This window comes from Phoenix dactylifera, chromosome 14 (assembly GCF_009389715.1).
Source record: "Phoenix dactylifera cultivar Barhee BC4 chromosome 14, palm_55x_up_171113_PBpolish2nd_filt_p, whole genome shotgun sequence".
In the NCBI taxonomy this organism is placed as follows: domain Eukaryota; kingdom Viridiplantae; phylum Streptophyta; class Magnoliopsida; order Arecales; family Arecaceae; genus Phoenix; species Phoenix dactylifera.
The window spans coordinates 18142215-18251702 of NC_052405.1; the positions used below are offsets into that span (position 1 = coordinate 18142215).

Sequence of the window (109488 nt, forward strand, 5' to 3'; positions counted from 1 at the left end):
AGGGTCTCCTCCGAGGCGGATGACCGGATTGTGGCGAAGGTCTTGGAGGCAAAAGCTCAGATTATGGAGCGAGCAGAGGCGGCGCTGGCCGAGAAGAGTGCGGAGATCGGGCGTCAGGCGGTACAGGCTTATCGTCAGTCCGCCGAGTTCACCCGTGACATGTCGGGGGCGGTACAGGCCTATCGTCAGTCTGACGAGTTCGTCCGTGACATGTCGGACGCGGGGTCCGACTCCTTTGTCTTAGGCTTCGAGGAAGGCCTGGCAAGGGTGTCGGCTAAGTACCCCGAAATTGACCTGAGTGGGATCTCCCTTCTCGACTCCCCTCCGGCGCCATTGCCTGCTGATTCTCCAACCGTCTCTCTACCCCTTGCAGACGTGCCGGGCGTTCCCGACCCGGGGTTCCTCCAAGCTGACCCTCTGTACTTTTCTTTGTGTGTTGGCGTTTTGCCAAGTTGTATGAGTCTCGGCCCTGAAACAATGAAAGTTAATGCAAATAGAGTTTCTTCATTTCACTTTCGTCCTTTCTTTTTAACTCTTGGTAGCGTCTCGCTGACTCCCGACTCTTGAAATTTTTCTGGCGCTAGGCCGGGTATCTGAGGGTTAGGCCTCAGGAAATTCTTCCGGCACTAAGCCAGGCGTCCGAGGGTTAGGCCTCAGGAAATCCTTCCGGCGCTAAGCCAGGCATCCGAGGGTTAGGCCTCAGAAAATTCTTCCGGCGCTAAAGCTAGGCATCCGAGGGTTAGGCCTCAGGAAATTCTTCCGGCACTAAGCCAGGCATCCGAGGGTTAGGCCTCAGGAAATCCTTCCGGCGCTAAGCCAGGCATCCGAGGGTTAGGCCTCAGGAAATTCTTCCGGCGCTAAGCCAGGCATCCGAGGGTTAGGCTTCAGGAAATTCTTCCGGCACTAAGCCAGGCATCCGAGGGTTAGGCCTCAGGAAATCCTTCCGGCGCTAAGCCAGGCATCCGAGGGTTAGGCCTCAGGAAATTCTTCCGGCGCTAAGCCAGGCATCCGAGGGTTAGGCTTCAGGAAATTCTTCCGGCGCTAAGCCAGGCATCCGAGGGTTGGGCCTCAGGAAATTCCGCTCGTTGGTCGGCCAAGGCTGGCGCAAGCCGAGGCGACCGGTCGGGGCTTCAGGCTAGTCTGCTCCCGAGATGATCATCGGGTTAGCCTGGCATCCGAGGGCCGAGCCTCGAGAGATTCCGCTCGTTGGTCGGCCAAGGCTGGCGCAAGCCGAGGCGACCGGTCGGGGCTTCAGGCTAGTCTGCTCCCGGGATGATCATCGGGTTAGCCTGGCATCCGAGGGCCGAGCCTCGGGAGATTCCGCTCGTTGGTCGGCCAAGGCTGGCGCAAGCCGAGGCGACCGGTCGGGGCTTCAGGCTAGTCTGCTCCCGGGATGATCATCGGGTTAGCCTGGCATCCGAGGGCCGAGCCTCGGGAGATTCCGCTCGTTGGTCGGCCAAGGCTTGGCGCAAGCCGAGGCGACCGGTCGGGGCTTCAGGCTAGTCTGCTCCCGGGATGATCATCGGGTTAGCCTGGCATCCGAGGGCCGAGCCTCGGGAGATTCCGCTCGTTGGTCGGCCAAGGCTGGCGCAAGCCGAGGCGACCGGTCGGGGCTTCAGGCTAGTCTGCTCCCGGGATGATCATCGGGTTAGCCTGGCATCCGAGGGCCGAGCCTCGGGAAATTCCGCTCGTTGGTCGGCCAAGGCTGGCGCAAGCCGAGGCGACCGGTCGGGGCTTCAGGCTAGTCTGCTCCCGGGATGATCATCGGGTTAGCCTGGCATCCGAGGGCCGAGCCTCGGGAAATTCCGCTCGTTGGTCGGCCAAGGCTGGCGCAAGCCGAGGCGACCGGTCGGGGCTTCAGGCTAGTCTGCTCCCGGGATGATCATTGGGTTAGCCTCCAAGCCGGCGAACCACGCCCTTGCCGGGGCCACGGAGGGTCGCCGGGAAAGCCTTGCAGAGGAGAGGATCTGATGCTCCGTGGAGGAGCATAAGGGTCCTGAAACTCTCGACGTGATCCCGCGGGTCCGCCGCCCCGTCATAGGGCTCGATCGCCGGCATTTTAAACCCCGGCGGATTCGGGGTCCGCAGGATCCTCGAGGCAAGCGCCGGTTGGGAGGAGATCTCCAAGTCGGCGAAGGGATCTTTAGAGTGGCCCTTCAGGACCTGGAGTTGTCGGTGGAGATCGTCCACCCGCCGGTCCAGGGAGCGCGACCGATGGGTGGGAGACAAGGAGCACCGAGAGGGGGACCGACTGGAGCGCGGGTTCCTTGAGGACTGGGGGGTCTGGGAACGCGCCCGGGCCCGCCTCTCATACCCCGCGCAGCTCCGATGGGAAGGTCCCGGCAGAATGGACCGTGCTCGAGAATCTTCCTCGCGCCGACGCTCCTCCCCATGGGAGAGGAAGGAGCGCGGGTTGAGGAGGACAGGTGAGCGCTCGGGGAGCAGCGGCTCCTGGGCCCGCTGCGGCGCCCGAGACATCACACCCTACAGGTTCTGCACTGCCTCCGCGAGGGTGCGAACCTGCTGGGCTAACTGGTCGAACTGAGCGGCTTCGACCATCTGAATGGGGGGTGGAACGGTGGAGTGTTGCTGAGAATGTGTTGGAGACGCAGCGGCCTCCCGGCCGGAGGCGCGAGAAGCCCCGCGACCGGAGGCATTGGAAGCTCCACGACCACCTCGCCGTGCCATTACGATCGCTCTGAGATTCGGCCCTTCCTCTAGCGCCAACTGTTGCCGGTGGTCCAAACCGAGAACGATTGGCACAGCGGTGTGAACGGGATTCCGTCTGAGTTGCCTTGGTTGGTGTTGATTGTGCTCCACCTTCCACCGGAAGACCTGCAAGCAAGCCTCGCACCACCACTGGGGTAGTGGGGGCCCTCCGACGATCAAGTCAGAGGAGATTGGAGGAGAAGGAGAGATAATAGTAGCAAGTAGGAGAATGCTCTGGAAGTTCTTGCTTACCTCCCCCTTCTCCTCCCAGCCGCATATATACCAGGCTGGGGGGTCCTTCTGGGGGGTTGGTCATCGTGTGGCACGATGGAGTTGCCACTGACATGGCCGTTACTCGGGCGTCGTGGGGTAGCGCTGGGTACGGCCATGACAGGGCGTAGTGGAGCTCCGCTTTGTACGGCTGTTACAGGAGATCGTGGAGCAGCGCCGGATACGACCGTTGTAGGGAGTAGTGGAGCAGAGGGTCGCGGCGTGCTTCAGGGGAACAGCCTGTCGTTGTCGAGAGATTGCCGACTCGGGGTCGGATTGCTGGATCAAGGGGCAGCCGACTCGGGGTCGGGCTACGAAGCCGAAGATATCCGACTCGGGGTCGGACTGCTGGATCAAGGGGCAGCCGACTCGGGGTCGGGCTGCGAAGCCGAAGATATCCGACTCGGGGTCGGACTGCTGGATCAAGGGGCAGCCGACTCGGGGTCGGGCTGCGAGGCCGAAGATATCCGACTCGGGGTCGGGTTACTGGATCAAGGGACAGCTGTAGTCTTCTAGGGCGCGCGTGCCGGTCACGTGGGGCATGGTGGCTGAGTTCCCCCGTAACAGGGATGAATTATGCAACAACCATACGTCTAGGTTCTTGAATGTTGCTTTGCATATTTGACCTATCCGGACGTCGGGTATCATTGCTAGATGGTCCACCTCGATTAGTGCATGGAGTAGTCCATGTACTACCGGCTTAGTGTTCGAACCTATCGGAGTCACGCACATTAGTCAAGCTGAGTAGGAAGGTCTTGACCCAATTTAATTAAGAATTAAATTATGGGTCATTTGGAATTTGGCTCTGTCTATGTTCAGCTAGCACTGAACATGAGGTACATGCTAAATTTCATGGATGAACAACTATTAAGTCTGTATTTCGGGTCAATCAAGTTTTAATTAATATAATTGAACTTGATCAGGACTCAATTGTTGAGATTGGATTTGATTGGGTCTAAATTAGTGTAATTGGGCTCGATCATGATTTAATTGGGATTTAATTTCGTATTTGTTCTGATCTAAGTCGGACTTGGATCGAGCCGAAACTAGACCCAATTGAATCTCCTATGAGTCAGACTCATGTGGAATTTTTTTCGGGTCAAAAATTCATTCAAATGGGCTGCAAATTTGGTTTAGAACCAAATAGACTAACTTATGATCAAATGGGCTAACCCATTTGTATCAAGTTGACTTTTCCCATTTTATGTGGTTGCTGACCGTGAATAAATGCCATGGACCCGTGGACCACTCCCTTCACATGGACCCTTAGCATTTGTTTTGTGAGCCGCGACTCACCTGGGACGCATGAAACAGAGCTTCTCTGTTTCACGCGTCCGCAAGCTTTCCGACCGGCGATTGCGCGGCCAACCGGCCTCCGGCCAGACGGCCGACTGGACCGGAATGTGCGGTTTTGAACCGCCAACATTCCAGTCCAGTTTGATTTTTGAAATCCGGCAATAATAGGCATTAATCGCTGGTTTATTCCATGGTTGTTTTTGAAACAACCGTTATCAAATTCATTCATATTTGATAATGAATGAATTCAATAATGCTGGACCATTACGCCTCTTAACTCCTCTCAGTGTTGGCCTATTTGTAGGCCACCGTTTCCTCTCGAATGGAGAGAGAGAGAAAAAAATTTTCTTGGGAAGAAAACGTCAGACAGAGAAGGAGATTTGATTCTGTGGAGAAGAAGAAGAAGAGAAAGGAAGGAGTCCTTTCTCTCTGGTGGTTTGGAGTTCGGCCCAGATCTGGTGTCCTCTCCTCCCTTCCATTCCCTCTGTGATCGGGATCAAGAGACGAGCATCTGTGGCTTGTGCGTGCTGTGAAGAAACGGGAGAAAAGAAACTGAAGAAAGAAAGAAAGAGAAGAAAGAAAGAAAGAGAAAAGGGAACGTCCTTTTTCTGGATTTCTTTTCTTCCAAGGGTCCTTTTGCAAAAGATTGTTTTGCACGAGTAAAAACATCATCCAACCTTCTTGCGAAGTTTGACGTGCGTGCGAAGTAGAGGGCTTGTAGATCCAGGCCTCGCAGAGCTACCTTCAGGGATCTAGATCCAGATCCAGATTCAAATTACCTCGACCAACTTCCGCTACGGCCTTGAGGTAATTTTACACAAAAGTTAAATTTAATATTTATAATTGTTATAAATAAAATAAAAAAATTAAAACTAATTTTTCATGCCTGGCGTTCGATTTTATCGGACAACTCGGGAAATTTTTCCTTCAAGCAAATGCTTTTTCCATCTCTGTAAGCCAATTGTCTGCTTCCAAAGGTTCTGTAGTCCCCTGAAAAGCTGGAGGAGCCAGCCTCTTAAATTCAGCTATGCTGCTACGATGTTCACACTATTCCCCTCGTCCTTGCTGTGGCTGTGTCTGGAGCAACTGCGCTTGTTGTTGGAGCAACTGCTGTTGCACCTGCTGTTGCATTTGCATGAGGCTCAACATGGTCTGCATAACCTGGCTTAAGCCCGGTTCCTGTCCCGTTTGAGGGCTCATGACTTCCTCCTGCTGAGGGATACTCCCAACCCGTTGGGGTGTGCTGTCAGTATGCTGGTTCGGTGTCTCATCTTCAGCACTAACAGTAGTCTTTTTCGCCCGGTTGAGGCATCCTGACCTATATGCATCAAATAACAGCAGACTCATAAAAAGAAAGCTCACCGAATTAAATTATTATTATTATTTTTTTTATATAAGAATAATCATCACATTCTTCACACCTAACGTCCCAATGTCCCTAGTGTCTACCCACCTACACTCATATCGTGTATGATTCTTTGTCTTAGATTCTATCCATGTATGCTCTGATACCACTTAAGTTGTCACGCCCCCCGTTCCGAGATCGCGAGCCGGGGGTCACGCCAACCGCCGCACACCCATAGGAAACTTTTCCCACGAGCATGCAAGGCATCTAAACCAAACACCTCAATTATGTAATTCTAAACTAATTTAACAGAATAAATGCAATCTTATTCCATTGACTAACTCGAGTCATAATGTCTCACAAGTCTAAATACGCGGCGGAATAATCATTTACCAATATGCAGAAACCTAGTTCTTAAAATAATAAAAGTCCACCAATCATAATAAATGTCCATAATAACAAATCAACTTAAATAACCCTAATCTAAGATAACTTGTGCCACAATCCTTCTCGTCGCTCTCCCATTTTTAATCCCGAATAGACTAGTTCTCGAAATCTGTAAAACAATAAGAGATGGTATAATGAGCTAGACAGCTGGTGCTAAAATAAAATTGTTCTCCCAAGTACAGGAGATTCGTACAAGTAGTATAACTCGGAAGTCCGAGGTCGATTCCTCAGGGAACGATCTATGGATTATTAGCGTAATCTCAGATTAATTAATTCAGTTAATTTGTTGATTAAGATGATGTTTTGCAAATAGAAAACAAATCAGTACACAGAGAATTAAAGTATGGATAGATTAAGATGGAGTAGGGATTTGGAATCCCCCTTGATAATTTTGCATTCAAGAAATAAATTCTTCGATTCTTGATTAAAGATATAAATGTAGGATAGATCAAAGCATGAGATATATTTTAGGGACATTTGAACTCTATTTCTAAGCATTTATCGTGCCTATTACATCAACGATAAATCAAATACTAAAGCGGTCCACATGTCGATCAACATAAACCATTAAAGAACTATCTACAAAATAATTATGCAAGAATCCATAATATATTGGAAATATAAATCTATAAGAATTAAAGGTTTAGAATTTACTTCAAAGATAGCAATACATCAAGGGTTCCTCCATCACCCAGGATTAGCCAGCCATCAACATCAAAGACTCTCCCCTGTTACTCCTCTCTCTATTTTTTTCTTCTTTTTCTTTTCGGAAACAGGGCATCCCCTGTTTCCCTCTCTCTTCTTCTTTCTTGTTTTCTTCCACTGCAGCAGCCGACTCCTCTATTCTTCCTCTTCCCCCCCCAAATTGGAGCCCCTTTCTCCTCCTCTTATAGATCCCACCAGAGATCAGCCAGCGATGGATCTGATTTTGCGTGGAGAGGAGGAAGAACGCCTGCGTGATGGTTGGGGCGGAATGCACGGGATCGGCTGGATCGATGGCACTGGCCGCGGGATTTGGGGAGTCGCTTGGGTGCGCGGAAGAAAAGTCATAGACTCTGTTCTGCAGTTGGGAGGATGCATCCTTTTTAGATGAATTTATATAAAATAATGTTAAAAATTATAATAAGTGCTAAGGATAAATATTAATCATGCAAATGTTAACATCTATTATTTATCATTATTTTGCTAGCATTAGGCTAAGTTAATTGGTACTTAGATCGCACTTTTGTGCTCTCATCATACCCCCCAACTAGCTTATTGCTAGTCTCTAGCAATTCAGAGTAAATAATAACATGAGAGTACAAAAAGTGTTGGTCAATTCTTTGACTTTTTATTAAAGCTAACGACATAAAACTAAGATATGTACCCACTTTCGTAGGGCATCACGATTGCACTTAGCACGTGCAACAAGCCGTTAAACCCCCTAGGTTACCCTAGTGGACGAGTGTTGTCTCGTGAGGATTTTCAGGGATGTTACCCACAAACATCATGAATGATATGACATGAGATCCTAAAAAAAAAAAAATGAAATAAATTTTAAGCTAATGCACATGTAATTAATTAATATATATTTTCAAGCATGGAAACTATCAAAGCAAGGAAAATATGAAAGTGTAGTGTGCATAAAATAGTATGACTTTCTCGGAGTACTACTACCTCCACCACAACATGGCACCGCTTGAATTTTAGGTGTACTACTCAAGTTCACAAGTGTTTACTACAGTTTATTAGAGCCTGATCCATCAAATTTTCGGAATATCTCATGTTGTCTAAAATTGTCAAGAATGGTTTGCATAAAAAGAAGGAGCTATCAATCCCAACTAAATATCCAAAGTACACAAAGGTCCAATACAATGGAGTCAAACTAGCCATTACCACATGTCACTGGGTTCAGCCCGACCAACCCTATTCATGTTTTTTTTTTAATATTTTTTTATACATATGGTGATTACAATAGTCCAACCCCCTTAGTCTCTAGCAAGGTCCATGTAGCGAGTTTTCGGCCAATGACTCCTGATCCAGTTGGCTCAAGGCATTAGGTGAAACACCCCTCGGGCTTAATTACTCGAACCAGACTATGCCACGAGGTTAGACTTGTCATCTCCTCATTTTTTTTTAAAATCAAAAGAGAAGATAAACTGAACCATATAATGTGACTGCAACGTGACTATAGGTCAACCAAGGTTAGAACATAAGGCACTTAGATGATCTAGACGGGATATTCAGCCTCTATCTTTATGTGAAAACCAAATCAAGAACCTTTTAGTACGGATAAGGATGCTCGTACTTCTTTTACAGATATGGCTTAACAAAAATGCATTAAACAAATGTGAACTCCTGAGGCCTTCCTATAATCATTAAGTATATGTGCGGGGATCTAATAATAGATCTCTGATCAGTCATAATGTGCATGTGTTCCTTGCCTTAATGGTTGCACAAACTCAATATGAAAATACATGTGCATTTGCTTAGAAAAGAATGCAAAAACAATTTTTTTTTTTTTAAGCAAATTACTTCCCTCCCCCCAACTTAAACATTGCATTATCCTCAATGTAATAGATACAAGAAAAATATAATAAAAGACAGTAGAGAAAATAATATTGGAGAGAAGAGGAATACCTTGAGCTGTTGATATCCAGAAAATAAAACCTACAAAACTAGAAAAATAATCCTTACTAATATACACATACCTTTGCCTTCATGCTCAGTCATAAGAAGGCTTCCCCAAGAAAAAGGAGTCCTCTTCATCTGTAAAATTCTCAAGAAAAGGTTTAAGTCTGTGTCCATTTACCTTAAAAATTCTACCATCCCGTGGATTCTCAATCTCAACCGTCCCATGTGGAAAAACAGTTTTTATAATGTAAGGACCTGTCCATCTCAATCGCAACTTACCAGGAAACAGATGTAAGCGGGAATCATATAAAAGAACTTTTTGCAAAGGTTCAAAAGATTTTTTTAAAATTGATTTATCATGTAAGATCTTCATTCGTTCTTTGCAAATTTTAGCATTGTCATAAGCATCTCTGCGAATCTCATTAAGCTCGTTCAATTGCAATTTTCTAGCTAGACCGGCATCTTGTAAATCAAAATTCAATTTTCTAATTGCCCAATACGATTTATGTTCTATTTCTACAGGCAAATGACACGCTTTTCCATAAACTAGCCGGTAGGGAGACATGCCAAGAATGGTTTTGTATGCAGTACGATAGGCCCATAATGCATCTGATAGTTTCAAGGACCAATCTTTTCGTGATGGGTTCACCGTTTTCTCTAAAATACGCTTGATCTCCCTATTGGCTAATTCTACCTGGCCACTAGTTTGCGGATGATATGGGGTAGCAACTCTATGGGTGACACCATACTTTTTCAATAAGGTCTCGAAAGACTTATTACAAAAGTGTTTTCCACCGTCACTAATTATGACCTTAGGCATCCCAAATCGTGAAAAAATATTTTCTTTTAAAAACTTCAGGACAGGTTTGTGATCATTGGTCTTACAAGCAACAGCTTCTACCCATTTGGACACATATTCGACACCGACTAAAATGTACTCATATCCAAAAGATGGTGGGATGGGCCCATAAAATCGATGCCCCAACAATTGAAAATTTCGATAATAGTAATGGGTTGAAGAGGCATCATTTGCCTACGAGTTAGACTTCCAATACGTTGACATGGATCACATGTCCTGCAGAACTCGTGGGCATCTTTGAACATAGTGGGCTAATAGAAACCACATTGCAAAACTTTTGCAACAGTTTTCTTAGAGGCAAAGTGTCCACCGCAAGCATCAGTGTGGCAGAAAGAAAGTACGCTTTGTATATCATGATCCGGTATGCATCGTCTAAAGATTTGATCATTGCAATATTTAAACAAATAGGGTTCGTCATAGTAATAATTCTTTACTTCGCGCAAGAAAATTTTTCTATCTGTCGACCCCCAATGCTCCGGCATCCGGCTTGTAACAAGAAAATTTACAATATCTGCATACCATGGTATACTAGAAAGTGCAAACAACTGCTCTTCAGGGAATGAGTCCTTGATGGAAAACTGTGGCACTGAATCATGAAAAACTAATCGTGATAAATGGTCAGCAACCACATTCTCTACTCCTTTTTTATCTTTGATAGTGATGTCAAATTCTTAGAGTAGAAGTATCCATCGTATTAAGCGTGGTTTGGCCTCTTTCTTATCCAACAAATATTTTAGTGTCGCATGGTCCGTGAAGATAACAATAGGAGCACCAAGGATATAAGAGCAAAATTTATCTAAGGTAAATACTACTGCAAGCAATTCCTTCTCGGTGGTAGTGTAATTCATTTGAGCATCGTTTAAGGTTTTGCTTGCATAGTAAATGACATATGGCTTATTATCCTTGCGTTGTCCTAGGACAGCTCCTATTGCATAGTCGCTAGCGTCGCACATAATCTTAAAAGGTAATGACCAATCGGGTGGTCGCACGATGGGTGCAGTGCTAAGCATAGACTTCAACTTTTCGAATGCCTCCTGACAGGTTTCAGTCCAATTGAACGGTGTATCAAGGGATAGGAGATTACATAATGGTCGAGATATGACACTAAAGTCCTTGATGAACCTCCTATAAAATCCGGCGTGACCCAAAAATGATCTAACATCTCTAACCGTCTTGGGTGCAGGTAGCTTAGCAATTAAATCAGTCTTAGCTCTATCTACTTCCATGCCCTTCGATGAAACAATATGTCCTAAGACAATTTCCTTTGGCACCATGAAGTGGCATTTCTCCCAATTCAGTATCAAATTCTTTTCCATACATCGAGCTAAGACAGCTTGTAAATGTGACAGGCAATCATCAAATGTGTCGCCAAAAATGGAGAAGTCGTCCATGAACACTTCCAAAAATTTCTCGTTCATGTCTTCAAAGATGCTGAGCATGCATCTTTGGAATGTTGCAGGTGCATTACACAACCCGAATGGCATTCGTCGCAAAGCAAATGTGCCAAAAGGACAAGTGAAGGTAGTCTTCTCTTGATCTTCCGGTGAAATTTCAATTTGATAATATCCCGAATAGCTATAGAGAAAACAATAGAAATCATGCCCTGCAACCCTCTCCAATACTTGGTCTAGGAAGGGTAGAGGAAAGTGATCCTTTCGTGTGACCAAATTCAGCTTTCGGTAGTCAACACACATGCGCCAACTCGTCGGGACACGAGTTGGAACTAGTTCACCTTGTTCATTTTCTACTACCGTCAAACCCGATTTCTTAGGAACGACTTGAGTAGGGCTTACCCACTTGCTGTCGGAAATTGGGTAAAAAATATCCACGTCAAGCAACTTGAGGACTTCTGCCTTAACCACATCTCTCATTGTAGGATTTAACCTTCGTTGCATTTGCCTTGTGGTTTTGGCATTGTCCTCCAAATATATCCGGTGCGTGCAAATTAAGGGGCTAATTCCCTTCAAATCGGCAATAGACCACCCTAAGGCTCCTTTATGATTCTTTAAAACATCAATTAATTTTCTTTCTTGGGTATGATCAAGTCCAGACGAGATGATTACAGGAAAAGTATCTTCGGGTCCAAGAAAAGCATACTTAAGTTTCTTTGGTAAGGGTTTCAATTTGAGCTTGGGTGCTTGCTCATGGGATGGTACTATTTTCACCTCTCGAGGCGACAATCTCTCAAATTCTCCTTCTTTTGGTCTCCACCTATTGACCATCTTGATATCCAGATTATCCACAATAGGTGTGACTGACAAATCATCATCATTGGTTCCATTAGGACACCAATCAATTAAGCTATCATTGAATGGGTCGTTAATTGCTTTAGCTAACAAATAATCTTCTGCGATGGTTTCAACCCAATCAACCTCCTTACTCTCTTCGGGATCATTGGGTTGTTTGCACACATTAAAAATGTTCAATTCTAAGGTCATGTTACCAAAAGAAAGCTTCATGACGCCATTCCTACAATTAACCAATGCATTAGAAAGTTGCCTATGATGCATGAGATGGTTGGGCAACCTGGATCTTTATATTTAGGGAGAATGTTGTGCTGCAAAATAGCACTCACATTTTCAGTTAAAAATGCCTTCTTCTTAACATTTAATCGGCGCTTAACAGTACACAAGTCCTTCAAAAATTTGGCATATGAGGGTACTTGTTTGATTGCATCAAGAAGAGGTATGTTGATCTTTACTTGTTTAAAAAGCTCAAGAATTTTAGAATTAGGTTCGAGCTTTTGCAACGGCTTTAACCGTTGCGGAAAAGGTGGAGGAAAAGGACATTCAACTTTCTCGGTAGAAGTTGGGACCTCAACTTCTTCTTTGTTCCTTTCATCGACTTTGGGAGCATCAGAATTAGAAGTGACTCGCGGTCTCAATGGGACGGTTTGATCAATGACTTTCCTATTATGCAAAGTCATGATGCTCTTTGCATGCTCTGTATGCGAACTAGAAGGAGCCGTATTATTACTACCGTGCACTTGTGGGTTAGGTTGGGGTTGAGCTAGAAGCTTACCCTTCTCTTGGGTACTTAGGACGGTAGTCAACATTGACAATTGGTTCCTTATGTCTTCAAAATTTCGAGTATTTTGAGCATTGATATTAGCTTGACCTTGTAGAAAAGTTTGTATGGATTGCAAGGTATCCTCGATATTTGGCTTTTGAGAAGGTGATGGTGCATAAGTAGGATGTGCAGGTGGAGGAGCTGAATGGTGTGACTGTTGAGGATGATCGTTTCTCCACCTAAAGTTTGGATGATTCTTCCAACCAGGGTTATAGGTATTCGAGTATGGATCGTTATCAGGCTTTTGGTAGGAGTTCATAGCATTTGCTTGATCGTGCAAGACTTCCTTGAATGCCGGTATGGTGGGGCAATCTGTAGTGGTATGACCCGACATATCGCAGATACCACAACACTCGTTTCTAAGCTCTATAGTCTTGACAGGCTCAACCTTCCTAAGCTCAATTTCTTCTACCTTCCTAGTGAGGGCTGCCATTTTAGCATGAAGATCATCCTCAGTTCTGAGGTTGTAAAGGCCTCCCTGTACAGAGCTAGTAGGCTTAGGCAAAGACTTGTTGTTTCTATCCCCGTTATTCCAAAGTTGGGCAGTCTCAGCAAGGGAATCCAAATACTCCCATGCCTCATCAGGTTGTTTTTCTAAAAATCTACCATTGCACATGGTCTCTACAAACTGTTTTAACTGTGGAGATAAACCTTCATAAAAGAAGCTAATGGTTCTCCAAGTTTCGAACCCGTGATGAGGGCATGAAGAAGAAGGTCTTTAAATCTTTCCCAACATTCATAAAATGTTTCATTATCTTTTTGTTGGAAATTACTAATATGTCTTTTTAAAAAGTTGGTCCTTTGTGTGGAAAAGAACTTCTTTAAAAATTCTCTCTGCATATCTTGCCAAGTTCTTATTGATCTAGGTCGCAAGGAGTTTAGCCATGTTTTGGCCTTATCCTTTAGAGAGAAAGGGAACAATGTCAACTTGAGGACATCCTCGGTGACGTTTGGCACTCTAAATGTAATGCTCAATTCTTCAAAATCCTTTAAATGAAGATACGGACTTTCAGACTCTAACCCATGAAACTTGGGCAGCAATTGGATTACCCCTGGTTTGATGTCAAAATGTCCTACATTATCAGAAAAAATTATGCATGAAGGCTGACTAGTCCTAGCTGGTTGTAGGAATTGTCTTAGAGTCATAACATGAGGTTCTCGTTCTCGATTGTGGTGACTCCCCGCATCTTCATTTAAATCAGCCATCTCACAAGGTGTGAGATATTGAGAAAGAATTTCAGGGGTCTGTCCTAAGGGATGATCTAAAGTTGTACGACTTAATCGACCAGTGTCGTCCCTATTCCACTTTAGCATGCAAAATATTTCTCTCTCTTTTTTCTTTCTTTTTTTTTAATTATAAGTACCAACTAAAGATAACCTAAAACGACACCCTAAAACCAAAATCTATTCACAATCAAACATGCAACAAAACATTACACCTCAATTTCTAATATTTTTCTTAAATTTCTAGACAGCTCCTAACTGGTTTGAAGAGGGCACCTAAGCCTCCAATCCGGTCTAATGAACCGAATTGACCATGTAAGCTCCCAGGTAAGTGGAGGGGTCACGATGCGTTCGCAAAGGTCCCACTTAAAACCCACTTGCCTCGAATAGATGAACTGTCTCCCTTATAGGGACAAAGCTTGCCTAGACATCAACTAAGCCACAGAGCAAAATTGGTGCAACTTTCGGTGGTCTTCGTCCTATTGAGCTCGAATGTCCTTATGGGCCAACGTCTAGTTGATTTTAGTTAAGCTTAGGATATTTATGCATTGGGGTGATTTTTGGGCTAAGGACGATGATGAAATCCCGACCTTATCTTTTTTAATGGGCTCTGCCCTTAAAATATTTTATGCTGATGCCTTATACTATATGCAACAATCAAGAGATTTTTTTTTTTAATGTTTTATGACATGACATTTGTTACGGGGGAACTCAGCCACCATGCCCCACGTGACCGGCATGCGCGCCCTAGAAGACTACAGCTGTCCCTTGATCCAGTAACCCGACCCCGAGTCGGATATCTTCGGCCTCGCAGCCCGACCCCGAGTCGGCTGCCCCTTGATCCAGCAGTCCGACCCCGAGTCGGATATCTTCGGCTTCGCAGCCCGACCCCGAGTCGGCTGCCCCTTGATCCAGCAGTCCGACCCCGAGTCGGATATCTTCGGCTTCGCAGCCCGACCCCGAGTCGGCTGCCCCTTGATCCAGCAATCCGACCCCGAGTCGGCAATCTCTCGACAACGACAGGCTGTTCCCCTGAAGCACGCCGCGACCCTCTGCTCCACTACTCCCTACAACGGTCGTATCCGGCGCTGCTCCACGATCTCCTGTAACAGCCGTACAAAGCGGAGCTCCACTACGCCCTGTCATGGCCGTACCCAGCGCTACCCCACGACGCCCAGTAACGGCCATGTCAGTGGCAACTCCATCGTGCCACACGATGACCAACCCCCCAGAAGGACCCCCCCAGAAGGACCTACTTGCTACTATTATCTCTCCTTCTCCTCCAATCTCCTCTGACTTGATCGTCGGAGGGCCCCCACTACCCCAGTGGTGGTGCGAGGCTTGCTTGCAGATTTTCTGGTGGAAGGTGGAGCACAATCAACACCAACCAAGGCAACTCAGACGGAATCCCGTTCACACCGCTGTGCCAATCGTTCTCGGTTTGGACCACCGGCAACAGTTGGCGCTAAAGGAAGGGACGAATCTCAGAGCGATCGTAATGGCACGGCGAGGTGGTCGTGGAGCTTCCAATGCCTCCGGTCGCGGGGCTTCTCGCGCCTCCGGCCGGGAGGCCGCTGCGTCTCCAACACATTCTCAGCAACACTCCCCCGTTCCACCCCCCATTCAGATGGTCGAAGCCGCTCAGTTCGACCAGTTAGCCCAGCAGGTTCGCACCCTCGCGGAGGCAGTGCAGAACCTGCAGGGTGTGATGTCTCGGGCGCCGCAGCGGGCCCAGGAGCCGCTGCTCCCCGAGCGCTCACCTGTCCTTCTCAACCCGCGCTCCTTCCTCTCCCATGGGGAGGAGCGCCGGCGCGAGGAAGATTCTCGAGCACGGTCCATTCTGCCGGGACCTTCCCATCGGAGCTGCACGGGGTACGAGAGGCGGGCCCGGGCGCATTCCCAGACCCCCCAGTCCTTAAGGAACCCGCGCTCCAGTCGGTCCCCCTCTCGGTGCTCCTTGTCTCCCACCCATCGGTCGCGCTCCCTGGACCGGCGGGTGGACGATCTCCACCGACAACTCCAGGTCCTGAAGGGCCACTCCAAAGATCCCTTCGCCGACTTGGAGATCTCCTCCCAGCCGGCGCTTGCCTCGAGGATCCTGCAGACCCCGAATCCGCCGGGGTTTAAAATGCCGGCGATCGAGCCCTATGACGGGGCGGCAGACCCGCGGGATCACGTCGAGAGTTTCAGGACCCTTATGCTCCTCCACGGAGCATCAGATCCTCTCCTCTGCAAGGCTTTCCCGGCGACCCTCCGTGGCCCGGCAAGGGCGTGGTTCGCCGGCTTGGAGGCTAGCTCGATCCAGTCCTTCGACCAGTTTACTCGCCTCTTCATCACCCATTTCGCCATCAGTAGCCGGCGGCGACTGGTCTCCGACTCCCTCTTTGATGTCCGGCAAAACGAGGAAGAAAGCTTGCGGGATTATCTTACCCGCTTCAACAAGGCTACGCTGGAAGTCCGGAACCTGAGCCAGGAGGTGGCTCTTTCAGCCCTGAAGCGTGGCTTCCGAAAGGGCAGACTCACCTTCTCCCTGGACAAACGCCTGCCGCGGAGCTTCCCGGAGCTGTTGTCCCGGGCGAACCAGTATGCGGACGCCGAGGAGGCGGCCGCCCACCAGAGCAAGGAGGCCGCCGAGATCCCTCCAAAGCTCGGGAAGAAAAGGCGAAAAGAGGCACGCCAGGGGAGGAGCCCGACGCCTCAACGTCGGCGCAGAAGCCTGTCGCCGGCGAGGAACCACGGCGCCCTACGCCCTCGTTCTCCGCCCCGACGTTTCAACCGGTACACTCCTCTCCTGACTCCCCGGGCCCAGATCCTCATGGAAATCAAGGGGCGGGAGGACCTCCCGGTCCCGAGACAGATGAAGAAGATCCCTGGGAGGAGGCCCTCTCGGGCGTACTGTGAGTACCACCGGGACCACGGCCACGACACCGAAGACTGCTTCCAGCTTCGGGACGAGATCGAGGCTCTCATCCGCCGAGGGCGTCTCGGTCGATATGTGAACGACCGACGTCCCCCCGCAGACTCGCGTCCGGCCGACCCGGCCCCTCCGGAGCCTCGGGAGCAGAATCGACCCGTCGCGGGCGTGATCCATACTATCACTGGGGGCTGCCCCCGGCCCGAGAGGAACGCGGGGGGCTCGACTGAAGCATCAGGGGCAGCCGTCGCAAAGAGGCAGAAGGTCGGTAATGTAATCACTTTTTATGATGAAGATGTAAAGGGGGTTCAGACCCCCCACGATGACGCCATGGTGATCTCCCTCACTATGGCAAACTATGATGTAAGGCGTGTTCTTGTGGATAGTAGAAGCTCAGCTGATATTTTGTTTTACGAGGCCTTCCAAAAGATGAGCTTGTCCAGACAATTGTTGCACAAAACATCCACCCCCCTCATAGGATTCACTGGTGACGCTATCTCGGCCGAAGGTGTCGTTGAGCTGCCTGTGACTGTGGGCGTTGCACCCGCAGAAGCCACGGTGCGGCTCGGGTTCTTGGTCGTCCGTGTTCCCTCGGCCTACAACGCTATCCTCGGACGACCCGGACTGAACGCCCTTCGCGCGGTGGTCTCTACGTACCACTTGCTCATGCGGTTCCCCACGGCGGCTGGGATTGGAGAGGTCCGAGGTGACCAACCGACCGCAAGGCAATGTTTCCTAGCAACTCTCAAAGGGAAGGAGCCCGTAGAAGCCTTAAGCGTCGAGTCCCTCGACGCCAGAGACGAGGTGGCTTTGCGGCACGGGGAGCCGGCCGAAGGTGTGATCGAAGTTCCCCTCGAGGAAGGTCGCCCGGACCGGACGGTCCGGGTCGGCACCAATCTCGACCCGGGAGCTCGGGCTCGGTTGGTGGAATTCCTCCGAGCCAACGCCGATGTATTCGCCTGGTCGGCGGCCGATGTACCTGGGATTGACCCGGAGGTCATTTCTCACGCCCTCAACGTCGACCCAACCCACCGACCAGTAAAGCAGAAGAAGAGACACTGTGCCCCGGATCGGATCCGAGTGGTCGACCAGGAGGTAGACAAGCTCTTGGAGGCAGAATTCATAAGGGAGGTCAGCTACCCCGAATGGCTGGCAAATATCGTACTTGTCCGGAAGGCGAGCGGAAAGTGGAGGATGTGCGTCGACTACACCGACCTGAACAAGGCATGCCCCAAGGATAGCTTTCCGCTCCCGCGGATAGACCAACTGGTCGACGCGACTTCCGGATATCAGCTGCTGTCTTTCATGGACGCCTTCTCCGGCTACAACCAGATAATGATGGCTCCACAGGACGAGGAGAAAACTGCCTTTATAACAGACCGGGGGCTGTACTGTTACAAGGTAATGCCCTTCGGTCTGAAGAATGCTGGTGCCACTTACCAGCGCCTCGTCAACAAAATCTTCAAAGAGCAAATCGGCCGGAACATGGAGGTGTACGTGGACGATATGCTGGTGAAGAGCCGCCATGCAGACCAGCACATCGCGGATCTGGAGGAGACTTTCGCCACCCTGCGGAAGTTTCGCATGAAGCTGAACCCAGCGAAGTGCGCCTTTGGCGCTTCGGCCGGGAGGTTCCTCGGTTTCATTGTCAACCAGCGGGGGATCGAAGCCAACCCTGACAAAATCAAGGCCATCCAAGATATGTCCCCTCCGACCAAAGTGAAGGAGGTTCAGGAGCTCGCTGGGAGGGTCGCCGCGCTTGGACGATTTGTGGCAAAGTCGGCCGAACGCTGCCAACCTTTCTTCAAGGTGTTGAAACGCCCGAAAGACTTCCTCTGGACGGCCGAATGTCAAGCAGCATTCGACCAGCTCAAGGAATACTTGGCGTCTCCTCCCCTGCTGTCCAAGCCGCAAGAAGGGGAGATGCTCTACCTTTATCTGGCGGTCTCCCCAACCGCAGTCAGTGCGGTACTGGTTCGGGAAGAGGCAAAGTTCCAGAAGCCTGTGTACTACATCAGCCGGGTCTTACGGGATGCCGAGACGCGGTATACGAAGGCTGAAAAGATCGCCTTCGCGCTGCTGACCGCGACCAGGAGGCTTCGCCCCTATTTCCAGGCCCATTCTGTCACCCTCTTGACCGATCAACCGCTGCGGCAGATCCCCAGCAATCCTGAGAATGCAGGACGGCTGGTGAAGTGGGCAGTAGAACTTGGTGAGTTCGACATCCGCTACCAGCCCCGACCCGCCATCAAGGCCCAGGCGCTCGCGGATTTCCTCGCTGAGTGCACGGTGCAGGAGGCGGAACCTAGGTCGCCGGAAACACCCAGCCTCGACCTCCCGATTTGGATGCTTCACATCGATGGGTCGTCGAACCCCGAAGGTGGAGGGGCCGGGCTGGTCCTCACCAGCCCTGATGGAGTGATAGCCGAGTATGCCTTGAGGTTCGGATTTTCAGTGACCAACAACGAGGCGGAGTACGAGGCCCTAGTCACGGGACTCAAACTCACCAAGGAGCTCGGCATCCGGCGCCTGAAGGTCTTCACCGACTCCCAGCTGGTGGTCGGGCAGGTCCGTGGGGAGTTCGAAGCCCGGAACCCGACCATGCAGAATTACGTCCGGAAGGTGCGAGCACTCATTCCCGACCTCGGCAGTGTCGACATCCAGCAGGTCCCAAGAAGTGAAAATGCCAGGGCCGACAGGTTGTCCCGCTTAGTGAGCGCAGACGCGCACAACTTGTCGAGGGCGATCTACCTGTAGACCCTGGATGCCCCGAGCATCGGCGAGGCTGGAGCGGTGATGGCGATTGATCCGGAGCCGTCTTGGATGGACCCGCTTGTCGCCTACCTCGCCGAAGGGATCCTCCCTGAAGACGAAGATCAAGCCCGGCGACTTATTATGAAGTCCGCCCACTACGTACTCCATGAAGGGAGGCTGTATCGGACCTCGTTCACCGCCCCCCTCTTAAAGTGCCTCCGCCCCTCGGAAGCGGCCTACGTCCTCGGCGAAGTCCACGAAGGCGTTTACCGATCACACTTGGGGGCTAGGTCCTTGGCGCACAAGATCATGAGGCAAGGCTATTATTGGCCTACCTTGTTGGAGGACTCAAAGGATCATGTACGGAAATGCGACGCCTGCCAGCGCCACGCCAACGTCCAGAGAGTCCCTTCTGTCTCCTTGGCACCAATCACTGCACCCTGGCCCTTCGCCCAGTGGGGAATGGATATCCTCGGACCATTCCCCGTCGCTTCAGCTCAGCGGAAATTTTTGATTGTTGCAATCGACTACTTCACCAAGTGGGTGGAGGCAGAGCCGCTGGCCACTATCACGGAGGCGCAAGTCCGGAAGTTCGTGAAGAAGAACATCATTGTCCGATTTGGGGTACCTCGGGTCCTCATCTCGGATAATGGCCGACAGTTCGACAACAAGCATTTTCGTGACTTCTGCGAGGAGTTCGGGATCGAGCATCGGTTCACATCTGTGTCGCATCCCCAAACCAACGGCGAGGCCGAGGTCACAAATCGGACAATCCTCCAAGGAATCAAAGCGCGAATCGGTCGGACGGGGCAAGCTTGGGTCGAAGAACTCGAGAATGTCCTTTGGGCGTATCGGACCATGCATCGGACCCCTACCGGGGAGACGCCTTTCAGCCTAACCTATGGCACGGAAGCCATTGTCCCCGTGGAGCTCGGACTCCCCTCACCTCGGGTGGCCGCGCACCGACCCGAGGCCAATTCAGAGCAACTCCGAGGGAACCTGGATCTCTTGGAAGAAGCGAGGAAAATGGCGCAGGTTCGGATGGCGATGTATCAGCGGAGGGTGGCCCGATATTACAACTCCAAGGTCCGACCGAAGCTTTTCAGAATCGGAGATCTGGTGCTAAGGCGAGCTAAAGCATCTCAACCTGCGGAAGGTGAGAAGCTAGCGCCAAATTGGGAAGGCCCGTATAGGGTTCGCTGGGTAAACCGACCTGGCTCCTACCAGTTGGAGGCCCTAGATGGTCGAGAAATTCTAAGGAGCTGGAATTCCGCTAACCTGCGGATGTATTACCAGTAGAACGACAATGCCAGAAAGACAGTTCAAAAATGTATAACACTTTTCATTTCAATAATTTCTGGTTACAACGGCGTGCTCGTGTGATTACAAGGAATTCCCAGAGGGGAATTAGGGAGTAAAGAAAGTAAAGAAGAGGTGGAGACTCCGAGGAGCTGAAGATCTGGGATCCCGAAACCTCCATCTGAAGCGGTTGCAATCCCGCCGGAAGTGGGTGCTTCCAACCGGAGGCGCCATCGGCGTCTCACGAAAGAGACGAAGAGCCGGCGCGGATGAAGAAGAAGTGGACGAAGGAGAAGTCCACACTGCCTCCTACCCGGAGGCGCCATCCACGCCTCACGAAAAGGACGAGGAGCCGCCGCAGACGAAGCTCCCGCTGCCTCCAGGGGAACGCCACCTCCAAGGGATATTCCAGTCCTCCCCAGTGCTAGGGGAGAGAAGGAATACAAGGGAGAAGAGCATATGGAGGCGCGGTCCCGGATCAAGGCGTCTGGCGCGGAGCTCAATCGGGAGGCTGAACTTCAAGGAGGGGAGACGTGATCCCGGATGAAACGCCTAGAGCGGAGTTCCGCCGGGGAGAACCTCCTTGTTGATCCCAGATGAAACGGCTAGTTGGCGGAAGTCGCGAAGGGCGCGCCTCCCGTTCCTTCGGTAGGGGTCTCTCAACCATGCGCCGGAGAGGAGGCCCACGATCCATGGCAACCTGAACAGCTCCGGCTTGGCAGGCTCCATCGCACCTGCACCTATATTTATAGCCAAACTGCGGCCCCCCGGTCGTTCCGATGTGGGTGGCTCCAATAAATGCGGGCGCATTGAATCCGGAGCCGATCCGGCTCTCGAGGCGTATCTTCCCGCGATTTCCTAAGCGTTATTCTCCTTAATCGCATTCTTTGTGCAGGACACTCCGGGTGGCCTGTACCCCTTAGGTCCACATATCTCCGCTCGCGCCCCAGGCCGCATCCGCCTCGAAGAACGCGCGTATCGCGGCCGCTTAACTGACACTCCTCGCAAGCAGCAACTGGCGATCCGATTTCCCAGGTAACCCCTCAATTAGCATTTAATGCCCATCTGGTGTTCCCCAGGCGACGCTTGGAGAGGAGGAGAAACACGGTCGCAGCTGGCCACGGAGAGATCCCGTCGGGCGGCAAGCGACAGGCGCACGACCAGCGAGCGGAATTTTCCGAGGCTCGGCCCTCGGATGCCAGGCTAACCCGATGATCATCTCGGGAGCAGACTAGCCTGAAGCCCCGACCGGTCGCCTCGGCTTGCGCCAGCCTTGGCCGACCAACGAGCGGAATTTCCCGAGGCTCGGCCCTCGGATGCCAGGCTAACCCGATGATCATCCCGGGAGCAGATTAGCCTGAAGCCCCGACCGGTCGCCTCGGCTTGCGCCAGCCTTGGCCGACCAACGAGCGGAAATTTCCCGAGGCTCGGCCCTCGGATGCCAGGCTAACCCGATGATCATCCCGGGAGCAGACTAGCCTGAAGCCCCGACCGGTCGCCTCGGCTTGCGCCAGCCTTGGCCGACCAACGAGCGGAATTTCCCGAGGCTCGGCCCTCGGATGCCAGGCTAACCCGATGATCATCCCGGGAGCAGACTAGCCTGAAGCCCCGACCGGTCGCCTCGGCTTGCGCCAGCCTTGGCCGATCAACGAGCGGAATTCCCAAGGCTCGGCCCTCGGATGCCAGGCTAACCCGATGATCATCCCCGGGAGCAGACTAGCCTGAAGCCCGACCGGTCGCCTCGGCTTGCGCCAGCCTTGGCCGACCAACGAGCGGAATCTCCCGAGGCTCGGCCCTCGGATGCCAGGCTAACCCGATGATCATCCCGGGAGCAGACTAGCCTGAAGCCCCGACCGGTCGCCTCGGCTTGCGCCAGCCTTGGCCGACCAACGAGCGGAATCTCCGAGGCTCGGCCCTCGGATGCCAGGCTAACCCGATGATCATCCCGGGAGCAGACTAGCCTGAAGCCCCGACCGGTCGCCTCGGCTTGCGCCAGCCTTGGCCGACCAACGAGCGGAATCTCCCGAGGCTCGGCCCTCGGATGCCAGGCTAACCCGATGATCATCCGAGGCCTAACCCTCGGATGCCTGGCTTAGCGCCGGAAGAATTTTCCTGAGGCCTAACCCTCGGATGCCTGGCTTAGCGCCGGAAGAATTTCCTGAGGCCTAACCCTCGGATGCCTGGCTTAGCGCCGGAAGAATTTCTGAGGCCTAACCCTCGGATGCCTGGCTTAGCGCCGGAAGAATTTCCTGAGGCCTAACCCTCGGATGCCTGGCTTAGCGCCGGAAGAATTTCCTGAGGCCTAACCCTCGGATGCCTGGCTTAGCGCCGGAAGAATTTCCTGAGGCCTAACCCTCGGATGCCTGGCTTAGCGCCGGAAGGATTTCCTGAGGCCTAACCCTCGGATGCCTGGCTTAGTGCCGGAAGGATTTTCTGAGGCCTAACCCTCGGATGTCTGGCTTAGCGCCGGAAGAATTTCCTGAGGCCTAACCCTCGGATGCCTGGCTTAGCGCCGGAAGGATTTCCTGAGGCCTAACCTCGGATGCCTGGCTTAGTGCCGGAAGAATTCCTGAGGCCTAACCCTCGGATGTCTGGCTTAGCGCCGGAAGAATTCCTGAGGCCTAACCCTCGGATGCCTGGCTTAGCGCCGGAAGGAATTTCCTGAGGCCTAACCCTCGGATGCCTGGCTTAGCGCCGGAAGAATTCCCTGAGGCCTAACCCTCAGATACCTGGCCTAGCGCCAGAAGAATTTCAAGAGTCGGGAGTCAGCGAGACGCTACCAAGAGTTAAAAAGAAGAAGGACGAAAGTGAAATGAAGAAACTCTATTTGCATTAACTTTCATTGTTTCAGGGCCGAGACCCATACAACTTGGCAAAACGCCAACACACAAAGAAAAGAACAAAAATACAGAAGGTCAGCTTGGAGGAACCCCCGGGTCGGGAACGCCGGGCACGTCCGCAGGGGGTAGGGAGCGGTTGGAGAATCAGCAGGCAATGGCGCCGGAGAGGAGTCTAGAAGAGAGATCCCACTCAGGTCAATTTCGGGGTACTTAGCCGACACCCTTGTCAGGCCTTCCTCGAAGCCTAAGATAAAGGAGTCGGACCCCGCGTCCGACATGTCACGGACGAACTCGTCAGACTGACGATAGGCCTGTGCCGCCTCCGACATATCACGGGTGAACTCGGCGGACTGACGATAGGCCTGTACCGCCAGACGCCCGATTTCCGCGCTCTTCTCGGCCAGCGCCGCCTCTGCTCGCTCCGTAATCTGAGCTTTTGCCTCCATGACCTTCGCCACAATCCGGTCGTCCGCCTCGGAGGAGACCCTCAGCAGATCAGCCCGAGCCTCCTTGTGCTTCGCCTCGGCAGCAATGCGAGCAGCCTCGGCCTCCTCCAAGCGCGAACGAAGCTCCTGGTCGCTCGCGCGGGACTCCTCCAAGACCGACTCCAATTCGCCCAGCTTGGCTTCAAGAGACCGGGTTCGGTTGCGGGCGTTGTCGGCTGACTGCCGGGCCTTCTCCCACCTCTCCCGGAAGTCGGCAGCCTTCCGGGACTGCTTTTCGGCCCGCTCCTCCGCCTTCTTGATCTCGCCCTCGAGACCCGAGGCAACCTTGAGTTGCTCCTGAGCCTCCAACAGTTGCTTCTCGAGGGTGACGAAGCCGAGTGCCCGCTCTTCGGCCACCTGGAGCCTCATCTCGAGGTCCCTGGTCGTCCTCCCCGCCGCAGCCTGACCTCCCTCCTCTACTGCCTTCAGTTGGCTCTCGGCCCTCGCCAGAAGCCTCGCCTGTTCCTCGTAGCACTCCTCCAGGCGGATCATGTACTGGGCGAGCTAAGAGATAGGAAAAACGAGGGCGTCAGGCGGGGATCAACAGAGCCTATAAATGATGAAAGCGACCAAAAGAACACTCACCGACATGAGACAGACGCAGCTGGCAGCCCCGACGTCAGGGATCCTCATCTGCCGGACCTGCCTACGGTCCTTCTCCAGCAGCACCGTCTCGATGAGGTTTCGGGCGCCGGCGAAAGTGAAGGCCGACCCCGACTTCGCCCCGGAGCCGGACGGTGGTTCTACAGCCTTACCCTTACCCATCGCTTGGGAAAGAGTCATGCTGACCGTGCTCGGGGCGGGGGCCGCTCCAGGAATTGACAGGGTCCCGCTTGGCCGGGGCCTCGGCGCGCCCCTCCTTCTCGTGTCATCCGAAGCCGACCGAGTCGAAGGCCGGGTTGGGGACCGATCGCGTCCAACCCGGCCGTCTCGGGCACGCTCGGATGACACCTCCGGAATAACGATAGTCTCATCACCGGAGGGCTGATACAGCGCCAACTGTCGGTCCGAGCCCGCGGCGTCCCCCTGATCGGTGGGTCCGGACCCGTCTGTCGGCGTGGGAGTCGCCTGCTGGCGGGACTTCTTCGCCGGTGGGACCCCGCTCGGAGGAGTCCGTTTCTTCCTCCGGACCGCTTCCAGTAGGGACGTCCTACCAACAGCCATCGCCTTGTCCGACCGCATGACGTCGTCGATTTCTGCAAAAAGGACGAGATGGTCGGAGACTGAGAAGCTGATGGAAAGAAGAAACGAAAGAGGAGAAAAAAGCTAAAAAAGAAGTGGTGGCGGGCTCACGGTCAGCGGGGACCGAGCTCAGGCCGACGTTCACCAAGGTGTCCTCAGAAATAAGGCGAGACACCGGGGGGAGCCGGCCCTCGGCAACCAACCCCTTCAAGACGGCGACGCCATCGGATTCCTCCCTCGACAACCTCGATAGGCCGATCGGGAACTTCATCGGCGTCTCCCAGGTGGCCCTGATTCCCCAAGAGGGATCTACGTCAATGAAAAAGAAACGCTCCTTCCAGCCGTGAATGGAGGAAGGAGCCTCCTTGACGAGGCCGCACCCTCGCCGCGCCGCAAAGCACCACCACCCTCTGTCCTGGGGGTGGCCATTCAGGCCGTAGCATTCCCAAAAGACATTCAGGGTGGCGGGAACCTCGTGCATGCGGCAGAGAACCTGGAAGGCCGTCAGGGCGCGCCATGAGTTCGGCACCAGTTGCGTCGGCGCCACTCTTAAACCCCGAAGCACCTGCACAACTAAGTCCGAGGGGGGAAAGCGGAACCCGACCTGAAGAATGCCCTCATTGATGGCAACCTTCCCTGGAGGAGGATGGGACATCCTCTCCTCAGGCCCCGGGAGCGTAACATTGCAGGCCTCGGGAAGGTGGTATCGAGCCACGAACCTATCTAGGTCTTCGGCGACCAGCTCCGACTTAATGCGGTCTGCTCTCACTTCGCCCATCCCTAATGGCCAGTGAATCTACGGTCAGGACGGGGTCAAGAAGGGGGAAAGGACCGGAACAACTGGAGTACACTAATACAAAAGGAGAAAGTATGGAGAGCCTTAAATTGAAGAATGGGGCAACTCACCGGAAGAGAAGGAAGAACGGCTCCGAGAGCGTCAAAGTAGGAGCAAGCGAACAGTCCGACGGCAATGACGGCAGCGCAAAGGAGAAACTCGAAGATGTCTGTAAAGAGAAAGGCGGACGGAGGAGGGCCCCCGGTTAAATAGGCGGAAAGGTGGGTGACGCCAGAGGACGCCTGGCTGCCAGAGGGTCGCTCGCGCCCCAAAGGCGAATCGACGCCATTAAGGAAGGATGTCCACCGAAATCCTCAGACTGCCAGGTCAGCAACAACCGCCATACGCCATAAAGAAGGCGGGGAGCTCGAAGCGCGCGCGCCTCTCCGAGGGATGGCGGCAATCTCGAAGCATCACTCCCTTCACCCGTTTCCCTTCTGGTTCCGGGCTCGGAAGTGGGGGGCTACTGTTACGGGGGAACTTAGCCACCATGCCCCACGTGACCGGCACGCGCGCCCAGGAAGACTACGGCAGCCCCTTGATCCAGCAATCCGACCCCGAGTCGGACATCTTCGGCTCCGCAGCCCGACCCCGAGTCGGCAGCCCCTTGATCCAGCAATCCAACCCCGAGTCGGACATCTTCGGCTCCGCAGCCCGACCCCGAGTCGGCTGCCCCTTGATCCAGCAATCCGACCCCGAGTCGGACATCTTCGTCTCCGCAGCCCGACCCCGAGTCGGACATCTCTCGACAACGACAGGCTATTCCCCAGAGGCACGCCGCAGCCTCCTGCTCCACTACTCCCTGCAACGGTTGTATCTGGCGCTGCTCCACGATCCCCTGTAACAGCCGTACAAGGCGGAGCTCCACTACGCCCTGTCATGGCCGTACCCAGCGCTGCCCCACGACGCCCTGTAACGGCCGTGTCAGTGGCAGCTCCATCGTGCCCCACGATGACAAACCCCCCTGAAAGACCCCCCAGCCTGGTATATATGCGGCTGGGGGGAGGAGGGGGGGTAAGCGAGAACTTCCAGAGCATTCCCTTACTTGCTACTATTATCTCTCCTTCTCCTCCAATCTCCTCTGACTTGATCGTCGGAGGGCCCCCACTGCCCCAGTGGTGGTGCGAGGCTTGCTTGCAGGTTTCCCGGTGGAAGGTAGAGCGCAATCAACACCAACCAAGGCAACCCAAACGGAACCCCGTTCACACCGCTGTGCCAATCGTTCTCGGTTTGGACCACCAGCAACAATATCAAATTGTAGGATTTGGATCATCTTTTGCAGAATTTTATATAAAAATTCAATGTTTGTACAAATCAATTAGAAAATTGCATTTGATTCTTACAGAGACTCTCTTTAAAAGGTTGTTGACAGACAAGTCATGCGATTCAATGGAGTTGGTTGTCATAAACTGAACAACTACAAATTTTGACTTCTTATTATTGATTTCATGACATATTCTCCATTATGCTTAAATGTCATTAGACAATGACTTAATTGCAAAAATTGATCATGACACATGTTTCTGGGATCCCACTTGTCTAGCTTTGTATGGATATGCTGACACCATGAACAAGATTTTTTCCATTTTTGGAGAATGATCTTCTATTTAAATAATAATTACAACAACAAAGTCTCATTCCAACTATTTATGTCCAACATTAGGAATCCTTATGTACTTTTAATTTTAATTAAGGGGATAACATCTTCCATTGTCATCTTTTTCAAACCCTTCATCAGAATATCTGCTCATGCCATTCTAGCCTCCCCCTCTCCTTGCTTTAAACTTTTAACACAAATCTGAGCTGCCCTCTTATTGCCCTTCCCAAAATCTTTCTTGTGCATGCATATACTATATCTGTCATACTTTTCACTAGTATATTTTCAGCTAGTGCAACTTCTATTATTCCATCTACTTTCTTTTTCCAAAGTCTGAACCTTTTGTTGTTTTTCCTAACCAAGAGTCGCCGTCTCGATACCCGACCCTATGCCGGTGCCACACTAGCACAGTATCGGTACGGTATGATATGAGCTTTTTTTGGCATACCGAGTGTCGGTACGCTACTCGTATTGGATACTGGTACCGAAACGGTATGGTACTTCCTGTACGTTCCTGTGATAACCGCCCCACTCCTAAGAGAAACGGAGGGGGGCATTACACCGTCGTGCAGACGTTCGTAACGCCTGATGGTGGGCGGTTACAACCGTCCGCCTCCCCCAGTGATCAAGGCTACAAGAAGCCTCGATCAGCTAGACGGTTCGCCATCCTTTTGTTCTCCTCCATTACCTCTCTCTCACACAACTCCCTCCGGTGGACAGGATCTGGAGTTAGGCCGGCGCCGCCGGAGCTGAAGGCCGTATCGCCGGAGTAGGAGACGAACGATCCCCTTCCGGTAATGCCCTTCTTCATATTTTATTCTCGGTAGATCTAGATTAGTGATTAGATCAAAAGGGGAAAAAAAAGGGAGACGGGCGTCGGCTGCGGTGGCCGCAAGCTACGTTGGCTGCAAGCCGCGGCGGCAAGGGAGGCTGCAAGCTGCGGGGCCGCAGGGCCGGCCGGTGCCGCTAACCGGCCGGGGAGCGCCACCGGGGCCCCGCGGCTAGGGCCCTTGCCGAGTACGATCTCCCCTTCACGGGAGAAGGAAGGGGGAGGAGGAAAAAAAAACAAACAAGACAAAACTTACTGGTGGTTGATCCGCAGCCGCAACCGCGGGCGCCGGCCTCGGCCGCAGGTCGCAGGCCGTGGGTTGCCGGCCGCGGGACGCCGACGCGGTCGCAGGCCACTGATGTGCCCCCGAGCACGACCACGGGTGTGGCCGTGGGTGCCGCAGGCTGGCCGCCGGGCGCCATTGGCCGCTGCCCGTTCCTCCCGAGCTCGCCCTCCTCCCTCCACGGGAGAAGAAATGAGAAGAAAGGGGGAAGGAGGAGTTGGGAGAAGAGAAGAAAAGAAAAAAAAGAAAGAAAGGGAGAAGAACCTTCGGGAAGGAAGAAGGAAGAAAAAAAAAAAAGAAAAAAAAAAGAAAAAGAAAAGAAAAGAAAAGGAAAAAAAAAGAAAAAGAAAAAAGAGAGAGACCCTTAACAGGTTGGATCCGAGTTCGGGTCCGAACCTGTTCGGCCTAATAAAAGAAAAGAAAAATGGGTTTAGCCAAATTTGACTAAAACCAAGCCCAATCAGATTGAACTAAGTTCGGACGAACCGAAACTATAAATTGGGTTAGATCCGAACCAAATTAAACCCAATTAAGTTAGGTCCGAACCCAATTAAGCTGAGTTAGTCTCAGCAAACCCAAATTGAATATGAATCAAGTCCAATTCAAAACCAGTTTAACTAAATTGAGACCAAATTGACTTCGGGCTGACCCTGACTCAAGCTTAAATGAGCCACATTGATTCTGGACCAAAATTAAACCTAATTGGACTTGAAATTGAGCCCAATAACCTAATCAAAAGACCAAATTGACCCGATAGGGCTAGACCCAATCAGGAACCGAGCCCAGTTCTTTAATTAAAGACCCAATTGACCTACGTGGATCCAATCTGGTTCTAAATCGAGGCCAAGGGCTCTAAATTAAGTAAATTGGACTTGAGATCCAAGCAAGTAAATTCATGTTATGATAAATTAGAAAATTTTGAAATAAATAGAGAATAATGTGACCCCTATGTGATTTATTTAGGTGATCAAGGATTTGTCATCCGGACGTAAGAAATTGGAAAGCAAATTGCTGTAAGTAACCTTGGCACTGATCTTAAAGTTTTTAAATTACTGTTTATTTACAATTATGAAAATGTATTGGTTATGATATATTTTTCTCAAAATTAGGATCAAGTATATGATTGCATGTGATTCATGAATTTGATTAAAGAGCATCCTTCATGAATATTTGATGGTGTATGAGTTATGAAATTATGATTATGTTAGACTGCATGAAAAATGATATTTGAGACATGTTTATGCATTTTAAATTATATGATGCCATTTATCATTTTCCAACCTATTTATGATGATTATGATGTATAAAAGAAAAAGAATATGATTTATGAACTCTCAGATAGCTATGACCATCTCTAGAAATAGAGGTTAGTCGACACCTTGGAGCTAGCATCCAAAGAATAACAGGCCCTCTGCCCACGGGTTAAAGTTGGTAACGAATAACAGAATTAGTCGACTAAGATTAACAGGCCCTGTTACGGGATTATAGTGACCATAGCAGTACATTCATCTGAGAGTATGTTTTATAAAGTATGGATAAATGGCAATATTTCTATATGACTTGCATTATCATGATTATGAACTTTCATGGATGGAACATGTATTGCTTTATGACCTGATTTGTGTATGTCATCTATAAAATGTTTTATTTTACTACAACTGTTGGCTTTTTAATCACTGCATTGGCATAATTGTACTTGATCCAATAAGATAGTACGTGGTTACTTACTGAGCTGTGTAGCTCATATCTTTTTATCTATTTTTTTTTACAGATGAATAAGACTACTAGGAGCAGGGAGCTTGGTGTTATTCAAGGTTGGGGTAACTGAAAATATTATGTAATAATCAAATTTTAGAAGCTCTGTACTGTTCCAACTTCATGAATAATGTTATGACATTAGTAAATGAAACTATTTATTTTTGTTATGAAATTTTAAGTGGCTTCGTGTTATTGTGTGCATAAGATTGTAATAGCACGGTCGTGTCATGATCCGGATTTGGGGCGTGACATTGAGTGGTATCAGAGCCGAGGACGACTCTTGTCCGATGGTGGAAAGGGTGTGAGGCCCAATAGTCCTACATCGGAAAGACTCGTTCCAGATCCTGGGTATATGAGGCGGGTGTCTCCTAATCCTGCAGACGCGTTTTGTGAGAAAAACAAAATCGGAGAGGGGTGAAGGACGCTTGCGTGAAGCCCCGGAACCGGACAATATCTGGCAGGGGAGCCCCGCGGTCCCTCCTCATGTGGTCCCCAATGGGCACTAGGTGCCTCACGTGCTCTGCGCAGGCGGAGGCGTAACATTTAGTGGTATCAGAGCAATAGGTTTAATCAAGAGTAAAAAAAAAAAACTCTAAGTTTTAGTAAGGAAAATGGGCAGTTAAGTCTCGTTCAATTAAATTCGGCATATTCAAAAGAAAGAAAATTAGTTAATTGAATTATGCTAATATTTTTGATAGGTGAAAATGAAGAACAGAGAGGAGGAAGTCTTGGCAAATATTGCAGCTCGGAGGAGAGGAGCAAGAGGGAGAGGACATGCCAGGCAGCTAGCTGAGCAAACTCCTAACCCAGCTGCCACCCAGGCCGATTTTGCCGGAGCAAGTTAGGTATGACTCAGCTCCTTCAGATGCAGCAGGAGATGCAACAACAGATGCAGCAGCAGGTGCAGCAGCAGATGCAGATGCAGCAGCAGGTGCAGACCACTGCCCGACCTGCACAGTCCATTGAGTCCTACTATGAGCGATTCCGTAGGCTCAACCCACCTATGTTTGATGGTGGAGCTGACCCTCTGGTTGCTGACACCTGGATTCGGGAGGTAGAGAAGATGTTCAAAGCCTTGCAATATCCCGAAGAAGTGAAGGTTAGATTGGCTATCCCTAAGCTGAAAGGGAATGCAGAGTTCTGGTGGACGGCCATTGAAGCTACACTCAAGGATGAGGACGAGCTACCGATATGGGTGGAATTCAAGAAGATGTTTTATGACCAGTATTTTCCTAAGTTAGTCAGAATATCTAAAGAAAACGAATTTTTATCTCCGAGGCAGACAGATGATATGACTGTGCTAGAATATGCCAACAAATTTACTGAGCTGGGTCGGTTCTGCCCTCAGATGATAGAGATTGAGAGAAGCAAGGCTAATAGATTTGAGCAGGGCTTGAGGGACGAAATTCGATCCCGATTGCCAGTTCTGATTTTTACCAGCTACGGAGAGGCCCTGGAGAGAGCACTGAAGGTAGAAATAGATCTGAAGAAATCAGGGAAGGAAAGAGGTGAGCAGAAAAGGCCCGAGACGTCAAGGAATCTGATGAACTGGCCAAGAAACTTTGAAGGCCCTCCTAACAAGAAGAAGAAATTTAAGGCTTGTTATTACTGTGACTAAATGCATTCTGGTCCTTGCTTGAAAAGGATGGCGAATCGTCTAGCCGATCGAGGCTTCTTGTAGCCTCGATCACTGGGGGAGGCAGACGGTTGTTACCGCCCACATTAGGCGTTACGAACGCCTACACGATGGTGTAATGGCCCCCCCTCTGTTTCTCTTGGGAGTGGGGCGGTTATCACATTCTCCCCTCCTTATTAGAATTTCGTCCTCGAAATTTACATACCTGCATTGTTAAAGAGTTGTGGATGTCTCGCTCGCATATCCTCCTCAAGTTCCCATGTGGCCTCTCTCTCCGAATGGTTGCTCCACTGAACTTTCAGATAGGGATGATACGTCGCCTCAGGACCTGCTCCTTATGATCAATGATGCGTAAAGGATACTCTTCATAAGTTAGGTCTCTATCAATCTGCAGGGGCTCGTGCTGTACTCTATGGCTGGGATCAGGAATGTATCTCCGTAGAAGGAAAACGTGAAAGACATTATGCACACTGGATAACTCTGGTGGCAAAGCCAGTCTGCAAGCAACCTCCCTTACTCTAGCAAGAATCTCAAAGGGGCCAATGTAGCAAGGACTTAGCTTACTATGTCTTCCAAATCTTGTAACACCTTTCGAGGGTGAAACTTTTAAGAATTCAAAGTCTCCCTCTTGAAATTTTACTTCTCTTCTTTTCTTATCTGCCCAGCTTTTCTGTCTATCTTGAGCTGCCTTGAGCCTTTCTCTGATCAGTAGGATCTTCTCTCTGGCACTCCGAACTAATTCAGGGCCCCACATCTTCTTCTCTCCAACATCATCCCAATGTAAAGGAGACTGACATTTTCGTCTATACATGGCTTCATAAGGTGCCATCTGGATGCTAGAATGATAACTATTATTGTAAGCAAACTCCATTAATGATATATGATCATCCCAGCAACCTTCCAGATTAACAGTGCATGTTCGCAGCATATCCCCCAGGGTCTGAATTGTCCTCTCTAACTAACCATCAGTCTGAGGGTGATAAGCAGTGTTGAGTCTCAGATCAGTGCCCATAGCAGTCTGTAAGCTTTTCTAAAATCTAGATACGAAACGGGGGTCCCGATCAGATACAATACTTATCGGTACCCTATGTAGGTGCACAATATCATCAATATACCTCCGAGCCAGCCTATCAAGTGAAGTGCCAACCCTAAAGGGTAAAAAGTGAGCTGACTTCGTGAGGCGATCAACAATCACCCACACTGCATTATTCTTCCTTACTATCCTCGGAAGAATTCTAACAATGCAGGTATATAAATTTCGAGGACGAAATTCTAATAAGAAGGGGAGAATGTGATAACCGCCCCACTCCCAAGAAAAACAGAGGGGGGGCCATTACACCGTCGTGCAAGCGTTCGTAACGCCTGATGGTGGGCGGTTACAACCGTCCGCCTCCCCCAGTGATCGAGGCTACAAGAAGCCTCAATTGGCTAGACGGTTCGCCATCCTTTTGTTCTCCTCCATTACCTCTCTCTCACACAACTCCCCCCCGGTGGACAGGATCTGGAGTTAGGCCAGCGCCGCCGGAGCTGAAGGCCGTATCGCCGGAGTAAGAGACGAACGATCCCCTTCAGGTAACGCCCTTCTTCATATTTTATTCTTGGTAGATCTAGATTAATGATTAGATCAAAAGGGAAAAAAAAAGGGAGACGCACGTCGACTGCGGTGGCTGCGAGCTACGTCGGCTGCAAGCCGCGGCAGCAAGGAAGGCTGCAAGCTGCGGGGCCGCAGGGCCGGCCGGTGCCGCTGACCGGCCGGGGAGCGCCACCGGCCGTGGCTAGGGCCCTTGCCGAGTACGATCTCCCCTTCACGGGAGAAGGAAGGGGGAGGAGGAAAAAAAACTAACAATACAAAACTTACCGGTGGTTGATCCACAGCCGCAACCGTGGGCGCCGGCCTCGGCCGCAGGTCGCAGGCCGTGGGTTGCCGACAGCGGGATGCCGATGCGGCCGCAGGCCGCCGATGCGCCCCCGAGCACGACCACGGGCACGGCCGCGGGTGTGGCCGTGGGCGCCGCAGGTCGGCCGTCGGACGCCATTGGCCGCTGCCCGTTCCTCCCGAGCTCGCCCTCCTCCCTCCACGGGAGAAGAAATGAGAAGAAAGGGGGAAGGAGGAGTCGGGAGAAGAGAAGAGGAAGAGAAGAAAAGAAAAAAAAAAAGGGAGAAGAACCTTCGGGAAGGAAGAAGGAAGAAAAGAAAAAGAAGAAAAGAAAAGAAAAAGAAAAGAAAAGAAAAAAAAAGAAAAAAAGAAAAAAGAGAGAGACCCTTAATGGGTCCGACCTACCGGGTCGGATCCGAGTTCGAGTCCGAACCGGTTAGGCCCAAATAAAAGAAAAGAAAAATGGGTTTAGCCAAATTTGACTAAAACCGAGCCCAATCAGATTAAACTAAGTCCGGACGAACCCAAACTATGAATTGGGTTAGATCCGAACCAAATTAAGCCCAATTGAATTGGATCCGAACCCAATTAAGCTGAGTTAGTCTCAGCAGACCCAAATTGAATATGAATCAAGCCCAATTCAAAACCAGTTTAACTAAATTGAGACCAAATTGACTTCGGGCTGACCCTGACTCAAGCCTAAATGAGCCACATTGACCCTGGACCAAAATTAAAAATAATTGGACTTGAAATTGAGCCCAATAACCTAATCAGAAGACCAAATTGACCCGATAGGGCTAGACCCAATCAGGAACCGAGCCCAATTCTTTAATTAAAGACCCAATTGACCTACGTGAACCCAATCTGGTTCTAAATCGAGGCCAAGGGCTCTAAATTAAGTAAATTGGACTTGAGATCCAAGCAAGTAAATTCATGTTATGATAAATTAGAAAATTTTGAAATAAATAGAGAATAATGTGACCCCTATGTGATTTATTTAGGTGATCAAGGATTTGTCACCCGGACGTAAGAAATTGGGGATTTTTAAGTGAAGTCGGCAACCGATTTGCCGACTTCACTTAAAATTCCTAAATTAAAAAATGCGGCCGCGGCCGCGGCCTCCGCAGCGCCCCCGCGGGTTCCCCTGTCCCCCGCCGGGCTCCGCCGCCCCCCACCGGCCTCCGACGCCCCTCCGCGGCTCTCCGATGGCGGCCAAAAGTGGGCTCCCTCCCTCTCTTCCCCGCGCTCTCTCTTTTTCTCCTCGTCTTCTTCGTCTCCGGTAAGGAACCGGCCTGTACCGGTTTCAACGGCTCCGGCGTACCGGTAGCTGGCCGGACCGGTTTGTACCGGCCTGTACGGGCCGGTTCGGCATACGCTGCGGCATACCATACTTCTAACATATGTCCTAGTATTCTGCTCTGTACTCTTGATGTGCGTTCTGCTCTAGTATTAGGTCAAAAAGAATTTAAATATCAAAATATCAGAGAATATTAAAAAATTAAAGAAGAATAAAAGTAGTCAGGAAGATGATTATTATATTAAAACATGATGAATTCTGTGGGACCTTTGGGTATACCATTTTCACTAGTTACATACTGAATCAGTTAAAAATTATAATTTTTTCACTAGGAAAGGTAAAATTCATGTTCTGCATCATTTTATGGTATAATACATCATTTATTATTTAGTGACAATTGAACACATGGCACTATTAATACTTATGAAGCTTATGTTCTGAGATTGCCAGATCTTTCAATAAATATATTTTTCTGACGTTCTTTTAGACCCATTATCAAATACTTCACATTTGTCTTAGAATTTGCAAATTTCGAGTTTACATTCGACAAAATGCTCATCACCTGTCAGAATTAAACAAAGGAATAAATGGTCAAAGAGCTCCACAATTTTCCACTTATATGATAAATTTGTTCCTACAAGTCACTTTTCTGTGAAACTTCGGAGTTGACCCTGGATTCAGACTGGTTCAAGTCAAAAACAAAATGTTTTGGTTTTGGTTTTTAAGTTAGTTTCTGCCAGAACTTCAAACCATTATACCAATCCACACAGAAGTGCAATTTTTACCATGTCAGAAAATTCTTTTCAATAAATATCATCCCATGGCCCTTAGGCACGTCTACTTGGTGTGTCATGCTAATTCTACCAGAAATGTTGACTACAATGTGTCTTCTTCTGTATGGCATGCTCAAGAAACCGAAAACAATTGAAATAGGGTATCTCTTGGCCATATTTTTTGTCTATGCGCTTATTATCATACCTTACAACAACTTATTTTGGCATGGTAATATATTGACTATCAGTTTAAACAAGATCTTATCTCCATGACAATGGATTACAATCTATATATCTCCAGAACGGTATGTCTTTGAGAACCTTATCTATAACATGTACCACTCACTTTGATAGTTCGAAGTCATTTGCAAAGACAAGTCTGAATAGTGTTTGCAATTGTTTGTTTCTGCCATGATGGGCGGTTTTGTTGGTGTGCATTTAGGATCATGTTTTCTTAGTTCACGTTAAGACAAAATAAACAAAGTTGTATAATGTTCTTTAAGCAATGGCTTTTGGCATTGACCTCAGATGTGAGCATCACTGTTGGACGCATGCAAAGCATTTACATATCTGAAAACTATGGTAGACTTAATACGTTGACTTTGAAAATTACGGGTGAATGGTGACTATCTATTTTAAAAATGTGAAATTAACTAAGTGTTGTATATGAACCTTGTATATATAAAGTTATTGTTGCTTGCTTCCATGAAACAACAAAGCAAATGTAGGAGCATGATTATGTGTGGCGGCTATTCCATATATATTCTTTTTTAGATGGAACCTCCATACCAGCTCAGACAAATTTAAATTCTTTTTTAAAATATTTTTGATATCATGCTGACTAAAAGTATGTTTTGGAGCTGGTTGTAGACAACAATATATTAGTTTGACTGCTCATAACTCTGTTTGCAATATACTTTGAAGTCCTATTATGTTGCTCCTAGCTTATCTGCAGTGAGTTTACTTTCTTAATTTCAATCAGGTTGCTTTTAAAACTTTGATTGTTATACATCGTGCTTTGAGAGAAGTCGATCCCTCATTCTGAGAAGAGCTCATCAACTGTACTAGGAGCAGAGGTCATATGCTAAACCTATCACATTTCAAGGATTATTCGAGTCTAAATGGTACTGTATCTTGTACTCTGTAAAATTTTATGCTTAAAAATTTATTTGTCCTCTCATTCAAAAGCTGATAATGCCATCATTTTTTTCCATCTATTGCACCATATCCCTCTCAATTGTTTTTTGAGCGAGAAGATTACGTAATTGGACAGTGCAGGATCCATTATTTAATAATTAGTTAATTACAAATAGCATTGTCTTGTAGAGGAAAAACAAACTGTTCCTGATGTATATATATTTTTCCGTTTATATTTTGCTCTCAAGCATGGGATTATTCTGCTTGGATTCGAACATATGCTTTGTATCTAGAGGAGCGGTTAGAGTGCTTTCGCATGTTGAAATATGATGTCGAGGAAGAACGCTCCGTAAGTGGCTCGAACTTTGGATTCAAATTTCTTCCACATGGAATTGTTTTTGCTTGAATTGTCGTTTTATGCAGGCATATACGTTCGCTATTATTTTCCTTATTGGTTCTTTTTTTTCTTGGAAAAGGGAAATATTGACATTTTTTCCCTTAAGCATCATAATGACTGGATAAATGACATGCATTCCTGGAGAATGTAGGTTAGATCTGATTGGATGCTGTTCTATGAGACCTTGGAGAAATTCTCAACGACTAAATGGAAATTCCAGAAATCAAATCTTGATGTTAAAGCTATTTTTATTTTTGTTGTAATTTAGGTTCAGCTTCTTGCTTTTTATGGTATATATTTGTCCTGGCATGCAAAGTGCAATATAAAATCCTCATCACTAGGATAGTCCATGTAATGGGAAATAATAATATGTTAGTAAGTCCAGTTTTGAGCTCAACTTACCATGAATTGATGCCTCATCAACAGAGAACTCTAGAACTTGACACTGTTGACTAGCTTGAACAATTACCTGCTCTGCAACAGCTTCTTTTCCTTCTGCTCAGTTGCCAGGTAATACAGTTGAAGGTGGCTTGTGATTACTTTTGATCTCGTGCATCTCTTCAATCTCCCTATTTCATTCTTTCTCCAATAAATTATGCATTTCTGTAAATCCAGATGTTCAGCTCCTCTGTAATACCTTTCTCTTATTTTTGTAAAACATTTACTTCTTCCTGCCTTTTCAGCCTGAGGTATCAGCTGCATACAATAGTATGATCAGATATGCACTTTCAATCGTAAGTAGCAAATAGATGCATAATGTTTTTCTGGTTTAGTTTACTTTTAAGCTTTGACATGTCTCTAATATAACTCTTTGTTCACATTGCTGGCGAAGTCTTAAGATATACAGTGCAATTAATGAAGGGACTCTAAATTTGGTTGACAAGGTAGGTTACTGCTCTCGTATAATGCACTTGTTCTTTATGAATATGCATACTAATAGTGCTTCTGTGACAGTTCTTTGAGATGCCACGTCATGATGCCATCAGGGCACTTGAAATTTATCGGAAGGCAAGGCATCAGGTACATGTCAATTTTCAGCTCTTATATATTTTGATTTAACTGTGATTGCTGATGTAATTTTTACCATAAAAACATTCTTCTCTTTATCATCTGAAAATACTCTCCATCTGGCTGTAGGCCGAGAGGCTGTCTGAGTTCTATGAGATCTGTAAGGCTCTTGATGTGGGACGAAAGAAAAATTTTATCAAAATTGAACGGGTTAGTTTCTTTTTTAACACCAAATTGGTGTATTTCTATCCTTTTTTTTGAAATGTTAATGCATAATAGTTCTAGAGATTTTTGTCCTCTTCTAACATGATGGTGCTCTTCCCTTTTGTTTTGGCTTATCCATCTGCAGCCACCTGCCTCATTTATTGCAGCAATGGAAGAGTATGTGAAGGGTGCTCCATGCACTTTACCTCCTAATTGGAATATGGTATATATGTTAACTGCTTCATTTCTTATTCATTCTAGAAGAATGTAGATGTTGGCAGAAAGTTCTCTGGCTTGCTTATCATGAGGTTAGGAGTTTTAGTGAAACTTGTTTATTATTATTTTATGTGTCTGCTTGAACTGGTGAGTATTGCTTTGATTCTGATTCTCTGTTACATTGGGTTTAATTAATGCAAAGCATTTGTCTTAAATGCTTCAATATTTAGTGCAAGCTTATCTTCTGATGCAATTTAGTCATGTTCCCCGCTTTAAGGTTTACTTATTTTGGAATCTTTTACTTAAATAAGGTTTCTGGCGCGCCCAAGGAGATGATGTTCATATTGTTTTCTATTTCTTTTTGGGTCTAAATCATTTAGATTGCTCCATGTTTAGATATGCAGAGAAGTTATGGATTTTGCTTCTTGAATTTGTTGGGAATTATAAATGCTGTATGCAACAACTTGGGAATGCTTCTATTCTAGTTGGACATTATAGGTGCTTCATAAGTATGATGCATTTTATCAATTGCTTTTAGTTTTTAAGGGCGGTAATTTTTCCTTGATACTCTTCCTGTATGGGCATATAATGATTCAGATATCTTCATCAGGTAGGCAGTGACAGAGAAATACCTCCTAAAGCCCTGTTGGCCATTGAGCACAACAAATTGAAAGATGATCATGAAAAGTCTGTGCCAATACCAGCACCAGCCCCTGCAACACCTGAACCTCCTGCAGCTGAGATTACCGAAGCTCAAATAACTGATATCTTGGTAAGAAGTTAAATATCCAATGCACTTGTGTAAGCTGATGGCTAAAATTATTGTTTTATCTGGTTTGGATCCATGCTGTCAGATACAGGATTTGGATGATTTCGCCCAGGATGCAATAAAATTGGAAGAGAAAAACATCCTAGAACTTGCAATCATTGGTGATGGTAGGTTAAAATGATATTTAGTAATTAAATTATCTGTAAATGGATGATCCTCATTTTTTGCTGATTTTTTTTTTCTGTTTATGCCAGATAATCCATTAAAAGTACAAATACTTCTAATCTTACAAGTGAGACTACTGGATGGGAGCTTGCACTTGTTGGTGCTCCAAGTTCCAATAATTTCAGAGCGTAAACTGGTAAAGCTATATTCACATCAGAAAATTAGCCAAAGCATATGTTGTTATATCTCTACATCTATAGCACTATTCTCTTTCGAAATCTGTGGATTGGGTCGGTCACCCCAGATATGTATAAATCATTGACTTTGCTTTGCTTGATAAGGGTGCTGCCTTGTTTACCTTGGATAGTTGTCAACAGATCCCTTCGAATGTATTTTCGTATTTGCCTTGTTCTGTTACATTCCAATTCATCCGATTATTTTCTTCATATAACAGGCTGGTGGGCTAGACAAGTTGACCCTGGACAGTTTATATGACAATGCAATTGCAAGAAGAACAGATCCTGGTGGGAGCTACATGGGTTCAGATGGCGATGAATTCCTTTGAGGCAGTTCAATACACCCAAGATCCTTTATATGCCTCCACCACTATAGCATCACCTGCCAGTGTGCAGATGGCCGCAATGGCCCAGCAACAAGCATACATGATGCAACAGCAGCAGCAACCATTGGGACAGGATGGCACCAATCCCTTTAGCAACCTATTTGCAGCACCAACTGTTCCATCTTATCCTCCCCATAATCCATACACAGGCCACATGTAAGGTGGACTAGGGTTTGGAATTACAAGAAGAGTCTGATGCTCAATAGTGAAGAAAGAGAACTCAGTAGACTCAAAGATGTGAATAAGCAGGCAGTATTTGTTTGGTCATCTACTCATTCTTCATATTTTTCCATCAAATCAAGGTCTCTTTTTTTTGTGTATCCTCCCAACAGCTGCAAATTGAAAGCAGAACTGTATCATACAACCTAATAGTTGATTCCTTGTAGGGTTATAGACTTTGGTATTCTGAGCTGTGCATGGAGTTCACTACTTTAAGAATGGAAGACACAAAATAGGTTCTTAGAGAAGGATTATAAAAGTTAAAGAACTGAGGTTTGACATGCCTCAATTCAACTAATTTTTAATTCCAAATTAGTTGGAGATCGGCCGCAAAATTCTTTTCTTCCACTTTGCTCTGTTTAGGACCCTACTTTATAAAGGATGTAGTGACATCAAATCTTTCATTACTACTTTAACTTATATGTTTTTTGATTCATCTTTATCCATCTTTCCTTCTACATATATCAAATCATTCTTATGTGTTCAAACAACGAACTTGTCCTCTAATGGTGCTACCTTTACTAGTGATTTCATCTCTTATTCTATATTTTTATGGATTATTACACTTCTATTACAATATTCTTATTTATGTAATACTAAGCTTGTATACGTGTTTTCTAATTGCTCAACATTCTATACCATAATGCATAACTAGTTGTATTGTTATCTTATAAAATTTCTCTTCCAGCTTAGCATGTATTTTACAATCACATAATATCTTAGTTGTATTTCTCCATTTTATTCACTCTATTTTAATTCTATGGATAATATTCTATTAAATCTCCCATTCTTTTTAAATAATCGATCCTAAATAGTGAAAATGATTCCTTTTAGGAGCTTCACGATCCTCAATTTTTATTTCATTTTTATTTCTATTTCTAATTTTACTAAACTATATTTCATGTATTTCGTTTTTTTGATCCTACTTAACTTGAAACTCGCAATTCTAACCTTAATTTCATCTCTTAAAACTATATCAATCATAAATAGCATGCACCAAGAAATATCTTTTAAATATGTCTAACAAACTCATCCATAATTAGCATAAAAAAATTAGGTCTACGAGCAGATCCTTGGTATAAACCTATTCTAACCACAAAGTTACTATTCTTACTGTCAGTAGTTTTCATTCTAGTAACCACTTCATACATATCCATAATCATATTAATGTACCTAACAAAAGCTATTTTCTTTTCTAACATCCACCATAATACTTCTCTTAGAATTATATTATATGTTTTCTTTAAATAAATAAAATCATATGTAGATTTGGTCTCTTTCCTCTATATTTTTTTTATCAACCTTCAAAGAAGAAAAATAACTTCCATAGTTGACATTTCCGACATAAAATCAAATTGGTTCTTTGATATCTTTATGTCGCACCTTAATCTGTGTTCAATCATCCTCTTCCAAAGTTTTATAATATAACTCATAAGTTTAAAATATGATAGTTAGAATAATGTTGAATTTCATCTTTACTCTACAAATCTGTACTATAGTACTCTTTTTTTATTCATTAAGCATCTTCTCGGTTTTTAAAATCTTGTCAAATAAATAGTCAACTAAGTTACTTCCACGTCGTTGAAACACTTTTAAACTTAATAAGAATTCTGTTAGGTCCAACCATTTTTTCTGTTTTCATCTTTTTCAAAGCTTCCTTTATCTCATATACTATAATTTTGTGTATATACATAATATTTTCTATTCTCAATGAAATTAGTAATGCACCCTAATCATTTACATGGCTTTTATTGAATAGTTTATTAAAATAATTCCATCTTTTTTTGAACTCGTCATCTTTATTTTTTTTTTTTTGATTTTTCATCTTTGATAGTCTGTACTTTTCTTTTCTCTGAATCTTACAATCTTATAGTTATCTTTCTCCCCATTGTTAGTTTCTAGTTTGTGATATAACTCTTTATACATTTTGAATCTAGTCTCTCATACCAGTCTTTTTAACTCCTTACTCGGATACCTTGTAACTTTCATAGGCTTCTCTATTCCTACATTTAGGTATTCTTCTATAATACTCTTTTCTAACCTTGATTACTAACTGAACTTTCTTTTTCGACCGCAAAGTTTCATTATCGGATGGTCCTTTTCTCTTTGAATCACCTAATATCTCTCTAGCTACTTTTTTACCATTGTTAGCCATCTCTTTTAAGATTTAACATACCTCTATCCATAAAAGATTTATCAGGAAGAGCCCTAAAAAATAGAGTCATGTTACCATAAACAGAGGAAACAATCATCTTTTTCCTTTTCTTTATAATATGTTCACACATCGTTATAGGTGATGGTGGCATGCATATCTTTTTGGATCATAGGAAATCTACAGATGATTTGTATAATAAGATGTGATTGAATTAACGCAAGAAGTTTATACTCTCATCTCGCATTTACATCTAATGTTTTAAATGCTATTGAAATGTGAGATCTTGTCCACCTTAATTTTGCTATTATCATTCTTATTTTGGGTTGCTTAAGGGAGGGCTGAAAAAAGACATACTATTTTAGCTTAGAGTTGAAAATGTTCCTTATAGGTTAGACATCCTAAGGGCTCGTTTGGTTCGCAGGAGCATTTCCTTCCTAGGAACATGATTCCTGGGAAACAAATTCCTAGGAGAGAATGCCTAGGAAAGTACTTTTGGCATGTTTGGTTGACCATGGGAAAGTGACAAATTTCCCAAGGTGCTTATGTTTGGTTGGCCATCCACTTTCCTAGGAAAGTTATATATAATTCCTATTATGAACCCTTATAAAAATTAGGTTTTAAATGCCTCTTTAATGCTTCTTTAATGCTGAAAGGACTTTTTGGAAAAAAGTAAAATGGAGTGATTCCGCCTCATGGGAAAGTTGCTTTCCCATGTGAAACATGGGAAAGCAACTTTCCCATGAAATTGGGAATCACATTTCCATGGGGAATACATTTTTCCTTCTCTCTCCTTTGAAAACTCCAACCAAACAAGAGGCATATCATTACTTTCCCGTTTGACCACACTTTCCCCCTTTCTTTTCCCGCGAACCAAACGAGCCCTAAAGTTTTTCTCTTTTTTCCATCCTTTTCTTCTTTCTTCTTTTTTTTGAGTTTTAAACTTGGTTGCAGAGAGAATATGCATAAATCTTATTTTTTATTTAGAAAAAGACCTACAAATATGGAAAAGTTTATTGTTATATTTTAGAATATTTTATTTTTTTTTCTCCTTCCTGATAAACTATATTGTAACTACATATGACCTAAGCAAATACTCATACTTTGTTCCAAATTTTTTTAAAATCTTAGTATATTATTATATTGGTAACTTTTTTAGAATGAGTTGAATTGATATCTCGGCTTATATGGTAAGTGAGAAAATTTGGACAGAACTTAGATTTTTTGAGATCTCCCCTGATATGAAAACTAGGAATTTAGTTAAAACTATATTTATATATAAATTATAAAATTTATTAAAAAAGTTATTTAAAAATATAAATAAAAAATATTCGCTGGTAAAAATATCATCATCAGTATCTTCGGGTCCGATATAAAACCTTGGTTTTGTTTACCAAGCTAATCTCATCCATACGATCCTGCACACGAATCTTAAATACCAGAAAAACAACGTTTCCGGAAATAAAAAAAGTCACGTGCAGGAAAAGCATCCAACTGTCAAATCCTTCAGCTGCAAGCTGGAAGAAGTCATCAAGCCAAATTCTAAATCCAGATGAACGTGCAGCTGTGCTTCTACATTCGTGTGTGCATATATATGTATATGTATGTATATGCGGATAACGGGAGCCATTCTCTTATCTCCGGCCACGTATTCGGTATCAAGTCTTTCTCTCCGGTGATGCGAAAAACGAGCGGACACGATATCTCCGCACAGAATTATAGGCAGAAGATCTAATAACCATATAAGAATTTCTGTGCACTCGTTTAAATGGCTATCTCCTTTGGTTGTAAGTCGCGGGCTTTTCCGAATCCAAATCCTCCTCTCTATCTCAGGGACGTTCCGAACCGCACGGTCTCTCTCTCTCTCTCACGAGAAAGCTCGGGTAAAGCCAAGATCCACGGAAGGGTTTCCACAACCTTTCCCCTTTTCTCTACCCTCCACATTCCTATCCAATGCCGAGATCCGCGCTTGTGAGCGTTGAATCCTAGGAATCCAGATTTCTCTCTCTCTCCCCATCTTTTCTCCATCTTGGATCGCCGTCTGCTCTCGTTCTGGATCGGTTTAAAGGTTGTAAGGTCTTCGAAGAAGAAAGAGAGATCCGGGTAGCTGAATCGTGGGCGGAATAATGGAGAGGAAGAAGTATCCGATCCGCGCAGAGGATTACGAGTTGTTTGAGATCGTTGGAGAGGGTGCTAGCGCCGCAGTTCATCGCGCTCGGTGTATTCCCTTCGATGAGATCGTGGCGATCAAGGTCCTTGATTTTGAGAGACAGAACAGCGATCTCGTAAGTTTCCTCGGGTGCAGCATCAGCTATATATCAAACTTTTGTGCTTTTAAAATCCTGAATTCTGGGATTAGTATAGCAAGATGTGATTTTGGACGCAGAATTGGGGATTATTTGATGCTACTGGATCTAGTTTAAGTACGATTTTTATGTACTTAATAAATCCACCCGGTGGCTAAACATTGTCGTTTACCTTTAGTATTTCTTCAAATATTTGTCTTTATAAAATTAAATGGAATGCTAAGTTTTCTTCACTGTTGCACATGAAAACTCTTATAACACATGAATTCGTTAAATCAATAAAAGCTGTATTCTTGGAGCATGGTGGATTATCTATATATTTAGCCGGGTTTTTGAAAAAATATTATGAACGTCTAGGGAACTACACTTTCCTCCATTATTTTGAGTTTGAGAAATATTGTGGGGTTGTTTCTTGAACATAGTAATGATTCGATCAACCTCATGCATAAGGTAGTCCGCCTAACTTCAGAGAGAATAAATTTGATTTGGTTTGATGTAATCCTTTCATTAAGGGACCTGATATTTGACTAGTTAAGTTCCTTATAATGAATTGTCAGAAGGAAAATTCTGCATATATTGCTTTACTGTACAATCTCCTTCATAGGTTTAATGTTTGTTTTATTATTTGACATTATGAAATACCTGGAGGGACCTTTTCTATTTTCCACAGGGGTGATGAAAGCATTTATTAGGGCTTACAACACATCCTTTTCTTCTCTACTGGTCCTACTACTATTTGTGCACATAAATTAATCCTTATGTTACTGATATTAAAGAAATTCAAGTATCACAAGTTGCACCGAAAGCATTAGTTGATGTGGAGGAGAAGGTCCAGGTTTCAAATCCTGGGTATTGCTCAAAAAAGATGTGGATTTATTCAAACCAAGATTCTCAAAACGGGTATTGGGACCTACGCTGGTCGGCAACCGGTATGGTACCATATGGATCTATACCGTACCGTACTGGGAGCATTTTGGCCTCTTTAATTTTTTAAAATTTTCAGATTTTGAACTAAAGTCGGCAAAAAATGTGCCAACTTCAATTCAAAATCCGAAAACAAAAAAATGAAAAGGGTTCTAAACCACTTTCCTCTCTTCTGAAATGAAGAGCAGGAGAGAGAGAGAGGGACAGCAGCACCAAAAAAAAAAAGAGGAGAGGGAGAAGGAGAGAGCAGAAGAGGGAGAGAGAGGGGAGGGGAAGGAGAGGGATAGAGAGAGGGATAGGGTGGGAGAGAGAGAGAGAGAGAGGAAGAAGGAGAAAGAGAGGGTTCCAAAGACCTTGTCTTCAGGGGCGCAGGGCTCGAAACCCTAACCACTCCATGTGTGTGAGAGAGGGAGGGAGAGTGGGGATGAGGACATGTACCTTTGATGCCTCTCGTGAGGTCCAAGTGCGGGGCGAGGTGAAGTTCTCGAGCTCTGGAGAGAGATGATAATGCAAAAAGTAGGGTGAAGGCGAGGAACCATTGAAACGCGGGGGGGGGGGGGGGGGGGGGGGGTCCGGCGCCATACTAGCATTGTCGGTACAGTATTGTACGGGGTCTTTTCGGCATATTTAGTATTGGTATGCCACCTATCCTAAGTACCGATACAGTATCATACGCTCTGTACCGCTCAGTTCGGGCCGGTACAGCGAATCATGGTTCAAATCGTGCCAGTAGCCAACCGGTTTAATTCGGCATGTCCCAAACCGGCCGGTTCGGCGTGGTTTTGCCTTCCTTGATTCAAACTATACTTCAATTTTCTATTTTTAATTTCCATGCATTTCATTTGAAGAAATTTACAGCATGCTCATACTTAGACTTTGTATACAAATCTTGCTGCGTCCCATCATCACAAGGCCACACTGATAACATTCTTTTGATGTCAGCTGAAATTATGTTGATACTATCTTGCTTTTACATGGAATCCAAAAAAGTTAGTCATTATCTATGTGACTTCTTTTCAATTTATTACAATGTCAACTATTGTTGTCCAAGGTTGAAGGGTATCAAATTCATTTATTGTTGTATGCAGAATAACATTTCGCGTGAGGCCCAGACTATGATTTTGATTGACCATCCTAATGTTCTCAAGGCACATTGTTCCTTTGTCAATGATCATAATTTGTGGGTCGTCATGCCATATATGTCTGGTGGCTCTTGTCTTCATATAATGAAGTCTAACTATCCTAATGGTTTTGAGGAGGTTGTCATTGCAACAGTCTTACGTGAAGCATTAAAAGGCCTAGTGTATCTTCATCGTCAAGGGCATATACATCGTGATGTCAAGGTAATTATTTATGTTTTTATCCTTAATTTTTTCAGGTTATCTGAGGGGGAAAAAGATGCATTATATCCTTGAAGACTATCTAACAATATTCTATTTTCCATAAATTTTTCTCTAAGTAATGCAGTTGTATAACAAAAAACTTGCCAGTAAATGATGCAAGTTGTTCACTTTTTTGATAAGCAACTTGCCTTAAGCCTATGTTGTCCATTTGAAGCATTTGTGGCAAAATAACATAGCTTGTCAGAAGTTTCGTGGTCTTACTGAACTTTTTTATTTTGCTCTCTGCTTTTCAATGATCATTTATTCCTTCAACAGCTCTAGAGAAAATTGCTTTATTAAGATTGTATTGCATTAGGTTGGTAATGTAGCTTTTTGTCAATTATAAGTAAAACTTTAATATTATTTGCAAGCTTTTATATGTTTTTGTGCTGACATAGGGCTTCTGGGTTTTATTCAAACATTTGGCTGACATTATTTTGTAGTATTTGCACCATAAATTAACCAATCACCAATCATTTGAGGAAGTTGGCCAATTGATTAATTGAACAATTTTCAGGCAATTGAGTAAAACAAAAAAACTTAAGGTGAAAAGACGTGGCATCTTCAAGGATTGAACAAGTATCATCCTATTTCTACTCAATATTATATTAGGAAATGCATACAAATGAGAGAAATTTTGAATTTGAATTTTAGAAAAAGGGAATATCATGTGGAGAAACTGAATCATGAATATCTTCCAAAAGAAGTGGAGGACTAGTTGTAGAAATTGAACCACAACTAACTTCCAGAGAGTTGAGGAAACAAAAATAACTCCATATGGTTACAGGGAGCAGTTCCTAACAGGATGTCCATTTAAAGGACAGAGCTCTCAGATTCTTTGATAACTCATTTTATCAGACTGGAAATTAGTCTTTGGTCTTTCATTTTCCTTTTCCCTCTCTCTTACCCTTTTTCTCATCCTTTCTCTTGCTCTTTCTCTTACCTCCTCCTTTCTTTATTGTTATCCTTTCCTCTATCAGGGTACAAATCATTTTGAATTTAATAGTGTTTGCTGTAATTTTTTTTCCTTGTCATATCCAAATAACTTTGGATTCATTAAGCTTTTGATTAATTCTTTAGGAGTTCTACAAATCAATGAAGGTTGTGAGTTGGCTATACGAATAATTTTTCTTTAAAAAAATGAAGGCATGATATTGACAATTAAGATAATTTGCTATTGCTTTCACAATTGAAGTGTTTCATCTTCATTGAGGCAAGCAAGAACTCAGAGTCAACTTATTTACATGATCACGTTGATGACAAATGATTATTGTTGATGCAATTAATCATCGATTGGCATGCACAGTTAGTAAGACAGATAGCTGTGCCAAAAATTCCTTTTTCCTTGATAAATGACAATCAATTATCCATGATCTATTGTTAATCAATCACCAAAAAACATGATAAAATTAACAAAAAACTATTATGACATACTTGATTTGAGTTGTTTAATGCCTTAAATAAACTTAAAAACTTCCAAGTAAATGGAGTTCCCGAAGATAGAGAATACTTTTAGTACAATCATGAAAATAATAATAGCGATTCTAAGTAAGCAATAACATATAGAAACAATTTAATAACAATGAAGGCAAGGTTGCAGTCTATCCTATAAAGAAATATTGCAATAGATTAAGAACAGAAAATAGTAAGAGTAAGAGGATAAGCAAGAATATATAGCAGATCAGGTAAGGAAAGGGAAGATAAGTGCACTGATTTTGAGTCTGATAAAAGTGATTCATAGTGCTTCTGGAAAAAGAGGGAGGTTATGACCCTTTAAAAAGAAATCCCACTAATAAGTGTTGCGAAACTGATCGGTGTGTTTCTGGTGTGGCTTCTTGGTTCACTTTTTCCATATGATGCCCTAGTTCTTTTGTAAGTTATTCACGATTCCATTTTTCCACATGGTACTCTTTTTCCTTTAAATTGAAATTTAAGTTCCCTCACATTTCTACATGTCTCAATTATATTTGTTAGTAGGAAACAGGATAACCACTTTCCAATATTTGGTGATGTTATTTGTTGTTATCTTAAATCTTGATCTTCCTTTTATTTAATTGACCAAAGCATGGGTCACATGATCAAATGGCCAGCTGTCTCCCATGTTCAAAAGTTGGTGTGAGATGTATTTCTCAAGATAGTGAAGGGCATGGTTGTGGAGTTGCAAGAAATAGTGTTAGCATTTCGCTGAGTTGAACTTTGGGATAAGTGCCCTTGTATGGATGAGAAATTGAGGTGGAGGGTAAGAGTTATATGTAGATTCTCTGAAGCTCCTCTCTCAAGCATCATGGAGGATCCCATGTAAGCACATGTAAGAAAGCTTGCAATATGCAATAAGTATGTGGTTATATTTTGAAGTTATAGTTCCCATGATCCTTCATATGATGATATGTGAGATGATATGCATGAGTATCAAAGGATACACATATGTGATAACCTTTTTTGTAAATTATGTTTCTTGCACACCCTCAAGTTTTGATAGGTTAAATATTTTAAGTTGGTAAAGAAAATAATAAAAGCATGTGGTGGTAGTGGGGCAGTTTCCTTCACCCCTCTCTCTATCCAGTAGATTATTGCTGATGGCATCTTTTTATTTATTTATTTATTGATGAAAATTGATGCTCTCTTGTTTACCACCCTTTCCATCAATCACTGTGTCACCAGCATGAAAGTGGTAGTGGGGCAGTTTCCTTCACCCTTTCCTTCAGACTCCACTGTCGTGGTAATATCCTCATGTAAATCATGAAAGTCTATCTATTCATTTATTGTCTTCATATCCTGGACATTAGGATCGATATGAAAACATTCTTTTCAAGGTTCGGATATTACTCGAAGGAGTATTGATTCCCGAGTCCAATGATTCAGGTTCATAGAGAAATGTAGGTTCTTTATTATTATCATCAGAAGTGAAGCATGTCTATAAGAATTTTATATGTTCTGTTCCTTCCACATTTCTCTTCACTAGTATTGGCTTTATTTGCTCTGTATACTATTTTAAATGCTGCACAACTGTTTTTTGTTATAGTGACCAACTTTGTCAAGTTTTAGAGTTCAAAACATATATCTAATTTCCTAGTGCAGTTTTACTGAATTTATTCTTCCTAAGTAGGCTGGAAATATATTGGTTGATGCATGTGGGGAAGTGAAACTTGGAGATTTTGGGGTTTCTGCTTGCCTCTTTGATTCGGCTGACAGGCAGCGGATGAGGAATACATTTGTGGGGACGCCATGCTGGTTCATATTTTTTTCTTTTCTTAATATATAATATTTTTGCATGTTATTTATTTTATGTGGGTTACCATAAGTTTATTGTCTTCTGTAGATTGTTAATTTTTGGAAATCTTTGTTCCCTTTCAGGATGGCACCTGAGGTGATGGAGCCAAAAAAGGGTTATGATTTCAAGTTAGGATCACCATTTTTTTTCTTCAGCACTGTTGTAGTAGTCATTTTCTCCCCATCATGAATGCATTTGGCAATTTGCAGGGCAGATATCTGGTCTTTCGGAATAACTGCTTTAGAGCTTGCTCATGGGCATGCTCCTTTTTCATCACAACCTCCAATGAAGGTACTTCTGTTGTTCAAAATCCTATTCCTCGCTTGCAACATATACTGGATTTGTCAATATCTGGCTCCTCATAGAATCCACTGGAGAAGTTTGGATTTATGTCAGAGCCACCTCGATGGACAAATCAGGAGTGTTGCAAGGAAGGTGGCATATAAAGTGATGCAACAAAGTGATTACATATACCCAAAATAGTATTGTTCCTGATCAAATTAGCTTAGCAGGTCTTGCTCATGACCTTGCAAAATGCTCCCCCATCACTTGATAATAAAAAAGATAAGAAGTTTTCAAAGGTGTGTTTCTTGTTACCAGTACATTTAGATTTGCACTCTCTGTCTGAAATAATCCTTTCTCATAGAGGCCCTTTCTCTCCAGTCTTTTAAGCATATGATTGCTATGTGCTTGGTAAAAGATCCTTCAAGAAGGCCTACTGCAGAGAAGCTGTTAAAACAGCCATTCTTCAAGCAAGCAAGATCCCATGATTACATTGTTCGGAAAATTTTGGAGGGATTGCCTTCTCTTGGTGATCGTTTTCAAGCATTAAAGGTTGAGTCGTTGAGAATTATGTTGGTTTCATGATCCATATATACAACCTTCCAATTAATTCTTTTTTTTTCTAAAGAAAAAAAATTATGTCTGGTTTGGTTTAATATACTGACATAATATGTTTACCTGAATGCAGCAAAAGGAAGCTGATTTATTTGCACAAAAGAAAATGCTGGATGGGGAGAAGGAGGAGATGTCGCAGGTATATTTTGACCAGAGCTATCAAATCTCTTTCTTTGGTAGGGGCTAAGGATGTTACAAACACATAGACATTAATCAGAATGAGCATTATTTATGCACTGCCTATCTCATGATAAGAAATCCTAAAGTTTCACACACACACACACACACATATATATATAGATATAGATATATATTGACAAATTGTTCATAGGAAACCTTAGACATTATAGTTGATATGAACTAATTATATCGTCATATAATGGTGTTTTCGCTCGACATTTCTATGCCTGATGTAACTATTAGGAGGATATAAAAGTGAAAGGTGGGGGAATTTGGGATTTATAGGATGTGCTGGTGAGAGACAAATATTTAGATTGGGAGATGGAGAAAAGTGTTCTTGTTTTTGCCCCTTTTGTCTTTCCTTCTACCACAATTTCAACTAATTTGAACCTATAGTTCCAATCCAGACACTGATAGAGGTATTGCAAATAAATTATCTTTTATGAGGTTATGATAATGGTGGCACCCAAGTTGTTCATTTCTGATTCCTGTATTTTGATGTGGGCATTCTACCTCTAACTTCTTTCTATTTGGATGGTGATATCATTATCAGTAATAAAACTTGAATGTTGGCCTGCATTTTAAGTAAGACTTGTTTGGCATAGCAAACTTGTCCGTCTACTGCTCTGAGGCACATCCTGTGGATAAAAGTTATATTATTAAAATGGCGAAGAAGAGGCTGCAGGCTCCACAATTATGTTCACTATATGCAATGAAGCATCACTAACAATGGCTAGGTTGTTCGCTTTGTTATCCACTCAAGAAACTACTGCAGCGTGATCATAAATCACAATACTTATGAAAACTGTGATATTTGGACCAGAAACAGCAGGAAGGCAATCTTAGTACAGCAGTAAAGTTTTCTAAGAAATTTAGAAATATTTCTGCCCAAATATTGTAAAGTAACAGAAAATACAAAGCACATAGTAGCCTAGCAGGTCAACATTATTTTCTGCACTGAAACTAATAACAGACAATTTTTAGCTCTTTGATTCATAGCAGCAGCCTAATACTTTAAACTATACTCATGCAGCAGCAAATCTCTATGCTAGCAAAGGTGCACTTTGGTATGAACCTTATTTTAGTCAAATCTCCTATTTGCATGAATGAAAAATCTAATAATGGAGTGTGCTTGTTGCATTGAAGTTTAAATAGAAGAAAAAAATGAAATATGTAGTAAAGAGGAAAATATGTTCTATGAAGGTGATGTGGCTCTTGATATATGAGTATTGTAGTTCTGAATGTCAAATAGTTTACTGATAATAGACTGTCAAGACTCAAGGCCAATTTTTTTTTCCACAAATAAGTCTGACCATTCAAGAGTTCATAACATAGACGAATCAAGACAAAGAACTAGAAAGAAAAGCCTCTTCTCGGTTGCATGGACATGAAGAAGAAAGGACGATTATGTTTAATTCATGCATGCCTTAAACCTCTTCTTGGTAGCTCAGATGGCCACTTCTTGGAGTTTATCTGTCCATGATATAATTAGCGGGCCTTCATAAAATCGCATGGTAAATAGACTTGAGCATGCGCCGGGCTAGGCTGGGTTCAGGTCGGGCCAAGGCCCAATGCCTAGATAAAGTAGTCTTCAACAACTTATAAACTATAATGAATACATGGCTCAATGATGAATATGGGTTCAAAATATAGTTTTTGCTCATTTTGGAACCATAACTTGTACAATCTTTGATCATACAATTATTAATTTACCATCATCATCAACAACAACAACATTATCATTTGGTTCTTGTGTATTTATACCAATTGATAAAAATTCTTCTTATTTTATCCCATTTTTGGTTATAGGTAATCATTTTAGGCCTCCATACTTTTTTTCCCTATCTTTTTGATGGCTTAGGCCCTATCTACATTTCCATTTTGTGCGTCTCCAAATTGTGGTAACAAAATTAATATTTTATTCCATGAATTGTATTTTTTCTTCTATTACAATTGGATTCTTAACTTGATTGGTGGTTTAATTCTTCTTATTAGAAGTATCTTATCTAATTTTTGGTGCTTAGTAATAAACAATACAATATAAGCAAACATTTGCTTTCATCATGAGTTGCAGTTTATACTTAATCCTTGGTCTATAATTTTTATGATACTTCTGAAGAAATTCCTGGATATGACAATTTGTTTCACCTTACATGTAGAATGAATATAAAAGAGGAATCAGCAGTTGGAACTTTGACATGGAAGACTTAAAGGCTCAGGCTTCGCTGGTATGTATGCGACTTTCTTTGCAACCTTGTTAGGACAGTCTCAGTCTACTAGAGATTTTTCTGATAAATATGACCTAGTAAATGCTCTCCCAGATTCCAGAAAATAAGGAAAATGTTCCAGGTCAAGATCCAGAAGGATGCCCAAATTCTTTGTTTGAGCTTGAACCTTTGCATGAAAGCTTGCCGTTAGGCATGCCCCCTATCACAAGTTGCTCCATTAAGGATGATGTTGATGTGGTAAGTGTTAATCTTCCGCAAAAATATGTTAAAGCTCCTTATCTTTTATAAATTCCTAAAAAAATTGGTAGCTTGCAGGATAATGATGGAAATCTGCAGAAAAAAGTAGACCCCCTTCCATCACCAGGACAATCTGCAAAATTTCAAAGGTCATTCTTTGACCTTCATGAATCTTTCATTTTTTTGTCATTCTTCCAGTCTCTGCATGAAGCCTCCCTTTTGTTCTACCATTCCTTTTGTAAGTTGGCATTCACATGCCTTTTCTCCATTCACAGATATATTATGGACTCGTTTGGTTTGCACGAAAAGGAGGGAAAGTATGGTCAATGGGAAAATAAAGAAAAGCCTCTTTTTTTATTGAAGTTTTCAAAGGAGACAGATCGGAAAGTTGGAAATAAGATTCCCATATTTCATGGGAGAGAAAAACCCATGAGGAACATGAGAAAGCTACTTTCCCACTAGTTGGAAATTGGGATCCTTAGTTTTTTTTCAAAACTATTCTTGAGCCATCAAAATCATAGATAAGTTCTTTTCCTTTATTAAGAGTATAATAGAATTTTACACAATATTTCCAAAAAAGTAGATGCTCAATCAAATATAAGCTACTCCAGAATAGTTATTTTCCCATGGCAAACCAAACATGCCAAAGTCATTTTCCCAAGCGTCATATTTCCAGGAATCAGCTTCCTAGAAAAAGTATTCCTATGAGGAAAAATTCTTTTTACAAACCAAACGAATCCTTGTGTGACATACATATACGATTTTACATTAAATTGTAGAGCTATGTTATGTGTCATATTTTTATTGTATTTACTTAATTTGTTCAGTTATAATTTAAAAATTTTCAGGGGCAAATATTACTTATTGATCATCAAATGTATTTGCTAAGTAGTTATTCATTTGCTTTGTTCATGTCAAATAGTCGTTCTACTGACACAAGTTTGTATATATTTTATTCCAGAGTCAGATCCAATGTTTCTAAAAGTGAATATATTTTAAATGGCCAAAATTCTCAGCAGAATAGCTTGCAGGTCCATGGCAATGAAATAGAAAATACTGCAAATTGTGAGTTAGATAATAATGAAAAGCATTGGGACGATATGTTTTTGCACTTTCGTCATGAACGAAAGCTCTCAACCAGCTCATGCTCATCGGACATTATTCCATCATGCAGGGGAGAAAGGTTTGGCTTATTGCCCTTAAAGTATGTTAGAATTAACAACATATGCGACATATGTTACAAGATATTTTTACCTTCATTTTCTTGCAAACTATTTTCAAACATTGATCTGAATTTGTTAATTTCTAATACGCTTCTATCTTTCTGCTTTTTGATTATTGTTCTCCAAATAGAAGTTTTCTACTTGAAATTAAAAGTTATCTATCTCGTTATGTTTTTTTAATCACCAAACAAGCTTATGCTTCTTTATTTGCTGTCCTTACTTGGAGATTTATGAATTCATATGCGATAGAAATATGTGAAGGCAGATTGTCGTCATCATTTTCTTGTTGAATTTGACAAACAGTTTTTTATGTAGTTTTATAGGGAAAAGCCCGAATTTGTGTTTGATCTTTAGGAGCTATAACCTGAAAAATGTTTTATTTTTATAGATAAACTGCATAAGTCTTAGCTTAAATAACAAATATATGTAAATTTATATGTTTATCATGGGCAGGATTAAAAAATAATTTTAAGAAATCATGAATTGTCGCATGTTTTTTCAAAAAAAAAAGATGAAAATTAAAACAAAAAACACTTGTATCTTTTAAAATGATGTTTTGAAATAGTTGTCGATTCAGATTGCATAGATTATAAGTCTCTTCCGTGAAGATGTTTTAATGAAACAGAGACACTCTTTGATCCGTGGCATTCAAAAGTTGCTTGAATAAATACCAAGATATAGTGAAGTGGAACTCTTGTAGATAATAAAGAACGGATGTTTTATCACCAATATGGACCCTTGCAAATGTGAATGTTTCTAAAAATGAAATTTTCATTATGTTCTTTCTTCAGTCCAAATTCATTTTACAGTTAAATATCTTATCATATGTGGAACTTAATTATCTCATTTTTGAATAAAGTCAAAGGCATGCACTAACCATATAACACTCTGAAGTACCTCTCCACTTCATACATGTCCATAATTCTATTTGATATATTTTCATCATCTCTGTAATGTTTGTACAGTATATCCAATATAATATCAACAGTCAAATTGTGATATCCTGTGAACATCGATTAAGACTACGGCTTCATTTTCATTCTTGTTGGTCTAAATCACATTTCATATAACTTAGTTTAATATTTTTGATTACCTTTTCTTTATAGTTCCAGTTTAATTTTTAACCTTGGCCTCGTCTGATCTGTAAACTCTATAGAAACAGACTTGGTGCCAATCCTCAGTGTAGGCTTACCAATTACCATTTAAATTTTACCCTCTTACTACAAGGATTTCTAATGCCTCTCATTCCTCCATTATATATGTCTTGAACACACACCTTGCTTCACGTACGTCTGTCAAAGTGCCTTTGATGGTACTGTCATATTGTCTTTAGTCAACAAAAACCACATGCAAATTCATTTTATGTTTTCAAAGTCTTTCCATTTGTTGCCTAAGAAAGCAAATGGCCTCCTATTGTTGACCTGCCTAGCATAAAGGCAAATTAACTCATGAAATTGTTCTTTCTTAATTTTTCTTCCTACCACCCTATACTATAACTTTAAAGGGACTTATTTAGCTGATATCTGTACACTTTTGCATATCACTTTTTCTCATATAGGTGTGAGTCTAGACACTTCTATTATATGGTATTCTCCTTATTATCTAAATTGCATGCAGCTGCTTCTCAATTAAACCTACTTTCTCGCACGAATTGGCATCCTTAGTTCGTATTTCGTCTTTCCCTAAACCCTCATCCTTCTGCATCTTTTTTTTAAAAATATATTTTAAAAGTTTGTATCAAGCCTCTTTGTCGAAGATCCTTGATTTTTCAATTCTCCAAATTGAACGATGGCATAACTGTTGAGGCCAATGTTGTTTATTCTTTGAAAAAGTTCACTCATGTAGTGTCCTCTTTAAATAAGCTTTAGAAGTAAGTCTTCCATTTTTCTCAAATCTGACCATCTTCGACTAAAACTCTATGTCCTTATTTTTGTTGCATCCAACTTGATCTATATGTCCCTTTTTTGACCTTTGTCTTGCTTTTTCCGAATCCTAACTTTTGGAAAGATCATGATAGTATGCACATCTGGCCTCATTTGCCTTTTGTATTCTTATTTGTTATACATTATCCTTTTCTAAAAATTCCCATAGCATGATTTTCCCCCGTTGATATAATTTTTACCATTCATTTAGTTGTTATCTCTTATTTTAGAAAAACCACTTCATTTAAATATCCAGAAAATAGCCCTAGGAATTCCAATTTTGGCCAACTGGCTGATCTGTGAGAAGTAGCCTAAAACTAAATCAGGGAACAAAAAAAACACTAACAAAAGGAAATCTGCATGTTGCCCTAGGTGACAACCCAAGGAAGGGGAGGGGGGGGGGGTGAATTGGTTTTTCTAAAATTTTTGATCCTAAATTTTTGTATAGATATGTGCACAATTTAACCTATGTGAAAGGTGTAAATGCAGTGGAAGAAAATTAATATAAACTCTAGGCAATCTCAAGTAAACAAGCAAGAAATTAAACTAGAGCAACTACACAATGCAAGAAGGTAAGTAAAGCAAGGTGCACAAAGGAACACAATCCAAACACCAACAAATATAGTAGTTCGGTGCACTCTAAGGCACCTACGTCCACTCCCTAAGAATCTCCTTAGGAATTCACTATAATTCCGTGGATTATAGCTGGATTATTTTACCGGGCTCACAATCCAAAAATCCACACCGTTGGTTTTCTAGGCTCACCAACAAAACCCTAACCTTTGATTTTCTGGGCTCACCAACAAAACCCTAACCGTTGGTTTTCCTGGCTCACTAACAACCCTTACAAAGAGAATAAATAGTTCAGAAATTTAAAGCTCCTTAAATGAGCAAACAAAACTATTATGCTCTACAGAGGAAGGAAAAGAATGATGTCGCTTAAAGGCGCTTTGCTTTTCTTCCTTGCTGAGATTGCTTCACGCTTTAATGGGTTGGTTGAGCTCTTAAATGCACTTGGAATCTCTGCTCAACACTCTTCTTTTTGTCCTTAATTGAAGCAATGAATAAACTCTTGGTTTGCAAGCTTTTTCTCTTGAATGCACACTTAATATTCCAAAAAGATTTTTCTCCTAGATGAATAGTGGCTCTTAAATACCTCTCCAACCTCTAAATAGCCGTTACTGGCCGTTGGATTGAAGAAAATAACCGTTTATAGCCATTGGAGCTTTTAAAAAAGCTTATGCGCAACTAGCCGTTAGGCTGTCAGACCAGCTGGGGTTAACTCGAGCAGATCTCGGGTCGGCTCGATCAGTAGTTGCAGAAGAACAAGCTTTTTGTAATGACTGGTGGGGTCGACTCGAACTTCTGGTGGGGTCGACTCGAATCCGTGCCAGTGTACAGGGCGTGCTAGGGTCGGCTCCAAACTTTTTGGGGTCGACTTGAAACCTGTACCAAGTGCCAAATCATGCCAGGGTTGGCTCCAGAATTCTTGGGTCGACTCTTAACATAGATTCATTGCCTCTTTAAGTTAGATTTGCACTTATAACTGAACTTCTTAAACTAGAATCATAGCAAATCATTTCTTTTCACTTAGAATCCTTGGCATATGAATTTTTCATCTCTTGAATCTTGGAAAAGACAGAATTACACTTTTGTTGAGTTCTTGCAAGTTCTTCTAATTGAACAGCAAAGCTTATCAAGAACATTTCAATTCTTTCTTCCTTAAACACTTATATACTAAATCATCTGAAATACTTAATTTAAAAGCATTAGTACAACAATATGACCTCAATGGCTTTGTAAACATCAAAATCATACTAGGGTCAACACTGCAGTTGCACCTAAACTTAGTGAGGCATATGCCACATATAGTTAAGCATGGAGGTCTCAACAAAGTTCGCATGTTATTATATAAAAACCATTCATTGTATATTTGTATGGATTGCCTAGATTATTTTTTGCTGGTTACATGCAAGCTTTCTAACATATTCTTTTACATATCACAATTTTATCTTCCTACCCACCACTGTGAGGGCTTAGCTGCCAGAACAGAGTTATTCCTGTATATCTTGGTACACTTGGCTTAGTCATGAATTGTTGTGATAGTAAGATATGGTCAACCTGAATTGATGAGGTAGGATTGCCACATGTCACTCTGTTTCTGAGGCCATTGCTTAACAGGGGACGAAGAGGATATCAACTTTTGCCTCTCCATTTTCTGTTGAAATTCTTCTGTTCATGAATGTGGAACTATGCTTCTTTTTTTCTTTTTGTATAATGATGATTGTGATCCACAATCATCACAAACACCACAATCAGTTTGCATTATTTAATTTTTTTCTTAAAAAAAATTTCTCAACCAAATATCTTGATATGATCTCTAACTATTTAAAATTTTGATTTTAACATCTTTATTTTTCTTTTAATTTTTTAGTGTGAAGCAATGCAATCTGCTCCAAAACACAGAAAATTGCAATGGCTGGGTGTGTCATGCAGCAGCTGACTTGCAAATTGAAGCAACAGACAAAGCATCCAAGTCAGCAGGCATGTCTAGAAATTTTGGTTATATTGGAAATTACATAGGGCACATTTTTGCATAAAATTTCATCCTTAAGCCTAGATGCAATGTTGCAGCATCAAATGCTGATGATCTTGACGAAAAATCAAAGGTTCCAGTGGTGCAGCAAAGGGGGCGTTTTAAAGTCACATCCGAGAATGTTGATTTAGATAAGGCATGCAAGACACCATCAAGCTTTAATTATTTGATTTATATATTGTTGACCTAGATTTGATGATCGTTTACTGCTTCAGGCTCTTCCATCTCTCGGTCTACCAAAGAGTCACAGTGTGCAGGTTAGTTATTTGGTAATGATCTGCATTTAGCTTCCAGGCTGCAAAGAACATATGCTAGCCATCACATCAACAGTTTTCTTTATGTAAATTTGTTTCCTGCTAAAATACAGCTCATTTAGTCTTGCATTTTCTGAATCTGTATAATTGATGAATGCCAATGTTATTAGAGATGGTGATAGATTCTTAAATCATAGAGGGAAGCAGATGAGATTTCATTGTGGATCAGATTGCAAAACACATTCTTTACAATTTCTTTCAAAATGTTAGAAATTAAAAAGAAAAAAATTGAAAATGTTGATGGATGAAAAATAGAGAGTTATACATATAGGAATCTAGTGTCCACCATTATAAGCCCATATTTAGCATATCTAATGGAATAAGCATAATGTCTAGTTAATTTTAGATATTATATTCTGGGATTTCAAAATTCAAATATATCTGTTAAGTGATCCTTTTAAGTATATATATATATATATATATATATATATATATATATATATATATATATATATATATATATATATATATATGTATTAAAAAAATAAGGTTTCCACAAATAGTTGTTAAAATACTAAGATTCATATCTTGCTTTTAACTATAAAAACTTTAGAATTTCTTCCTTTCTTTTTTAACTTTTTAGTAGTTAAATGCCCTACCATGGCTTGCTAATATTGCGTTTTTGAGGTTTCTTAGCAATAAGTGCATATAAGATCCATATAGTCAAATAAATTATAGGTCAAATAAATTACAGATAATAGATTTCTACATGGTTTAATTTGTAAATAACATGATTAAGTTGGATCTTATGATCCAAGGGAATGCATTATTTATCATACGGATTTTTTATGATCCTAGCTAATCTTGATCCAGGGATAAGATTAGGATTGTTTCGGGCCATTGTATTAGTTGTAGATAACAGAGATTTCTTCATTCTCCGACAAAATGAGCCTCACCTGTAAATTTTTTTTAACTGTATTCATTTTTAATACTTGACCAGTAGTAGCTTGTAATCCATGCAACAACATTTGCTTCCATAACAGATGTTTCAATCACCATTCTGGACAATTTCTTGTCCCACTGAGTATTTTCCCCCCTTGGCTCACTTATAGCCACATCATGAATAATATCTGTTGTACAGTGACATATCTACTGCATAAATCATAGCTGATCAAATAGAATAATGAAAATATATAATGCATGATACTCACATCAGCATTTATTATTACTATAGCAAGGGCAGAGACTCATGATTCCACAAAAGTTCAGAGGAAGAAAGTTTTGAAAAGAGAGATGCAAACATCTTTACGTTGCCCTCGCAAGAAGAAGCTCTTATCGATTAACCTTGTTCCTCAGAAGCTTTTGTAAACTGATAAGTTTGTTGTGTTACCCTTCTTAGAGTAAGAGCTAGGTTAGTTTTCACTTAAGTCTTTGTACCGCTTATCTATTCTTTTGCTTAATGAATTGATCGGACTCTCATCCAATCTCTCTCAAAAAAAAATATTTACCACCATGTGAATGAAAGAGATAAATTAAACCAAATATATCATGACAAGATTTATGAACATATCACTGCACTTTTTGCAGATGAGAACGAACGGGAAAAACTGTTAATTTAAAAGGCCAGTCTTGGGATGCAAAGGTTCTGTGTTCCTTGTAGGCTTGTGTGCATCTATTTATAGTTGTCATAGTTCTAGGAAAAACCCCATGACCATGAATTAAGTGCATCTATTAGCAAAAGATTAGTCATGGAACCATTTATCACTTGGAAGATGTTGACTTTATTTAGTTATAATAAGTAACATTTATTTTAAATTTTGTTTGGTTTTTATGATAAGTTAATTCAACCCTTAATAGTCCAGACAAGGCATACTGGTTATGGTTATGGCTTTATGATAAGTGAGTTCAGAAGTTAGGTAAGTCATGTAATTGGTCTTCTTCCTGCATTTAAATAAATGTCATATAATTCACTTTGATTTAAAGAAGCAATTTTGTTCTAGAAAGAAATCCTCAGCCCCTTCTAAAATTTGACAGTGGTCATGTTTAACTTTTCCTTCCATGTGTGACTGTAATCAAAAATTACCTTTACTGACTTTCTGTTGATGACCATAGTAATCGATGGATTTCCATCCTTTACCATGTCGGATTGTAGATCTTCCAAGATCTGCTTGTGGAATTAAAATTTACTTTATTGAACCAACTTCACAACACTTATTTCAATTGCATGCTGAAACCTGTGGATCAAGACTTGGATGAATTGTCAAGAGGTCCATTAGATAATAGACAAATACAACCAATTCTTCCTGAGCAGATGAAACCCATTGGAATTAATTGCCATGCAAAATATACTTGAAACTTCATCACAAATGATTTATTTCATGATACAAAATCAAACTAAAACTTGGTCCAAATTTATTAGTTGATAATATTATGTGGCGCTGGTTGGGATTCTGCAGTCATCATTCGGTTGTTTAGGGGTCTGGTTGTCTAATTGAATAAAGTATGGAAAGGATGTAGGTATTCACTTTACGATATAGCATGTATCATGTCGTAATTAAATACCAACACACAGTTGGTTATGCTAGAATCCTACATCTTATATTTATGTGCATATGCATAAGGGTCTAATTATCTAAATGAATAAATTTATGATACAATGTGTACCATATCCTAATTATATACCGACATTACCAGTTTGTGCTAGATTCCTACGTCCTCTGCATGTGTCTGTCCATGCACATCTTCTTCAGTTTTAAATGTCTATAAAGAATACTGGTGTCTAGAAATTAGTCCACATTGGCTATAAAAAGCATAATCTGGTCTAATTCGTGATAAACATTCTTAAAATGAGCTTTTTAATCCTTCATCGAACTTTCCATCCAGATTTTTTTGGCCCTTCTGTACTTCATGCCCTTCACGCAATTCGAGCTGTTATCCTTCTTAGTTCTTACTCTCACTTTTCCTAGCATTCATTGCGCATATTGTACCATGTCAATATGTACTCCCTTGCTTAATATCTGAGCTAAATGGATGAAGAACCAAACTATAGTTTCATTAGCCTAGCCTAGATGCTGATTTTAACTTTGAACCAAATTTTCCTAGACTCAGGCCTACTCTATTTTAAAATCCCTTCATGTACTTAAGCCAACCCAAGGTAACAACTTAATTCAACCTATTCTATGCAATCTAAATGATTATATCTTAGAAGAAGGTAACTCATTCTGGATTGGTGGTACTTTTCAACTAAAAGACAGGCTCTCGGTTGTTGTAGGGAAAGAAAATATTTCTATCGATGGAGGGTTTCCTGAGTTCTACTTTAGGTCAAGGATTAAACTATTGCATATTGTGGCAGTGCTGATGAGGGGGCTTAGTACAAATATCATACTATCACTTGTCACAAACTGGCATGGAAAGATAGTCAAGTCTGTAAAAATGTCAACAACCAGCACACTAAGATACACTACTTTATTCATTTACATGGAATGATTTCAATTTCTTTATACTAGCGTAAGGACATTTGTAATAAATTTATCGCTGATAGTAATATGAAAAGCTTTTAGGAATATACATTAATTTTAACTTCTAGTCTGATGAAGTCATTTTATTGTGATCATGTCCTATGGTCTTCCAAATCCTTATAAAAGGGAAAAAGTATTAATTGGGAAGAGTTCCTTACCACCTACAATAGAAAATTAGGCTGCTCAAGGTGGTTTGATATAAGTCCAAAGTAGAATACCAGCCTGAACATGATGTTTCAACTTGTGTCAGTCCATATCAAAGAGATGCACATTGATATGGGCTTATACACATTGATACAAGTGCAACACGATGCAGAGGAACATACATTATACTCTGCTAACAACCTGCTTGTATGGTACATGCTGTAGATACTGCATGGAATGATTGTCTTTAGTCCTTGCTTGGAGTAGTCTCTACTCCTTGCCAAGAGGAATAGATGAAGGGGTTGCCCAACCTCACTTGTTAGGAGGGAGACAAACTCTGCTGTCTACAACTTGAGACTGTTGAGAAGGGGGAGCGAGAGGATGTAAGCACGCATGTGCATGCGCTCACGCACATACAGAAGTTTTGTGTTTAGTTGCTAGAATCGTGAGTGAGTGTAGGTAAGTGGATATGTTATAAGCACTTTAAGGAAATGTTTAGGAAGTAGATGCCTGTTCAACATTTCGGGGACATTCCAAATTGAGTGCATTACACTAGGTAGAAGATTCTGGCTACCATGGTCTTGTCACTCGAAGAGAGAGGAACCAGCCAGATTTGAATTTTATTTGAATATTTGCACCTTTAGATCAAGTAATTTAAACATAATAAGGGTTAGTTATATCTAACTAATAGGTGGCATGTGTGATGCATGCCATTTTCATGGTTGGAGTCTTCGTCAAAAGGGGTGCTTTTGTAAATATACTAAAAGTGGAGTCAAAAGGGGGGATGGAGTTCTACCCCAAGGGTTCCCATTATAATAGTAGAGATACAGTATAATGACCATCATCTTTAATCTTCCTTTGGCATCTAGAAATTATTCAAAAGTTTAATGGTAAAAATTATGTGCCATTATTGTTGTAAAATTTTTCTACGTTTATGAATGGATGAAATAGGTTGGCAATTATGAAATATGATATCAGATTAGGTTGATAAAATTAGGCAAGCATGCACCTTGTTTTGTTGAATGGCTTATACAGACATTCTGGACCATGTAGGTGATTACTCAGCTTCCTTCAAGCACTCTACCATCACCATCCGATGCTGCCCCAGTTGTTCCTAGCTGGCCGACTTTGCCGCAGTTGCATTATATATTGCAGACAAACATTCTTCAAAGAGTATGGATCGACTTCTATTAACATAATTTTTTTTCATGGCTACCTTGCCAATTTTTGAGTTTTCTTTTAGCAGGATAATATCCTTAGTTTGATGAAGCAAGTGAGTACTGGTGACTCATCAGGTAATGTCACTTCATCTCTCAGCTTAGTTTTGACCTTTGTTTATGGAATAAAGTTATTGGTCATTTTGCTACAGCTACTCGTCTAGCTGAGGGTTTATACATAGCAGCATCTACCCCTACAACTGAGAAAACTTTGGTAAGCAATTATCATCTCTTACCAGGATCGGGCACAAAGTATTGTGGTTTTATCCTGGACTTACAGTACTTCAGATCAAAAAAAAAATTGCTTAGATAGTCATTGGTGTGTTTTTATTGACCTATTCTATTCCTTTAAGCATCTTTCTAGCATGCATTTTAATATGTTAGGTATGGAAATAAAGGCCCTGAAATGCTTACAGAAGGGCCATTATCATGCCATTAATATTACCAATCCTGATTTCTCTATTGGAAATATTTAGCCTAAAAACTGCTATATCTTTATTTTATAAACACAAAGACTAGAAAGGAAAAGAACCTTGGTGAATGTTTCTTTACTTTTCTAGTTGAAGGTGAACCTTCGACATTTGCAGAGGCAATGTCTTCACCTGATGCCCCTTTTTGGATGGAAGCTATTTTTTCTAAATTCAACTCAATTATTCAAAACCAGACCTGGATCCTAACTAATCTTCCTCTAGGTAGTAAACCATTAGGTTGTAAGTGGGTATTCCGTAGGAAACTTAGACTTGATGAATCAATAGAAAAATATAAGGCTAGGTTAGTAGCTAAGGGGTATAACCAGAAGAAGGATTTAGATTATTTTGATATTTATTCTCCTGTAGCTAGAATCTCTACCCTTAGAACCCTTCTTGCCATTGCTTCCATCCATAAGTTGATCATTCATCAAATAGATTTGAAAACTGCATTCCTAAATAGAGATCTAGACGAAGAGATCTACATGGAATAACCTAAAGGATTCATTGTAAAGGGACAAGAGAACAAAGTTTGCAAACTTGTTAAGTCCTTATACAGTCTCAAACAGGCACCTAAACAATGGCATGAAAATTTTGATAGAACCATCCTTTCCTTTGGTTTCTCCATCAATGAACATGACAAGTGTCTACTCCAAATTCATCAACAATGGTTGTGTGATCTTTTGTTTATACGTCGATGATATTCTGATATTTGGAACTTCTTTTAAAATCATATATAAAATCAAGCAATTTCTTTCAAATTACTTTAATATGAAAGATTTAGGTAAAGCTGATATCATCCTAGGGATGAAGCTGATCAGATTTCGTGAAGGGATAGCTCTCTTCCTTGCTCATTCCATCAAGAAAATGATTCAAAAATTCAGTTACTCTGATCAAAAATCTATATCTACTCCTTATGATCCATGTATTTATCCCAAAAAAAATTAAGATGATATAGTTGATCAAATTAGATACTTCCAAATCATAGGTTCTCTCCTATATGTGGCAAACAAGACAAGACCTGATATTGCCTATGTTGTAGGGAGACTAAGTAGATATACTCAAATTCCAAATCAATCTCATTGGTCGGCTGTTGAAAGGGTATTCCGATATCTTAAGGGAACCTTTGATCTATCTTTCTTTTACACTGGATACCCTGAGGCGGTTGAGGGTTACAGTAATAAAAATTGGATTACTGCTTCTCTTGATCTTCAATCAACCACCGGATATCTCTTTCTTCTCGGTGTTGCTGCCATTGCTTGGGGATCATCTAGGCAAACTATTATTTTTCGAAGCACCATAAAGGCTGAGTTGATCACTCTAGATACCATATGTACTGAGGCAAAGTGGATTAAAAATCTTATATCAGAGCTACCTTTAGTACCTAAGCCAGTTTCGGCCATATCAATCCATTACAATAATAAAGTCGTGATAGAACTGACATATCAAAAGAGTACTAATAAAAAGATGAATCGGCATATCCAGATTTGTCATAAATTTGTGAGACAACTCAAAAAAAGTAATGTGATTTTTTTCTTAGAATTTGTAAGTCTGAGAAAAACTTGGCAGATCAATTAACCAAGGGTTTGTCTAGGGGTGGAGTCCTAGAATCATCGAGGGAGATGGGGCTTAAGCTCACTATTTGGTCATTGACAGTGGATACCCAACCTCCGTGATTAGAGATCCCATAAAGGAGATTCAATGTGGTAAAAACAAAACTAATTGAGCGATCGTGCTAGAGCATATTTTTTTTAGTATATCTCCGCCCATCCCTATGATGAGCGCTAAGGCTGAGTTATACTCTTAATGAGTTCAAGATAGAAATTCTGCAGGGTATTAGGTCACAAGTACCCTTGAAGGGCTTACCTATGTTATTCTTCAGTATGAATCACTTGGGAGATTTCTTTTTACAACTTGGTTATGTTCTAATGGCACATGTTCTTCTAAACTTCTTTCCTTTTTTTCTGAGAGATCTCTTATTCTTGGTGTTGCATTTCACTCCTTCCCACATGCACACTTTTTCTTCGCTTCACCTACTCTTCTGATGAAGTAGGTTCCCATTCAGATCTATGAAATGGTTGTGGGTTGCCTCCTGCCAGTGAGAATGAGTTGTTTCTGCCAGACATGTTGCAGATAAGTGAGCCTCAAAATTCGCACTGGGTTTAGGTCCTTTACCCATGGAAAGCAGTTCATATTTCATGGCAGGAAAGCAAAAACCTGAAAATGAGTGGCATCTTAGGCAGGTAAAAACTATACTGGCTGTCTAGCAGATTCAACATGCTTATGTGAAATACCCTGTGGCTTCTAGGGACCTACTTATTGGTACTGTTGTCATATGACCTACTTAGATGTTCTACTATGACAGGCAGACAATCTACTTCGACCTCTACATTTTGTGGCGCAAATACAAAGTTTTATAAACTATTATTGAACTTAGATTTTGAACATGCTAATGAGGCAGTAGCTTATCTTGAAGCCTTGTTGTAGAGCTGCATGCTGAAACTCTCTTCATTTTGCAGCTGGAAGCATCACATGAAAGGGAGAAAGAGCTATTACAGGATATCACTGATCTGCAATGGAGGTAAATTCTGATGATCTGAAATAAATGACAAGTATAATATTGTCATGATATTGATGTTTCATGGATTTTTATTTGACCACAGGCTTATATGCACCCAAGAAGAACTACAAAGGCTTAAAACCAAAAACGCTCAGGTCAGTAGGTTAGCTTGGCCCCCATCATTGATACAAAAGTTCACACTAACGAAGCTTCAATTCAGGTTTGATGCAGATGTCACAGTTCTAACCCCCCACCCCTCCCCCCCCCAAACCAAAAGCAAGGTAAAGGAATAAACCAGGGACAAGATGCAGAAGCAAGGCTGTTAGACATGAACTGTTAAAGGATAACAATGGGGCTAAAAATATTGATGTCTTGTTCTAACTAGGAATTACTCAAGGGTACATCCTGCTGCATGTTTTATAACTTACAGTAGCGCAGTAGTGGCTTGTAGAGTAAATCATCATACGACTTCACCTGATTGAATGGGTGAAGGAGTAATTCTCTTGAATATGTACATATGTGTGTGTATATAAATATATATAAACTGTATGGTTTCCTGGCTCCCTTAATGCATAGAAATTCTTACTTGCCATGGCTGGAGGCTTAAAAGCAAGCAAACTATGTGAGGTGCCAAGGCTTGCTACGTACAATTTAACAAATAGATCCAATGTTTAATGTGATAAGCCTATCCGATATGAAGCAACTAGTATAATTCTCAGTTTAAAAATTTTTAGTTTAAAATCGAGATTCTGGCATATATGGATGCATCTTTTCTTAAAAATGCCATCCGTCCTAACAGCATGTACTCGTTACTGAGGAGGACATGACTTAAGGTGGATTTGAAATGTTTGCATGGTATTCTACGTCTTGATGGCTAACATATGAAGCACTCAATCAGCATATAAGGTGAAGATGATTATTGGAATACTGAAGGTCAGCTTTGTAATGGTTCTCCTCGTGTTAATCTCTTTTTTCTTCCTACTCAATTAGGATTAGGTGGGCTCTTAGTCCTCCCCTTCCCCTGTTAGAAATAGGGGAAAAAAGAAGAAGAAAATGGTGCTCCTTGTGTTGATGTGATTCGAGAGGGTTCCGTCTTGAATCACCATAAAAATTACACCTTTCACCATGCAGCACTGAGTGTAACACCTGTTTGCATGGGACGTCCAAGCAGGGGACATCACAAATGGGCATCCAAGCAACGCTGAAGATATGATGCTAGTCATGCCATATCCACAAGTAATCCCTTGGTGGATTGCTACTAGAGTACTCAATTCATAAATACAACAGGTTGAATAGTTAGCTTGTGAATCTCTTAGTCCACTACAGTTCTTAGTGGACCTGCACTGAAGCCTAACATAAGGCATTTGCGAAGGAGTGTTCGAAAACACCACCAAGGTGGTAGCACAGTTGGAACAAGACTTTGTTTCTAACGGAGTGACCTAGGTTCGAAACGTACGAGCGTCGATTAAATGTGAGGACCGCATGCCCCCTGGCTAGTTTGCCTATTGGGAGCTGGTCCTCTGATACTGAGGTGGTGCTGGGGTGACGTACTCACATGCGGGTTCGCCCGTGCTGGTGAAGAGAGTATGAGAAACTTCCTACCTGCATCAAATATTCCCTGGTGGAAGGAGAGCCCGGCAGGGACTGCTACGCGGATGGGTTTAATTCCCCTCAAAACAAAAATAGTCTCAAAAAAAAAAGGGGCATGATGTTCCACTAAGAGTAGGTATCCTCTTCTCCAATGATGCTCAACTCTTTTGCTATTCTCCTTTGCTTCTTTCTGATGCAATTTCCAAACACCCAAGCTTTGCCAACATCAGTCTGAAATTTTCCTGCACAGCTGTAACATGTCGGTGATAAATTCATTTTAATTGTCATCTCCTGGATTATCCTTCATAAGCTTAAATAGCATTGTGTCTGCTGTGATAGGATCCATATTTTAAGCAATAAGGAATCTTAACTGAGTCAGGGAAATGATGGAATGGGCTTTGCTTTCTTGAAAGTTGGCATAGTGAGAGGCTACCAGGTAATGTAAAAACCAATATATTAGGAACTATATTGCAGTTGCATTAGAGTAAATGAGTTAACAACAGGACCTCACCCAAAATGGCTAACTAGAAGGTATTATTGGAATTTCTTGATCTTATATAAGTACCCAAGATCTATCCAACAAATAACTGATGTGGGTCCTCACATACTCTTTTTGTTTAACCTCTGACGTTCTTGTCAAGCTAAGAGTTCAAATCCATTCAAATCTAATCACAAATATCATGATCGGCCTGTGGTCAATCCCAATGAATTCGTGTTGAAATGTTTTCTAGTTCATATAAATTATTGGTCGGATCTGCTCTGATACTATTTGTAACAATTAACAACTTAGGATCTCATCCAAAATAGCTAGCTAGAAAGTATTATTTGGGTTGCTTGATCTATCCAAAATTTATTTAATAAATAATTAGTAAAAGACTAAATATATGCATGTATAGGTTTTTATATTTTTATATTTTTTTTTTGTTAAGGAAATAGAATGATCTGGGAAGGAATGCAGATGTCTCGAAATTAGAAAGTGCATTTGAACCGGCTCACAAGGAAGACGGAGGAAAGAAAAGCCAAACTAATTAGGTCTGGTCAAACCCAGAAGCAGAGAAGGGGAGTTGCAAATCCACTCACTCTAAATGCCACGACCCACCCACCCAACGCACTGCCCAATCGGCTGGCTCCTCTGCTCCATTTACCAATGAGCTAAGGTCGGCAAAAGGAAATAAAAGGTCATACACTTTGTTATTAAGACTCCCATTTGATTTCATCTAACCCCCCCATCGTTTCCATCCCGGAAACCCTACAACTTATATAAAAAAAAGGGGGGCCAAATATCATGCGAATTTGTGAACCATGTTGTCAACCGTGTATTCCACTCTTCCATCTCAACCTCAGAAGCGGAAAAAAAAAAAATACTAATAAACAACTTCCTCGCATCATGTGCCATCATGCCACTTTGTGTAGTTATTCGGTAAACGGTGAGGCGGACCCGAACCTCTTCCTCTCCTAATAAATTCTTCTCCTCTAATCCATCCCGTTGCTCTACGGCGGCCTCTCCGAAACTCCCCTCCCTCCCATAACGAGAGGCCTTCGAAGAGTGAACGAAAAGGGGAAAAATGGGTGGCCTCGACTCAGGTAAACTTCTCTCTCTGTTAATTTTTTATCTCTCATCTCAGTTTATTTCTTGATTTCCATTATTTCGCCCTTTAGCTCTAACCCTCATCCAATCTCTAATCTTCTCAGAGACCCCCACCACCGTGGGCTCCTTCCTCTCGGACAAATCTGCCAAGGTGTTCGTCGCCGGCCACCGCGGCCTCGTCGGCTCCGCCGTCCACCGGAAGCTGGTCTCCCTCGGATTCACCAGCCTCCTCCTCCGCACCCACGCGGAGCTGGACCTCACCCGCCAGTCCGCCGTCGAGTCCTTCTTCGCCGCGGAGCAGCCCCGCTACGTGATCGTCGCCGCCGCCAAGGTCGGCGGCATCCACGCCAACTCCACCTTCCCCGCGGACTTCATCGGCGTCAACCTCCAGATCCAGACCAACGTCATCGACGCCGCCCTCCGCTGTGGCTCCGTCCGCAAGCTCCTCTTCCTCGGCTCCTCCTGCATCTACCCCAAGCTCGCCCCCCAGCCCATCCCTGAGTCCGCCCTCCTCTCCGGCCCCCTCGAGCCCACCAACGAGTGGTATGCCATTGCCAAGATCGCCGGCATCAAGATGTGCCAGGCCTACCGCCTCCAGCACGGCCTCGATGCCATCTCCGCCATGCCGACTAACCTCTATGGCCCCTTCGACAACTTCCACCCGGAGAACTCCCACGTACTCCCCGCCCTCATCCGCCGCTTCCACCAGGCCAAGGTCTCCGGCGCCAAGGAGGTCGTCGTCTGGGGCACCGGCTCTCCGCTCAGGGAGTTCCTCCACGTCGACGATCTTGCCGATGCAGTTGTCTTCTTGATGGACCGGTACTCGGGGCTGGAGCACGTGAATGTGGGCAGCGGGAAGGAGGTGAGCATCAAGGAGCTGGCGGAGATGGTCAAGGAGGTGGTAGGTTTCCAAGGGGAGCTGGTCTGGGATGCGACGAAGCCGGATGGGACCCCGAGGAAGCTCATGGACAGCTCGAAGCTGGCGGGGATGGGGTGGCAGGCGAAGATCTCACTCAAGGATGGGCTCGTCGATACCTACAAGTGGTATGTGGAGCACGTAGCGATGCAGCAACAGCTGTGATGTTCTGATCTTCTGGTGGTATCTTTTCTCTCTTCTTCCGTTTGTGTTCTACCTGATGGTTTCGATTACATTGTTGTTGTTGTTCTCATATCAGTATGCTTTTGGGGAGAGGACTAAATTGAGATCAAATTGTTATCTTATCTACATACATGATCCTGGATGGATTTGTAATGCTATATTCTTGTTGATTTTATTAATAAAAGAGCTGTGCCTTGCTCGTTAGATTAAATCAAGATTTCTCTTTATAACTGTTAGATCCTGAAGGAATTAGCTTTGAAGGAATTGCATATTTTTGATACAAGATGTAGTTCAGAGGAGTAATGCTTTGCATATTCTTAAATGCAGATAATATCATGGAAAAGATAATAGTTCCCTTTTGAGAGAAAATACAGGATCAGAGTATTATTCACACCTATAGAACATCTTTATGTGGTATATAATACGATTACAAGTGATCATCTAATTCTCAATGTCTAGCATTGGTGGCACTCCTTATTTTTTTGGGGATGACAGTGACATTCGAACATTAGTAGGGATGAAAGTGGATCGGCTAATATCCGTCCAAATCCGTGTTTGTATTCAAAACTATCTAAATATGGGTAGAAATTTGAGCATTCGACTAATATCCGTCTCCGTATCCATATCCATCAAAGAAAAATAAATATGGATACGGATAGATAACTGTTCGATCCGTATCCGAATATTCGATTCCATGTGTAACTCTATTTAAATTATATAGCACTCGTGAACTTTTAATAAAAATAAATGATCATATTAACATGCTATTATTTGATTTATTATCCACTTAGTAATATTTTTGATTTTGTGTTCAAAAAGTTTAATTTTTCGATTTATATCCGTATTTATATTTATACTTTCAGTATCAGATTTGTAATGGTATCCATTTAAAACAAATATGGATATGAATTTTTGCATCCGACCAACATCTGTATCCGTATTTGTATTCGTCAAACAAAACAAATATGAATATAGATATGCTAGCATCCGATCTGATTTCAGCCCTAAACATCAGGTTCCACACCATGCCTCTGGTTTAATTTGATGTTCTTCTGAGCCAGTGCTTCCCCTCATGTTAGGATCAAAGGAACTATCAAACATTGAAAGCGTCACTAAGATAATTTAAAGTCTCAAAACGACACTTGCTTTTCCATTTATATTTAGAATCCAAATTCAAGCACAAATCCATAGACCTTCCCTAAATGCAGAGCTAATTGCAGTAACTAACACTTTGGCTATGGCACCTAGCCACCAATTTCTGTGACATTCATTTTTTCCTCAAAATTTGTTGACCCTCCTTCTTGGTAAATCATACTTGTCTTCTTGAGTTCATTTTCTCCTATTCCCTGCTATCTCTTGTCTTCACATACTTATGATGGTAAGTTGATAATACTTCCTGGCTACCTTCCTCGAACCCCTTGATTCTTTGTCAAAGACCACTTTCTTTTCTTGATATAATGCAAAAATGCTCGAGGTAAGGATCCAAAAACATGTACTTAATGTTGACTTGAGGAAGGATCGCAAAATATGGATGTAATGCAAGGTCACTTGAGGTAAGGGATAATTTGATAAATGCTTACATTTTACATAATGTTAAATAGTTTTCCTCAGAAATTATAATTTTTAAAAATTTAATTTTATGCCAAAACTAATTATTTTTAGACTTTAGACTTGTAGATCTACATATTCCATAGTATATATGGAAGTCAACCTAAGCATCTCTCATTTTTCAACAGTTTTAATATTGGATTATAATGTTTTTTAGAGGGATTTTCAGTGGAACACATTTCTTACCAAAACAACCTATTTTGAGCACATATTCATGCTTGTGCACTATCAGGTGTAAATCAACTAGAATCGTAGAATAAAACTTGCATTTAACCAGAGTTCACAGAAAAAAAAGGAATCTATTTGTTTTTTAGAAGGAAAAGGGAAATAATGTTGAAAGTTATTTGGCTAGATTTTTTTTTTTTTTTTTTGGAGGGGGAGGAGAATTTGGTGTTGACTTGACATGATTTCGTCAATATCACTTTTAGCACTATCTTTGGATTGAGTTTGTTCCTCTACAAAGCTAAGATGGTGAAACCGTGGGAGGAAATAGAACTTTAGAACATGGAATCAGGACCTAGTTCGTCTGGGTCATCCTGGATTGGACTGGTGAGAGCTGAGGCCTTGGGATAGCTATGGGACCTTGGGTCCATATGGACTGGCACATCATCATTTGACCAACTAGGTTGGTGGCTAATTTAGTTGGTAACAATTCGAACAGAACTTGGCCCTAGCAAACAAAAAGGAGCCAAAGGCTTTGTTGCACTAGAAAGGAAGAGGAGAGAAGGGGGGAGAGAGAGAGAGAGAGAGAGAGAGAGAGAGAGAGAGAGCTCAGGGCCCTTCTTTTCATTTTTTTCTCAAAGCATTGGTGTTGACATTAATATTGGTGGTATTAAGCCAACACGGGCTCAAAATAACTATCCTAATCCTATAATTTGACAAATAAACTATAAGATCCTTCGAGACGTTCACTAAAAATAACAAACAATATAGAAAGGAAAGAAAAAGGTAACACCCTGGTGATTCACTATGAAGCCAAACCATCCTAACACAGGTCCTAGACTCAGGAATGGGATTTAAAACCTTATTGTATAATCTTTTTGACTCGGTGTTGGTTGGTTCTAGCTCATGCTAAAAATATTTAATCAACTTGGTCTAATATGTGCTGGTATCAAACCAGCTTATGCAATACTTAGGATGCACAAGAGCATTGTGGCCCTTAATCAGTCTAGGCCTAGAAGGCATATACTACTAGCATGAAAAAGCCATGCTAGCTAGTGTACGTCAAATCAAGGTCAAGAGGCTAGGGAATTATTTGGAGTTTAATGATTCTGGTGGCTTGCTGTCCTGCAAAGAAAATGGATAGATTCACAAAATCTGATGGTTTTGGGAAAGTAAAGAAGACTTATAGCTTTCCAAGGTTTCTCTGATTAGGTTATGGTGGTAGAATATATTATATAGGGTTAAGAAGCTACAAGGAAGGGATTCTAAGGATTCAAGAGTTAAAGGTCAAGCTCTATTTTGTTATGCACATTTTTCAACAATGTGCACGGATTTTTGACATTTGAATGGAAAGAAAAGTTCAGGAAAGGGCTGTGAGGGCCTCTGGGGTTTGAAATGAATTCTCTATTTCTACAATTCTAAGGGGATGAATAAATTATAAATAATGTTACCCATTCTTTTGAGGAAAAATGAGGTTACAAATTAACTAGAATATATTTAGGTATGGATCAACAAAGGTAAACATCAAGGAAAATAAAAATAGAATAGAAAGATACCATATTAGAGGAAAATTTTGAAGGGTGGAGGAACTACCAAAGTTGACTTCTTCCTTTTCCTTTCAACCAAAACAACTCAAATGCTCTTCACTAATGACAGTCTGTGTTAACCCCTAATTAAAGAGATAGATAACTGAATAATGTTTCCTTAGTGATGAAAGGCCTTTGCTATTACTTAAACTAGTCCTAAGACTCCTTTAGTATAATTTGGCTTAAGAAAAATGCATTTATTTAAATCTGAAACTCCAGTAAGTTAAAATTGTAAACAATTCTAAATTGCGACCTTATCAATAATAATAAGATTGCTGAGATCTTCAAATCAGCAAGTGAGAGCCATTTAATGAGGAGTTGTGTGTATCCAGTTTCATCTTCTTAGCTTAGATATGGACCTAATATCTGTGCTTGATCAATTAATTGCATATTTAGAGCTGAGTAGGTCCAAGCAATGAACTGAGGATTTCTGTCCTCGAGAAGTGTTTAACATAGTTGATCTAGTTCTGCTTCCTTTTTTCCATTCCTTCAGCCGATGTGTTTCATGAGCCTTTCTCAAGCTTCATGATGATCTTCATTATCTTAAAAGTTTTCTAGATCTATCAAATGAGTCCCTTCTTATCATATATGAAGCCTCCTTTAGGAGAAATGAAAAATATGTGGTGGTCAAGTTTATTTTTAGTCTTGCTAGAAGATCTTTCTTGAGACATCATGTTGTCTTAGAAGAGATCAGCATAATCTTTTTTGTGTAAGTCACATTCTCACCTTTGCATGAAATACAATGTATCCTACAACCCCCCTCTTGTTTGCCATCATCTGTACAGAAATGAACTTTCCTGCTTTCTTTGTTTATTATGCTAGACCTTGGTTTTCATCCCATCTCCTTCACTTAGATCCATGTACCATCTTCTAATTTCATCATTGTTCTTTTATTTCTTTCTTTGTGTGTTACTACTGTAACTCCCACTGTAAGATCAATACGATTAGTCCCAAGCAATCACAAATTTACAAAAATATTTTCAAATTTTGTTCTACTTTCTCTTTCTACCTGTCATTGCTTTATTGCCCTAGTTTTTGCCACCATGCCCTCTCTGTGTGGTGTTGGCTTTTGATCTGCCAGCTTGTTTGCTCAAGTGTGGAAGTTTGATATTGAGTTCTAGAAGGAATTTTAATCATAAATGGGAGAACATGTCAATCCTCATCATGTGAGCATGGTTATAAAAATTGGATGGTGACCGACTTGGCCAAGGGGCCTGGTTATCATGTCATTGGTCCAACCACCAAGTCAATCAATAAGACCAGGCTATAGTTTAAAATATAAAAAAAATAAAAAATATTAAAAATCGATAAAATATAAAAACATGTACAACTATTTATATATTTTTTAAAATACTAATATTTAAAACACATTTATCTACATTCTACTCTTTAATTGCAGCATAAATAGAAAAATCATGATTTATCAATTTTGTTAACAAATGTAAATAGTCTTGTATGGAATGTAGGAAACTATATAAAAATGATTGGTTTACTTTTTAAATGGTAAAGTTTTCAAAGTATCCAAATGCACAAAATGAAATATATATATATTTTTTGTTTAATTTTGCACCAAAGAGAAAAGGAATGATTATTTTCTTTTTGTTATTGAAAGAATTGATTATTAAGATATTTATCAAATAACAGCTTTTGAATAATGTAGATATAATTTTTAGCACTAGTAAGTTATTAGAAATTAATTGTTGTCTTGGTGGTTGATAGGTTCCTAACCAAAATCCTGGTCAAGGGTTTGAATCCTACGCGACCACTATTTTTTATGCTAGCCGGTTCACCCGGGTCATTGGTTTTTCCTGAAAACTGGTTAGGTCAGTAGTTTTCAGCTGGTTCAACTATATTTCCAGTTCTATGTGAAAACTGGACTGGTCAAGGATTCAGTTTGCCAATTTTTCAGTTCACCCGGCCAGTCCAGTCTGGTTTTTATAACTATGCATATTAGGATATATCCTTAACATATCCAAGTGAACTTTGTTTATATAGAAGAAAAACCAGTCAATCCATTTAATTTATAAATATAGAAAATCCTTTGCTCTTATTTTAGGGTCATTCTCTTTGCTTTAATCCATGGTTAAGTTATATCTGATTCCCCTCTTAATCCACAAGGTCCTGACTTAAAGTCCTTTTAACTGCTTAAACTCTTTCCAGAAATCTATCTTTTTCCCTTTCATCATTATGTATAATGAGTCAACATGGAAACATTTTTCTTACCCTTAAAACTACTTGGTGAAGATGCTTCTTAGCCAATTCACAACCACAAGGTGAGGAGGCCTCATCCCAAGAGTTCTGCCTTCTCTATGATTCTCAAGGGCCTTAGCCATCTCCAGTTCTGTTTTCCATTCTCACTCGACATGTGGATTAACCTTACTTTCTATCCTTCTTGTGTTTCATCTCTTTACACGGTTTCTGTTCCTTTTAAGTTTTAGGATGAGATCCTCAGACCCTGTCCTCATGATTCTTTCTCTATATCTTTTTCTCTCCTGTCCACAATTGTAAAATTTTTAGGTTCCTGGTTGCCTAGGAGATGGTTATCGGATGGAGAGCTGACAACTATTATGGTCCATGACTACTGGGAGTGAATCATTGTATAGTAAGTTTCAAAGCGCAGATGCATAGACTGTCAGAAATCTGTTCTTTCTGATCTTGCAAAATGATATGGTTAATAATCCAAGTGTAGTTGATAGACATGATGGTCTACTAGACTGTCCTAGGGTGGTGCAACTAGGAATGTGATTCTTAAGTTTTACTATTTCAAATAAAAAATACAAAAGTAACAGCATGCCTCCCAATATATCACAAGAATTCAGGATTAGAGCCAAATTAGTAACCTTACAAGTGAAGTTTGACTTGTCAGATTAAGAATTTTGACTAGTTAAAAACCAAGGTTCTTTTGCAAGGGTAGGAGTTGAATTAGGCTTGCTCTTTTGACTGCAAGTTTCCTTAGTTTAATTCTTAATCTGCTAGTTGGAATATGAGGCAATCAATTAATAATCATTATATCATCTTGTTAATTTTCTGTGACTTAGATTTCTACATCTCTAATGAGTGTTCTAATTGTTAGGATGAACTTAGGTCTCTTTCTTTAATCCTAAATTAACTAAGACGAGCAAGTTGTCAAGAACTGACATGCCAGAATTTAGTTATTGATAACTTCACTGGTAACTACCCATTTAATCATCATTATAATTATGATTTTTTAATGATAGTGAGTGCCACAAATCAAGGTCTTTACTTATAATCACCTTTATAATTGAATGCATCATGATCCTGTTCCAAGTGCCAATACACTTGATTCTGATTTTGCATTGTGGTTGTCTACTGTTGCATAATGTTGATTATGCCCTGAATAATCATTCACACACTTGAAATGCCTTCATGTATTACCCATGGAAACCAGTTCTCATGAGATGAAACTCGCCATCTTTCTTAAATGAAGTTGTGACTGTATCCTTTTGCCATAGTTAATGAGTAGGTGTTGAAATTTGAATAGGTGTCTCCTGTAGAAGCCTCAGTTTTTCGGCAACTTCATGAAAATCATGTAATGATCTATCATGCCCCACATTGTTGTTTTGACAAAGCGCCCCTCCAACATAGTAGAAAGGATACTGATAGGCTGAAGCTTATCTGTCTTTGAAATCAGATGTTTTGGTGTTGGAGCCTTTGGATGTCGAGAAGCATAACAGGGCCAGATGGCAACTCTGGTGAAGCTGGCTTTTCGAACTCTGAATTTGGTTGGCCATGCTGGACTGTAGCATTTAATGCAGAAAATTTGTTCTCTTGTGACAGGCCAAGGTCATGTAGTTGTGCAGTGGATTGGTGGCATATAGAGCCATTTACCTGGGGGCTTAATAGGTATAGGTATACTATGATGTTGTACATTGGTTTGTGTTTTTGCAACTTGTAGACTGACAAATCAAAAGGTAATTCATAAAGTTAATCAGAATTCATAAATAAATCGAGAGAGTTGAACATAAAGCTCGTTACTGGCTGTAGTTTTATAGAGGTTATCAATTCTTAGAATATAGAATTCCTAGTAAATTGTTGTTTGGAATCTAGAAAGTTCATGACAAGCACATTAAAAAGAAAACTTCAGTAACAAAAACCAGAAATTGAATAATCTTCATGAAAGGTGGACACGGGTTTCCCAAGCTTTTAGGAGAATATAATTATGATGAGAGTTGTTTATTTACCTTTTAGTCCAAAACCCAGATCACTCTCCCCCTTTTCTTGCTTGGGTGAAGTTCATGAAAGAGCAATATTACCAGTGGAGGTGGAGATTCATCCCATTCTAATTAATTATATGCAAATGTTGTAGAAGATTCTTTTTTGATGAATGATTCATCATTATTTCTCCCAGAAGATATATAATTAAATATTTCAATAGGACAGATGAGCTGGGTTTATGTGTTCAGTGAGGGTCTGCCAGAGCCCTATGTGATTTTATCCTGCAAGTGATTGGATTTTCATTTTCAATTTTCAGGTGGAAAGTTTGTAAGTGATCAAAGAACAAGCATAATAACTTCATAGTGAGTGTAAATTATTAGAGAACAAGAACAGGCATAAATTATCCTTTTTCTCTTCCCTCAAGCATTTAGGTCAAATACTTGAAACAACGCTATAGTCTAACTAGAATCTCCACATATGTGGAGGAAGGATGCAACTACTGACTGTAGCCTAGGTTTTTACCGGGTTATTTTGTAAGTTTATTACTTTTCAAGATTATTAATTATATAAGTATTTGATAAAATTCAAATTCTCTCCTTTGGTGCTGTTTCTTTTAACAACCTAGTGACAAAACAGTTAAATTCTTGGTTATTTTGCATGGCAGTAATTTCCAAACTGGATTTTGAACACTCTAGGTTGCCACCCTTTGTCAAAGGCAATCACTTAGTAGCTGGACTCTTCCACCGAGAATAATGAACCTGTTTTAAAATCTTCTTGGTATTTAGGACTCATGCTCACTTCCTAACTGAAAAACTGTTTCTAAAGTATCCACTTTCATTGCACCTACTTCCCAAGTGCAAATGTGTTTCTAAATTACCCGCTTTACTGCATTCACCCACTCCAGATTCCAGCAACTAAGTCTTAAGGGGACTCTTAGAACTGGTCATATTTTTAATTGTAGCGTGTAACATAGTGCGTTCGGGTTTTGGGTACAAATTTTGCCACAAATCTCTTTTCAGAAGAGGGTTAATCTATCCTCATAGTGGTTAATGACCTAGCGAAGTCTTACAGGTTCCCTTGGAAACTTTTGATCTCTTTAGTATTAATACTAACTTAGGCCTATTCATTTGGCTGTCAATAGATTAACTGTTAGCAAAAGTTGGTTGTCATCTCACCCTTCAGGGCTTGCCCTTCAAGAGGTCCTGCTTCAAATCAAAAAAAAAAAAAAGTTTTGGGCCTTTGAGGAATAGTCTATCCCCCTCTGCAACCATTCCATATTTTCACTACAGGCATTTGCCTACCCAATCCGTTTCCAAACCACCTATTGCCCCATTGTATGGCAGAACTGGAAGACTAGAGGCACTCTTGTAGAGCTATAAATGACATGACTGAGGAAGGGACAGGTTTTCTCATGATCTCCCTTTTCTGAATAAGGTTTGGGTTCTTTAAACAAGCATGCCTTCTTTCATGATCTTTCCCTCTTTCAATACAATAATTTTATTTTTTTCACTTTTTCTTTTTAAAGAAAACCTTTGGGATGAATTTCATCCTATAAATTTGGTCCTGCTTTTCTGTGACTGTGGCTAGATAGGTGCGGTGAGGAGTTTTTTTTTAGCATATTATTGCTGGGAAATGGTGCATCTGTTGGTTGAGCAAGGAGAGTAGAAAAGAAAGAACATGATCTTGGAGGAAAATTGTACAGTTGGTAGTAATATTAGCTAGTTGTCAAAGGAGATTACTGAAATTGCAATGATGGAAGCTGAACAATGAGCGACACTCAAGACTTCTGCCGCTAAGATTCCATCTCTGACACTTTGAATGGTCAATAGAAAAAAAGATTGTGGCGCGACGGAGATTACGAGCACCTAAACCACCAAAACACAAAAGCAGCATGTTCAAGTCCCATGCGGACCAGACATCACCATAACTGCCGATTCTATAATCACCACCTTATAAGCAATAAAGCCATTCTAAGGATGGGGTTTAAGGAAGGGGCTAGAAAAGATGGGTGTGAATGCATGTAACTTATACGGAGGAACGAATGAATGTGATTGATTGAATTTATGACATTGCACTCAAGATAGCAGAAGTGCTGGATCGTAGGATAGCAATAGCACCCAAATACCTCTTTTTTGTGATTGCATTTGAAATGTACTGTTAGATATTGTTGCTTTTTCTTAAGATCATGATCTTATATGGATTCTTTTAGGGAGTGGGTTTTGTGCTTTAGCATCCTCGTTTATATCCTCCTTGAATCACCTTCCCATCCATCTCCTCAGAGACAAGAAGGAACCAGAGGGGTACAAAATTAAAGAAAAAATGGTGTTGCATAAGACTTCCTTATGAATCTCTATTTAGGAAAGATATTTTGAAGTTTAGCCCCTTGTCAGAATTGAATATGAGATAACATTAAATAACAGGTTGCAGATAAGTCAAGTGGGTGATGCCTTAATGGTCACACCCCTTCTCTGGGTTCAAGTCTTGGGTGTTTAGGCTTTTAGATTGTTATTTCAAAGGAGTGTCCAAACTTAAGCCAAATTGAGCTGATGGCTGAGCTTGACTCCCGAATCCTGATTTAATTGAAATGAGCCTAAACAAGCTGTCATTGAGCCAAACTCAAGCTTCGCCTTGTTCCTGTATTCTCAGGACTGTTCATCCCAAGGCTAATTTATAAGCTGAGCTTGAACATGAGGCTTGAACTTGGTTTGTTATTAAACCGAGACCAAGCTGTTAATATTTCTTTGAGGGAAAGATAGGACTAACCATGTTTCACTTGTAACTAGAACTTCAGAATGGAGCTCCGTGTTTTCACGGAGCTATGCAATAAGCTTACACTTTCTTCTCCAGTGGCAGTGGTGGTTGTGACTCCAAGGAACCAAGAGGAATGGGGATGATCGAGCCAACTTGCGAATGGGGAACGATAGCTAAGAGCATGGTTAGATCAGTAGCCACATCATATATAGTGCTAGAGAAAGAGACTACCATGTCTCATCCTCAATTGAGATATGCAAGATCTACTCTCCATTACACTCCGTTCTGTAGGAAAGAGATATATAGATTCAATATAGCAATCACAGCATTATAATATTTATAGAATGTTGGGTGTAGTGAGTATTTTTTTTTAATCTGTAGTATTATATAGAGAAGACTGTTTGTGACGGACCTTTGAGTTTAATATAATTTCTTAATGTAATCATGTGATAAAGAAATTAAATGAAAAGAACAAGGGGCAATCTGGAATGACAGCAACTCCTGTGTATCAAGAAACATCTCCTCCTTGGAGAGGAAAGAAACTAAAAGACTTAGCTATCTTAAGAAGTCAAGTTTGATAAAGGCTTAGCTACTCTTAAGAAGTCAAGTTTTGATCTCACAAAAGTGCTAATATTCAGACAAATCAGAGGTGTCCTTCGTTTATGTGCTTTATAGGTGTCACTTATCTTTTACTTTGATCTCAGCCATCCATTTCTCATGTGTATTGCACATATTCAGTGCTAATTTTAGTAGAGAAATAGAATGGCTAAAACGAATGAAAGGAGTATAGAGGTGTTGGCACAGCAATTCAGTAAACCCCAAAACAGAATGCCCTGCTGAGGTTATTTACTTTGTTTTGTAGGCATCACTCCACTGCCTTGACCAAAATCCCTCATTCTCTCAAGTAATAATTACATGATTTTTTGGTTAAGATAAGTTCTATAATTTCTGGGTTATTTCAGGTGTGATATCTTTGAGGCAGGTTTTTACATGCTTGAGAGATGAATTTCCAATAAGACCGTTGATTTTCTTTTTTCTAGTGAATAAGCTAGTTAATTTCGAACTCAGATTCAAGTTTTCCTTTTTCAATTGCATATTCAATAATCTTGAGATTTGGGTCAGATTGGTGCTTCACCTGATAATTTTTTGCAACATCCTTGCTTCCAACATGAGAAACTTATGTTAAAATTTGTTCTAGTTAATGATTTTAATCAAACCTACGTTGAAACGAAAACAAGAGCAAGTACAGATTTGAAATTATATTGATCATAGCAGGCAAATATAAGCTGTACATGCTGACATAGTTGAAATATCTATTACTATTTAATCCTTAATTCCACATTTACATGTGAAATAAACGTTGGATATTTTCAAAATAAAAAAGGAAATAATGTTTTATTTTAAAACTTTTAAAACGCAACCAGCCAACCGTTGTGGTGGTTGGTTGGCTAGCCCTTTTCCCAAAAGGGTTAGGCGTTCTTGTTTCATAAATTTTTGTTAAATAAAATGCCTTGTTTCAAAAGGGTTGTTAATGATTGTTATCTGATATCATAACATTATATTCTTTTGTAAATAGGAGAATTCTTGATTTTAAATGGGCAGTATAGTGTTTTATAATTTATGTGAGCTCTCTGTTTTGTGAAAATGGGTGTTCGTTTATGCCTGTATCACAGTGTTCGTCATCCATTTTTTGGTGTTATGGAAGTTATTTAATTCCAGAAAATTACAGCTGATGAGTGGACTGAGCAAGCAACTGCTTTTATTTCTTTTTTTTTTTTTTTACTTTCGCGAGACAATGACTTTTATCTCCATCGTTGTGACTAATTCTCCTAGGAATTTAACACATGAGTTCATAAACAAGCGAGAACCTACAGATTTTTAGTCCACTATATAGAGATAATGTTCTTTATTAAGCGCCACTTGCCCACTCATGGCTAGAAACATGCACGGAGGACAAATAAAAAAAAAAAGAAAAAAAAGGGGGCTATCAAGCTACGGCGAGCGAGACAACTGAGACAAATTGTAGCATTCCTTCCGCTTCTCTCCCTGCTTCCAACGAGAGGCTCAACTTTTCCCGTCGTTCCTCTTGAAAGGAGAGGAAGGAGACAAAAAAGAAAAAAAAAAAAAAAGGAGAAGCTGTCTGGGTCCCAACTCAACTAGGACCGTACGCCGAAACAATATGCACCATATATGATATGATATGTGTTTGTGGATCATCTTGTTCAACAGTCGTTCGTCTTCTCATGATGGCCATTGAAAGCTGCATAGCATTTTGGGGTGAGGTCTGCGCATCGCATGCACTGGCGGTCTTTGGTGAATCTCTTTTGTCTTCTGTCAGAAAAATAATCACAAGTTTGGCTACGTTGAGCGACAAGTTTTATCACTAATCTAATTATTAGGGGTGCTAAGAGGTCGGATCGAGTCATGAGTGACCCCGACCCAATCTAATTTTTTGTACGGCTTCTAATTTTGGATCCGGATCCAATCCAATAGAAAATCGAATTGGGTCGGGTCAGGTCGGGTTAGGTCCACGACTATAATTTTTGACCTAACGGATCATTCGGATCGAGTCGGATCCATGTATAACATGTCGAAGGCTTTTTGGAACTCTGGTACTCGCCCCACCAAGCGAATCCATGGAGAAGAATGTTGTAAAGGGCGGCGACGGGGCGGCTGTCGAGGGAGCAGCGAGTATCGCTGACGGTGGCAGCGGCGCCGGCTAGGCGGCCGGCGCGATAGAAAGCGTGGAGGGCGAAGTGGAAGATGGGCTCGAGTCGAGGGCAGGTGAAGATGCCATCAGCACAGGGATAGGGTTGGGAGAGGAGGAGGCGGAATAGGGAGTCGACGCGACCGGTGGCGGCGAGGGTGCGGACCATCCACTCGTAGGTGGAGTGATCTGGCAGAAGGAGTCAATGTCGACGGCCCAGCGGAAGACGTCGAGGTTGTACGGGGCAAGGCCGGGGTGGTGTCGGAGGCGGCGGCAGAGGAGGTGGAGTAGGTCGGCAGGGGCGAAGGATGGCTTGAGGTGGGAACGGAGGAAGAGGGCAAGGTGGGAAGGGGGTGTGGGAGAGAGGGAGAGTGGGAGGACAGGAGCTGGGGGGAGGAAAGATTGGGGACGTCTCCTTGCTAGGGTCAAGGTTAGGGTTAGAGTCGAAGAGAGGATTCTTTCTCAATGAAGAGACGGTGGAAGGAGAAGGGTGCAGGTGTGCGGCCTTAAAGCAGTGAAGAGTGGAGCGATTGCGATTTGGGCTTCAGTCCTTCTCAATGAGCAATTTCTCCTGTGGTTGCAGCCTGTGGGCCCAAATGGATAATCCATGTTCGGATCGGGTTGGATCGAGTTGTTGGGTAAACAATTCAAAATTGATCCAAAAAACAAAGAGTCGAGTCGGGTCCAGGTCGGGTCGACATTCAGTAAACCCAGAGCCGATCCGAAAAATGGAACGGATCCAATTTTAGAACCTAACCCGCCCCACGGGTCCTCTAAAATAGATCAGGTTGGGTCTAATCAGGTCGAGTCATAGGTCAACCCGACTCAATTTGCAGCTTTACTGGTGACATGTTTGTGTGGTTTCTTCTATGCAACTAGGCTACTGTTGCAGGCTTGCAAGGGACCATTAAAATCAATCCTTTGGTTTCTCTCATTAGGTCTCGCGGTGCTCCTCCTTGCACGACAACACCATATAATTATCTTTTAGTCATCATGCTGAAGTCTTTGCTATATTTTATAGATTTGGATTACGGCCTCGTGATTCCTTCCGTTGGAGGCAGATCCATGCACATGACTTGGTGGAGGTGTTTTCTCAAATATTTGACATGAATAATAGCTCTTGCATCATTTCTTTAATTGGTTGTGCTTCTAGCCTTCTACTGCAATTCTTCTTATAAAAAATTATTACACATCATTATATATTATTTTGTCTACGATTCATTTATCAAATGTCAATTTCTTAAAAAATTCTTAATTGTGAGGGAAATGCATTTGGAACATATGCTTATTAAAGTTCGAGTGACATCCTAACTAAACATGAGATGCTAAATAGCAGTGAAGAGGTTGGTGTACCCAGCGCCAAAACAAGAAAGAAAAGTGCCGCCAGGAGGGCGCTATCAATAACAGCATGACAACAATAAAAAAAAAAATGGTGCCCACTTGCTAAGATCTTGCCAATTTATGCAAGATTTTAAACTTTCGAGCTATTTCTCTTGTTTTGTTGGATGTGATGAGCAGCATGATTTGGACTTGATAACATCACTATTAATATAATTGGACTTCCACCCAATAATTTTAAAAACCGCTATCAAGCTTCGCTCCATTTCCTCCTCTATCCGCTGGTCTAATTTCGTGCCTAGCCTGGTGATTGAGCGACCCTCGGATGGCCTAAACGTTTGGTATAGGTTGAAATCCTATTGGATATAATTTATTTCCATCTATTTTTTTTAAATAGCTATACCAAGAAGCCTTTTTTGAATGATCCGAATCAGAAATGTTTCTAACATCAACAACTGAATACAAATTGTAAAGATTGGCATGGATCGCATCCCGGTTCATTAGTTCTTTGTTTCCAATTTTCAACTTATCCAAATCCCATGTCTCCCCTCCCCACTTGCTTTCCAGTAATTTTCCCCTAAAACTGTCACCCCTTGGTTGCCTCTTGAAGTAATAATAAAGGACAAGGCTACACTAATCCTGCAATCTCTATTGCGCAAGCCTTTTTTTTCTTTTTTAAATACTAAGGGAGGCAACAACCATCCAAAACTTTATTAAAAGAATCGGTAATTACAAAGAGGATGAGTTACAGAAAGATAAAGAGCATGCCAGATCAGGACAGCAGGTGTCCGTTCTAACTCAACAAACCCATGAGAAAGCAAAGAAGATAGCAATCTATTAGCTGTGTATAAGCCAAAATAGAAATTAAAAAAAAAAAACATTGTGTCATCTTTTGAAAAACAGATCAACTTCAAAATACCTTTTATTCCATCAAGCTTTTATCAAGAAACATCCTAGAGTTATGCATCACCTTGCAAAACCATTTTTCTTTAACAAGAAGCAATTGGTCATCCATGCAGTTTATGCTTTCGAGCCTCATCTAGCTTGATCTAGTTTCCGGTTAATTACCATGTTTTTTTCCTTCTCACCATTCTATTTCTCTGAGTCGAATTCCTCCTGGATCAGTAATGGAGAGTATGTTTGAAAATTAACCATATCATTTTTTTTATTTTATTAATATGAACTATAGTTAAATCCTATCATTCATATGTGTAAATACGTGTTCCATCACATCATGCAAACATTACGCATTTTTTTTAGAAACAACCAAATAGTTTATAGGAAAAAGGTATAGCAAGTCCACCCTGTCTATGTAGAGTAAAAGAAACAAAGCTACTCTTACTTAATGATAAGTGCAAATAGTGGCATTTTATTTGATCCTTATATTTTTTCACTCAAAAAAAGCATGCACCTCCGCTCTCATTTCTTCATTTTTCTTTCTCTTCCCTCCTCTTTGGAAGCTCCAGTTTTTTGTTTTTGGGTAACTCCCCAAGATATTGTTGCAATAGTTCATAATAGTAGTCCCCCAGGGGATCATTCCTAGCCCAGCCCTTCCTCAGTCTGATCAGATAGGGTGGCCTTCTCTTAGGATTAGGCTGCTGAGCCTCAAAATAAGTGGCAGCTTGTGTCCTTCGTTTTCTTGTTGAAGGAAATTGCGGTGGAGTTTCCTCCATTTCTCAAAGAAAAGAAAACATGCTCCACTTGTGTCCATCAACTTCAACATTTATGTGCGTGCGTGTGTGTGCGTGTGAGAGAGAGAGAGAGATGGAAGGGGATGATTCTTTTAAAAAAAGGTAGTGCATGCATGAGCTAGCTATTTGTAAAAGTCAACTTGTACATATTTTTTTTCTCCTGCTTTAAAATCGACTCTAAAAAAAAGGGGGGACAGATTCGTATTAAAAGGAGGCAAGCAATCTTTGTTCCCTATCTTTTACGCAGTCAACTTGTGATTATAGATACCAATACAGGAGCCGGTTAAAAAAGAAACAACAAGAGGTTTAGATCCTTGGCTTCATCTTCCCTTGAGGAATCCCTTGCACAACTTCACCCAAGAGCTCCTGTCAGGTTCGGCTTCCTCCAATCTTCTTTTGGCATCATCAGCAAAAGCTCTCTAAAAGACACAATCTCGTCAGTCTTAGAAGGATACATTTCGATAGACCAAAAACAAAGAGAAGTTCACCAAAGAGACTTACATCAATGGAGCTCATGTTAGCAAGGCGATCGATGAGATTGTGCAAGATATCTTTGGTGTACTCCGGGTGCCCTTGAATTCCCAACACATGGTCTCCGATCGCAAACATCTCTACTCCGGTCTTCTCCGAGAAGGCAAGCACCTCAGCCTCCAATGGCACCTCCCACACCTGATTTTATTATTCAACAACTCCATTAGACCAAATCATGCAACGGACGTTGTTTGTACGCTAGAGAGAGAATTGGAATCTGATCATTTGGTGCTCGAAAACCGAAAAAACTCATACCTCATCTTGATGGCACTCGATGATTGGAGCGCTGTGAGGAAACTCCTCAACACCTTCAAGAAATTTGCATTGGGACAAGTCTTCCGCCATGATCACCTTCCGAACTCCAATGTCCCACCCCCCATAAGCCTTTCCAACTCGGCCTCCCAATGCCCGGCACAAGACCTACGTTCCCAGGCATCATTTGTCATTAAACATACATAGATGGCAGGCCCATGCATGAAAGCAAGAGCATCATGTTGGAAATGAATTGGAATCGAATAAGCTTTTGAAGTGAACTGCATGCTTACTTGGTGGCCAAAGCAAATGCCAAGGACTCTCTTTTGCATGGAATCCAAGGTCTGGATCAGGAAGCAAAGCCTTAGGATCCAGAGGTCATTTCCATAGGCATCATGGGGGCTTCCGCTGATCACGAAACCATCATAGCTATCGAGCTCCTCCATGTCGGGGAATTCGCCCTCTATCGCTCTATAAAGATCCCATGTCTCACCTTCATCACCAAATGCTTCTACGAAGACCGGGAAGTAGCCTCCATAGATTTTCTTGACATAGTCTGAGTCTTTAGTAGCGAGGAGGAGAGCATATCGCTTCTCGCTGCTGTCTTTCATGGTTGGTGGAGAAGAGATCGAAGAGCTTGGTAAGGAAAGAGTAGGGTTGATGGCTTGAGGTGTAGAAGTGCACCCCAGCTAGCTCTCCTTTTTATAGGGATGGGAAATGGAAAGCCACTCGTACCGCGGTCCTTTGGGCACGAAAGCGCGTTTGAAGGAGGCGTGACCGCCAAGTTTGACATCGGAATGTCACCAAGTACATAATAATTGGAGCCGAGCCAGCAGCCACATACCGAGTTGCTCCTGCACTGAAGGGGAGCAACTAGGAAGGCCAGTTCCCCCCCTTTGTTGTACCTCAAAGAATGATGCCAAGGATGGCAAACCTTGTAACATTCCCCTCCACAGGAGAGAGAGCAAGCAACCTTGTCACAAACCAAGCATCTGTTCCCTTTTCAGTATTTCATTAAAAAAAATTCTCTTTTGAAAAGAAAAATGATATTCCTACCAATTCCTTTTTTTCAAAAAGATAGGTAAGCTTGCTCATTCCATTTTCCAAAAGAGAGGATTGTGTGGACTTGTGCGGAGATCGATCTTTAATCCTACATTAATTGTATAGCATAGAGATCTTGATTCTTAGATATTTATATAGAACTAAAAAATTAAAATAATATTTTATAATTTATTTTTTTGAAAAAGCTCTTAAAACATTAAAAAATAATACTAAAACTAATTTGACTTCTGATTCTTGCACAATTAGAGAACATTGCAGCATAAATCTTGTATTTAGTCCACGTTATTGTCTGCGCACAGTCATGTATATCATTTCTTTCGGTGCATCAGTGCTATGTGGTTCCCACCACCCTCTCTTTGCATGACCCCAAAATGTGATGAAGATTGCAGGATTCACAAGATAAACTTAACTTATTTTAGTCATAAAAAAAAAAAGAAGCCTCGGCAGTAAGTTTGTCTTAGAAAAAACAAATTAAAGAGATAGCCATCAACTTTTTTTTTTTTAATCAAAAGAGATGGTGAAAAATGTGATCCGCCACCACACACACGTGCTTATTATCAAAAACGTTTAATCTTAAACATCCCCTACTTGACATGGTTGTCACGTCTGATGTTGGTGAAGCCCACACGTTTAAATGGATTGCATGGCTCACACGGTTTCTAGGCAGTGTTTCGTCCGTGTGTTGGTATATAAGTTAAATATGCACTCAATATAATACTATAGTAAAATATAGCCTTGAGTGTGTGAGACCTAGGTCACATGGTACAAATTTAACTAGAAAGCAACACATGTAATAGTAATTTTTTTTTTCTTTTTATGTGTAATAGTAATATATGTTAGGATGAATTTATTAGTGGTTCATGGTAGATCCGATCCAACCAATAATTTCTTTCTTTTACCAGGTATTCAGTCACATTGCCCAATGACAACGAATGTATAAGCCTACTTTTTTTTTTTTCCATTCACTAAATTTCAAAACCTGTATGACCTGGGCTCAGCGTAGTCTTTGGATGTCACTGATGTGGCATGCTTTTTTTTTCCCCGAGTGCAATCTTTGGCTAATTTATAAGCCTAAGGATGATTTAGTTCCATTGTGAAGCTTATTTTCCAATAGAGCTGCACTTGCGATACATGATAGATTTTGATATTTGAGTTTGCATTTATCTGCTAACTACTTCATGAAAAAGTTACCATAAAGTTTTGTGAGATCCACGAATTAATGCGCATCAAGCAATATGGATCACATACTAAACATTTGATCCATCTTTTCACTCTTGTTCGTGTCTAATCCTACGCAAACCATCATAGTTGTTAGTTCGGCTGGTTGTTACCTTTATCTCCAAATAAGAGGTTACATATGTCCAAATCTAAGTGATGGTAAATCACCATTATATTCTTAAAAGAAAAAAAAACTGCACAAACTATTCAAGTCATATGCCACCCTCAGATTTCTTTTTCACAATGTAGATGCATTGTTCTATTCTTTTTCTTTACTAAAGCTATTGGCTCGTGAGTGGATGTTAAATTCACTGGCTCTCTCCCTCTCAAAGATAGATAGATCTAGATAGATGGAGAGAGAGAGAGGCCTCCCTATACTGGTCATAATGCTAGAACTTGATAGCATACTTCACTCAACTAATATAGCAAATATCATTTTCGATGCATCCAATATAGCAAAAATCGCAAAGATAAATTTACTTAAAAATCAAGTGCTACCTTTGCCTTCTAGCTCAAGTTACTTATCTGTTGGCCCCATGAATTGTTTATAGACCGGTTTGGATTGGCCAATCTAGTCATTGAATCTAAGATATGCTTTAACGTACTGTGCATTTGGATAGATTCACTTTTAAAACTTAAGAAAAAGCCCTCATATCTGTTTTTGGCATCATACGCCCAAAGAGTAGTCAAAAGCTACATGAAGCCATGTTTTTGGTTAACACTATATAATTTGAGCATTTGTGAAAAGCCCTTTGGATGCCCTTTATTTAGACATTTTAACTAGGCTTAGATATTTCTTTAAAAAAAGAGGGGAAAAAAGGGCTAGGCCTGTATACAATTAAAAGTCAAGAGGGAGAGGAAGCATGGCTCGTTGATGCGTAAGGCACACATACCGGGAAATTTATATAAGTTAATTTTAAAATTTTCCATCCTAATTCTCAAAAACAAAATTGCATGTCAAATGCCAAAGACCGTGCATAAATGTTTCAAGAGAAAAGTATAAATATCTTGTGACATTAGATATATAGCACCATGTTGCAAACATAAGAGATTCTAGGTTTTATATTTACAGAACGCAAAGAAAATATGTAATATTTTCTATAGGAGCCTTAGCCCTTAGGCTCACCAAATTCATAGAAGTTGATAAAAAAAATTTATTTTGATTAAGTTTGAAACTAGGAAAACCTTTTCAAAGAAACGAAGGAAAGCCTTTTCTCTCCAAGCATTGAGCCACACACAATGCAAGAGTTTAGACATTAACCATTAGGATAAACTATCTCTCAAGGTTCCCTTCTCAACTAAATTTTAAGAGAGAGACAGCCATGGTAGATAAAAGTTGCAATTGGAGAGAAAACTTTATTCGTCAGAAATTTTCAGATCATAGAATCCAAGAAAATACTAGATTCCTTCTCTGATTTTTTTTTATTTATTTTTTGTGGAGTGTTGTAATCGAATTAACTTCAATTAGAAAGGTTTTTAACTTTCCAAACCTAGCTAATTTCTTTCTGCCCTTTACCATTCATGGTATATTATGCAGAGCATCGGAGTATGCCTCTATCTCTCACAATACATCCAAAGCCCTCTAATCCAGATGTGTAGTATTTTTTTTTCAACCACAAATATTTTAGCAACGAGTTGGTATACCTTCAACATAAGGAAAATATATTGGAATAAGTAATTAATATTGGTCTGAAACATAATAGAATCTAGAATATATTTAAAACATGGTTAATATTGTGTCTTTTGTGTGGAAGAATTGCCTAATTTTTACGTTCTAGTACTCTTGTACTTCAAATCCAACTCCCAATGTCCATGCAACACTCGAAAAGCAGCTCCAAGAAAATGGACGGAGATATTGGACTGTCTCTCTTCTTTTTTTAATAGATGTCATGGAACATCAGTGACATCAGATGCTATAATTGATGCCAATTGCATGAATCATGGCTCAGGATAGCCAGTTGCGTGAGTCATAGATCACTTGTTTTGGAAATGGGCATGCTTAATTAGCTGCAAGGTTACATCAAGCCTTGCATGAAATCAAATTTTATTTTTTTTCTTCCCAATTTAATCAATATTGGTATCCGAATCTATCCTTTAACCAGTGGGAGCATGCATGTGGTCCGAGGTGCAAATCCCACTTGGATCCTTAACGAGGCAAAAGAAATTCTTGGAGAATATAATATTCATACTAACTTTCAAGCACCACTTCTTGTGAGCCATGCATATGGAGGCTGGAGGCTCACTTGAATCCAAGAAGGGAACAATTAGGGAAAGGAATGTTGGCAAGTTGTAGCATGGGAATAAAGGTTTGCATTCCTTGGCGATTGGTATTGAAGATGTTGCTGCACCAAAGCAAACCAAATTAAGATAATAATGAAGTTCCCTCGAAAAGAAAACTGAAAATACTTGATTCCAACATGTAGAAAACCATCCTAGATATCTTGTTAGATTTAGACACTTTGATTTTGCACTGAATCTTTATTCCCAAGTGTAGGAGAGTACACGGATTGTCCCTCGATATAGCTCTCAAATATCATCTTATGTAAATAAATCTTCATTCTTTCGTGCGCGTCTATATATCCATATATCTATATATCTATATAATTATCGACCAATCTATCTATCTATCTATTTAGATCTCGAATTTGAATGGTCTACTATTTAAGATAATTAATTTTAGTTAATATGATGTCTTCTATATGGAAGACTTATGTTAGCTTTAGCGATTCTTCTCTTGTTGAATATGTTACCTTTGATACTGCACATCGAGTTCCAACTCTCGTGTCACCATCCATGTATGCAACACTTGGATTCAGATGAAGACATATGACAACATCAACTATTGATGCCATGCCAATCGCATGCTTGATAGCTTGTCGGTTATGGACACGCATACGCTTTTCAGAAATCAAGTTCTGTTTTTTTTCCTAATTAATTTAACATTGTTTATTATAGTGCCTGCAAATTGATCATCTTTACCTCGCAGGCTTATCCTTACAACCCAATGCGGAGCATAAGCGTCTAAAATGCTTACTCCACTTAATTGGGTCCTTGATTTGGAAAAGATGATTCATGGAGAATATTCATCGGAAGCACCATTCCTCATGACATTTGTGTTACACTTTGTTCAAAAGTTGATTCTTAGGAGTTGTGTACAGATCAGAATAAGAAAATGAAGGCAAAGACTTCCATAAATCAAGGAGGAGAACGATAGGGGAGAGGAATATTTTGCAAGTCTTGGCATGGGAATAAAGGATTGCATTCTTGAAGGCTGAATCAGTGGATTTGCGACAGTAGAATATAGGTATAAGAATATACAAGCCTATGGAGTTATGAAATCTTCTTTTGAATACTTGCAAGATTCATGCTCCAAGTATGTTCGCTTTTAGTGCGCAAGTGAACGAGCATCAATACTCGGGAGCCGAATTTCAAAGTTCAAGACATAGCACAGCCAACTCTGTGTGAATTTAACTAGGATTTGGGCTTCATGTTTTGTAAGCAATATCTAGGATTCTCGGACCTCCTGAGATGCTGATAAACTATATATAACATCAGTTATTAGCGATGTCATACCTCCGATTGGGAGCATGATTTATCATGCCCTAGATCCGGAGCATGACATGGCCAAGCTACCGAGGGGTGCAACCTACAATAACACGAAGCCAAATATTTCATTTAAAATTTCAAATCCATCTTAACTTCCAAATCCATCTCAAAAAAAATATAATAATAAAAGTTTAATTTCATTATTCATTAAATGCAACCAATATTGGTTCAGAGCATCTATTTCAAACATAAATACCAACCCATAATCCTTAATATTTAGAAGATTACTAAGCTACGAATTCATAAGCAACTAAGGAACTAAAGTTCTGCTACATAAATTGCTAAGCCTGCTTGCATGAACTCTAAGCCTGGACTATCCTTCGTCTTTACTGACCCTATTTGCCTGGAAAAAAAATAAAAATAGAGATATATGAGCGACACAGCTCAGTAAGTAGCCTTTTATTACCTTACCGAATCAAGTATAAATTTTTTGATATCAATGCATTATTTTAAAAAAATAACAGTTATTGCCAAAAAAAATATTTTATAGTATAATATATTAAAACAAGTCATAAAGCAAATCATGCATGAACAAATCATCGTTCTTTCATAAACATAGTTCTAAGTTTATATCACAAATAAATTTATAAATCATTTTTCAAATCAATTAACTCTATCATAGATCAAAATATTGCTCACAAATGTGCGTGCCATGGTCACTATGACCCGTGATAGGGTCATAATTGACTGCATATCACAGTTTGCCAACTATTATACCCGTTGATGAGGGTTGTATGCCAATTATTATATCGTTGGCGAGGGTTGAGGGCCATATGCCAACTATTATACTCGCCGGTGAGGGCCGTTACCAACTATTATACCCACTGACGTGTCGTCACCAATTATTATACCCGCTGATGAGGGTCCTATATAGCTATTTGAGAGCCTTTCAAATACTTATATATTTTTAATAGAATATTCATATAAATAGATGAAACACTAAAGGCATGATCAGATTCATATTTCATAACAAAACTATTTCATTAAAACATTCATGGAACTATTTTTTTTAATAAAGCATGCTTTTTATAGCATATATGTTGATCATAATTTTTAAAAAATATGATATGTCCACAAGTGAATCTTATACAGAAAAAATATGATATTTTAAAAAATAATAAGAAGTGTAAGATCTACTTACTTTTTTGACTTAGGCTTTTAGACTTCGCTGGGTGACTCTGTTAGACCTATTTAAAATATTAACAGTGAAATTAATTTCTAATTGATGTCTTTAATAAAATAATACGATTGCATAGAGTGATTTTATGTGGGTTGGATCTTGACGATTCGCTTAATGAATCAGACTCAATCAAGGCCAAGATTAATCAACATGGTTCATCAATGAAGGTTTCAAAGATATTCAACGGGGTCGGGGTGATCGGTCCAGTGGGCAGCCCGAGCACTAGGGCGGATCAAGGCCCATTGCGGGGATCAACTTGGGTTCGTAGATCCGGTCGACAGGACTTTATCTAGGTTCTATAGATCTTTTAGAGAGAGAAAGTAGAGAGAGGAGAGGGAAACAAAGAAAATAGAGAAGAGAAAAGAATCCTTCTTCTTGTCTCTCTTTTTTCTTCCCCCTTACCGAAAATAAGTGGCGGCAGCGGTGGCCTAGCTGCTCACCCGACGACGACCTCAAGTGGCTGCAGTTCCGGCTAAACCAGGCGGCCGGCGGTGGCTAAACATAGTGGAAGAAGACCGAAATAGGGGTGTTCTGTTTCGAATGAAAATCCAGCAATTGCCAGTTCAAATCCAAGGGAATGAAGGCCCAAAACACTAAGGAAGAAAGAAGAGGAGATGAAGAACTCATGCCTCGGTCCGGCAAGGCTTTTCGGCCACTCTTCCAGCAGAAATCAGAAGAAGAACCTCGATAAAGAAGCTTGAAATCGCAAGAAATCTAACCTTATTCTTTGATGGATCTCAAAGGGGGAGGATGGGAGATCTTTGATAGGCAAAAATCCAAGTTTTTTGGTGTTCAGTTGGCTTAAAACATAGCTATTTTGCTCGCGATCGGAATTGGGGAGGAAGGAGACTCCCAGCTAGAGTCCTCCTCTCCCAATTCGTCACGTGCGACACACGTAGATGATTGGGTAGGCCACTTTGGGCCAGCCCACAAGTCCAACGCAATGTGCAGGCCGGTCAATAGACCGAGCCCTCACAAGCGAGCTCAAAATTTGTTTATTTCCAATAATAACCTTACTTTAGTTTTGTAATACTTTGCAGCAAAAGTCCACAATTATTTTATATTATCAAAAAAAGACAAATTAATTTATTTTTATAATTTAGAGATGATCCGTGTTGAACTATATTTATGAAAAAAATATCAAACATTAAGTTGATCCTTTATGCAAAAATCTCCTTAATGATTTAAACTTTAAAAACTTGGAGTAGTATCCGCATATAATACATGTCTTGGAAAATAACATAAATTTTGAATTATAGTTTAAATTCTAAATTATTGTAGTATTAAAAATATTTTGATATGTCCTTGTTTGTTTGGAGGACTATTTGTACTTTTCTATATTAATCTACCCTCACAAATAATTTTTATTATAATATTTTCTCTATTTGTTTGCAATAGGGTTCTGATTCTCTTATTTGTATTCTCACAAAATACTGGTGAGAGAATAATAAAGAGAAAAAAAAAATTATTATGATCTCACCAAAAAGAAAATTTTTTATCATATTTTTTTTATTTATTACATATGGTATTTTTGATTTTTTTTATTTCTTCTTTTCTCTCACGATTTTTTTAGGTACAATCTTTTACTCACACATTGTTACTAGTTCTTTTCAATTTTTCCCTTGTTTTATTAAAAGCCAAGATTTTTTTATTTAATATTGCTATGGTTATAATAAAATGATTTTTTTATTTGTCTAAATAAAATTTTAATTTTATTTTCTTATCTTACAAAAATATAAGGGTATTTTGTGGTTTTGGATCAAAAAATGATTGGTAGAATCTGGAAGAAGTATTCCCAGTTTTCAAAATTTGTTTTTTTATATTGCAGGGATGATATAAAAAATTGTAAATAACCTTACTTAGATGAAGGAGGCGATATTTACTTGCTCAATAGTTGTTCAAGGTTGCATTTATCTTGTCATCCATATTACTTTAGGCTCTATAAAGCGAGATGTTTAACCTTCAGCCTTATATTTTTTTTATTTTAACCAATATATTTTAGTTATGGTTCTATGAGCAGCTCTTGGCACAAGCAATCATATGCCATATTAATGCTCTAATTCATGCATTACAGTTTAGATTAGTTCTTGGGATCTCTCTATCATGCTAGTAGGGCTTATGGTAATAGAGGTCCCTATTTAGGTTTGGTTTGGGTACCCTATCAACCTAGTAGTAAGATCTACAACTAGTATGAGTCTAAATTATGGGCCAAACCTGTACCCACTTTTTGCTGAGGGTATAGTTCTGGATGGTAACTAGGGGTGGCAATCGGGTCGGGTCAGACATAAACAGGTCGGATCAAATACAGGTCGGGTCAGAAAACTATAAATCTGAACCCGACCTGTTTATTAAACGGGTCAGGAATTGCAAACCTGAACCTGACCTGTTTATTAAACAGGTAACCCGACCCGACCCGTTTAACCTGTTTAATAAACAGGTAACCTGTTTACCCAACCCGACCCGACCTGTTTAACCTGTTTGCCCAACCTGACCCGTTTAACCTGTTTAGACCTATTTAATTTGTCCAACCCAACCTATTTAACCTGCCCAACCCGACCTGTTTAGACCTATTTAGACCCGTTTAACCTGTTTAGACCTGTTTAACCTGTTTAACCCGTTTAACCTGTTTAACCCGTTTAACCTGTTTAGACCTGTTTAACCTGCCCAACAGTTAAACGGGTTAAACGGTTTAAACGGATTAGACATCTAAAACTCGTATCCGACCCAATTAATAAACAGGTTAAACGGGTCGATCTGTTTACGACCCGAACCTGTTTAGGCCAAATCCAAACCTGTTTATGGCGGGTCGAACACGGGTCAGGTTGGCGGGTCGGGTCATATTTTGCCACCCCTAATGGTAACATATGTACAACGCTCTCCAAACTTAAGGGGCATAAATTGTACGGTATGTAAAACACATTAAATTTGAATTAGGTCGATGTCCCGAGCAGGTTAGCATGAGAGGAAGGATAAGAGCCAGGATGTATTTACGGTAAGCTTGATTGAGCCTGGGTTTGATCGAGCTTGGTTTGAAATTAATTTCAAGTTTGAAAATTAACGCCGGGTTTGCTTTGTTTACCATTATATCAAGCTTGATTCAGCTTAATATCGAACCAAGCCAAATACACGCCTAATTGATTAGCTTTAAAATGCTTAATCATCAATTCAAGCTTGAAGCAAGCTCGATTTAAAATTGAATTAAAGCTTGATTCAAGCTTGGCTCAATTATGTATTAACATTTAATGGATTCAGAAATTAAGTAACATCATCAAGCTTGAAACTATCCTACTATTATGGACTATTGGATCTAACATCCAATAGCACTCTCTAAACTCATGGAATATGTATAGCATATATTTTGGGCCTAATCAAGCCAAGCTTGATTGAGTTGGGTCTGTTTTTTTTTCAGCTCGGCCTGACATTTTGGCCACTCTTAAATAAGAGGGCATAGACTTGGATTGCACTTGACTAAGGGCCACAACATTGAATGGCCGATGGTCAAGATGTCGACGTTGAATGTGGGAGCTAGGTGGCAAGATAGGTGCAAGGTTCCAAGAAGCCAGTCTTACCGTGCGAGGATTGAAGGGCCAAGGTCCAGTTATGGAGATAGTATATTTGGTGCAGGATGTCACAAGCTCAAAGATTACAGATCATGTATGGCAAGGAAGCCTTTCCCTGTTATGCCAAATCCAGGGCCGGCTCAACTCTTAGGCGACTGAGGAAGTCGCCTAAGGCCTCGGCCTAAAGACTCTTAGCTATAAATGCATTGAGTTCTCTAATCTTCCTAGCCCCCAAATGTATTGAGCCGCTCCTGGCCAAGCTTTTGACAAGGTTTGTGCCAAACTCTTACACATGTGTCAACGAGGAGAGAATCACATGGCTTTAGGTTATTCTCAAATGTCCATGCTCAATCCATGATAAAGAAAGAAGCAAAAATATCTAATTTGATTATTTTAACTAACTATCAAATATATATATATATATATATATATATATATATATATATATATTGGTGTATGCTCTATTTGTGCATAGGGTCAAGTCAAACATGGTGAACTAGGCTGGAGGACAATAACAAGTTAATTCAAAACAATAGTATGGAGATTCTAGTGCATGGGAATTCGCAAAACCACTATGCCATGAACCATTTTCGCTAAAACGTTTGGTACATAATAATTGATGTGCGTAATTGCACCATCTCGCTTTGCTTTAACACAGATTAATCTTATATAGATACAGAAAGGAATGATTTGTTTCTCATGTTCTTTCACTAATCTTCAAACCAAAGTGATCAGGATATAACAAAGTTTGTTTAGGTAATCAGTATAGAGTCCTCTCTACATTTCAATGATTCTAATGAAAGGCTAAAATAGATTTCAGACATGCTTCAGTCTGAACTAGTTATATTTATTGTCACTTTCTGAGACAGTTTATGATATCTACTTTCTGAACCAGTTTCACTGCAGTTCTGTCTGCAAGCCTGTTAACTTCAAAACTACTACTTTATTTTACAATTGGCAAAGGCAGTAGCTCCTTCTTTAGGTCAGGCCTTTATTTGCATCTCCTAGTACTTGTTATCTTCGCCATTCTTCTACTTTAAAAAGGAACCAATAATGCACAGGGTTCCATCATATATGATGTCTGCATGCTCTAGTTCTTTCCAAAGCTTTTTGGATATCTCATGAAAGGGAAGCTGACGCCGATCTAATGCATTGAACAAAATACAAATTTCGTATAACTATATACAACATCATATGTTCCGAGACTTGTACAGCATAAATACCTTCATATCTTATACAATACTGGTACTTGATACTTGTCTCAATCATAGGATATTGAAAGGGTAATGGTGGAATCATAGACTGAAATATCTATTTCAAACCAATAGGTAATTTACCAAATGGACGATTCAACTGAAAAATGAATTAGGTATGGTGACACCGGAATATTGGACCTACTTAAACTGTATAGGAGTGTAAACAAACAAGATGACAAAAGATTGGGATCTAATTCAACAGTATGGGAGTTTAAAGAAACATTCCTTGTTTATCAAACTTTCGGGCTTAACAAGGGTTTAACAAGAGAGCCTTTGCTAACTGGTGCACAAATTTCTCTCTTGGAAAGCTAGAGAGCACATTTGAATTATTTATAGATTCGAGGCCAGATAATCTCAAATAATGATGCATTTCCACTGCCTCCCATGATTTACTGTGATCTATGGATTCATGCATTTTATGGCTTTGTGCATGCGCAGCATCCTAGATTTTTTTTTTTTTTTTTTGTTAATATGGCATATGCAAGATTTATAATGAGCAAATAAGCAAAAGGAAACACTATCATGTCTCCAACATAGTGGTGAATACTTTCCATATATTTATGTTTGTAAGGAAAACTTTCCATATATTTATGACTGCCAGAGATATGCTACAAACATGTAGTAGAAAAGAAAAATTTTAGTATGTATGACTCTTCACTGCTTGATGGTTTTGAGAAGAATTTTGCTTAACCTTATACCTTTTTTTACGAGAACAACCTTATAGCTTTAAATGAAGCTTCCATATTTATTTTTGTACTGTATATGTTTTAGCAATATTTGGATGAGATATGCAATAATACATGGCAAGAAATTTTTTTAAAAAAAAGTATGTTTAACTCTAATATTCGGCTTTATACTTTTGTGGAAATTAATTCTCCATCCTCATGATGACCATGCTATAACAAAATCTCCATCTTAGTCGGAATTGTTATTTTCGATCCACAAATGACAGTCTTCATAATTTCTAATGCTTAATAGCCATTTCAATATTCTAAAACTCCGAAGATGCCCCCACGACCCCCACCAAAATGGTTACAATGCATTAATTTTTTTCTAGATATCCTTGGTGTTTGCAATTAATCCCTTTAAGATAATTAATCATAGCAACATCATGACGATCTTAGACGCTTACCCCAAATCTGTTATTTATGCAAACCAGTTCTTTATTCAATTGGCTCAAATCTCATCATTTTCTTCGCAGCAAATATTAAAATCGCTTCTTTATTCAATTGGCCAAAATCTCTTCTTCCTTGTTTGCCAAATCCCTTCTTTCCCATTTAGTTCTATCTCCCTATAAATTGTGAACTTAAAACAGCCCCAATTCTTAGTCTATTTATGTATAAAAGAGGTCCGTAAAGAAAAATCCTCTCCATTTTATGTCATCATTCCCTTCGTAGCAAATATTGAATTCACATTCTGCAACATCTCTTAATCCCCTCCTACTCTTTCAATTGTCATGGCTTCAAAGAACATAGGTAGCCCGGGTTTTATGGTTGTTTGTTCTTATGATAGCGAAGCCCATATTATTTTCATCTCAGAGGAAGCAAATTTCGATCGAATTTATAATGAAATAGTAGAAAGGTGGAGACATCTATTTGCAACGATGATAGATGTAAAATTTTATATTCTAAATAAGTCTAGCATGCTTGTTACGCTCATAGGCGATAAGGATATTCGGAATATGCATCAAATACATTTCAACTTAAATGCCACGGTGATCGAGATGGTTATTAGTCATTCTTCATGCTTGACTGAAGCTGTTAATGTAATAATCAATATGAGATAATGCACAATATGTTTGCATCCCTTTTTGTTTTGATATTCTTAGTTTTAATTAATCTTTTATTGCATATATAATTTTTTCTGTATGTATGGATAGAGGAGTGAGGAAGATGGGAGACTTTGGGAAGTATATTTGAGACCGGCCAAAGGCAAGTGAGTCGAGTGAGGAGGCAGAGTGAGAGGGAGTCAGAAAATTATAAAGGAGGCTTCGACTGAATAGAAGTCGGAAGGGTTTGGGAGTAACGATTATGACCGACCGATCGTAGCAAGGTGAGTCGAAATTAGGAAGTCAGATAAGAGAACTGCAGGTCGGACAAGTGAGGAGACAGACTAAGAGGGAGTCAGAAAATCGAGAAAGAGGTTGTCAGAAAATTGGGAAGGAGGCAGTGAGAAATTCGGGAAGACCCTTCGACAGAATACGGGTGGAAAACTAGCGAAATACTATTTGAGGATGACAAAAAAGAAAGGGCATTCTCATCCGAAGGGACTAATCATTTCAAATTGCTTATGGAGTCCACAGGGACCAACATTTAAGACACGTCGAACATCCGCCCAATGACCATGCTATAACAAAATCTCCTTTTTGATCAGAACTGCTATTTTCAGTCCACAAATAATGGTCTTCATATTTTTTAGTCTTTAATAGCCATTTCAATATTTTAAAATGCTAAAGATGCCCCCACGACCCCCACCAAAATGGTTACAATGTGTTGATTTTTTTCTGATATGCTAGGTGATCGCAATTAATCCCTCTCTATTAAAGTAATTAATTATAGCAGCATCGTGATGATCTTAGATGCATACCCCAAATCTGTTATTTATGCAAATTGGTTCTTTATTCAATCGGCCCAAATCTCTTAATTCCTTTCGCATCAAATATTGAAATCGCTTTTACTCAACTAGCCAAAATCTCTTCTTCCCTATTTGCCACATTACTTCTTCCCATTTAGTTCTATCTTCCTATAAATTGTGAACTGAATACAGTACCATTTCTTAGTCTATTAATGCATAAAAGTGGTCCATAAAGAAGAATCCTCCCCACTTTATGTCATCATTCCCTTCACAGCAAATATTGAAATCACATTCCGTAGCATCTCTTAATCCCTCCCTACTCTTTCAATTATTATGGCTTCAAAGAACATAGGTAGTCCAGTTTTTATGGTTGTTTGTTCTTATGGTAGCAAAGCCCATATTATTTCCATCTCAGAGGACACAAATCTCGATCGAACTTACAACGAAATAGTGGAAAGGTAGAGACATCTATGTTCTACAATGATAGAAGCAAAATTTTATGTTCCAAATAAGTCTAGAATGTTTGTTACGCTCATGGGCAATATGGATGTTCAAAATATGCACAAATATACAACAATTTAAATGCACCGGTGATCGCAATATTTGTTAGTCATTCTCCATGCTTGACTCAAGCTACTAATGTGGCAATCGATATGAGGTTATGCACAAGATACTTGCATCATTTTTTATTTTGGTATTTTTAGTTTAAATTAGTGTTGGGTTTCATATATGACTTCTTTCTGTATGTACGGATGGAGAAGTGGGGAAGATGGGAGGCCTTGGAAAGTAGGTTTCCAACCCATCGAAGGAAAGTGAATCGAGCAAGGAGGCGGAGTGAGAGGGAGTCGAAAAATCATGAAGGAGGCTAGTTGGTCGAAGTCGAGAGGATTTGGGAATAATGGTTATGGCCGACTAGCCATAGGGAAGTGGGTCAAAATTGGAAAGTTTGATGGGAGAATCGTAGGTCGGATGAGTGAGGAGGTCGACTAAGAGGGAGTCGAAAATTCGGAAAGGAGGCAGTCGGAAAATTGAGAAGGAGGTAGTCAGAAAATCGAGAAGAGGCTTTAATATAATACGAATGGAAAACTTGGAAAAGACTATTTGGGAATGATGAAAAATTAAGGGCATTCTCATTTGGAGGGATGAATCGTTAAATTTCAAATTGCCTATAGACCGGTTGTTATAAAACCGGCCTACAAGGATCAGCAATTAAGGCACAGTTCAAACACAGTTCAAAGATGGACTGGCCAATAATTTCTCCTATACTTTTAACCAAAGTTTCTATACTTATTTTTGCATTGCATGTGTTTTTGCAAAATGATAAGTGGGCAAAAAAATGCTTGTACATATCTATAAAGAAGCTAATAGTACTACAGACTAAATAGCAACATATGTAGCCAATTACACTAGAACTATTTTGTGGACGATCTATGATAGATATTCTTTCTGAATTGTTAGCTATTTTATTTTTCAATTTCCATAAATATATTTATTCTAGACTGGTTTACGAAATCTGGTTTTCTCCAAAAGAAAGAACCGCCTGTAAATACATTGAAGTAAACCATCCATGCTATATAATTTGCGGATATTTCTTGAAACCTTGGTGCTGCTTGCAAGAGCTCTTGCAAACCTAGTTTAGGGAGGACAATGGACATTTCTAAGGATATTTGCATATATTCTTTCCTGCCGCTTCTCCTGAATTGAAAGAATGCACCTCTAACTCCCAAGAGCACCCCAAACCACTTGATGGCTTTCTTTGTGGCCCACAGTCATGCAATGGAGGGCTCACTCAACTCAGTACTTATTTTCTGCTTTTTTATATTTTCTTTATAATTTTCCTAGAAACTTAGGGTCTTTGCTACCATCGCCATTTTTCATATTTGAGGATTTTGTTTCTCTGCAAATTAGTGAAACCTTACTTGAAGCTTGACGCGGAAGGTAGTAACTTTTGCAAATTAGTGAAACCTTAATAATTTTTTGTAGCAACAAATTTTAGCCTTCAAAACGTTTAAAAATTTTCACTAAATAATATAAAAATAAAAAAGAGTTTCATCATATATAATACATTGCTGATTTTAAATAATGATGTTATAATCATCAAAATGACCATTGTATAATGATAATAAATAACAGGACAAAATGATAATGATCATTATTGCCTATTATAATAAATCATTGTAATATAAATATTGATCGTTATTTTTAAATGTACATTCTTTGAAATAAAATGATTTTACTAAAATTTTATTTTTTTCTCAAAATTTTCTTCAAAAATGATTGTATGATAAAAATATATTATTTTATATGATCAAAGTTAATATTATTAGATTTTATTATTATCCATGCTTTCCTTGTTATAAAATCGTGATCTAGACATTATTCCCAAAATTGTTTCAATATTAAATCTTTTTTAAGATAAATAACGGTCGCTATAATTATTATAGCAACTGTAAATGGGTTGATCCGTGATCCGACTCAATCCGATTCGACCCATTTGAAATTTGGATAGGTCATTCGACCCAATCAAAATCTGTAAAATTATTTGGGCCCGCGGAGTGCAAATAAGTTCTGAAGCCGTGAATGGGTTGATCCGAAACGAACCCGATCCAAACCCGAACCAGACTTGAATTTTTTGAGTTGGGTCCGGATTATACATGAATTCAATCCGACCTGAATGACCTGCTAGATCAGAAATTGTAGAAGTGAATCCGACCGAATTTGACCTGATCTTCTATCGGGTCAGGTTTGGGTCTAAAATTAAGATCCGAATCAAGAATTGGGTTGGCTCGGGGGTCATTCGTGATCCGATCCGACCTAATCAGACCTATTTGCACCCCTAATAATACCAAAGGGCGTTGTGGCGCGTGGCCACTAACAATTTGTATCATGTAGACACGACTCTTAACGTTAATACAAGGCCGTCCGGGTACAACAACATACCAGTACTTGAACCCCGTATCGGCATTATCGTAGCGGTTTCGGTTATTAATCTCCCCGGACGGTTCTATCGGGCGATCCCGAGGAGACGGCGACTCCAAAATCTTCTCCCTCTCGCTCTCTCTCTCTCTGAAGCAGGCATGGAGAAGGGCAAGGGCTTGGCTCGAAGATGGGCGGTGGAGTTCGCGGAGAGCCCCTCGTCGTCCTCCTACCACGTTCCTGACCCTCTCGGTTTCAGTCGATCCTCGCAAGATCTCGTAATCTCCTCTCTCTCTCTCTCTAATATTTGCGGTTTTATTTGCATATTTAGCGATTTTTGGTTTCAACCGATCCTTACAAGATCTCGTAATCTCCTCTCTCTCTCTCTCTCTCTCTCTCTCTCTCTCTCTCCAATCTTTGCGGTTTTGCCTGCGTATTTAGCGATTTTTTTTTAATATGTGGAGATTTGGCTCTTTGGGCAGGACGATGCGAACGGGGGCCGGCAGAAGAAGGACGCCGAAGCGGCCTGGAAGGCGCAGGTACGAGGGTTAGGGGTTTCCCTGTGGATGTCATTTGATGCTTGAGAGAGAGCTTTCTTTCTTAACGAGAGAATTGGGCATTGATAAAGGTTTTTCGGTGACGTGGAATGGGAAAAGAGTACTTTTTTTATTTGGGTGCTTCGGTTCCGATTTTTTACTTTTATGATGCTTTGATAAGTGAACATCATTTTTTATTCTAGATGAGGATTCAGATAAAATACCTATTCTAGTAAGTTTCTTTTCTGTGTTTTGGGGTGAAAATTTAGTAATTTAACTTTTTTTATGCTGAATTAGGTTGGATAATTCTGTACTGCATGGTTAACTATATGAGTGCTATTCATATTTTTGAATACTGGATCAAGGTTAATGTTGACAAGAATTAATGTTAACTGTACTCGTAAACCACTGCCATTAGATTGATTTTTGGTGTGGATGATTGCATTATTTTGATTAGGGAACGTGATTAAGCTGTTTGTTAATGTTGTTATGTTGATACTCCTTTATTATGTTGACGGATTTTATTCTAATCTGAACCAGTGTCAGTTTTTTAGAGACATAACCATATGTAAAGGGACAAGAGGTAGGGCTGTAGGGGGATATAACATGAATATTTTTAAACCAGGAAATTAACTACAGCCATGGCCTTGTGATTGGTCCCTAGTTTGGTGAAATTCTTAAACTGCTTTGAAGAATTAGAATCAAACTTAGGAGACTAAAAAGTTTTAGAGAACATGGTTTATATCGGGCAGAGGCGTTATTGTTTCTGTTGCTAAGAGTACCACTAACTTGTCCTTCTACCTTATAGCCTAGACCTACTAGCCAAGACTTCTGGGCTCATATAAAGTATCACCTAAAACTGGCTTATGGTGTCAGATTTACTGTACATATGAGTAATTTGTTTTTTGTGTGTCATTTCTTTATTTTTTGGGAAGTTGGAATTTTTTTGTAAGATAAAAATTGAAGTTTACAGGTTTTGAAAAGATTAAAAGTTTTGATGGAGGTCTAACTATTGCATTATATAAGTTCTTTATCAGTTGATTGTCATGTGCTAAATTGTTATGAAGTAGTGAGGTGATATGTTGCACTCAAGAAAAAAAATTAGACAGTATTTCCATCAATTCTTTTTTAATTTTACATAAAAAAATTACATTTTTTTCAGTTTTTTGCACCATAAATTCACCATAATGACATCCCTAAAGGTCTGTGAGCTACACAGTGTACTCAAAAATAAAATCAAATTTACCTTGCCTTGTTTGTTTTTCTTTGATTTCTAAGTTCTTGAATTGTTCACTTTCTGGTATTATTATACTACATTGAAATGGCTAAAATCGGTGTAGAACTCACTAAAACCACTAAATTGTTTAAATCAAAATTTATTTGGCTTTCTTGGTGAAGACCAAAGTGAAAACCAAGTTTTTGGACCAGAGAAGCAATGCATTTAGGATTTATTCAATCTCTACTTTATAGATTGCTTTAGTGTTTCTAATTTGCATTTTGCTTTGTGCTTCAATGCCATTCATCCCACAGCTTGGCTGTTATGAATTGTTCTTTATCATCAGTTTAATCTATTTCACCATGTTATTTATTTTTTTGGGTGAGAAGAAAGCTTGGGAAGTGGCTCAAACCCCTTTTAAGAACTTGTTGATGATGGGATTCATGATGTGGATGGCTGGAAGTACAGTCCATTTATTCAGCATTGGCATCACATTCTCAGCTCTTTGGCAGCCATTAAGTGCCCTTCGAAGTGTTGGAAAGGGTATGATACAACAGTTCAGTTTTATTATTCTCTTGTTATACTTATACATGCATTGGAGGCTTGGTTTGTAATTTCGATATTTGTTTGACCTCTTATGGGCACATCCTGGTCTTCATTACGTTGATTAAATGGTTGTTCTTTTTTATGTAGTAATTGTAAACATAGTCTACCATACTATCCTATAGTACCCGGTACGAAATGTATTGTACCATATTAGGAGAAAACCGATACGAAACTTATCTTCAAGTCGGTACAAGCCTTGTATTGACCGTACTGAGACGTACCGGAATAAAAATTGAGAAAATGATTAGAGAGTTATTTCGATGCAAAGTTGTAC

General features: G+C 41.2%; 6 protein-coding genes across 12 annotated transcripts in view; 5 read left to right on the forward strand and 1 right to left on the reverse strand.

Moving 5' to 3' along the window:
* Positions 1–28285: 28285 nt before the first annotated feature.
* LOC103707251 (putative clathrin assembly protein At5g35200) lies at positions 28286–41101 on the forward strand. 3 transcript variants are annotated; one of them, XM_026804723.2, is made up of 15 exons: positions 28286–28532; positions 29814–29863; positions 30622–30664; positions 37173–37314; positions 37576–37676; positions 38151–38234; positions 38408–38458; positions 38557–38608; positions 38679–38744; positions 38862–38942; positions 39082–39159; positions 39763–39924; positions 40007–40088; positions 40176–40282; positions 40541–41101. In XM_026804723.2, the coding sequence occupies exons 7-15, from the start codon at positions 38445–38447 to the stop codon at positions 40649–40651; spliced, it is 753 nt and encodes a 250-aa protein (XP_026660524.1). In that variant the 5' UTR covers positions 28286–28532; positions 29814–29863; positions 30622–30664; positions 37173–37314; positions 37576–37676; positions 38151–38234; positions 38408–38444; the 3' UTR covers positions 40652–41101. The 3 variants fall into 3 exon arrangements, with proteins under 3 accessions (XP_026660524.1, XP_026660527.1, XP_026660526.1); XM_026804726.2 differs by having other exon boundaries at positions 40013–40088; XM_026804725.2 differs by lacking the exon at positions 30622–30664.
* Positions 31456–32226, forward strand: LOC113462731. Its single transcript, XM_026804708.2, has one exon. The coding sequence runs from the start codon at positions 31456–31458 to the stop codon at positions 32224–32226; it is 771 nt and encodes a 256-aa protein (XP_026660509.2).
* A 3762-nt stretch (positions 41102–44863) lies between the features above and the next one.
* LOC103707310 (serine/threonine-protein kinase OSR1-like) lies at positions 44864–68967 on the forward strand. Of its 4 annotated transcripts, none has more exons than XM_026804727.2 (21): positions 44864–45364; positions 47398–47652; positions 50798–50922; positions 51046–51090; positions 51172–51253; positions 51475–51543; positions 51626–51796; positions 51933–51998; positions 54199–54267; positions 54361–54504; positions 54583–54653; positions 55466–55687; positions 60084–60193; positions 60284–60381; positions 60461–60514; positions 65215–65334; positions 65405–65456; positions 65531–65592; positions 68365–68426; positions 68509–68560; positions 68626–68967. In XM_026804727.2, exons 1-21 carry the CDS (start codon positions 45206–45208, stop codon positions 68629–68631), a joined length of 2094 nt encoding a protein of 697 aa, XP_026660528.1. In that variant the 5' UTR covers positions 44864–45205; the 3' UTR covers positions 68632–68967. The 4 variants fall into 4 exon arrangements, with proteins under 4 accessions (XP_026660528.1, XP_026660529.1, XP_026660530.1 ...); XM_026804728.2 differs by having other exon boundaries at positions 65408–65456; XM_026804729.2 differs by having other exon boundaries at positions 60461–60502.
* Positions 68968–71358: 2391 nt separating this feature from the next.
* On the forward strand, positions 71359–72897 carry LOC103707252 (probable GDP-L-fucose synthase 1). Its single transcript, XM_008791669.3, has 2 exons — positions 71359–71579; positions 71688–72897. The coding sequence occupies exons 1-2, from the start codon at positions 71561–71563 to the stop codon at positions 72662–72664; spliced, it is 996 nt and encodes a 331-aa protein (XP_008789891.1). The 5' UTR covers positions 71359–71560; the 3' UTR covers positions 72665–72897.
* A 15982-nt stretch (positions 72898–88879) lies between these two features.
* On the reverse strand, positions 88880–90169 carry LOC103707253 (gamma-glutamyl peptidase 3-like). Its single transcript, XM_008791670.4, has 4 exons — positions 89778–90169; positions 89488–89652; positions 89203–89370; positions 88880–89120 (listed from the first exon to the last, which is right to left on the reverse strand). Exons 1-4 carry the CDS (start codon positions 90093–90095, stop codon positions 89022–89024), a joined length of 750 nt encoding a protein of 249 aa, XP_008789892.2. The 5' UTR covers positions 90096–90169; the 3' UTR covers positions 88880–89021.
* Positions 90170–106877: 16708 nt separating this feature from the next.
* The window catches only part of LOC103707254 (ER membrane protein complex subunit 4-like), an 8622-nt gene continuing 6011 nt past the window's right edge, over positions 106878–109488 (forward strand). The window contains exons 1-3 of one of the 2 annotated variants that reach the window (XM_026804730.2): positions 106878–107134; positions 107339–107395; positions 108998–109151. In XM_026804730.2, coding sequence (XP_026660531.2) covers positions 107018–107134; positions 107339–107395; positions 108998–109151 — 328 coding nt within the window. In that variant the 5' untranslated portion in view covers positions 106878–107017. The remainder of the gene's footprint in view (positions 107135–107338; positions 107396–108997; positions 109152–109488) is intronic. The other variant, XM_008791671.4, reaches the window with a different exon arrangement.

Bases quoted from the DNA above. Each gene is read 5' to 3' on its own strand.
- LOC113462731 (XM_026804708.2), top strand. From the start codon at position 31,456: ATGACTCAGCTCCTTCAGATGCAGCAGGAGATGCAACAACAGATGCAG.
- LOC103707251 (XM_026804723.2), top strand. The intron at 38,943-39,081 runs GTTAGTTTCTTT...ATCCATCTGCAG, and splicing joins ATTTTATCAAAATTGAACGG to CCACCTGCCTCATTTATTGC. The intron at 40,089-40,175 runs GTAGGTTAAAAT...TGTTTATGCCAG, and splicing joins ACTTGCAATCATTGGTGATG to ATAATCCATTAAAAGTACAA.
- LOC103707310 (XM_026804727.2), top strand. From the start codon at position 45,206: ATGGAGAGGAAGAAGTATCCGATCCGCGCAGAGGATTACGAGTTGTTT. The intron at 51,091-51,171 runs GTTAGGATCACC...GGCAATTTGCAG, and splicing joins AAAAAGGGTTATGATTTCAA to GGCAGATATCTGGTCTTTCG. The intron at 54,654-55,465 runs GTCATTCTTTGA...ATTTTATTCCAG, and splicing joins CAATCTGCAAAATTTCAAAG to AGTCAGATCCAATGTTTCTA.
- LOC103707253 (XM_008791670.4), bottom strand. From the start codon at position 90,095: ATGAAAGACAGCAGCGAGAAGCGATATGCTCTCCTCCTCGCTACTAAA. The intron at 89,371-89,487 runs GTATGAGTTTTT...TAATAAAATCAG, and splicing joins TCGAGTGCCATCAAGATGAG to GTGTGGGAGGTGCCATTGGA. The intron at 89,121-89,202 runs GTAAGTCTCTTT...TGTGTCTTTTAG, and splicing joins CTAACATGAGCTCCATTGAT to AGAGCTTTTGCTGATGATGC.